The following is a 144,179-nucleotide window of genomic DNA, read 5'->3' as shown; positions in this document are numbered from 1 at the left end:
ATAGGAATAAAGAAGGACAAGTATGTGTTATATTGTGATAGTCAGAGTGCAATTCACTTGGCGAAAAACCCAACATTTCATTCAAAAACCAAGCACATTGACTTAAGGTACCATTGGATCTGGCATGTGTTGGAGGAAGAACAATTATCCTTGGAAAAGATCCATACAGATAGGAACCCTGCTAAAATGCTCACTAATATTCTACCACTAAATAAACATAAGTTATGTATAGGCATGGTAGGACTTGGTGTGACTTGATTCATGATTTGGCTTCAAGTGGGACAATGTTAAGTGTGAAGCCAAATTCATGTAGGATTCTAGATCCTTCTACACCACCATTAGTTTCTAGATCTCCATCTGAATCACATATAGGATTCTAGACCCTTTTTCAGCCCCTATAATTTTGTAATTTCTCTAGCTAAGGAAAGCAAGCCAAGGTTTAGGCCTATTACATAATGCTAAGTGATTTCTTTTCTCCAGTGATTGTTTTATCTATTCCGCTGTTTCTGATTGAGTAATCTTAGTGTAATTGAGTTTTCCGCTTGCGGGAGTTAAACTGTATAATGATCCTGCCGATGCGATATTTCGCATTCACGATTCGATCTGAGCTATTGATCTTCCTAGATATAACGGCTCCTGAGCACCAATATTCACTCCTCTGCTCATTCCTTTTACTTAGAATTTATGCTATGTCTTCATTTTTTCTCTTGTTTAAAGGTTTCGTCCCGCTGTTATTTTGTCGCACACTCTTCCTCCTGATCTTTGATTGGTCTTTCTAATGGACTCAAGACCCCATCTCGATCCGATGCTTGGACTTATTCGATTTGGGATTAAATGCCTGGACATATATATAAATCAATACATAATTACAAAGTAAGTGTAAGCAATGCAATTTCTCTGTGACACTTTATAAGTATTTCATCATTACTTATGTTTCTTGCATTTATACACAAATTATTAGTTTGGAAATCATAAGGTTGAACAATCTCAACTTTTGCTTCACATATCAGTTCTTCAAACTAAACTTCATCTCCTTGTTGCACAACAACTTGTTCCTGTGTTGTCACAGTTTCAAATATCAATTTACTATCAAATTCTTTCTGCTGCAATAAATCACTATTTCTCTCATTTAAGAGACATTCTCCTTCCTCCTTTACTTTTGAGTTTTTATCTTCTGAAAGATACTTCTCCATACTTCTGACATCTTCAAAATATTGGTCATCCTCTGTAAAACACTCCTTTGTTGGTGTTCCTTCTCCCAAGGTTAAATCGTCTGCATAGGTTTCTTCCTTCTTAACATCTTTCAGTAGATGTCCTTTCTTCTTAGTGACTATCTTAACAACTTCCATGGCTGTTTACACTTTGTCTATCATCATGGTGGATTCATGATCCCTTACTATGTTTTCAATTAACATAGTCTCAACAAAATGGAAAAAAAAAAATTGTTGATATCAAATACTTTTTTTTTTTTACTGTTAGATGATTTCACTGTTCCATCATGGATCCAGCTATTTGGAGTTCTCTTCCATTCAAAGTTCTTGAACTTGTCTTGCTGTAGCTCCCTTTATCGGTTGTGATAAAGTTTGGCACTGTATGTAAAAAATGGAAGAATGCTTTGCAGAACCCTTCTTTCTTTTTACGTTGCAATAATGTATCCACGAACCCATTTGGATTTCTCGTTCGTTTCCTCAATAGTGATGACAATTGTTTTACTGCCCAGTACCTTAATCAAAATGGCCACATATATCAATTTCATTTGGGATTCATAGATTCAAGATATAGAGTAGAGTGTGTTGTTGGACCAATGGTGGTTTTATCCTTACCAACAGAATGCTCCCAAACACACAACTATTTTGTAACGAATCTATTTACAAAGGAATTTAAAAACATAGGGCCGGTACGAATTGGAGACTCAGGGTTCTTTTCATTATTGGAAAATGTAAGCAGTAGAAAATATGACTGGGTTGTTCTAAAACATATCTATGATGGAATGCAGTCTGAATTTTATGTTTGTAGTAGTCTTGATAAGGTATGTCAAAGGGCTGTTGTTCCATTTGGTGGCACTTCATCCCCCAAGAATGTAGTTTTTTATAAAAGTAGATTGTTTTGGCTGTATCTCGACAAGGAGTATGAAGATTATCCTCAGTACGAGTATACAATCTATTTGTTTGACGTGATAAAAAATGAGTGGGGTTTTTCATTTGTTCTAATCAGTGACATACATTGTATGTCATTAGCAATATACATGAATCAATTGATATGCCTTGTCAATTATGGGTCCACTTCTGTATGGTCAATTGAAGAACTAGATCATTTCCAATTTGGTCAACTATGTGTTGAACGAATAATTGACTACTTTGAAGATGATTAGGGTTTCAGATGGAAGTTGTTGGAAGAAATTTCTACAGATATAAATAACAAAAGTCCTGGCTATCTTCCGTTCCAAATAGTCCATGGTCTGGTTCTTATGTTCAACTGCAGTGAAGTTCCTTTCCTATTATATGACATGAAAACTCGCATCTGTTTTCCAATACATATTTATAATTCAACTAATGAGCATATGTCTCGGTTTTTGTGGCCAACACAAGAGGACTACAATGATCTGATTGAGTATGGAGATTCTACCATTAGGTGTGGTGATGGATTCTTAGGATATTAGTATTCTTAGGAGTTCTTATAAATATTTCCATTTTATATACTCTCTATGGTTGTGGAAAATATTTCCATTTTTTCCTCTATACATACTATGTGTGTTTATGGTAATACTTTAAAATTATGTTTGTATCGATCTTTGTCATGTAGAATATTTAATATTGTTTCCGCTAATGTTTTCTTATTTACATGTACATGTTTCTCAATGTTATGCTTTTTTCTTTGTTTGTATAATTATAATTTCTATGATTTATGTTATATATCATATTTGTATTGGTTTTTGTCATTGATTCTCAAACAGCATTATATGTTTGTGTTCATTTTAATATTTATATTTATATTTTGATAGTGTATATAGTTCCAAATTTTTAGATTGTTGTGTCCCAACAGTATGGGTTCCATTTTGATTATCATATGATACATGGAAATTTAGACTTATTTTTTTATTTAAGCCATTTGGAAGAATTCATTTATTTTTTTTGCCATTTTCAAATTTTTTGTTTTTGTTTTTAGGCATTTGGAAAAAGCCTTGTACATTTTGATAAGCTTATATGGTTGGAAAAAAATAACATATACACTTTTTATGTTCCATGTTTGTGATTCCATAATGAATAATTATTATTCATTGTAGACATGTCATCTGAAGGCACAAGCATGTGTACGAGAAAAAGATCTTTGTCATCACAATCACGTGATAGGTCTAATGAAAGTCATTGTTTACGGTATCAACAAAACAAGAATTCCATAAATGGGTGTAGGAGAGCTGCATATAAGAGAAAAACGAGTGAAACCACTCTTCAAAATGATTCTATAGTTCTTTGTAAGTATCGTAGTATGGATGATATAATGGAAAAAACATTTCTTGTTGACAGTTTATTATTAGGATATGCTCCTCCTCAGCATAATCTTGTTGTTCGATGCTCTTCTGAAAATGTTCATAACATTGGGGAAACATGTTGCAATCGGGGAGAATTCCATATTGATAATGTGCATGGAAATGTCCACCCTAACCCTTCGGTGTGTCCAATTGCATGTTCTGATGGCCAAAGGTTGCAAAACATCCATGGTGGAGGTAATGATGACATTTTGTGTGATGATTTCGATGATAGTTTACTTGGCCATTTGTTTGATAATTTGGATCCAGCTGCTCGAAACAAAATACCTTCAAGTCCCACTTCTCAAAGTAATGTGGTCCCACCAAGAGAATCATTCATCCCTGAAAGAATTTTACGTGGCACAATGAAGGTAACACAATTATATTTTGGTTTTTTCTGCAATAGTGGTTGTTCTACTATATTCCAAACTAATGTAATTTTTCAATGTTTTGATTTGCTTTTCATTTTTTAAATTTCTAATTGCTTAGACATTGAATTTTATGTGGTATCCTATTTTCTTTGAACATGACATAAGTCATTCCAATAGAGGCATACAAATTAACTTCATAGATGTTACATCTACTAATGTTAGAAGTGAAGAGGGACCATCTCATAGCATTCATCCACATCAACAAACAAATGTAAATCTTGAGTGCATTTCAAATTTTTGTCATTTTCTCATTTACAGTTGCCTCGAAAATGTGTTTTGTAACATTTTATGGAGAAACCATGATCCCATCTCGTTAGGTTGGTGAATTGGAATCCAAAAGATCAAATTATAGAACTAATGTAGATTTTCAATGTATTAGATGATTTTCAATTTTTGAATCTTTCTTTTTTGGACATTTAGTTTTATAACATATTTTATTTTTTTCAAACAGGAAAGAACTCATTTGAATAGAGGCAAAGAAACTACATGCAAAACTATTCCATCCATTGTTCTTAGAATCCAGGAGCAACCATCTCATAGCCCTCATCCACATGAAGACACAAATGTAAATTTTGAATGCATTTGATTCTTTTTCATTTCCTTCATTTATAATTAGTTGGAAATTAAATTTTAAAGTCTTTTATGACAAAGAGATCTTTACATGCTCTCAGGTTCGTGAAGTGCACACCATAAATTTGGAAAGACATTCTCATAGATCCATTCCACATGCTTCAAATTTGAAAAGGGAATCTCCTGTTATTTAAGATGAAGTAAATGTTAGAAGAGATTTTAGTCATCGAAATGGTTTTCAACATGGTTCAGCAAGTAGAGATGATATTCATTTTGATGAAAACATGATTGCAATGCATAAAAGGTTTCCAACAAAGATAGATAGCTTGTTAGTTGTCCAGATGTGCCACATTTTCCAAGAATCATATCCGGAAATCCTTGTTGTGAGACATTCTGAAGGACCTCTTTGCAAACGATGTAGGATTGAAAGAGGAGCCCATTGTTTTTGTCGATATAATAACATGGATCTTGGTGAGCAACCTCATATTTTAAGAGTTCTTAATCAAGTTGAAGAAATGCTAATAGCACGTGTGAATCCCATTTTGCAAGTGACACATGTTCGAGGTGGGAAATATAAGTATAGTGGTCATACAATTAGCTTTCCTTAAGATATTTCAACAATTGTACAAAGCCTTCCCCGACATGTTGAAGATATTGACTTTCTAATTGTGAGGAGACATGGCGCCAAGTCTAAATATTATGAATGTTATGTCAAAAGATCTCGAGCGATGGATGCGTTGCTTTACAAAATCCAACGTGATCAATACTATCGAGATGTTGTAATTGATTATGATTCAGTGAATGCTCTGCCTAAAAGATCAACAGATGTCTCCTCCAGCCTTAAATTTGTTGACTGTCATATTGACGAATCTGAGATCAATGAAACTAATAATGAAGAGTTTCATGCTGAGCATTTGCCCTCTCATCCTTCCTCCTTTGTTGCTCACCTACCAAATGAATGAAGAGATGTGGAAGAAATTAAAACATTTCTTGATAATGTTGATTCTTCACATGTTTAGGACATGGATTGGCCCACTATTGGAACCTCTCCAGTGAATGAATATAATACAGAAGGGTTATTCGATATGGCATTCCCAACATTCTTCCCCACTAGTGATGCTGATTGGTTGCAACCACGTGTTCGTAATGTTGAACTTCATGAGTATGCATTGCATCTTCTTAGGTAATATGATTAGAGATTTGGAAGCAATCCTTGATTTTGATATTACCTATTAAACATGATGATGTGGTATCAGAGCCAAGAAACTACTGTATTTTTTGCAAAGAAACATTTACATGATAACTCACCTACAACAGTTTAGGAGTTGCATTACCAACTATCTGATTTACCAGATAATAAGTTGGTTGAGCATCTTATGTGGTTTGGTTCTTCTCTAAGAGGTACAAGGGCATACTGGACTAAGTGTCGATCTGAATTGACAGACATGATTACTTAGTTAGGATGTCTAGCTTTACTTTTTACTTTAAGTGCAGCTGATACTAGGTGGCCAGAGTTGCATAACCTCATGCCCATACATTCACATTCTCGTTCTTCAAATGACCATCGTATGAAAATTGAGAATGTTATCTAGTACCCTCATATTGTTGTGCCATTTATGCACCATAGATTCAATATTTTTTGAGAGGATGTTATCCAAAAATATCTTAAAGCTAAAGACTTTTGGTATAGGTTTGAGTTGAATTTTTTTCTATACTTTTTCAACTTTTATTATGATTCTATTTATATTGTTCGTGGTAACTATATCTTAATTTATTTTATATATGAGTGAAAACACAGAGGTTCAACACATATCCATGGTTTCCTATGGTTAGAAGGTGCTCCTGACATGGAAATACTTGATTGGTCAAATAGTTCTAATGTACAACTCGCAAAGGTATTCTTCGACAAATATGTAACTGTGTTGACACCTAATCCTCAGCGGTTGGGTGAATTGGAATATGAACAGTCATCAAGAAGATGAACTGATCAGTCAAAAATCATGTATATAAACAATAGCTATCTAATGAAACATACGAATCAATTTCTTCTGCCCATTCTGGAGTTACCCTGGCCTGACATGGTATCAGAGCACAGGTCCCAGGTTCTAAAAAAAAATAGTTGTAACTCCTGCCTCTATCCTGAGCACTGCGCTGCTCTGTCCTGCGCTGCTCTGCCTCTGTCTGATATTCCTCTAACACCATTTTGTAACTCCCTTCTGCCATTTCTTCAGAAGTTTGTCCTGCATTTTTTTCTGCCAATTTCATAACCTCCCACGCTCCTCTGACATAGTCTAATGACGCTGGTCCGTTACGCTACTCGATACTTGCACCCTTGTCAGCAGTATGGCATTGTGCGCATTTCATTTTGAAGATTTTCTCTCTGGCATTACCATTGCCTGGAGGAACCTCCGATAGTCATTCTATCTATCTTCAGATATTCTATTGACCGAACCAAACCTCTTCTATTTCTGTGTGGCTTTGTAACTGGAACAAACCATGAGTCGAAGTAATCGTATCAGAGAGCACACGGCAATGGTCACCGAGTCGTAGTTGTGGAGCTGGTGCTCGCCTCCAAGAACACGGAAGCTGATGACAAGGTGCGTGTGTTGGCTTCTGGAATGTCGACGACATATGACACTAGGACCATGCCATCACAAACACAATATTATTAATAATGCTGGTTAATACTACACTTCCTGCCCTACCTGCGTGACAGCTGCATCCAGAAGCTCTTCTTCAACGAGAACGACAGCGAAGGTGAAGAAAATATATGGATCTCTGGGAAAAGGGTCCGATAGTTCTGATAGTTTTTGAGATTTACTCTTTGTGAATTCATTGTTGAGTGATAACCAAACTATGCTGACGGAGGAATGTAGTCCAGCTACAGTAAAGTATTTTTTAAAGTTTGTATCAATGGTTATATTACGTTTCTTTGGACATTTGAACTTGTCATAGACATGTTATTTTTTGGAATAGTTTTGATCCTGTGCTCCAGCGAGAGGTCCACAAAACATTAGGGACAAGTGCTATGCTTAAAATCCGCGACACCTGAATCATGCTATCGGTTTCAAGAAAGAAACATTAAATCGAGGGCAACGCATGGAATGAAGAGGACTGTATAGCAGAAGCGGAAGCATGTTGGGCAACCGAACGTGAAGTCGTTGTTGTCAACCGCGTAGGTCTGCACAGTTTCGTTCATTCAAAGCAGTTGTAATATTGCACAATTCTTTATCATTTGAATGGTAATGCTGTAGTATTGCGCTGTCTATATAAACAGTTTTTCAAAGCATTCAGAGTATTGCGCTGTTTTTCAAAGTGTTTATATATATCATTCAAGGCATTTTTAAAAGCATTCAAAGTTATATCAGTCAGAGTGTTTTATATATCAAATCATTTGTAGTGTTGCATGATAAATTGATATATTGAAGTGATATATTAATACATTGAAGTGATATATTGAAGTGATCCCTTGCGCATTTTTTTCAAAACATAGTAGTATTGCAGTGATATGTACAATGAAATGATGATGCTTTTAGCAAATATCAGAAGGATTTGAAGGCTGTAACATAAGGATATTTTATCAGCAGAAGTAATTTTTTTACAGAATGCATTCAATCATCTCTATGGTCGGAATAGTTCTCACTTGCAAGGAGAACTATTCTGAATGGTCTCGGATGGTAAAACACACCCTCATCTACAATGAGTTGTGGAAAGGAGTGTGTGTTGGAGAAGAAGACAAAGAACCTGTGCAACCTACATCAGATAAAGAACTTGTCATTTGGTAAAACAAGAACAACAAAGCCTATGCATTGATCGCAGCATCTGTAAATGAAGAAGTAAGTCGTCATATTTCATCTTATTCCACTGCCTTTGAAGCTTTACAAAAGCTGAAAGAACTCTATGATTCACATTCTGCACTTGAAGTTGTTCAGCTCATGATTAAACTCTTCACTCTTGAACTGAAAAATAATGATCCTCTTGCTCTTGCATCTGAAGTAAAGTCTATAATGCATGATATTAAATCCACTAAGGTTGAGCTGGATATCCCACTTATTGCCTTTCTCAAAGCACTCTATCCTACCTACTCCAATTATCTTGAGTCATTACAAGCAAATGGAAATCTTAAAGATATAACCTTTGACTCTCTTGTGAAAAGGTTTGCTGAAAGAGAGAAAGCCTTTGGAAAGAAGACAGTCCCTGAATCTTCTAAAGAGACTGTTTGCCTTGCTCATAAAGAAAATCATCCTACTCAAGATTCTACAAGAGGAAGAGGTGGACGAAGAGGAAGAGGAAGATACTTCAGAGGCAGGGGGGGGCAGACATTCTCAAGCAGAAAAGGCAGATCTGCATTGCATTCGCTGCAAACGAAATGGATCACATGATGCTTCTACATGCAAGCTACCATGGGACAAAATTGAGCAAAGAAGAAACTAGCAGAAAGGTAAAACTGATGACACAGACAAAGGTAAAGCACCTGAATCCGCTCACTATATTGAGGCACAATGTAACATTGGAGTAAATGAAGATTTGTTTAATGCTTCACTTGCTTCTTCGAAAAATGATTGGTTGCTTGATTCAGGAGAAACCTGTCATATGACTCATAGGAAAGATTTTTTTGAAGATTTCACTGACAATGTTGATGGAGCAGTATACTTTGCAGATCAGTCAAAAATCAAGCCATCAGGGCTTGGCACAATCAGGCTTAAACTGCCTGGTCTTCCAGACTTTCTTCTCGATCATGTTCTATATCTCCCACAGCTCAAGAGAAACTTGTTGTCCTTGGTCCACATCCGCCAACAAGGTCACTCCATTCATATGTTTGATGGAAAGCTTGAGGTAAGAAAGGCATCTGACCACTCACTTGTCATGAGGGGTATAGAAGAAGAAAGACTTCTTAAACTGCAAGGAACCTCTGCTCATGCACAACATTTCTCATATATTTCTCATCATGAAGAAGGTACACTTCCGTCAAGTTTATTATGGCATGCTAGATTTGGACATTTAAACTATGATAGTCTCCGCTTGTTGAAGAAAAATGGTGTTGCTGGTTTGCCTACAATTCCTAGAAAACATAAGCAATGTGATGCTTGCATTCTAGGAAAGCATAGCAAACAGTCTTTTCATGATTCACATTCAAGAGAACATAGGAAGCTTGAACTCATTCATTCAGATTTATGTGGTCCAATGCCTGTTCCTTCTGCAAATGGAAATAAATATATCATAACATTTATTGATGATTACACCAGAATGTGTTGGGTTTATTTATTGAAGAACAAATCTGATGCTTTTCAAACATTCAAGGATTTTCATAAGTGGATTGAAAATGATGCACAATCTCATATTGGGTCTATTCGCACTGATAATGGAAAAGAATATACATCAAATGAATTTGAAAACTATCTTTGCCAGCATGGGATCAAACATCAAACAACTGTACCTTATAATCCCCAACAGAATGGTGTAGTAGAAAGAATGAATAGAACAATCTTGAATATGGTACGATCCATGCTTTTCTTCAAAAATGTAAAGATAATGTTTTGGGCTGATGCTGTTCTATGTGCTACATATATAAAGAATAGATGTCCATCTAGTGCTATAAGAAACAAGACTCCTTATGAATTGTGGTATGGACATGTTCCTTCGGTAAAACATCTCAGGATTTTTGGTTCCACCTGTTATGCTTTAATACCAAAGGTACATAGAAACAAACTTGGTGCTATAAGTCGTAAGTGTATCTTCCTGGGGTACTCAAACACCTCTAAAGCATACCGTCTCTGTGATGAAGTAAATAAAAAGTTTGTTGTATCTAGAGATGTCATTTTTCTTGAATCATCCAAATCTGACAGTGTTGTTGAGCGGCAACTTGATCGCTTGGATAGATTCACAAAAACGAAATCATTTCAAGAGTTTGATAATCAGATTCCACATCTTGAAGGGGGGATTCCTATACTAGATCAACATGTGGAATCTTCTTCTAAAGAACAATCTCCCCTGCATGAAAATCCAACACCGGATGATCCTTTAAGTGATGTAATTGATAGAATTGGGAGACTCAATCTTGATTCAGTCCCAACTCAATCAACAGAGCAGCCTGGACCATCTCAAAAAGGTCCCCCAAAGTGGCTGACAAAGACACTTGAAAGTGTTCATCCTGATGAAATTGGAAAAACAGGAACCAGAAATTCAAATTGACAAAATGGAGGTGATGTAGATGACTCTAATTCATCTGTTGATATGGATGTTACTTATGATTGTGAATTGAACTTTTCTACAGATTTTGAACCAACTTCCTTCAAAGAAGCTGCTTCTCATGATGAATGGAAAGAAGCGATGCAAAAGGAGTATGATGCTCTCGTAAAGAATGGCACTTGGAAGCTAGTTGATCCTCCATTTGGAACCAAACCAATTGGCTGCAAGTGGGTCTACAAGAACAAGTACAAAGCTGATGGCTCACTTGACAAGCACAAGGCTAGGCTTGTGGCAAAAGGTTTTGCACAGAAGGAAGGGGTCTATTATGAGGAAACTTTTGCCCCCACAGAAAAATGGGCCACCATGCGGACACTCTTTGCACTAGCTGCTCAGAACGGTTGGAAAGTCCATCAAATGGATGTAAAAACTGCATTCTTGAATGGAGATCTAAAAGAGAATGTTTTTATGTCCCAACCTGAAGGATTTGCTGTGAAAGGACATGAACATAAAGTATGCAAACTTGTGAAGTCCTTGTATGGCCTCAAACAAGCACCACGAGCCTGGTATGAAAAACTAACAGAGCATCTTCTGAAACTCAACTTCAATCATTTTGATCTTGATGATGCAACCTTATTTGTCAAGAAAGTTGGCAAAACAGTTGTATATCTTGTGGTATATGTAGATGATCTTTTAATTACAGGGAACAATGAAAGCTATATTGCATCCATAAAGAAAGAATTAGGAAAATTTTTTGAAATGACTGATTTGGGCTATGTTCATTACTATCTTGGCATTGAAGTAACCCAATATCCAAAATCCATATTTCTTTCTCAAAAGAAATACATTGGAGATTTGTTAAACAGATTTGGCATGACAGAGTGCAATCCTCTTTCTACTCCAATTGAACAAAACTTAAAGCTCACATCTATTGAAGGAAAGGAATTTTAGGATGCAACAAAGTATAGACAGCTTGTAGGAAGTCTCATCTACCTCACTACTACCAGACTAGACATTTCATTTGCTATTGGAATCCTCTCCAGGTTTATGCAAAAGCCTTGTGAGGGACATTGGTCTACTGCAAAAAGAGTTCTAAGGTACTTGAAGGGAACTCAAGACCTTGGAATTAAGTATACACAGGTGGACGACTTCAGCTTGATTGGATACTCTGATTCAGACTTCGATGGAGACAAAGAAACTGGGGTATCTACTTCAGGATATGCTATGAGTCTTGGATCAGGAGCTATCTCCTGGAGATCACGAAAACAATCAGTTCCAGCAGATTCCACAACAGAATCAGAATATGTGGCAGCGGCTGAAGAAATAAAAGAAATTGTGTGGCTCGGGAAAATTCTTGAAGATTTGCAGGTAAAACAAGTACAATCAACTCCACTCATGATTGATAACACCTCTGCAATAAATTTGGCCAAGAACCCAAAGTTCCATGATCGTACTAAGCACATCAATACTAAATATCATCTGATCCGACATCATGTTGAGGGAAAAACAATCCATCTCCATCATTGTTCCACAAATGAGCAAATTGCAGACATCTTCACCAAAGCGCTTGGAAGAGAAAAGCTTGAAAGATTCAGAACGATGCTTGGACTCACCAACATCCCTTCAGATTAAAGGGGGTAATGTTGACACCTAATCCTCAGCGGTTGGGTGAATTGGAATATGAACAGTCATCAAGAATATGAACTGATCAGTCAAAAATCATGTATATAAACAATAGCTATCTAATGAAACATACGAATCAATTTCTTCTGCCCATTCTGGAGTTACCCTGGCAAGACAAACTGCATGGAATCCACATGACATTCATTGTCACAACATAATGGTTCCACAAAGCTTCAATTATTACCCTTGCTTGTTGAATACTGGTCATATTTTCTCTTATGATCCTCATAATGTTTACGAATAAATGTTAAACCATGTCCAAAGGCACACAAAGTGTACTGTGGATTCTTGTTTGTGTAAAAAGAGCGCTATTCTAACATGTCGGTACAATGATCCATGGGATCTTTGCGGTGAGTTAAGATTGTTTGTAGCTGATCAAGGAAGAAACAAATATGAGCCAGCAAGAAATGATGACATGCTTAATGTACATAACATTGACCTTCTAACAATGTGGTGTGAAAATGTTGATTGCCAGCCAGTGCTCTCTCGATATGCTCTGTTGAAATACATTGCTAAGTATGCATCGAAAGCAGAAAGAAGGTATGAAATTTATCATCATATGTTAACTAGAATTTCAAATTCTATTGGCTTTGAGGATAATGCTTTGTGTGCATATATAAAGTTTCTTGTAGAAACGATTGTTGACCGTGACATTGGAGCACAAGAAACATGCCATATGTTGCTTAAGCTACCTCTTATTGTTTGTAGTCAGAAAATTGTTTCCTTCATTGTTGGATGAAAGGTTTTTAGGAAAATATCAAGGGATGTCTTGCAGTGTTCATCTGAGAATACTTTCATTCAACATTATCAGAAGAGACTTTTTTCCTTGAACATCTATTTTTGATAAAAACAACAAGATCTTAGACATTTGATAGCAAGCGTAAACAAGATCCATGGAAGCCTAGAGATGTTCATGCTATTATTCAGGTTTGGCCATGGTTTTATTCTATTCCTGGTGAGGCTTTAGAGGAATTTGAAACCTTTTGCTGGACGAAATCGCTATTGTACAATCCATTTCATGACATTACTGAAAAAATTGGCCTTTTAGCTAAAATTATTACTGAAAGTTGGAGGAATTTTTGATATCGAGCATGGCATGTTGATCGACACCCGTCAACTATAGAGAATATTGAAGATGAAGAAGATGGTGATTTTTCTAACCAGGAAATGAATCTTGAATATGATTTTCAAGAATGGCAGATTTTCTCTCATTTGGTTCCACCAAACGATGTGAATGTTTCTGATCTTCACACCCTTGGTCGAAGGGACTTTGATATATCCTTTGACTGGGAAAGTACAACTATTTCTGATGATGTTGCAGAGGAAGCTATTAATTTTATAAGGAATTAAAAATTAGCGGGTGATATTGTTGAGCTTTCAAGCAGAACATTTGCATCTCCAGATTTTTTTTGTCAAAAAAACAACAACTTGCTTTTGAAATTATTTTAAGGCACTTTCTTGAATATGAGATTCATGAAGCTCTTCTTATGATTATTTAGGGCATCGCGGGCACTGGGAAGTATTTCCTTATCCATTGTATTTTTGAAGCTCTTTCTAATTCGTCAAGTGATGGAAGGAGCACTTTGCTTCTTCTTGCCCCAACAGGAATAAATGTTTTTAATATAGATGCAAAAACAACACACTCAGCTCTAAAAATTATAATTAAAGATATGCAGCCACTAGAAGGACGGTCACTTACAGTATTCCAAGAAGAAACGCGACATGTTAGATATATATTGATTGATGAAATGAGCTTTCTAGGATCAAGGTTGTTTATGCAAATAGATGCTTGATTACGAGAAGCATTTCCAGAGAAAAAGAATTGTCCTTTTGGTGGCAGATCCGTCATCCTTGCAGGTGATCTTGGCCAACTGCCTCCTGTCAGAGATAAGCCTTTGTATGCAAGTAATACAATAGGGAAAGTGTTGTGGAACAAATTCAACATTGTTGTCACTCTTGACACAATCTTTCGCCAACAAAGGAATAATGAGAAGCAATCTTGTTTTCGTAGAGTCCTCAATAACATAAAAAACATAGAGCCCAAATTTGAAGATTGGGAGTTTCTTATGTCTCGGGCTAAAATGAGGTTGCATCCTACAGAAAGAGATTTATTTAATGCAGCAGTTCACATGTTTCCAACAAATAATTTGGTCTACTTGCATAGTAGGCATATGTTAAAATCATTAAATTCTCCAATTGCATGATGTGTTGGTAAGTATTCAAGGCATTCAGAAATCGGTGGTGTTGATGATGATCAATTGGACCGTGAAAATTTGTTGTCTCGTGGTGAACGTGTTATGTTGACATGTAATTTATGGGTTGAAGCTGGCTTGGTGAATGGTGCACCTGGTTTTGTTAAGAATATATTCTATCCACCTACCTCTAAGCCACCTCGACTTCCAATGTTCACAACTATTATTTTTTATAAGTATGTTGTTGTTCCATTTGATGCAAGCAATCCAAACATTGTCCCTATCACCCCAGTGATAAGAGGAAATCAAAAATAGATTCCTTTGAAGATGGCATGGGCTCTTACAATCCACAAGTTATAGTGATTAACTTTAGAATGAGCAGTTGATATTGGGAATAAAGAGCAGCAAGGTCTTAGCTTCATAGCCATATCAAGAATGAAATCAATAGATGGTTTACACATTGCACCGCATTTTTCTTTCCAACGTTATGCCAAGATGAAAGATAGTGCATATGTTACAATTAGGAAGAAAGAAGAGGAGCTGTTGAAGTCCATATCACTATGAAATACAACTAATGACATTATGACCTTCTTTATAGTTTTGAACTTCAATTTTGTAGTGGAATTATTTGATGTAAACAAAACAAAAAATATATGTTGAGACTCAATGTTCTTTCTGTGGTTGCAATGTTGGTTAAATTGATTATCTTAAAGACTAATGTTGTTTTTATGTACAAAATGTATATCTCTACTCTTAAAATGTGCTATTATGCTATTTTTCTTTAAATTTGAAGCATGTGGAATGGATCTATGAGAATGTCTTTATCCTACAACTCAAAAATATATAAGTATTCTTATCTAATCCTGGTAATTGATAAACAATGCGATCTTTGATTATTCCTAAAAGACAAATAATCATATAGATGGCTTACTTATCAAATATAAAGATGCATGCATATAATGATTACTTTGTTTAAGAAATTAAACAGATTAATTATAAAAACATTATCATATTCATCAAAATATATATATCGCTGGCATATATCCTTTGAAATATAACAAGTCTTAATCTTCGGAAATGATATGACAACGAACTATTTGAGAAAAAATACCTATATCAACAATAGCAATTTTTAGAGAAGTGTTCATTCACATAAGGAAATAAGACAAAAACAGTAATAGAAGTACCCCATGCATTTGAATCCTTCCGATGTAAACAACACTTCGATTCCACTTTCCTATTTGAGAAAACCTCTAGAAATTGCAAAAGTGCAAGCCTTGAAAAAGCTTCTTAGTTTGCCTTGAAACAACAGAGTAACATTTACTTCATCTTCAAGAACATGAGATCCGCTTCGCAAATTTGAAGCATGTGGAATGGATCTATGAGAATGTCTTCATCCTACACCTCAAAAATATATAAATATTCTTATCTAAGCCAGGTAATTTATAAACAATGCGATCTTTGATTATTCCTAAAAGACAAATAATCATATAGATGGCTTACTTAGCAAATAGAATGATGCATTCATATAATGATTACTTTGTCTAAGAAATTAAACAATGTAATTATAAAAAAATTGTCGCATTCATCAAAATATATATATTGCTGACATATATCCTTTGAAATATAGCAATTCGTAATATTCAGAAATGATATGCTAAAGAATTATTTGAGAAAAAATACATATATCAACAATAGTAATTTTTAAAGAAGTGTTCATTCACATAAGGAAATAAGACAAAAATAGTGATAGAACTACCGCATGCATTTGAATCCTTGTGATGTAAACAACGCTTCGATTCCACCTTACTGTTTGAGAAAACCTCCAGAAGATGCAAAAGTGCAAGTCTTGAAAAAGATTCTTCATAAAAATGTGAAACCTTGATGCACTTTTTGATTAAAAAAATATTTAAAAGTACAGTGGTGCAACTTCCCAAGTCAAAATTTATACAAATTGAGGACCCTTTGTGGCAAAGAAGTTTTATAAAAATAAATGGAGTTGGAATGTTTACTCTTAAATTTACAAAATCATAAAAAATTAGGTGGTGGTAAAAGAAGACAAAACATGTCAATTTAAATCCAATTTCATGTCATATTTTTTCTAAAATTTAATATATAATTTTTATCTAATTTATTCATTTTCTTTAAAAGATATCATTAATATTTTACATAAATTTTTAAGTAGTGACAAAACCGCGACCCCCCATTTCTCTATTGATTTATGTTTTTTAATTCCAATTTCTTTAAGAGATGTGTTGTAAACATTCTAAAGATTGGTAAACAAATTTAAAAATAAAAAGTTAGCATATTTGTTTATTATTATTAAAATACTAGTAAAAATGATCATATTTTCGTATATATAAAACCACGACCCAAGAAACTACCCTTTCAAGTTTATCAAATGATTTTTTTTAATAGAATTTTGAAAATAACATATAACAAAATGTTAAAATTATTTTTTGAAAATTTTTAAAATATATTTTATATTTTTTATAATAAATTTTTTAATTATGATTATAATAACGTATTTTATATTATTCAAAATATAATATATAAAATTATTTGTTCAGAAATTCTACCTTTATATATATATATATATATATATATATATATATATATATATATATATATATATATATATATATATATATATATATATATATATATATATATATATAAAGAGTTTTAGCATTTCATTTAACTTTACATAAAGTTATTTATATTTTGTGAGTGATTAACCATATTTTTTACCAATATTTACTATCAGTTGACTTATTTGCAAATTTAGTATTTACTTTTTATAACATTATTTATATTTTCTAAACCCATTAAATAGGTTCACTATAGCTTTTACCAAAATTTATTGTGAGTTAGCTTTGTTACAAATTTAGCATTTAATTTTTATAATTAACAAGTATGAAACTCAACTCATTTAATTGATATTTTTATATTATTTTTTTTATCTTTTTCAATTTGAGTACTTTTTTTCTTTTTCCATATAATGAGACACATTAACATGCTTTTACAAGGGTGTTAAATAAGAAAAATAAAAACTACTATCAACAAAAATTTCTATAAGTTGTTCAAATTGTGACATGAAAATCTGGGATTTGGTATAAAAATAGCAGTGCGATGGCGGTTGAACTAATTCATTGAATCAACTTCTTCTCTTGTGCTTGCAGCTCACAAATTGCTAGCATTGGCTGGATTTCCAGAGGCTGACTCATCCTAGAATGTAGCTGGGTTGTATAGGTGGCATCGAAGAGTTCAGGAACCATGTAGTTGACTACGTCAGACAGGCATTTCATGGCCATCTGCTGGCTATGAGGCTTGACTAGAAGAAACCAGAATGCATCCCATGTCAAGTTTTGAACTTCTCCGATCTGTTTTTCTCTGCTTTCCAGCTCCTGTCTCCAATGATGTTCTAGTTCCTTTGCTTTTGAGAGTTTACCTAGAGAGAAATCGGAAATCAAATTAGACATATGTAAACTGTTATTTACTAATTCAATTACACCATTCATTGTAGCTCTGGCTCTAGAAGTTTCTCTTTCGGCTTTCATTAGCTGAGATTCCCATTTCGAAAATAGGATTTCCTTGTGCGATTCTTGTATTTTTGGCAGATTTGCAACCATTCCTTCCTCTGAATTTTGCCAAGAGAGAAAGTTTGTTATTTTTTCATCTGCTTTCTCCAATTCCAATCTTGTGTCAACTGCCTTCTCAATCAATGATGCAAAGATGTCGCACAATGGGTCAGCCAATGATATATTATGGCAAAGGATGTTCAATTATCGGGACAAGGCTTAGGTTATCTCCAAGGCTTCTTTTTTGAATTCAGTAACCTGTGGATAACCCTTGTATTTTTCTATCTATAATTGTACTTGTGCAATTTGATCATCCTTAGCCTTCTTGCCTTGCTCAATCGCTATCTGAAGGCTTCTTAATTCTTGAGACAACTTCTGTTATTTCTGGAGAGCCTATTTATCAATTTTACGTTTCTCCAGATTCAACTGTTCTTTAAGTTGCTCATTTTGTTTCCTTTCTTCTACTAGTTGCTGTTCTAGTTGATTAATCTTTTGTTGTTCTTCTGCTGATTGCATCTCAAGCTGAGTGATCCTTTGATATTTATACCTCATTAGTTCACTGACCTCTGAGGCTTTGTCCATTGTTGCTACTGTATAAGCCCCTGCATACTGATATAATTTAGTCAAATCCTTAGAAGGATTGACTTTTGATTTCCATACCACATTCATCGTTTTGTCCCGAGGAGTTAAAAGAGATCCTTGATTAGTTTTCCTCTATCTTTTAACTACAACCCTATGCTTTGGACTGTAGAATACATCAAGGGGTGGTATTTATTATATTTTTAGTACAATCCCTTCTGTGGAATTTTTGAGAATGATTTCTATATCCTTCTGCATTTTGGGTAGGCTGCTTGTCCCTTCAATCGCAACACTAATAACTTCAGGCTGTTGTGTTGCGGGCGGTTTTGGTGTAGTGAAGTTTTGGGAGTCCTTTGGGTTTTTAATGAGTAGATCAAATTTCTGCCATTCCTTGATTAAAGTTGGATCAATATTTATATCAGTATCAAGGAGCTCACTAGCTCCTTGCTTTGTCCTCTACCTTTTAGGGCTCTTCTGCTTTTCAGGAATCTTCTTGGTAGTTTTGTCTTCACTTTGGCCTTCATGTTGCAGCATAGGGGTGGTATTTAATAATTCCATCGGCAGAGTTTGCAACCTCTTTGTTCTGAACTTTAGAAATGATTCTACTCCCTCTGATCCCACTCTCATTTTTGCAAGATGCTTTACTTGAGAAAATAACTCAACTGAGGTGAACAAATCATCAAAACATCTTTCTCATGTTCAAACTTGGCAATTTTGACATGAGAGGTGAAGTTATAGGCTATTGCTTTTGGATCGTATTGCCTATTTGGAATGATTGCTAGCTTTAGCGCTTTTATTTTCTTTGCTTTTTTCTCTACCTGTTTGAAGTCATGCAGTGTGAAAGTGCCACATGGGAGGGGGAATGAAGGTCACATTTTCTTTTTGGAGTCCTTTAGGTTTCTGGACATCCCTGCTTCTGTGATTTGATAAGCTATTTCCCTGGCAAATAGTTTATTGGGAATGTATAAGGGGAGAACATGTGGAGCAGCAGTGCTTCCAAAACGTCGAATGTAAGTGAACTTTTCTTCACCAAACGAACTACCAAATGACGTTAAGTTGACACTGGGTTCATCGGATAACCAAGAAGCGGGTTTATTGAATATAGAATAATGAATAGGAAAGACAAAACCATGACAGATTCTATAAATATGGTTTTTATAATGGGTTTTCAACAATTCCTTATGATAGATGTGAATGGGGGTTGGGTCTTGTGGAGTCCATTTCCAACCTAGAATGGGATATTGAGAATTGAAACAGATAGTGTCCATAATGTAGGCACTCATATAAAATAGGTGTATTACCTGGGTAGTCACGAACCTCTTTTTTCTATAATTTGGGATATGGTTGGCCATTTTATCAGACAAAATGGTTGCCCAATCCATGATATATGAGTTAACCACTGCCTCCATTAAAGGAACCATTTCAATTGAAAACCTAGCAGAATAAGAGACTCCAAAGAGTCTACATATCATAGCACTAACATAGCAGTAAGGAGATGTTAAGGAGTCAACAGAATACATACCCGATGATTCATGCTTGTGTTTGTTTGGGTGATGCCTCCACTGTCTAATAGGATCCGATTCCACATCATTTTCTTTGGAAAAGGCTTCCACAAATGCCTTCTTGTAATGATTCCGTGGTTCTGATAAATGGTACATATTTTTGATATCTTCTGCTTTGAACGACCTGAACATCATTCCATCAGCCGAAAAAAAATGCTCTGTCTATTATGCTAATACTCTCGATTACCCATCTAACTAAGTCATTGTAGGGTAATATTCTGGCGTGGGCAGCTATTCTGTGGAGAAAAGAGCTGGCCAAATCCTTAAGAGTATTCTCTAATTTGTCAGTGGAATCATTTGTTCCCTTTTCTTCTTCAATTTCTTCTGGATCTTCAGTTTCCAATAAATTGTATATGCTTTCCCATGAATCTTTGCCCAAGCCAAGGCATGTAGTATCAGCTATCAAGACCTTCTTTACTGGTTCCTCTTTGGTTAAGACTGGAATCTTTACTTTCTTTGATTTCTTCGACATTTCTGCTGAATTATTGAATTCAAACTTACTGTACAAAAGAAACAGATGAGCGTAACAGAGGAGAAATCCGTTCCAAGCTAATGAAAAATACACAAGATTAACAACAATTAAGCGCAATAAGTGATATCAATTTGATATATTATGTTAGCATGGATGAAATCCTCGAAGGATTTAACCATAACTGCTTTATCAATGATTTTGGAAACTACCAATCGTGATACTTAAATGCCATAATGATGTGTCGCATCGCACATATTAATAACAGTTCTCTAAGAGTGAGTTGTCATAGGGAGGCAGGATAATCTTTAAGAAATCAATAAATAACTTATTTCTCATTTACTAATGATTTATGCTCTTAAAACCCGCAAGCATTCCTTTAACCGTACTATTTCCACTTTACTAAAAAGCATGCCTTTATTTTGATGATGAAATCGCATCATCAGATCTCAAATGGGCATTCTTTATGTGTTTCGGGACCTTACCAATATGCGATTGCGATCGGCTTGTCTCATCGGCAGAGTTGTATGACCCCATGGAATGTTTCCTTAACAAATTTGCGATATGCACTTTCCGATTGTGTTATCGCATCGGGGAATGTGAAAGGAAACATTAAGTCAATGTTTTAGCCAAAGGATGTGCGCGATGTGATATGTTTCATTTATACTTTATCTTATGACAAAGTTTTTTTCCGCATTTACATTGGATCGGACCTCATCATAAGGATTTTCATGTATCATATGGATTTTTTTTACAAAATGCGATTGTTATTGAAGTTATCCTAAAAGAAAAAAGACTTATTATTTAGAACTATTGATTTTAGCTAAGTTTATTGAAAAAGGGACCCATTTCTTGTTAAAAGTTTTATATACAAATTTTGAACTTTTTATTTTAATGTTTATAATATTAGTCCCTTAGATTTAATATTATTCCCTTGGGTTCATAATCCCTTAGGGTCCTAGTATTAATCCCTTCATTTTATTATTCCTTTGGGTTTATCATATTAACCCCAAGGGTTTATTATTCCCTTAGGTTTATAATATCGATCATGGTAAACCATTGTCAATCGTAGCCGACCATGGTTCAATGTCACGTTGTGACAATGATTATCTCACCATGAAAATAATTAATAATCCCTTGGCTTTACTATTCCTTTGGGTTTATTATATCAATCCCTTGGGTTTATTACTCCATTGGGTTTATAATATTAGTCCCTTTTGTTTAATAGTATTCCTTTTGGTTCATAATCCCTTGGGGTTTTAGTATTAATCCCCTCAGTTTATAATATCAATCGCTCGGGTTTATTATTCCTTTGGGTTTCTCATATTAATCCCTTGGGTTTATTATTCCTTTGGGTTTTAATATTAATAATTCCTTGGGTTTATAATCCCTTGAGGTTTTAGTGTTAATACCTTGGGTTTATTATTCGTTTGGGTTTATTATATCAATCCCTTGGGTTCATTATTCCCTTGGGTTTATATTATTAGTCCCTTTTGTTTAATAATATTGCCTTAGGTTCATAATCACTTGGGGTTTTAGTGTTAATCCCTTGGGTTTATTATATCAATCCCTTGGGTTCATTATTCGCTTGCGTTTATATTATTAGTCCCTTTTGTTTAATAATATTGCCTTAGGTTCATAATCACTTGGGGTTTTAGTATTAATCCCTTGGGTTTATAATATAAATCGCTTGGGTTTATTATTCTCGAGTCAAACATGGTTTATTATAATGTCGACCATGGCCCAACATGGAATTGTGATAGGAATTGTCTCAATATGTAAATCAATGATGGTCAATCATGTTTATTTTAATGTTTATAATATTAGTCCCTTGGATTTAATATTATTCCCTTGGGTTCATAATCCCTTCGGGTCTTAGTATTAATTGCTTTGTTTTATTATTCCTTTGGGTTTTTCATATTAATCCTAAGGGTTTCTTATTCCCTTAGGTTTATAATATCGATCATGGTAATCCATTGTCAATCATAGCCAACAATGGTTGAATGTCACATTGTGACAACGATTGTCTCACCATGAAAATAAATAATAATCCCTTGGGTTTATTATTCCTTTGGGTTTATTATATCAATCCCTTGGGTTTATAATATTAGTCCCTTTTGTTTAATAATATTCCCTTTGGTTCATAATCCCTTGGGTTTTAGTATTAATCCCTTTGGTTTATAATATCAATTGCTTGGGTTTATTATTCCTTTGGGTTTCTCATATTAATCCCTTGGGTTTATTATTCCGTTGGGTTTATTATATCAATCCCTTCAGTTTAATATTATTCCCTTCGGTTTGTAACCCCTTGGGGTTTTAATGTTAATAATTCCTTGGGTTTATAATCCCTTGAGGTTTCAATGTTAATCCCTTGGGTTTATTATTCGTTTGGGTTTATTATATCAATCCATTCAGTTCATTATTCCCTTGGATTTATAGTATTAGTCACTTTTGTTTAATAATATTGCCTTAGGTTCATAATCGCTTGGGGTTTTAGTATTAATCCCTTGGGTTTATAATATCAATCGATTGGGTTTATTATTCCCTAATCAAACATGGTTTATTATAGTGTCGAAGATGGCCCAACATGGAATTGTGATAGGAATTGTCTCAATATGTAAATCAATGATGGTCGATCATATTTATCTTAATGTTTGTAATATTAGTTCCTTGGATTTAATATTATTCCCTTGGGTTCATAATGCCTTGGGGTCTTAGTATTAATCCCTTCGTTTTATTATTCCTTTGGGTTTCTCATATTAATCCCAAGGGTTTATTATTCCCTTAGGTTTATAATATTGATCATGGCAAACCATTGTCAAGCATACCCAACCATGGTTCAATGTCACATTGTGACACGATTCTTTCACCATGAAAATAAATAATAATCCCTTGGAATTATTATTCCGTTCGGTTTATTGTATCGATCCCTTGTGTTTATTATTCCATTGGGTTTATAATATTAGTCCCTTTTGTTTAATAGTATTGCCTTTGGTTCATAATCCCTTGGGGTTTTAGTATTAATCCCTTCAGTTTATAATATCAATCACTTGGGTTTATTATTCCTTTGGGTTTATTATATAAATCCCTTCGGTTTATTATTATTCCCTTGGGTTCATAACCCCTTGGGGTTTTAATATTAATAATTCCTTGGGATTATAATCCCTTGTGGTTTTAGTGTTAATCCCTTGGGTTCATTATTCCCTTGGGTTTATATTATTAGTCCCTTTTGTTTAATAATATTGCCTTAGGTTCATAATTGCTTGGGTTTACTATTCCCGAGTCAAACATGGTTTATTATAATGTCGACCATGGCCCAACATGGAATTGTGATAAGAATTGTCTCAATATGTAAATCAATGATGGTCGATCATGTTTATTTTAATGTTTATAATATTGGTCCCTTGGATTTAATATTATTCCCTTGCATTCATAATCACTTGGGGTCTTAGTATTAATCCCTTTGTTTTATTATTCCTTTGGGTTTCTCATATTAATCCCAAGGGTTTCTTATTCCCTTAAGTTTATAATATCGATCATGGTAAACCATTGTCAATCGTAGCCAACCATGGTTCAATGTCACATTATGACAACGATTGTCTCACCATGAAAATAAATAATAATCCCTTGGGTTTATTATTCCTTTGTGTTTATTATATCAATCCCCTGAGTTTATTATTCCCTTCGGTTTATAATATTAGTCCCTTTTGTTTAATAGTATTCCATTTGGTTCATAATCCCTTGGGGTTTTAGTATTAACCCCTTCAGTTTATAATATCAATCGCTTGGGTTATTATTCCTTTGGGTTTCTCATATTAATACCTTGGGTTTATTATATCAATCCCTTGGGTTTATTATTCCCTTGGGTTTATATTATTAGTCCCTTTTGTTTAATAATATTGCCTTAGCTTCATAATCACTTGAGGTTTTAGTATTAATCCCTTGGGTTTATAATATCAATCGCTTGGGTTTATTATTCCCATGTCAAACATGGTAATGTTGACCATGGTCCAACATGGAATTGTGATAGGAATTGTCTCAATATGTAAATCAATGATGGTTGATCATGTTTATTTTAATGTTTATAATATTAGTATCTTGGATTTAATATTATTCCATTGGTTTCATAATCCCTTGGGGTCTTAGTATTAATCCCTTTTTTTTATTATTCCTTTGGGTTTCTCATATAAATCCCAAGGATTCCTTATTCCCTTAAGTTTATAATATCAATCATGGTAAGCCATTGTCAATTGTAGCCAACCATGGTTCAATGTCACATTGTGACAACAATTGTCTCACCATGAGAATAAATAATAATCCCTTGGGTTTATTATTCCTTTGGGTTTATAATATTAGTCCCTTTTGTTTGATAGTATTCCCTTTGGTTCATAATACCTTGAGGTTTTAGTATTAATCCCTTCAATTTATAATATCAATCGTTTGGGTTTTTTATTCCTTTGGATTTCTCATATTAATCCCTTGGGTTTATTATATCAATCCCTTCGGTTTAATATTATTCCCTTGGGTTCATAATGCCTTGGGGTTTTAATATTAATAATTCCTTGGGTTTATAATCCCTTGAGGTTTTAGTGTTAATCCCTTGGGTTTATTATTTGTTTGGGTTTATTATATCAATCCCTTGGGTTCATTATTTCCATGGGTTTACATTATTAGTCCCTTTTGTTTAATAATATTTCCTTAGGTTCATAATCGCTTGGGGTTTTAGTATTAATCCCTTGGGTTTATAATATCAATCGCTTGGGTTTATTATTCTTGAGTCAAACATGGTTTATTCTAGTGTCGACCATGGCCCAACATGGAAATGTGATAGGAATTGTCTCAATATGTAAATCAATGATGGTCGATCATGTTTATTTTAATGTTTATAATATTAGTCCCTTGGATTTAATATTATTCCCTTGGGTTCATAATGCCATGGGGTCTTAGTATTAACCCCTTCATTTTATTATTCCTTTGGGTTTCTCATATTAATTCGAAGGGTTTATTATTGCCTTAGGTTTATAATATCGATCATGGTAAACCATTGTCAATCATAGCCAGTCATGGTTCAATGTCACATTGTGATAACGATTCTCTCACCATGAAAATAAATAATAATCCCTTGGGATTATTTTTCCTTTCAGTTTATTGTATCAATCCCTTGGGTTTATTATTCCCTTGGGTTTATAATATTAGTCCCTTTTGTTTTATAGTATTCCCTTTTGTTCATAATCCCTTGGGGTTTTAGTATTAATCCCTTCGGTTTATAATATCAATCGCTTGGGTTTATTATTTCTTTGGGTTTCCCATATTAATCCCCAGGGTTTATTATTCCTTTGGGTTTATTATTCCCTTAGGTTTATAATATCGATCGTGGTAAACAATGGTTGGTTCTCGCATTCTGACTATGATTGTCTCACCATCAAACTAAATCATGTTTATTTTGATGTTTGTAGTATTTACATTTGGGTTTACCATTGTTGGGTTTATAGTATTAGGCCCTTTGGTTTAATATTATTCCATTGGGTTCATAATCCCCTAGGCTTTTAGTGTTAATCTGTTGGGTTTATTATTCATTGGGGTTTTAGAATTAATCCCTTGGGTTTATTGTTCATTTGGGTGTATAATATCAATGTCTTGGGTTCATTATTCCATTTGGTTTATAATATCAATCATTGTAAACCATTGGCAATCATAGCCAAACATGGTCAATCATGGTTGAATGTCGCATTGTGACAAGAATTGTCTCACCATCAAAATAAACCATGTTTATTTTAGTGTTTGTAGTATTTATATTTGGGTTTACCAATGTTGGGTTTATAATATTAGTCCCATGCTTCAATGTTGTTAGGTCTATAGTATTAGGCCCTTCGGTTTAATATTATTTCATTGGGTTAATAATCCCTTGGGCTTTTAGTATTAATCACTTGGGTTTATTATTCATTGGGGTTTTAGTATTAATCCCTTGGGTTTATTTTTCATTCGCGTTTATAATATCAATCTTATGGGTTCATATTGCATTTTGTTTATAATATCAATCATTGTAAACCATTGTCAATCATAGCCAAACATGGTCAGTCATGGTTGAATGTCGCATTGTGAGAAGAATTGTCTCACCATCAAAATAAACCATGTTTATTTTAGTGTTTGTAGTATTTATATTTGGGTTTACCAATGTTGGTTTTATAATATTAGTCCCTTCCTTGAATGTCGCATTTTGACAAAGATTGACTCACCATGAAAATAAACCATGTTTATTTTAGTTTTTATAGTGTTTATATTCGGATTTAACAATGTTGGGTCTATAATATTAGTCCCATGGGTTTAATATTATTTCCTTCGGTTCATAAACCCTTGGGGTTTTAGTATTGATCCCTTTGTTTATTATTCCTTTAGGATTATAATATCAATCCCTTGGGTTTATTATTCCCTTAGGTTTATAATTATCGATCATGATCAACCATTGTCAATCATAGACAACCATGGTTGAATGTCACATCGTGACAAGGAATTTCTCACCATGAAAATAAACCATGTTTATTTTAGTCTTTCTAATATTTATATTATGGTTTACCAATGTTGGGTTTATAATATTAGTCCTTTGGGTTTAATATTATTTCCTTGGTAAATAATCCCTTGGGGTTTTAGTATTAATCCTTTGGGTTTATTATTAACTTGGGTTTATAATATCAATCATGGTCATGTTTATTAATCTCTTGTATTTGTAATATCAATCCCTCGCACTTATTGATCCCTTAGGTTTTAATATTTATCTGTTGGGTTCAATAATTCCTTAGGTTTATAATATTAAAGTGTTGGGTTTATTAGTTCGTTGGGTTTATAAGATTAGTCCCTTTTGCTTATCTTAGGTTTTTGATGAAAATAGATCTTGGGGGTTAACCAAAATCCCTTTCCTTAAAAAAATATCGATCTTGAGGCCTGTGGGTTATGGCCCACTAAGCCTATCAGAAGTATTTCTTTAGGCCTTGAGCCTTTCAACTGTGGACTTACATTAAATCGGAGCCATATAACTTTATTGGGGCTTTTATACTATCGGAAGCATTACATATAGGCCTTTAAGCCTTAAAACCCCTGTAAAGCTTAACTTATGCACGCGGCTGCAATAACTATGAAAATATTTGGAATTATGCATATATCTTTTATAAAGAAAATATATAATAAAACATGCTTTTCTGCTTCCAATACGGGCTCAACACAATTCCCAAGGTATACTTCCCACCGATTCATCCCTGCCATTGATCTACGCCTTTCAGATCGGACGATCTACAAAGGTTTTCGAGTGGGACATAAGCCTGAAGAATACCTACCCGAAATGGGTGGTTTCCTCTCTCCAGCTGACTACTACATGTTAAATGCTGAGTGGAATCGGGTTGATTCCATTAAAAACCATCCATCACTTTTTCTCCGCCTGAAAACTGCCTTATAACTTAAAAATTTCCTTTTTGCATGCCTTGCGGACCTGCCAGACTTATATAACATAATATATATCTCTATCAGATCTGGCTCGCAATTGGCATGTCATATATATATATATATATATATATATATATATATATATATATATATATATATATATAAAGTGTTATATGATGATTGCGGACCTGCCAGGGCTTTAAAATATAATACATATATGCTTTAATTCTGGCCTTTTCATTATAGTCTTTTATAATAGAAATTCATATAATAGAGTGTAAACCACAATATATTTGAATATCAATAAAAGTCTTTGTAACCCGCGATAAGATGGATGCGTTGAGTCATATAAAATATAGCATCCGAACTATCAGGTCCAGAATCCAATAGCTTATCACAATCAACGCTTTCATATATCTATATATATATATATATATATATATATATATATATATATATATATATATATATATATATATATATATATATATATATATATATATATATATATATATGCATGCATATATATATATATATATGTTGTCTTACGGACCTGCCGTAGTTATAAAACAATAATACATATTGTTTCAGGTCCGTCATCGCAAATCGTGATCAGCGGAACCCATATGCATGCATATAAAGGGCTTTCAATACAGTAGACCCGCTGAACTTTTAAACACGTTGTATATATTATTTCAGGTTCGGCCCACCCATATCGCAATCGGCGGAGTCGTATACACGTAATATAAGCGGTTTACATTGTTTTGGACCCGCCGTCATTATAAAATATGGCATATATATTATCGGGTCTAGTGTTAATGTTTTAAGACTTGTTCCTTTGTTTTCCTTTGTAAAATCTGATATATTTCTCCATTTCTTTTATATTTTGATTTCCAATATACTTGCCTTATCTTTTTTTCAAAATATTTTATGAATGATTTTAAATGAAACAATAAATATTTTATTATTATTATAATAATTATATTTATATATTATTATAATAATATAATATTATTATAATATTATAATCAAATATTAATATTACTATTATTATTATTATTATATTTTTTATTATAATATTATAATATAATTGCTAGTATTTTTTTTATAATTTTATATTATTAGATTTTTTAAATAGTATAATGATAATCTAATATTATTATGAGCTATTCTTATTATTAATTAATATATATTAAGAGTTTATATAACTATTATATTATTATTTATACAATAATATATATAAATTAATATTATATAATTATTAATAATCCTAAATACTAATAATAATTAACCCTAAGATAAATATTAAAAATAATACTAAAGCCTAATAATAATAATAATAATAATAAGAGTTTGTATTATTATAATAATATTGATTATATTATTATTATAATAATAATTATATTTGTATATTATTATAATGATATAATATTATTATAATAATGTAATCGAATATTATTAATAACTATATAAATATTAAGAACTAGACTATTTCTATATATTATTATATAAATACTGTATTAATATTATAATAATAATATAAAATCTTAATAATATTATAATAATATTGATTATATTATTATGATAATATAGTAATTATATTTGTATATTATTGTAATAATATAATAATAATATGAAGAAAACATCGGGGATTGACGATCTTGGTAGGACTGCGCAAGGCGAATAACTAGGGTTACAAGCTTTTGCAGAGGTTGTTCTCCATGGAAGGTCGCAAAGGAGGGAGCTCCACTCCCTCCTACAAGCAGGTTGTGGCTAGCAGGGGTAAAAAACCAATGGAAAATGATAGAGGCCCTTCAGAAGGAAGAAAAAGAAATAGTGAAGAGGAACAAGATGGTACTAAATCAAGGGAGAATAATAGCACTAAGGAAAATGAGGAAGAAGACAAGGAACAGGGAACAAAAGACAAAGCACAAAAGGGACCATGTAAACCCAAAGTTGCGGTTACACCCAGAGTCGTTTTAAATGATCCTGCTCTGCAGGCACATAGGTACCACATGCAGACATATCCAATCATTTGTAAATTCATGGGCTGATGGCCCACTAAAAAAGCCTTACAAATGTGGATTAAATACCACTGGAAACCAAAAGGAAACATTGACCTACATCTGCGGTCAAAGAGTTTCTTCACCGTGGTATTTGCAAATATTGAAAATAAGGACAGAGTGTTTGAAGGAGGGCCCTACTTCTATGCAGTAGCAGGACTATATATGTGACCATGGATCATGAATTTTGTTCCGGAGCATGAGACTTTTACTTCAGTCCCAGTTTGGGTAAAACTCTACTCTCTACCTCTTGATTACTAGGAAATGAAATCCCTATCTACCATAGGAAATAAGTTAGGACATTTTTTCAAAGCTTCTGAGGCCACTAGAAGGGGAAAGTATACTTCCTTTGCTAGAATATGTGTGGAGATGGATCTCTCTGGAGCTCTACTAGATGAGATAATCTTGGAAGTATTTGATGAAAAATGGGCGCAAACAGTATATTATGAACATATTCCATTCAGATGTCACAATGCCATGAACATGGGCATCTATTCAGAGACTACCCTCTCAGTAAAATAGAGAATAATAGTAAAGCTAACACAATAAAGATACTGAAAGCTTTCACAAAGTGGCACATAAAGGAAAAGGAAGCAAAACGCGGCCAAAACTACAAAAATCAGAAGGGCAACAAGCCAATCAGAACATGTTCCAAGTTCTCGAAGAGGAAGAAGGGATAACAAAAGAAGATCAGGCAAAGGGAGGAATTCTAGTGAAGGAGGGGAGAGAAGAAGATAGTGAATAAACACAAGGTAATAATAAACAGAAAGAAACTATGATGAGTGATGCATAACTAAATATGGACCATGAAATGACCTAGAGTGAGATGGAAATGGAGGACCATGAACTTCAGGAGATTCTTGAGAAAGAGAATCTAGATCTGGAAGGTTTCTTTAATCAAGGTACCAGGGAAGGGGTAGATTCGTTACCTCCAGAGGAGTTCAATAGAGTTCAGCAGTTGTTTATATGGAAAACCCAGACCAAAGGGCCGGAGAGGCAAAGAAACAACAAAACGTAGGGCAGCGAAGGTGTGAAAATGATGAAAACCACACCAGGATTAGCACCCACAAACCCAGGAAGGAAAAGAGGCAAAAAAAAGAAGAGTGAGCTATTGATGGAATGTAGAAAGATAATGATAGATTCAGGTAAGATGAAAGACCTAACCAGCTACTCCTTTACAAATCTTTAATTGTGAAGTTCACTTCTTGGAATATCAGGGGTCTAGGTAGTAAAAAAAAACAAAGATTACTGAGTAATAGAATGAAAAAGGTAGCTCAAGATGTGATCTTCATCCAGGAAACCAAATGTTCCATTAAAAAAAAAAAGAAATCCATAGTAAATGGTTCAATCAATTTGAGTTTTTAGAGGTCAAAGTAGAGAATAAAACAGGAGGTATACTCACTCTTTGGAACCCCCAAAAAATTGGCATAATAGATGTTGAGGCATCAAGGGATTATTTATCAGTGATCATTCAGCTTGTGGGAGATAAGGAAACCTACCTGATAACGAATGTGTATGGCCCTCAAAGAATGGATGATAAACTTAGGTTTCTAAACTCTATGGAGGATCTTAGAGACAGACATGCATGATTACCATGGATCTTGGGGGGTGATTTAAACATGATCAAATCACTTTCGTAGAAAAAAGGGGGAACCAGAACTCCAAGTAGAGACTCTTTATAATTTCAAACTTTCATAGATAATATGAAGTTAGTGGACATTGTAACAAGTAATGGTCTCTTTACTTGGAACAACAAAAGAGGAGGAGAGTCTCAGGTGTCCTCAAAATTAGACAGATTCGTAATCTCAGAGGACCTTATGCTCATTGACAAGGAAATGATAGCAAGAGTTCTCCCCTTCGGAGGCTCAAATCACTGGCCGATTCAACTAGAGGTTCAGGGCATTGGTACCCCCAGGAGTAGACCTTTTAGATTTGAGAATATCTGGCTCTCCCACCTAGATTTAATTAACAACATTGCCACCTGGTGATCAGAAGATTTTAATATTGAGGGCTCAAGAATGTTCCTTCTTCAGAAAATACTAAAAGACATCAAGCTCAGGCTCAAAGATTGGAATAGGAATGAATATGGCAATATTTTTGAAGCTAAAAAATTCTGTTGAAGGTAAAATGCAGGAACTCAACCAAGCCCTTATCACAGATGGCTTTGATAAAGACAAAAGTGATCAGGTTTCCAAATATCATCAAGATTGGGAGAATTTATGTAAACAAGAGGAAATATTTTGGAGACAAAAGTCTAGAGTTCAATGGCTAAAAGAAGGTGAGCGAAATACTAGATTTTTCCATAGATCCACAATTACGAATACAACTCATAATAGGATTTCTTCGATCAAGGACGAGGGTGGTAATCTTCTCAATTCTCATGAAGAAATAGAAGTTGTGCTAGTTCAACACTTTCGAGATATAGCAAAGGAAACCATTTCAGATAGAGAACATTACATCAGGGACCTAATAAGACATATACCCAGGCTGGTGTCTAGAGAGGACAATTTCAACCTTAATAGGTCAGTGACTGAAGAGGAGGTTAGTGAGGTCCTTAAAGAAATGCAAAATGGTAAGGCGCCATGCCCTGATGGTTTCAATGTGGATTTCTTCAAAGCCTGCTAAAGTATAGTCAAATAGGATATTCTGAATGTAGCAGAAAATTCCAGAAGGAATAGAACTATTTTGAAGGCACTCAATAACTCCTTCATCTCCCTGATCCCGAAATAGGACTTGGCTCAAACTCCTGACAGGTTTAGACCCATAGCTTTGTGCAATGTGGTTTACAAGATAATATCCAAGGTTGTGGCCAATAGACTCAAACCTCTTCTTCCTACTCTAGTTTCTGTGGAACAATCTAGATATGTAGAAGGTAGACAAATTCTCAATAATATCATTCAAGCACATGAAGTGGTGCACTCTTTGACCAGCAATAGGAAGGCTGGAATGATCATGCAATTGGACATAGCAAAAGCTTATGATAAGCTGAATTGGACCTATATCAGGAAAGTTCTTATTGCTTTTGGGTTTGATCACAACTGGGTTAGATGGATCATGGCACTGGTTACTTCTTCCAGCTTTTCAATTTTGGTCAATGGTTGTCCCTCAAAGACTTTTATTCCTTCAAGAGGCCTTAGGCAGGGAGACCCACCCTCTCCCTTTCTCTTCATCCTCATGATGGAAGGACTGGGTAGGTCTATCAAGCATGCAAAAGAAGTGGGTAAGATTAAAGGTCTCCAACTTTTTGATAATGGATAGGCCTTAACTCATCAAAAATTTGTGTATGATACAATGCTACAAGGAATCCCCACGGTCAAAGAAGCTCTTGCGTATAAGAAAATCCTGTGTGACTTTGCCATGGCTTCAGGTATGGAAGTTAATCTTTCCAAATCTAAGATTTTTTTTTTAATACTAATATTGTCATTTAGAGGAATATCTCTAGAATTCTGGGTTTTTAAAGGGATACCCTCCCTTCAAAATATTTGGGAGTTCCTCTAACTGCTAAACCTTTGCATAAGAGCATTTGGGAGCCAGTGATTAATAAGATGCAGGACAAAATCAAGAAATGGACTATTAGATCTTTAAACTTGGCTGGAAGGTTGGTTCTCACAAAGGCTGTTCTTCAAGCAATCCCAGTTTTCATGCTATCAACAATCCCAGCACCAAAAGGAGTCTTGCAACAATTCAGATCCATTCAAAGAGACTTTCTTTGGGGTAAAGGGGAGGAAAGAAAGAAATGGGCTTTGGTTGCCTGGGATAAAATCTGTAAACCTAAAAACGATGGGGGACTTGGATTGGATGATCCGAAGATTCTTAGCAAGGTCTTAGGGGCAAAATTATGGTGGCGTTGGGTTGAAAAAGCTAAAGGCATAGTGGGCTAGTATCTAGAAAGAAAAATATGCCAGCACTTGGCAAATTAGTGATCACATAAGAATGTCTGGAAGTATAAAAGGCTCACACATCTGGAACAAAGCCTGGGAGAACAGAGGATTATTTAAAAAAATAGCTTCTGGGAAATCAGAGAAGGAAATCTGGCCTTATTTTGGGAGGATAAATGGAAACAAGAACCTATACTGTTAACAAAGGACTTTTTGGATCTCAAGAATGAGACAGAAACTAAAGGGATAATTAAGGTAAAATATTTTTGCGATAAAAACAACAGTGTAGGAAAATGGATAACCTGGAGGAACATGGATTACAAGGATGGTATCCCTTTGAAAGAAAAAGCAAATGAGCTTAAGAATTTGGTGGAGCAAAGGAAGATATTAGTGACAGAAGGGCATGACCAACTTAGATCGGGCAACAATAATGAGGGTTCCTTCAATATTAAGAAGGCAAAACACTTACTCCTTGAGCTTGAATCCCATGTTCTAGATAGAATTTGGTTGAACCTATGGATGCATGAAGGCTGGATGAAGATCAAACTTTTCATACGGCTAATTTTTAATAAGAAAATTTTGACTTGGGATAACATCAGGAAAAGGGGTGTTCTGGGGCCTTCTAGATGCCAGCTCTGTGAAGCCCAAGAGGAAACAATGGAGCATCTTCTTAATAATTGCAGTTTCACCTCCTGGTTGTGGGATACTTTTTCTTCTATATTCCAGTAGACCGATAGAGCCCAATGGTGTATTATCAATACCCTAACCAAGTGGAGAAGTAGCATTTCTGATTATGAATTTCTAGGCACTGCTTGGGCTCTTACGCCAGACATCATTATATGGAATGTCTAGAAAGAAATGAACAAAAGAATCTTCAAGAATGAAAAAAGTCCCTCCCATTGCTTCTTTGAGTAGATCTTAAACTAGATTAAGGAAACAGTTGGCTCCACAGTGTAGAACCCCCCTAAGAACCCTCGTTCTGATGCAGAATTGAGGATTCTTCGTCAGCTGGGTATACAGGGGCTCATCCCTCAGGACCTGGATAGGAAGGTAATGAATATGGACACAAAATAGGATTTTTAGCACCTTCCCCCTTAGGTTTTTTTGAAATTCAATATTGACGGGGCTTCAAAAGACAACCAGGGAACGACTGGTTTTGGAGGGGTATTAAGGGATGAAAATGGAAGCATTCTTTTCATCTTTCATTGCCATTTAGGCAGAGCAACTAACAATATGGCAAAGCTAATGGCTATGGAACAGTGTCTAGATCTTATGAAGCAGGATAACCACCAAAATATGATTGTTGAAGCTAATTCTGAGATAATTATTAACTCTTTCAAGAAAATCAACTGTGGCACAGCGTCGAAAAAAGTCTCTAAACACTGGAGGCTGATCCAGGTCTTTCAACGGATTCAACTTCACCTCCAGAGCCTTCGCACAATTAGTTTTAATCATGTGCGAAGATCGGCCAATAAATTGGCAGATATTCTGGCCAATCAAGGAGTGATCTGCACTGAGTGCAAGGTCAAAATGGAGTGGCAAGAGATGCCTCAAGATAGATTAAAGGCATATTGTCACGACCAAGCTGATGAAGATCGGATGGTGTTTTAAATCAGAGCCATGGAGGCAGGGTCCAGATGACTAGGCTTCATTTTGTTTCACGACCTTTTTCACAGTCTGGTCTTTGAGGATGGCAAATCAGTGTCGGTCTCCGCATCCCAGATAATTACAATGACAGATGCTCCAGAGGGAAACTACTCAAAAGACTCGTGTTAGCGGAGTGTTGGCTGGAAGGATGGCATAGTAGGATTAGTGCGAGGGGCTGGAATCCGGGCTTTTTTGGTAGTCGTAATACCTCGGGTTCTCTTTTAATGGACACTTTACTGCTCTTCGGGCGATATATGGTATATCGCAAGCGTTCTAAGTGGGAAGCGGTTTTGAATACTTGTGAGCGATTCCATTCATTTACTTACACGTGGCCAAGGGGAAGGATCGAATACCACCATCATCGCGCACTAATGTTCGGTGCACTTGAATCGTGCAATATGAACCTTGACCATCGGATTAAACAAGCTGGATCTACGGTCAGGGATGATCGGCCATGTAGGTGGGTCCGGGGGTTAAGCGCCACACTGCTAGGTACCGCGATATCTTCCATTGTCGTTGGATCAGGAGAGGAGATTGGACAGTTAAGATTAAAGATGCAAGTCTAGACGAGGAATAGTTCCTGTACTTGTTTCGTTCCTTGGTGGGAATTGATGGAATGAGCTCGTTCAATAGGTGGACCTGATTTCCTTTCAGAATTGGTTTCCTTTTCTCTTCGGGCCTGATTTTAAATGTAATGAGGGTGCTTGGTGCCAGCTCGATTTGATTCGCATCCGATGGACTTTGGTGGGATGATCGATCGGTCTTATTATTTTCTGTCTTTTGAAAAGTTCTGAGGTTTTGTTGGTAGGGTTTGAGGTTTCGGCATGCAGCTTGATGCCTGTAGCCCACAGTTCCTTGTAGGCTCTTGTATTTTATGTAATTTATTTTCCTTATTAATGATATAGAAGGTACGACTCTTGCTTCAGCAAAAAAAAATAATATAATAATAATATATTATTATAATCAAATATTATTATTATTATATTATTTTATTATTATAATAATAATACAATGTAACTGCTATTATTTTTTTATAATTTTATATTATTAGATTATTTAAATAATATAATGATAATCTAATATTATTATGAGCTATTCTTATTATTAATTAATATATATTAAGATTTTATATATTAATATATATTAGGAGTTTATATAATTATTATAATATTTATACAGCAATATATATAAATAATCTAGTTGTTAATATTTATATAGTTATTAATAATCTTAAATACCGATAATAATTATTAATGTAGTTGATATAAGCTTATGGGCGTGTATCAACCACATTGAAATATGTGGTTGTATATATGCTTCATATATACTTATCGGCCTATATCAACCATATTTACCTTGATAAATATGGCTGTGCTAGTTAAATAAAATGAAGAATACACCCAAATTACAATAATTATTTATATAAAAACAAAAACAAACACAACAGGGACAATATAAGAACTATACCCGAATTACAATGATTAAAAAAGCTATAAATTAAATAGCATAAAAATTATACCCAAATAAAAATCTAGAATATGTCTAAACAAAGGGAAATCCCAAGATGCTTATGCTTGTGAGCACTGTATCAGATTGGATAGGTTTCATACTATCAAGGAAACTCCATTTAGAATATTAATGTACATTCAGCATACATTGTGATTAGAATTATAGTCTACGGTGACACGTTGTGAGTCAAAGGTTAATGAATTTAAATTTCAAGATAAAAGTACAAACCGAAACGAATCTCGTCATTGAAGAATATTGGGCATATTAGTTGATGATTAAAAAAATAGAGTGGTGATTACCGTAGACATTGCTATATATCCCTCTTTGGAATTCACCTACATGATCTTCATCGATCCCTTTTAACCGAAAATATTTTCACAATTGCTCTGCATGTTACAAGTACGTCTTGTAATTGATGTAGAGTTTTCAGTAGCAATAGAATTTCCAAAAATTACCTGGGAAAACAAATATCGACCTGCACGTAGCTGCAATTGCATATAAATGGAACAATTATCTTTTCCAAAGAATAGACGCACACAAACGGAATTTATATAGAGATATCTGGGAACATAAAAAGCCAATTTAAGTTCTAACCGTTTAAATCAATGTCCAAATTCTTCTCAATCCGGCCACATCCCATCCACCCACTCTTGCTATTTTTATCAATAATGTAAAGCCTCCCACTTTCTAATTTCTTTGTCACCCAGATCCCATCCTCCCACTTTCTATTTTTATCGATATTATAAAGCCTCCAGGCCTGCCACTAGCTATGAAGTGGAAATTAGATTCCAAAATTTTCGCATGAGAATTTTTGAAGATATCTTCAATTTCAACGGAGGTTTTTTCTTAGAAATATGACATATCTAATCATTTGAATGCTTTCCACCTCATACCAATGGAGATTGTCAATTTTCACAGTTTTAGTAACGATGGAGTAATCTTATGTCACACTACTTTTCCAATGAGTTTTTCATATTTTTGAAAAGAATTTAAAATTCGGTAAATTTGATAAAACAATAATATATAATTAGTGCAATCACATTAAAAATATTAATATGGTTGATATAACCAAAGGTTTCATAAATATAATCAAAATAACTATTGCAACACAAAGAATGCCTCACCAGTGCACACATTTACCATATTAACCATGTATAAGACGGTTGGGTCGACTTTAACTTAAGAAAAAAATGAATTATAAATGAATGTTACAAATAATAGTTAGGAACTTATCATGGAGGAACTTATTAGAATTGGAATAATCTCAAATCGCTCATAAAGTGGTGAGTGGAGAGCCACGTGGCATGAATCTATTTTTTTAATTTATTTAAAGTCAATGCAACCTAACAAACTCTTTAGTACACTACAGTAGTTGATAAGCATTGAGACTAAGAATATGCTAAGTATATTCCCTTGAGAATCAATCTAACCCCTCAATTAAAAAAATAAAATAAAAAAGTAAATTATATAATAATATTAATAATAATAAATCATGTGTATAATGATAAATCATAAATGATAATATACCAATTTTGATTTATTTTGATTTTTGATCTACCAAGCACTTAGGGAGATAAGCTTATTGAAATAAATTAGATCGAGAGTTAAGATGGATGTAGGTTAGTTTAATTATTAATTATAGTCATCACTGTTAATTTTATGTATTTTATTTTATTTTATTTATTTTTTACTTTTATTTTTATTTTATTTTGACCATGACAAAATATTATAAATGACGATATAACATCTTTACCACATTGGACTAGAAAGCACCTCTTGTTACAATTATCATTAAATATTTGTTATTACCTTGGGGAAAAAGAAAAAGAAAATTGCATTTATGTATGTATTTTATATGTATCTAAAAAACTTATTTTTTTCCCTTTGTTAAAATTTATCTTAGGAATATATATATATATATATATATATATATATATATATATATATATATATATATATATATATATATAGATATATATATATTAGTTTTTCTTTTATACATTTCAAATGATTATTAATTTTTACTTATTGTTTTCTACTTGCATATGAATATTTATTAATTTTCACTTGGATAAATTTAACTTCACAGAAAAGCATTTTAGCTATCATACCAATTATATCATAAATATTTATTATTATTTAGCTCACACAAAAATATTTTAACTATAATATAAATAAATTTACTCAATTTATATATTGAAATGCTAGTTGTTATTTTTACTTTGATAGATTTTAGATCACACAAACACGTTTTAACTATGATATCAATTTACTTAATTTTTTCAGCATTTTAGTTTTGTAAGTATTCAAATTACATGCAACATTTTACACTTAACAAGAGTTAAACTTTGTTTAATTAGTTTCAAGTTTTGGCAAATAATTTTATATGATTTTTTCATTACACACAAAACCTAATATAATATTTAGTGTATTGTCCACTGAGGGACCAAAGCAAATCAAACTGAGGGATGGAATAATTTCTATAGCTTGGTGAGTTTGTTCTCCCAATGTGAAGCCAGACAAAATTTACAAACAAATAATTTGATTTCATTGCTATTGATTAGAGATTATATAGTTTAAATTTTGAAGAACAATCATACAATAATTGAAGTTTTCTATGCCAATACTCCTTATAAGTTGCTCTTTATGTTTTATTGAATTTTGTCCACTCTTAATTTTCTTATTTGATCGATAATATTATTGTTTACATGTATTTTATTTTTTATTTTTTATTTTTATTTTATTTTTTGTTTTTATTTATTTATTTATTTTTTATTTTATTTTATTTATTTATTCATTTATTTATTTCTGTTAAAGAGTTTAATTGAGCCCAGAGTTTAATTGAGCCCACATATTCAATATTATACTTATTCAATATTATACTTTATTTTTCATTAATTATCGGACATATAGTTTTAATTTTTTTAATGCACTTTTATGTGACAACATCTCCCTCATATACTTGGTGGTAGAGCACCTCTTAGCTCAATCATTGCAATAAAATTATAAACATTGAACTAGCCAAGAAATATGATATTCATATTAGTAATGACAAAACCAAATACATAATCTCAAATATAAAATTCATGTTGAATTTTTTTAGTTTTGAACCAATCCCCTTTTGTATAAAAAAATGAAAAATGTTAACAATTAGATTCTACTAATGTTACTAATGCAAAATAGTTGAAAGCATTGATGTGAGAATAGATGAAGAACCTCTTACAACAAGAAGGCATCAACAACATCACATGTCAGATGATCCAATCATGTGTGAGCATTAAGAGGAAGACCTAGAAGAGAAACAAGAACATAAAGAACAAGAAGAAAAAGAAGAAGAGGAAGAAGAGGAAAAAATTTCACATCCAAAGACTCCCTCAAGGTATCTTTAGAAAGTTCATCTAGAAAACCAAATCCTTGGTATAAGGAGTCAATGGTTGAAACTAGAAAGAAATCGATAAGCACACTGAAGCGTGCAAAATTTTCCTTATTGTCCAAGATGGTACCCAAGAACTTTGTTGAATCCTATGAATATGAGCATTGGGGTAATGTTATGGAGGAAGAGATAGACCAAATTAAGAAAAAACATACACTAGAAATTGTTCCTAAAACAAATGATAAGAATGTGATTCACACTAAGTGGGTCTTTAGGAAAAATCTAAATGAGGATGGATATGTAGTGAGGAGTAAGGCTAAATTAGTCTCCAAATTGTATGCACATGTAGAAGGTGTTAATTTTGAAGAAACATTTGCTCCTATATGTAGAATTGAAGCCATGTTTTTTTTTGTATTTTTCTATTTCTAAAAGTTAAAAGTCTATCAAATGGATGCTAAATCAACCTTTCTAAATGGTGATTTAGAGGAAAAATTATGTGTTGAACGCCTAGAAGGATTTTAGATGTCAAGAAATGAAAATGATGTCTACATATTGAAGAAATTATTGTATGGTCTAAAACAAGCTCCTAGGGCTTAATACTCAAGGCTTGACAAATATCTACAACAAAAAGGATTCAAAAGAGGAACAATAGACAAAAATATTTGTAGAAAAATATATAATGAACATTTGTTGAATATTATTGTGGTATATGTAGATTATATCATTTTTTAAAGTGATATTGGTCAAATGAGTCAAACATTTGCAGTAGAAATCCAAAATGAGTTTGAGATGTCCATCATGGGGGACCTATATTCATCTTAGGATTTCAAGTTACTCAATCAAACAAAGTTATATTCATTTCCCAAACAAAGTACTTAAAGGAAATATTAAAGAAATTTGGGATGGAAACAATTGTTGGTTTGGTTGGAAGGTTCCAAGCCGCTGCAAAAAAGAGTCATTTTCTAGATGTAAGAAAAATATTCAAATATTTGAAAGACACCCTAGACTCTTGCCTATGGTATACAAGATTAAAGACTTCACTATAACAACATATACAAATGTTGATTCAACAGGTAGTGTGGATGATAAGAAAGGCATCAGTGCAAGAGAATTTTTCTTAAAAAGAAATTGGTTTCTTGGCCGAGTAAGAAATGGACTTCTATCTCCCTATACACAACTAAAGAAAAAGACATTTTAGCAGCCACTTGTTGGACTCAAGTAATCTAGATTAAAAAAACTTTGCATGATATGAAGGTAAATCATGATCATCCTATTCCCATTTTCTGTGATAACACAAGTGCTATCAATATGTCAAAAAATATTGTTTTGCAATGAAATACCAAACATATTCATGGGCCCCATCAATAGGTATATTTTGAGGACCATTGTGCTATCCTCCAGCCCTTAAATTCTCTTTCTCTCACATTAATTTACATTTCTTAGCCATAATGTGCTTAGCAGGAATACTAAAGGGTGCATGTCATATTTAATGGCCTTATGTGGTTAATATGCAGGCAAAAGAAGCATTTTTGTAGACATTTACTATGTAGGGGCACATTGGAGGCATCTAGAGAGAATATAGGAGGTTTGTCCACGACATTAACTCTCAAACTCGACTTGAGTCCCAATATTCCTCACCAACAACTTGAATTCCAATGGTAGTCAATGAACTCAAGTGCATGTAGAGATCGAAGGCAACTAGATCCACCAATTTTGATATTTTGGAGGGAAATAGTCCTCCTCTCAAGGGAGATGCCCCTCAATTCACTTTTTTTTATAAATAAATAGGCCTAAGGGCTCATTAGGATTTGAACTCTTTGAGCTAGGAAGAGCTATTCAAGGCCAAGTACTTCACACTGTTATCTCCATTTTGAGATTATGTATTTTCACTCTATTTTATGTTAATGAAAGGCCCTTTGTTGGTCTACGTAGGAGTTAGCTTAAGAGGGTCGAAACCCTTGGGTTAGGAGCCAACCCAGAGCCTTTAGTCCCTCTCATGTATTTTTCCTTTGTTCTTGTTCAATTTTTTATATTTATTTCCTTTTTTAAGTAGGAATTAGATTGCAAAAATTCTAGTTGCAAGTCTAATCACCACCTCTCATGTGGGAAGTGTGGTTGGAAGGTCTACAATGACAAGCCAAGAATATGTGTTTATGTTTCCTTAGAATTTTCTAGGCTTTGCATTGGAATTATTTTCATTCTTGGTTTTTGCACCCTAGAAGTTAATATAATGACTTGGAAAATAGATTAGATGCATGTTGTAGGATACAATAGATATTTAAGAAATAAAATTCAACTCACCCTTTCCACTTTGATTAATTTTGTTGCATTATTGATTAGTAGACGTATGTTCTTGATTTCTAGCCTGCAGGGGATGCTAGTGACTTGCAAGGGTTGGCACACTCATCCACATGCACTTAAACATTAAAATCCTTCTCCTAGACATCTCATACTACTCTCAAGTTCCACCATTGAGCTCATCTTTCCAGGGTTAATGAAGGCCACCGTGGGCATGGAATTTTGTGCAAGATGGACCTATGTGGGGTACTAAGCTTAGTAAAAGGCCTCACACATCCTTCATCCACCTTCATACACCTTCCTCGACATTTATAATGCCTTCCTTCCCCTTAGAAAGCTCTCAGACATAATATCATAGCAAAATAGGGAAATCCTATAGCAAAACAGGGTTCCTTGTAGCACCATGTAGCAATCCTGTAACACTACCAAAACTTAGCCAAATTTTCCCTAGGATCTTGAGTTTTCCGTTTTGAGATTGAATAATGAACTCTGGGATTTGAATTCATGATTAGGGAGACCCAAGGACCACTTTAGACACATCCTTCCTCTATTGCGAGCACAAAACAACAAACATAGTTAGGAAGCAAATTTTCACATTTGAATCGCAATGAGTGTTTTCTTATGTAGTGAGTAAAGACCATGTTGTTAACGTTAAATCCATCTTACACTTAGTCACATGAAGTAAAAATCTTCAATGCAAACAGATTAGACTTAGTTTCTGAATTTCCTAGTTATGTGTTGTAGACCGAATTTCTTCTTTCCAAGCAATTTGCAATTAGCTTAATGATTTGCATTCTACAAGAAGAATATTGATTTGATTGGTCTACAAATAGAATAACATGCTTTATTTCTGTAACTAGTGCAATCTTTTCTTTTCCCGTAAGTACAATTAATCTCTACATCTAATGAATGACACTTTCATTTCTACAATTAGGCTAATGCTTCTTTGATTGCAATTACGTTATGTTTTTTCTATTTCCACATAAATTCTCTTGGTAGTTAGCTAAAGGAGTGGTCTCTGCTTGACTTGACCTGATTGATGACTGAGGGTGACATGAGTAGAACTTGACCTACTGTGCATATAACACTATCACTTCAAAGTTTGTACGGATCCTGGGTTGATAATTCAAGTTGGGAGTCTTGGAAGTTGCAACATCCTTGGTGCAATACTAGGTCTTGTCACTTTTTAGCATTGTTGATAGGGAGGTGTCCAAGTAGGTTTTTTTCCTACCTATAATTTTCTTGCTTTTTATTTCTATTTTGCATCAGTTCTGTTGATTTGAAAGCTTAAAAAACAAAAGAGTTAGTTATTTCATGCCTCGTAGGAGTAGGGATAGTCAAGGGAAATTCCTACCAAAAACCCCCACCCCTTCAAGTAGTCAACCTTCATTCTTCTTTGGTTATTGTGAACTTTCCTCTCTGACTATAGGGGAGTTAGAAAACCCTCTAGGTGAGCAACCTGAAAATTTTTAGGAGTCAATAGGAGAATAAGAGCCTAGCTCACCTACACAAACCATGGCTAAAAATAGAAAAAATGAGCTTTTTCCTATTTGAGAAACCAATGGGGAGGGCATAATGAAGAATATAAGCCCTGCTTCCCTTCCAAATTTCCATGGCCTAAACTTTGAGGACCTTGACACCTTCATGTTTGAATTTGGAAATTTTTGTAGGACCTATGACTATACCTCTAATGAACAAAAGTTGAAGTTGTTTCCATACACCCTCAAAGATGCGACCTTGCTTTGGTTTATGGGATTACTTGGAGATAGCATGACTACCTAGGCCCAAACGTAGAAAGCCTTTAATGAAAGTCATAGGGATTACTGTAGGTCCAAAGAAACAAAGGAAGAAATATTTAGTATGACCCTAGGACCAGATGAATCTTTAGAGGAATATGAGGAAACATTCTGGCTCAATTATAGGAGGGTTAAATGCACCCAGGACCTTGAGTCACTCAAGTTAGTTCTTATCTGAGGGATCAGGGAGGATGTAATGGAGACCCTCAACATGCTGTATGGAGGAGACATCCACAAGTTTCCTTATGATGACATCAAGATAATATTCATGAATCACTCTAGGGATACTAGGAAAAAAGGTTGGTCTGGTCAAGGCTTTTTTAGTTCATCTCCCTCTGCATCAACCATCAAACATGAGATAGGAAGTACATTGGATGATTTCAAGAGTGAAATGTTATGTTGCATACCTTTTCCCTATAAATGGACACTATGTAGATTAAAATGGAGCAAGAGGAAACAGAAAGGGCACTAACTATATTTTTCCTTAGATGCATTAAGAGACATCCTATAAATGAGTGCCCATTGAATGTCATAGAACTATGTTGTGTCTATGAGGAAAACCATGCAACAGACAAATTTTCCTCTCTGTTAGGCCTAAAATTTGTATACCAAGGGGCAGAAGGTGGTTTAGAGGAACTCTGCTTCATTAAAAAAAGGAGGCCCCAAGGCCGTCAGTGATATCAACAAGGAAATCAAGGTGCACATTATCCTCTTTACAATCTAAATCAGATTGCACCTTTCCAGCCTTGGTACCATTCCACTCATCCATTATGGACCATACCCTCAATTTGACCTTATACTCCTCAATATCCTCCTCAACCTATCCACCCTCCTTTCCATCCATATCCACCTCAATTTCCTCAATGGGGAACTCCTCACAAGAATAGAGGCCTCAAACAACACAACCTCCTCCTTTAATGCCTCCACCTAAACCTCAACCAAAAATCCCTTAGCATAACCCACCTAAGCAACCTCAAATTCCTGCCCAACCCAATCTGAACCTAAATAATAAGTAGGCACAACAAGTTTATAGTGGGGAGACATCCTATCCTGCTTATGTTGTGGAAATCCAAGAGATCAACCTTTAGTCTAGGAAGGTACTTCTATATTTCCACCGACCTTATCCACCTGAAGAGATTGAAGAAGAGAAGGAAGAAAGTGCCCCTCAAGCTAATGCACCTCGTTACCCTGAAAGGTTGGTCCACCCTAAACAACACACCTTGGATGAGTCTAAACTTCAGGGAGAATTGAAGAACTTGTGTGTTAAAATACCCCTTTTCTAGGCGATCAAAGATGTACCCATTTACAATAGGCTTATCAAGGAAGAGTGTTTTAAAAGACCTAGGAGAAGAAGAAGATATACCCCCACCATCAATGTTGTTGGGAAGTTGTGTGATCTAATGCTTGGGAGGGTAATATCCCCAAAGTATTTGCATCCTCATAGCCCAATAGTGGATTTGCACATTGATAATGTTATGGTCCTATTGATGCCTTGAAAATCGCTGCAATGGGGGATAACCACCTAGTCTGGACCTTAAATTAGTGCCTTTTCTGTTTGGATTAGTGGCTCCATTTGGTTTAACTAGATCTAGTTACCTTCTCCCTATCACTATTGGTTTATGATGTATCTTTAACTACCAATAGACAGGGATATCAGATCACTTATTCTTGCTAATCAGGCAAGGGAATGACCCTTAAGCTGATTTGGGTTCAACCAAGCCAAAACAAAGATTTTACCTCTTTGAGAAGAGGACTTAAAAAGAATGTAGAACTTACTCTAAATGCAAGCTTATTCTAAGACAAGCAAAAATAAAATAATCTTAATCCTATCTTAATTAGGTAGATATAGATCTAACCCAACCAAGAGCAAGATATTTAAAGTATTAGGATTTAAATATGCCTTGTTTATAATGAATATCAAATTAATGAAACAATTCAATTAATTGACATTATGGATATCAAAACAAATCCTATTGAGACATATTCACTGAAATAATCAGTCGATAACACTCAAGAAGAAATTCCCAAAAATGTTATTGATTATTAAATCAGTAAATTCAATCATTAAACAATAATATGCAGAAATAGTTCACAACACATTACCATTCAATAAATCAGTTTTATAAGACAGATTTTTGAGTAAATAGCTACACAGAAATGGGAAATTAATTCATAAGATTAGAGACACATAATAACAACATTGAGACAAATTACCCATATTGACAAAAGTGTACAAACATGAATAAAATGACACATTCCTGTTATCATAAAAATAAAACTGATATTTGAAATAATAATATTAGAAATACTAATTCATTGTATCCATTTCTCTAACCTTGGTATCCAACAGTCCTTTACATTCCCTGAACTTCTGTTTTCAAAGCTAAAGCCACAATAGTGTAATCTTTGCCCATCATGCATAATTCAAGATACAAAAGAAAAATCCTCAATAATCCCTAGCTCTGAGATTTTCTCTTCTCCCTCCTACAATTCTAAATTCCTATTACAGAAATGGTTTTAGAAGTCCAAAATTGCAGATGAGAGCAGCCCTTGATTACATTTTCCAATTTGCTATTTATAATATTTGCAAAGGAATTATTGAGATGAAAGTTTGTTGAAGAGAAATCTGCCCAATCCAATTTTATTTGCTCAAAATTCCAATCTTTAATTGCTGGAGCATTCTCATTGATTGAGATCTTATTCTCCATATCTCTTATACTACTTTCCTGCAGGAAGAAATCAAAATAAATTAAAATGAAACAATAAAATCAAAATGCCATTTCTAGCATTTAAAACAAAACCAATCAAATACAATTAAATAAATATTTGAAAATAATATGTAAGCTTTCTATTGATTCTTAGAATAGTTTAATTGGCCAAGGATATTATTGATGAAAGGATCTGCATTGAGAAGAGGCTTGGACAAATGAAAATGCAAAATAAAACTCAGAAAATTGATTTTGTTTTTTAAAATTCGGAGCTTGATCTTCTGCCTGATTTTCGACCCAATAAATGACCAAATCTATTAGTGAAACCTTCTAAAAAATGTTGTTCTTGATTTTATCTTTCCAATGAGCGGTCCTTGGCCACATTTGGCCAAATAAAACTCAATCCATTAGCTTCCAAAGTAGATGAGTTAATTCTAGCACAATTATGAAATTTCTGTTGTTGAGCTAAAAAAACAGAATTTTAATTAAAAATTTAATCCTAAATTAGAATTCTAATTATCTAATAATTAATTCTAATTCAATTGTTAATTATAAACTAAACTAATTATTTAATAAACTATTTATTAATTAATATTAATCTAACATATTAAATATTTAACTATTTATAAACTAAATAATCTAAATAATAATTAAATTTTAATTTAATTAACTTATTTAAATTTTATATATTAATTCAATTAATTAATTTAAAATTTATGATTATAAAATATTAAATATTTTAAACTAATAATAAACTACCACTTCCTTATTTCACTCACCTAACTTCACTCATTCACTCATTCGTATGAGTGAATTTTCAAACAAGTCAACTATAACATTTCATTATGATACTTTGCCTTGATGACCTTTGACTATAATCGGGAGATCGACGTCGGGGAGGTATGTTTTTTCGCAATCGGGGGATCGGGGATTTTAAGGTCTTCGAGGTCTTTTAAAAAGTTCCGATCAAAAGCCCTGATGTGATCAAATTGTTTTTTTGTTATATATATATATATATATTATGTATTAAATGTTAATTTAATTAATTGATTATATTTTATATATCAATTAATTTAAAATTTAATATTAAACATTATTTTTTATTTTTGTTTTATTTTTATGAAATTTAGTTTCTAAACAACAACCACTTCGATGTTCTAGGTTTTTAAGATTAGTAATTGATTTGGAAATTGAAGTAAATTTCTAAAATCCTAATGCTTCATGACTTGACTGTATAAGTAAAATAATGAAAAATGTTAATAATAACTAACTAAGGGTTAATATTTAAAAAAAATGCATTATTGAACTAATTTAATTACAAAAATGGAATATTTGAATTTTATGCATTTTTAAGCTAGGCGACATAAATGATTAGACTTCAAAGGAGTGCCATTTACAAACCAATTGACCAAATGAGGTGAAACAAGTGCAATGGAAAACTTATAAAAAAATCGATTTTAAAAAAGCAATCAAAACAAGAATCTAAAGAAAATGAAAAATTAACCAAAGTGTAGGATAATCAACTAAATAAAAATTTTAAAAGGTGTTTAGCCAAAAAATTTATAGAAAGGGTCCCCATTATTTAAAGTGAACAAATCAAAATAGAGAGGTTGTGTTTTTACCACAACAATGGCGACACACGAGAGAAGAACCAATTATCTATGTTTGATATGAAAGAGATTTTCCCAAAATTAAAGTAAAAATAATTAAAGAAGAGAAAATTATTTTTTGGAATGCTTGACTAGGTTCAATAATCTGAATAAAAACAAGAATCATCTAACTATAATTTTTCTTAAAATTCCTCATAAATTAAACTATTTCAAAACTCTATATCAGTCCTTAATTGGTTGTAGAGATAAAGCAGTGATCACTGTACAACTCAGCTTTTAAAATATACTCATTTGTCACAGGTAGGGCCACTGTTGCCTGCAAACATCTATAGTCTCGATAGGGTTACCTTTTAATCATCAATGATTCATAATCCCATCTCTTTAAGAATTATTGACCTAGAGATAAATTCATTTATATATGGTTTTTTTTTTTTAAGCCATTGTCCTGGTTTGGTAGACATATAGTTGACAATGCTATTCACTGGTTATAATTGGACTGAACAAGATAGCTCGTGATGAGACTCATTGTCTTATAATTGTTTGCAATCATAAGCCATTATCCTGGTTTGTTTAGCAGTGTTGGTAATGTCAGCCTATTTTTCCCCTATGATCATAGTAAACAGGCTCATGATGAGACCTCTTATCTTTTAAGTTTAAATATATTTTTGGATTACACTATAGAAAAATAAGACTTTTTGGGACAGGGAGAATCTTTGACTCCTTAAGGGTTAAGAATGACAATTTCAGAGTTGAAAGGTGTTTTGTTGTAAAGTGTCTTTACTTGGTTAAAAATAACTTTTCTTGACTGATAATAAAACTTTGAAAGATCTTAATAAAATATTGAAATCTCAAAATGATTACAATTTTGATGAAAAGAATTTTTTCAGATTTTATGATACTTTGTCAACTTCTCTAAATTGGTAATCTCTTCCTTAGGTATGTCTACCTTTATAATAAGAAAAACAAATTTTATTAAGAAAATTAAGAAAATGCTAATAGTAGACTATTAACAATTTTTCCTTGTGTATGCTAACCATTGTTAGGTAGCAAGAAGGCCTTCCATATAAATCATGGCAAAGTCACCACAATCAAAACTGAAAACCAAAGAAAGAGAATTCTTAAGCCAAAGTGAGAAAAGAAATCAGCAAACAAAAATAAAAATGATGAAATTTTAAAAGTGGAAAGGAAAATCCAAGTTTTGAAAGATAAACATTCAACAATATGAAGAAAAAAAAGAAAATAATCGTGTAATCATTTCTTCTTATGTCGAGATTTAGAAAAATCATACCTTGCAGGGTTGTAACTGTATTAGGCTTTAGATAACAGTGATGATAAAATTCAGCCACAATGAAAACTTTCTGTCTAATGTCAATCTTCTTGTTTCAAAGCATTAACTTAATAATTTTCTAATGAAAGGAATGCTTAAAGAAACAAAATGAAAGTTCAGAAACTTCCTATCGTAGTTGTTTCAACAAAGATTATCGCTTCTTATTGAAATAAATCCTGGAGAAGATTATAGGACTTCGAAAATATGATCCGGCAGAGGATTGAAAACTTCAAATGGAGGACTGCAAAATAGATTCTTTATATCAACATACTTTAGAAAACAAAACTAAAGTAATGAAATGGAAATTAATGAAAGCGAGTACATGGATTTTACCATTGGATAATTGCATTTGATCTTACCTGAAAGGTATCTGTTCTCCAATACTAACCAAAATCCTATAACCCAAAATCATTATTTATTTTATTTAAACTAAAGCAAGCAGTAAAATGTAAAAATGGAATGCTTAGTGTTCAAGGAAAAACAAATGCATCAAAAATGAGAATGAGAATTTCTGGTAATGGCTGTTTCTCAAAATATTATAAGTTTCATATAAACTCCATGATTTTATAAATTATCTAGAATCAAGATCAAATCCAAGATAATAAAATTTAAATATGAAGATAGAGAGGTCTTGAATTCCATATTTAATTATGGAATTATATATTTAAAACTGAAATATATGAGAAATTGAAATGATTTAAATATGCTGCAAATTGGTCATTCGCTGCTTTCTTACCATAGTAATCTGTAAGACTTCACCTTTGTTGTTATGCGATATATCGATTAAATGTTAATGGCTTAGTGGTATGCGTTGGAAGCTATCGCATCGGAGGTTGCAATGACAAATTGCCAATATGAAAACATGCAATCAGAAGATGTGTGATGAGATGGAGCGATCGCATCATCGAAGAAATATTATATCGGGGATTAGGGAATATTTACATTGTGCTTCCCACATCGCACAATGCACATCACAGATTCAGAATTGTGATGCGAGCATAAATAAAAATGTGATAACGCGATTGTGATATCGGCGATGTGATGGATGACGTGGCTAATTGGCGATCAGCAATCTTAAGCACATGAGGTAACAATTCTTGATACGCCGATATGCGATGAAGAGTGGACCCGATAACTTTATGATGAAAATTTAATAACATATCGGATCCGAGACATCGACCCTTTTAAAGTTATGCTCCTACCATTATTGCGATTGAGCGGACACGATATTTTTTATGAATTTGATTTGAATTTCATATCAGGTCTGGAATTATGTGGTCATCGCAATATTGGTAAAGTTGATTATTAAAGATCGGCAATTCACGATAATGGAAGTATACTTTAACTGAAAACCTCCAATATGCGAAATGAGTTAGGGCATATGAGTGAGGTAATACATCAAAAATCTTTTATGAACAATTTGTTATCAAAAATGATAAGAGCTACTTCCGATGAAATCTTATGATACAAATGGTTGTGATATGGATGATGTGATATCGGAATGAAATGATTGACGAAGATGAGTGGGATGAGAATATTGCAAATATTTTCACTGAAGTATCAGCAATATGAAAATCAAGTTGAATCCTATGATATTGCTTGAAATTTCAATTGGGTTTTCTGATGGTTGAAAGAAAAGTTAAAAATGCTCAAATTCTAATGAATCACAAATAAAATTTCCCTGAACCTGTTGCAAATTTGAAATGGGTTTGCTGCTTACTTCAAGTTTTGAAAACAAATGAAAACTTGCAAATAAAACAAAACAAAAATAAAAAATAAATTAAGGAAAAGAGAAACTAATAATAGATGAGAATGAACTTGTGAATGTGTACCTGGAAGGAAATTCTCTGTAGTTTTTACCTCATGAATCTTCAAATTCTTCCTTCGATTTATCAAAATTTTTCCTTTGTTCAAAATCATCTCATTATTTATTCTAAATCGGAGTGAGCAATCAGCATAAATAAAATCTGCTTATTCATGTTTAGGAAATATAAAATTTACCAGAAATAAATATGAAAATAGTCTTTTCTTTTGAATTGAAACAACAATTTATTACCTCTGCTTATTCCGAATAACTTGAGAAGAATCTGTATTGTTATAGTGATTGTTCAATAATGCCTTTATTAAATGAATATGATGCGTATTACAGCATCAGATAATAAACTAAAGATTCGAATGGGATAAAGCCACTAATTGTGGAAGAATATCAACACAGATTTAAATGTGTGCCAAGTGCATACTCAATTAAATTCTGTCAATACATTATTCGAAATAGGCAGAGATGTATTCATGGGTAGAGGTATTGCTGCAAGAAATTTTGATTTAAAAATGGGAAGCAAGAATTAAAAAGTTTCCGATGAGGAGAAAATGTTTCACTGAACATGCATGAGAAGGGCTGATTGCTTTGCTTTATTTATATGTGCAGAACTGTAGAAAATAAATTAATTATATTAATTCTACTCCTATTCTAACCATATACATGAAAATGACTAGGTATATTCATATTTCCAGTGTAGCCATTTTCTCATTTTAATTGTTGTATATATACACAGTTCAAATGTTAGTAATAAAAATACAAATCTAATTAAACTAAGAAAATTAAATATGAAATCAGAATGTACAGTTATTGTTAGCAACTTAATTAAAATCTCATTCTCTTGAAATTTCCTTTCCAATTGAATACCAATTGGATCATAGAAATCTGGATGGATTTCTATTAATAATTAGGAAATATTCAAAAGAGAAGATGAAAGGGCAGATTGTAGATATGAACTTTTACATTCAAAGGCCTGGAAAAAATTGTTAGTGTTATGTATAAATGTTAAATTATTAGCAATCTTCTTTGAAGTAAAAATTTTCAAATAGTTTGCAAATAAGCTAATGAAAAATGGATGGAAATCTTTCAAGTAAAATGGAACATTATTAATTGAATTGGCTTGCTCGCCAGATTGTAAAAACACGTTCTCTTGTTGACACTGCCTTTGACAAGATAGAAGCTTTTGATGAAACATTAGCATTGGTTGAAATTGAAATATTAATAGCTTTTGATGCTCATGATTATAATATGAAATTTTAAGTTTCTAACAGGGCAATGCATCAATTGAATTTTTGATAGTAAAATGCTCAGTATGCCAGTGTAAAGTATCAAAAATCTGAAAAATAAAATTAGAAATAAATTTTGAATTTAAACAAAAGAAGTGAGGAAACAAAAATAAAATGAAATCACTATTGTTACAACTAATGTTACAACACAATTGGGATTGTTTTGAAATAATTTCTTTTTCACAAGGATTGACCAGAATTATGGAATTTGAATAATTGTCAATTCCAACTTGTGAATTAGAAAGAGAATTATGATTATGAGTAGGAATGAGAGCTTGATCATGATATGAATCATAAATTGGAATGTTTTCTTGAATGGTGAAATCATGAAGATAATTTGCTGCTCTAAAATGAGGATTGGTTGGGATAATTTCTAAATTGAAACGTTCATCATTCTCAGATGTTATTTGAATTTTATCATGAGGATTCTCTTGAGAAGAATATAAATCAACATCCTCAATGTCAGAGTAATTATCATAAATGACTTCACAATATTCTCTGAAATTTCCTTCAATCTCGTCCAATATATCAAAACAAGGAGGAATAAAAATTTCATGTTCAGTAATGGAAAAAGAATAATCAATAATCGTTTCTCTATCTTGATAAAAACTTATTGGTAATTCATTTAGATCATCCTCTTTATCTTTTGAAATATCATTAATACCAAGAGGGGAAAAATTACCATCATTAAAAATATCAGGATAAAGGGAAAAATGTGAACCTGAAACAATGCATTTAAAACTGTCTCTGTTTGAGAACTCTTGTGCATTATGCTCATTGTAAATTTCAGATTGCAGATCATTCCTTTGCATACTCATGCCTTTTTGAAGAAGATTGCTTTGCTGCTCTGATTTCGGCATTTGTTCATCATGGAAAAATTCAGAAATTTGTACAGCAGTTTGCATGTTATTATTTACTTTGATTGCTGCTTGTACTTGATGATTTGCAATTTGATTTTCTGAATTTAATACAAAGTAATTTTCAGATTCCAATGCAGCTTTTTCTCCAAAATTGTCGTTGTTCTCTTCCTTCATTTGAATAGAAATAATTTCCAAGCTTTGTGAAACCACTTCATCACAATTTATTTGGACATCCATACTGGAATTCTCATTTATATTAGAAGGGGATGGAACAAAGCATGAAATAATTTCATATGGATTGGGAACGAGAGGAAGAAAGTAAATATATTCAAACCAATCTAGTGATTCTTCTTTCGTAGGTTTATCTTCGACTTTAAATCTTAAACAATTCAAATGAAATTGAATATTAAAATCAATAATAGACTCATTTTCAAACCTTCGTAGATATTCAATTTCATCACATACCTGTTCATAATCATAGCCATCAAATTCACAAATGAAAACTGTAACAAATTGATCCCAGCTGTGAATTGAGGAAACTGGAAGAGTTTTACACCAGTTTCTGGCTTTTGTCGCAAATGTGAGAGTAAAAATTTTGCATAAAATCCCTTTATCAATTCCTTGAAAATCATAATTTGAAACTTTTTTAATAAATTGAAAGGCTTGATTAAAATCATAAGAATTTCTCTCACCATTGAACTTTACCTGAGACAAGAGTCTTATCACTTCAGGTGGAGTATTGGAAGATGCACGTCCATAGATACAACTTCAAATTGGAAGTTTAAGAGGAGCCATCGTAATTAAATAAAATGTTAAAATTGAGAAGACTCCAATAGACAAAAAGTCTCAGGCCCTCCTTCTAGCATCAAAAATGTTGATGCCTCGAAAATTGCTGCAACAACAATGGGGGATAACCACCTGGTCCGGACCTTAAAGCATCTCCTTTTCCATTTGGATTAGTGGCTCCGCCTGGTTTAACTAGGTCCAATTACCTTCTCCCTATCGCTATTGGTTTATGATGTATTTTTAACTACTAATAGATAGGGATATCAGATCACTTCTTCTTGCTGATCAGGCAAGAGAATGAATTTTAAGCTGATTTGGGTTCAGCCAAGCCACAACTAAGATTTTGCCTCTTTGAGAAAAGGACTTAAAAAGAATGTAGAACTTACACTAAATGCAAGCTTATTCTAAGATGCAAGAAAAAATAAACTAATTTTAATCCTATCTTAATTAGACAAATATAGATCTAACGCAACCAAGAGCAAGATATTTAATGTATTGGGATTTAAATATGTCTTATTTATAATGAATATTAAATTAATGAAACAATTCAATTAACTAACATTATGGATACCAAAACACATCCTATTGAGACCTATCAACTGAGATAATCAATGAACAACACTTAGGAAGAAATTCACAAATTTTTTATTGATTGTTAAATTAGTAAATTCAATCATTAAACAATAATATGTAGAAATAGTTCACAACACATTACCATTCAATAAATCTGTTTTATAAGATAGATTTCTGAGTAAATAGTTACTCAGAAATCAGAAATTAAGTCATAAGATCAGAGATACATAATAACAACATTGAGAAAAATTACCCATATTGACAAAAGTGCACAAACACGAATAAAATGACACATTCATGTTATCATAAAAATGAAACTGATATTTGAAACAGTAGTATTAGAAATACCAATTTATTGCATCCATTTCTCTGACCTTGGTCTCCAACAATCCTTTACATTATTTGAACTTCTGCTTTCAAAGCTAAAGCCATAATAGTGCAAACTTTGTCCATCATGCATAATTCAAAATACAAAAGAAAAATCCTCAATAATCCTCAAATCTGAGATTTTCTCTCCTCCCTCCTACAATTCTAAATTCCTACAAAATTTCTTTTAGAAGTCCGAAATTGTAGAGGAGAGCAACCCTTCATTACATTCTGCAATCTACTATTTATAATATTTGTAAAGGAATTCTTGATAGGAAAGTTTGTTGAAGAGAAATCTATTCAATCTAATTTTATTTGCTCAAAATTCCAATCTGTAATTGCTAGAGCATTCTCATTAATCGAGATCTTTTTCTCCATATCTCTTCTACTATTTTCTTGCAAAAAGAAATTAAAATAAATTAAAATGCAATAATAAAATCATTTCATTTCTCGCATTTAAAACAAATACAATCAAATGCAATTAAATAGATATTTGAAAATAAAATGTAAGCTTTCTATTGATGTCTGGAATGATTTAGTTGGCCAAGGATATCATTGACAAATGGATCTGCATTGAGAAGAGGCCTAGACAAATGAAAATACAAAATAAAACTCAGAAAATTGATTTTGTTTTTTAAAATTCGGAGCTTGATCTGCTGCCCGATTTTTGACTCAATATATAACCAAATCTATTAGTGAAACCTCCTCAGAAATGTTCTCCTTGATTTATCTTTCTAATGAGCTATCCTGGGCCTCATTTGACCAAATAAAACTCAATCTATGAGCTTCCAAAGTAGATGAGTTAATTCTGGCACAATTCTGGAATTTCTGTTGCTCGGCTCAAAAAAATAGAATTTTAATTAAAAATTTAATCCTAAATTAGAATTCTAATTATCTAATAATTAATTCTAATTCAATTGTTAATTATAAACTAAACTAACTATTTAATAAACTATTTATTAATTAATATTAATCTAACATATTAAATATTTAACTATTTATAAACTAATTAATCTAAATAATAATTAAATTAACTCAATTAAATTTTATATATGAATTCAATTAATTAATTTAAAATTTATTATTATAAAATATTAAATATTTTAAACTAATAATAAACTACCACTACCTTACTTCACTCACCTTACTTTACTCATTCACTCATTCGTATGAGTGAATTTTCAAACAAATGAACTATAGCATTTCATTATGATACTTTGCCTATGACCGGGAGATCGGCGTCGGGGAGGAATGTTTTTTTGCAATTGAGAGATCAGGGATTTTAAGATATTCGGGGTTTTTTAAAAAGTTCCGATCAAAAACCCCAATGCGATCAAATTGTTTTTTTGTTATTATATATATATATATATATATATATATATATATATATATATATATATATATATATATATATATTAAATTTTAATTTAATTAAATTGATTATATTTTATATATCAATTAATTTAATTAATTTAAAATCTAATATTAAACATTATTTTTTATTTTGGTTTTATTTTCATGAAATTTAGTTTCTAAACTATAGCCACTTCGATGTTCTGGGTTTTTAAGATTAGTAATTGATTTGGAAATTGGAGTAAATTTCTAAAATCCCGATGCTTCATGATTTGGCTATATAAGTAAAAGAATGAAAAATGTTAGTAATAACTAACTAAGGGTTAATATTTAAAACAAATGCATTATTGAACTAATTTAATTACAAAAATGGAATATTTATATTTTATGCATTTTTAACCCAGGCGACATAAATGATTAGACTTCAAAGGAGTGCCATTTACAAACCAGTTGACCAAATGAGGTGAAACAAGTGTCAATGGGAAGCTTATAAAAAATCGATTTTAATAAAGCAATCAAAACAAGAATCCAAAGAAAATGAAAAATTAACAAAAGCGTAAGATAATCAACTAAATAAAAATCCTAAAAGGTGTTTAGCCAAAATTTTTATAGAAAGGGTCCCCATTATTTGAAGTGAACAAATCAAAATGGGGGGTTGTGTTTTTTACCACAACAGGTCCCTAATACCATAATTGAACTTGAGGCTGCAATCAATGTGATGACCAAGGAAATCATGCTCAATCTCAACCTTTAAGGATCCTTGAGGAAGACCACTACAGTGCTGCAGCTTGCAGACAAATCCATAGTAGCTCATGAGGGAGTTATTGAGGATGTAATGGTCTCCATTGACTCTTAGGAGTACCCCACTTATTTCCTTGTCCTCCATCCCAAAACCAAGTTTAATGGTTATCCTCTCATCCTAGGTGTTGAAAGTAGTAACAAGAAAATCCTAATTTAATTTTGTCCTTGAATTAAATTAGGAATTAAATTGTAATTCTAATTTTCATAGAAACTTGTAATAGTTAACTAAGTTAATTTGACTTAGTTAGCTCAGTAAATTCAAGTCGGGAGTATATCTAGATTCATGTAGAGTGGTTCATAAATTTTAGGGGCCCAGGTTGAGTTCTTTTGAGTTGTAATTATTTAATTCATTTTAACTCAGTTAAATTCAGTTAAACTAGTTCCAACGAATTGAAGAATTAGTGGGAGATCTAGTAGTGGGGTGTAACCTGCAGTAGTGGGGTGTAACCAGCACTGCTCAACCAGTAAACTAAACATTCACTCATAATTAACTCATGCATTTCAGATTAGAGAAATACCCAGTTAAGATTGAAATTCAGGGATAGTGTACTAACAGTTGTATAATCATCTGAATTGTATAGGTGGTGCATGCAATCTGAGGAAGGCCTATGATGGATTGCGCAGTTATGGATGAGGAATTTCCCAATTAAATATTAGCTAATTCCCTAGGAAATTGTGCAAGGAAATAGGAGCTTGGCAAGCAACAGATTTGGCTAAGTATTGGTTGGAGCTTGTTTGTGAAGTAGTGAGATAAATTGTGATAGTGCAAAGTTTCCTTGGGCTTGAGCATAACATTGTAATATTATTGATTATTTTTATTAATGTAATATACAGATAGCAGGGGTTTTTAGTTGTCGCTTTCTGCAAAAAAATATTGTGTTATGTGTTATTGAATTCTTCCTTTTTCTGCTTCATGATTTCATCGAACAATTATTTTTACAATTGATGAGTAGGGTAGATTCAAGTAATTTTTTTTATCATATTACAATTTGCAGTTTGAATCTATAAGAAACTTCTACATGGTATTAGAGATAACATCACTATAGAAGAGGAGAATACGAGTTTGTCTTTTGTAGGAGAAATCGAATTTGTAGTATCATACTTTAGAGCCAGCAGGATGTCGTTCTAAGGATTAAGATTTGAATATGCCCTTGAGGGTAGTGTTGGATTAGGTTGGGTTGACCCATGTTTGATCTATACTGCGCACAAACAAAACCCTCAATCAATGGCCCTTTCGACAATGACCTGCAAGCAAATCGCATTCTCACCCAAAGTGACTATGAGAGGATGCAGAAGCACATTTTTGCAGCCTTAAGGGATGTGGAGATGTGGTATTATTCTGTTTTCTTACACTTAATATTCATAAATCACTTTGCCGCATTCATTTAATCACATAAACATATCATATAACCCATGATCATCACTGCATTGTAATAACATGCAACTGCAATAAACTTCTACACCACCACAGATAAGAAAATATACACATGATGACACCAATTTCACTGTGGTTCATCCCAACGTGGGACTACGTCCATAGGAAATGTTGCTTATAATAATGAATCTTGTATAACAAATATCTCTTGACCTGTGCACTAAGTTGTAGGTCATCTACGCACTGAACTGTAGACTCATGCATCTGCGCACTGAGTTGCAGAGCCTCTTCCTTCGCCACAAACTACAGATCACAAGAATAAACCCATTAAATTCAAGATGTGATTCTAAGCTTATTCTCCTCTTTATTATTGATCCCTATCTATACTATTACATTGAGAGATAAATAATAAAAAATACAATGCTTCATATACCATGGAATCCCCTAATACAAACTACTATGGTCTGAAAACCATTCATGTTTTACAATATTACTTTCTTTTTACAAAGAGGGCTTGGACCTACCTTGAAGCCCCCACACCATGCGGTATATCTACTACATAGTCCACTTGGTGCTCTACTTCTCCACTGTGTGGTCTAATTTGTGCTTCGCTACATTCTTTACTTTGTACTCCACTCCACAAAATGAAAAGTCTTTACCAAAATCTAGGCCAAGTTGGGTTGTGCCCAATATGCCCCCAACACTCACATGTGAATCATCTCAAGTCACTCAGTTGCTCTGCCGCTGATTTTTGTTGCGATGCTATTGTACGCCAAGTTGAACTGCTGCAGATTATCTATTACCTGTTTTTCCTTGTTGTTCACTTCCTCTAGCGGTGCCTATATCACATGTTCTATAGTTTTCAGTACCAACATTGTCTCCATCTGTCAAGGTTGTTGAAGGTTCTCATCTACTACCTGCGATAGTTGGATGGCCTCATTGTGCCAAGGTTCAGTCCTCTCTGTTAAAATATGTTCTTCTTTCTTCAGCTCCTCAATTTTCTTCTAGAGGGCCTTTGACTCATTGATCTTCACGAGCTTCTGCGAGATTGGTAAGGTCTTCACAGATGCCCAAATTTCTTCTAATTGTTTTTTCTTCTGCTGCATTTCTTCCTGTAGTTTCTGTACATTTGGATCTTCCTGTAGTGAAGTCCAAATTTGTAGACTTTCATCCAAGAGTTTTCCACAGTCTGCCACTACTACGGAGATGTTGGCCATTGTAGTCTTTAGGTTAGTCTCCCTTTGATCTCATACTTCCTGTGGCATAGTTGGCTGCAGCTTCATTTGTAGCTCATTGATCCACATTTCGTACTTGAATTGCACTGCGGAAATTTTCTACTTGTACCCCTTCACTACAAGGTCAAGCTTCGCGACCTTCTCTTCTACTAGCTCTTCCTCTCAGACATCAAGGTTTGGAATTTATCTGCACGTTGCTTCCACTGCCTCCTTGATCTTCTAGTGCTATTGTGCTACATGATCCCTTTTTTGGATCACCTAATAGAGCTTCTACCAAAGCGTAGCTCGCTGTTTTTCTACTTGAATATTTATCTGCGAGGTGTGTTGTTCACGCAACCTCAACTCTAATATAATTTCCATGTGTAGCTTGTGTAATATTTGCAACGACACTTCTGCAATGTTTACATTGACATGCTTCCATTCCTTAGCCTGTTGATGTAGTTCGATCAAGTCAAACTATAGGGCTCCTGTAGGTATCTGTGCTAACCTTATTACAAGCGTAGGCTCCATCTGCCTTTCTACTCCAACACTTTCCTCTATCTGCACTATTTTTCTAATTGTCTATGCCAATATCTTCAATTTTGTGATCCGCTCCACCACACTTGTGAGAAGTGCATCGTAGCGATCCTCTAATTTGTTCCAAGATTCAGTTTTTGCCTCCTGAATCCTATCTCCGATCTTATCTGGATCCCCATTAGTAAGGACCATTGGTGTGATATCCTTCATCTTATCTATATTTTTCTTCTTCTTGATCTTCGTGGAAGCTTGTCCATGTGCTTTCCTCTTTTCTCAGTAGTTTGTTCAGTTTTTGCCTTCTCAAACTCCTTAGTCTGCTCATCTCCTTCAAGAGGATCTTGGTGACCATTGTTATGTTTCTCCTCTTCCTCTGATTGATATTCATCCTGATCCTTGTCCTTATATTTCCCACTCTTTTTGCCATCCTGAAAAGTGTCTTATTCTTCTATTGCACTATCTCCTCCTTCTGCCTCTAGCATAGTCATCCATTCTGCGGGCCACTTTTGTACTAGTGCTAACAAATCATCTCTGTGACTAAGTATGGCAAAGCATGCCATTTCTTCTTTTTATGCTTGCACACCTATATATACACTTTATAAAAATCTTCCTTGAACTTCACCATAGATATATATTACTCGTATAAGCTTGGTGAGATTCGAGGATTCTCATTCACTAGCATATGCAAATCCATGTGATACAATACAAAAAATATCATGTTTCCTTGTGCACGCAATGCTTTAGTGGTATACCACAACGAGGCATATCGCATGACTTCACAAACATTTGAAGCCACCGGAGGGAACTGTGACTCATCCAGTTCTATCCATGCTAACATAGCTATAATCAAAATCAACCAAGTTGTTGTAGCATCTACAACCACCCTCCAAAATTTTGCCTGAGCTTCCTTTTGAAGCCTCTCTACCAACCATCCCACCAGGTCTTGCATAGTCAAGTACATGAGCTTCAGTCGTTTTATAGCAGCATGAAAACATGTGCATGATAGCTTGTTGCATTCCCCTCATAAGATCCGTCCCCAGACTTGGTCCAGTTGTTGGCTGGGAAGCTCCCTCAAGAAATTGTGCAATTATGGAGGGGAACCTGTCTTCCCTCCAAAAATTGAGCAATCCTGTCTGGTAGCCCGTTGGGCTCAGAAATTGTGCAATCCTTCCTGTTAAACTTCCCAGAGAAAAATGTGCAATCTGACCTAGCAGGACTGCTCAGCCCAGAAATTGGGCAATCCCTCTAGGCAACTAGCCTAGCTCCGTCTCAGAAATGCACAAATTTATCCCTCATGCAAGTAGATTGTTGCATTTTCCATCAGGTTGACCGGTTCCACCTAGAACCGAGAAAACTTGACTTGCATGCATGGGCTTCTTCTTCTCGAAATAGCAAAAATCATCCCTAGATTTTAGGGATCTATTTTTAGCAGCTAGAAGTTACATGCAAAGATTGTTTTAGGAACTTTCCTCCAAGTGTCACTTTTTCCTAGATTTGTGGCATGCGTGTCATGAGGATAAAAAATATTTATTCGATGCTTCAGAGCTCACTTCTTCAGATCGATCTTGGAGCTCTGACATCCCACAACACATCCAAGAGTCTTCGACACATCTAGCTCAACTATTTATAGGTATGTCCACTTGTCTTTTGTAGCGTTTTTGTCACTTTTCGTATTTTGGCTTGTGTGAGTTGCCCATTGGCGAGTCTGGACAACCTTGGCCCAGGCTCTACCTCACCAAGACAACATTATGAAATCCTAAGACAGAAGGTTCTGTCTTCCTCCCAGAAAATGCACATTTCTATCCAATGACTATCCTTGAGTCTTGAATTGCGCAATTCTTAGGGGAAGCGACTACCGGCTCAAAAAATTACTCAATGCATTCGTTGGGCCTGCAATCCCTACTAGCTGAAGTTCCGCAATTCCAGTAGCCAGTGGGCTAGTCTAGATTACATATTGTGCAATTCTAGTAGTCTAGACTACCTTTTGCATAGTTCCAGTAGCCAGTCTCCCAGCCTCCTAGGAAAAATTGTGCAATCCTTGCCATTCAATCCCCAGGTTCGTTGCATGTCATTCCTCAACTTTGCTTTGGTTTTAGCTGACAGATTTCTTTCCATTCATCTCGCCATGTCTCCAAATCTAGCAGGTGTCTTTTCATCTCTCAGCAGTTTAGGATCAATGCCCCCCAAGAGATCAGGATCAAAGGACATCGACAAAAGTGCAGCTGGAGCAGCAGTTGAGCGAGTGTCTACAAGTTTACCAATCTATGAAGACACCAAAATGATTGTACACAAGGACATCAAGCTAAAATGGGAAGAGTTAAATGATGCATTTGTAGGAACATTTGGGGAAGACCTTGAAGATCGCCAAGTCTATGTGAACATTCACAATTCCAGCTTGTAACGGATTGCATGCAAGTACCCCATGTTCCCATGCGCAAACATGATACACTAGATTGTCTTGCAAATTGATCCCAAGATGATGAATCATGACACTGAACAATGTCAGTAGGATAGAGATTGCTACCTTTAGGGCATATGATTATCAGCATCATTTGTTGAAGCTAGTGATCACCATGGAGACACCCTTCAACATACCTAGCTGCAATTCTAGCTCCAGGGATATCTTGAAGAAATGAGTAAAGGAGTTGGCCAAAGTCAGGATGACACCCAACCAGATCTACAAGATGAAGATACTATGGAATTTGTATCAATACTTGGTCATCTTTTCATGTTTCCTGTATGGCCAAGAGAGCACGGAAACCTTCCCACAGAGTTGGGTGATCGCGTTGGACCAAATGGCCAGCGAAGGCAAAGCATGCAATTGGTCTGACATGTTGGCTCACCGGTTGAAGGAACATGTAACAAGAGATTGACAACCACCCAAAGGTCAGCAAGTAGAAATCTACATGTTCGCTTACATCTTGGATACAATCTATGCTTTTCAGGAGTTCCTAGGCTTGAATTAGGCATGGACATTGGCAGAGACCTCTATGAACAACTATTGTAAAATGTTGTCTGAATGTAGCTTCATAGGAGTTTTCACATAGTTGTCCAATCATTTTGTCAGCCCGGTGTATGAGATGATATTTGAGAAGGATCCACCTTGCACGTCAAAGGCAACAATGGAGGCATTGATCGATATAGTGGATTGGTATGACTCACAATCCGGATCCTTCATTCGGATGTACAGAGCGGAGAAGCCTCTACATGTTCTACTGAAGTTTTCCTTGGACAAGCTCGTCATGCAGGAAGTATCTTGTCACATCTCAGTGGACTGTTATCTAGGCTACACTGAATGAAGAAGACACCTTGGCCTCCTCTTTCGTTGGAGATCGGGTTATACGAGATACGAAATTTCAAGCATGCGGATGTCGAAGCAGATGAGATCAAGAAATATCCATTTGACACCCGAAGCTACAATCCCTATGACCCACATTTTTTTGTAAAATATCACTACACGAGAGTATAGTTTCAGTGGGTCAAGACCCATGGAGATATTGTTAGAGATTCTCCAAGCCTAATGAATCAGTCGGCATCGTTGTGGAACAGTTAACGAAGCAGCATCCAGGAGAGCACCAACAACAGCAACAGCAGAGGTAAACATACAGGTGTGCGAAAAAGAAAAGAGGATGGTTGTTGATAGAGCAGAGGTAGAACAAAGTTGCAAGTTTAGAGCAGACCTAGTTGTGTAGAAAGCATCTTTGGCAATAGAGGCGAGGAAGCAACAACGTGATAGGAGGAACGTGCAAAGGTAGAGAATAAAAAAGAGAATGGAGGAAACAAAGAAGGAGTTGCATGAGTTGAAGGAGCAACTCTGGAAGGAACAGGTGTTGCATAAACAAGAGAAGGAAGAGCCATAAGACCAGACACAGTAGGGGGCACAACATGTACAGACAGATGAAACTATGCTCGTACATGTAGTAGACTCATCAGAACATCTCGCACCAAGTAGGCATGGTGAACAGTCGCAGGAGCAGGACTTTGCTTAAGAGATAGAACAAGCACTTGAAAATATGGATACGGACATGGAGAAACAGGAGTTAGAGAAAGACATTGACCTCATGCCCCACCACCAAGAGGTTAACCCACCAGTTTCATTGGATTTTGAAGGGGAGCAAGTCCCAAGCGACCAAGGAGACACTAAAGTCTTTGGAGACAATCTGGAGGGAGAGATGTGCAACATCTCATTCGATGAGTCCCAACATAAAGCTATGAAATATCATAGAGTGTCGACTCTGGATGATCACACATCTCCTACATAGTTTGAGGAATGAGTGATCATGTCTGACATGCGCAAGCATCCAACAACATTAGCCAATGCTACTAGAGTATATGCCAAAGCCATTAGATCGAGTGTTCGCTTCTTGATAGTTGAGAACGAGTGAATGGATAAAGAGTTATAGATGGCCAAGCAGGGAGGAAAATTGGTTATAGCATATGCCCGAGCAGAGTTGAAGAAGGAAATATTGGATGAAGTGTTTTCCCTTGACACAGTCATGCGGGTGTTGTATTCCAAGATTGGTGTAACCATGCATAAGGAAGTTGTCCATTTCAACGGTTAGCAGTAGCGATGTGCTAGGAGAGCATGTATCTTGTCGAACATGCATGATGCTATTGATTATATGAAAACATGGACAATGAGATACAAGGGAGACCTATTACACTTGCCCAAGATGATGAATCCCAAAGCAGTCGAGCTGAAGGCACACATTCAGAGTCAAATATGGAACTATGAAGATCTCTTGTAGCTCATCACTAGTCTACAGGCTTCCCATGCACGGATATTCAGGAGTATGGATGTTGTTGTGTGCGCCCATGCGATCCCATCCATTGGGAAAATCGCCCATGCAAAGACAAAGGCATATGTCTGACTAGAGCTTGACTCGTACTTTGACGAGTTGATGCACATAGCCACTAGCCCATACTTGGTGATCATTGCAAACACCATGCATCAATATATCGTTAGTCCAGCCACACTCAAGATAATGATGCACATGATATTATGTGAGTTGGATAGAGGATCCCGAGTAGTGTACCCAAATGCTATGGATGCAAGAGTTTGTTTCCATAAGGATGTCACCTTAGAGTACATGAACACCATCATGGACTACCGAGCTTAGAATCAGTTTGCTACTATCAACCACCATGAGGATGTCGAAGAGCTGGTCTTCCCAAATTTTTTCGAGTCATAGTCATGTCTTACATGGCTTCCTCAAGCCTATTTGTTCTCACATGGGTACATGTGCAAATTGTATGTAATGTCTTGTCAAGTGGAATTTCAAGTGTCGATAGTTGGATGTAATAGTCGTAGAGTAAATGAAGATTCATGAGGGTAGATGAATTGTCACAAAGGGGAATGTCAAGGGCCACCCCACCCTTTGCTATATATAGTCCCGCATAATTCATTGTAAAGTATTTTTGTCAGCCAAGATTCCGATAGGAGTATCTTAGAGAGAGCTTGGACATTATTGTAATGAGCCTTGGCTTCTCCACTGTGCAGAGCTAGTATATCTCTTTGGAGGAGCAGGCTGCAGGGACTGTAACGTTTCAATTTCAGAAATAGTGGTTGGCCATGGTTTATTGTATGACTGGAACTTTCAACTTCTTAATATAATAGAGCCAACATGTTTCATACATATGTTGTATTGTATTTCAGCTATCTTGTTTAGTCTAAATGATATATGTATATGTTTTCTTATGCATGCATGTAAGGATATTTTCTGTATATGTATGTATGAATCTTACTAAAATGTGTTGTTGTATTAACCATCACTTTGGATTTCTAGCTTACTTGCCTTCCATGTTGTGATGCATCTTTTCTCATGTCTTCGCTTCCTAACTCCGTTCTTTCACAGGTTTCCAAGGGGTGCACTCACCTCACCCTCCGTGTGTTAGAACCACACATGCACCTTCATTGACTTACTACATATGTCACACCCTTGATACTAACATGGACATCTTACTTGCCTCTCTGCGAACTCGCGGTCAAGGAAATACTATGCGACCCACTATTGGGACTCCTACACCAACCGATCTAAGGTCTAGTTGGGACTTCTTACCAGGGAGATCCCCTGACATGTTGGTGAGTCCAGCACCATCAACACAAGCATAAAGAAATGTTGTACCTTTTTCTTAGACTTTGAGATAGTCGTCCATAAATTCCTTACAAAGGTATCTGGCTCAGTTGTACTGAACCCCATTGTCACACTGCGTGGCTAATGAAACCACTGACGTAGGGACTTCATTGTCTCGACACTTCTCATGATCTTCTTAGCCAATATGTGTGTTGCAAGGCAAACTGATGGGTCACTAATGGAATTTATGACGTATCCTCTTTTTCCTTTTCTAACCAAACTTCTTCTTCATGTTGTCTGCTATGGCACAGTCCTGATCCTTTCCGACAAATTCTTTTGTGGGGTTTCGCCCTTGGTATGGTAGTCTCGTGATCCTCCAGATCAACATTGGGTCTATAGGGATCTTATTTCCCATCCATAATCCCCCATCGTGCACTAGCACAAGCAACTAATGCACACACGATGTGTTCCCCAAACTTCTGTTGAAGTATGACACATTTAACATATTCAATAATCTCCACTGTGCCAACCCATTTGCCCAATGCTATGGTTCTAGCCTTGTGACTCTGTTTTCTAGGTAGTGTACCTATTTCAAATACTATCTGGTGCAAACTGAGGGTACTTCTTCCTTTTGTTAAAGTCATAATTTGCGAACTTCAGCTGCAGAATTTTCCCTAACACTTCTCCTGAAAATGGTACTGCTTCTGTCAACAAGGGCATAAAGGTGCCATCCTTCGCATCCTTCGATTCTTTTACAGGTTTTGCATTTGGTTTCCTCAGTGAAATGTATGGTGGTAGAGGTGAAAATTTTGCGCCACCTATTTTCATCTGCACCTCCTTCATTTCCTCTTCACTATATTTGACTTGATCTAGTTGTGGTTGAGGCTTGATAAGTTTCTTATCCTGTTTCTTTTGGGTTCTTTCTTCCTTGGATTTCTTCGTTGAGTTCTGGACGATGTTGCTGCAGGTGATGCTATTGCGAGTGATGTTATTGTGGGCATTCCAGTGGCTTCCATGATTCTAGATGAGCCTTTCTCATGAAAATTATGCATAATTTCTTCCCAAGAACACTCAGATGACATACAACAATTAAATCTTCTGCAATTTCTTCGCACTCTAAAGACTCAAATTCTCAATTCAGCAAAGTTTTCAATCTAGTCAGGAAGCAGATTTTTAAAATTCAATTAAGTTTCTAACCTCATCATTAGCTTATATTTTATCCAGATTATGTTCATATTACGTTCATTAATTGCATATCTATCCTTAGATCTTGCCAATTTTTCCTCATAAATGCAACTTTCCGAGTGTTTTATGTTAACTTTTCCCTTTTAACAGTCACATTTTTTCTAGAAAATTTTGACACATCCATATTGTAGTGAATAACCCTTCTTACATCACAGCTTCTATGCACTTTGACATAATCTAGATTGTAGTGAAGTAACTCCTTATGTTGAAGCTCTCTGCAACATAGTTTATAGTTCAGTGCCCACTTTCAAATGCAGGTGGCACTAAGACTCTTCTCCTTTCTTCCTCAGAGTGAGGTTGTAGGGACAAGGTTGTCCCTATATAGCTTCAACATGCTGCCATTTTCTCTTCCCTAAATCAATTCTCCATTTAACTTAGCTAATTGAACTGCAACTCCATCAGTTATATTCTTAATAATATATGGACCTAACTAATGCATCTTGAATTCCTTGGAAATTTCATAAACTTATTGTGATATAGGAGAACAAGGTCTCCTACCTGAAACTTATTTTACTTAATATTCCTTTCATGCTAAGCCTTTCTCTTGCTTTGTGTACCTACTGATGGAAAACTACTATAAACCTTTCTTCCTCTAAAGCAATCAACTGTGAAATTCTTTCCTCCATTATGTCGAGGTTTTCCATATTTGTAAAAGTTGCAATCCTTAGGGTAGGGACAATGTATTCCATGGGCATCACAACTTCTTGCCCTTAAACCAACCTGAAGGGTGTCTGACCTGTCAACTTCTTGCATGTTGTCCTATCAGTCCATAATATTGTTGGAATTCTAAGGTCCTAGTCATCTATGTTCACATTGCATACCTTAGTGAGTGCATTCTCCAAGATATTATTAAATGCTTCGACTGTTCCATTGGCCTGAGGATGATAAGGGGTACTATTTTGATGATAGACTTGGAATTCCTCAGTTAATTCCTCAATAGTTTTATTCAGGAAGTGTGAACCTTGGTCGCTCATTAAAATATTTGGACATCCAAATCTAGACAATATATATTTAGAAATAAACTTCACAGTAGTATTTTAACTGCAACCCTTTACTAGTTTTTCTTCAGCCCATCTTGTCAAATAATCAGTCGTTGTGATTATGTACCTCAAACTAGTCCTTTTTCCAAGTGGGTTGATGGGTCCAACAAAAACAATAGCCCACTTATCAAAATCCTACAATGTAACTTGTGGTACCAATGGCATCTCTTCTCTTCTTGAAGTTTTTCGTGTTATTTGACATACATCACATGCTCGAAAGTACTCCTTTGCATATTTGTGTAGTGTAGGCCACCACAGTCCTGCTCTCAAAATCTTCTGCATAGTGGTTTTCCCTACATAATGTCCATCAGTTGTGCCTTCATGAGCCTTTGTTAGAATCATCTGTCTTTCATGGTTAGGAACATATTTGTGCAGTATCTCATCTAGTCCCATCTTAGATAAGTGTCTTGATATTAATGAAAAATCAGCTTCCTTAAACACTAATTCTTTCTTCTGCTGCATAGTATATTTTGAAAGAGCCATTCCTGTGTTCAAAAATTGAATAATATCTGCAAAATGGTCATCTACAACTCTGATTGCAAATAACTGCGCATCAGGGAGATTATCTTCTATGCTGGTTGGTTCTTCACCTGTTTCCAATCTTGACAAATGGTCAGGTCTTGCATTTAGTCTTCTTGGTTTAACAATGATTTCAAAGTCATATACTTGGAATAATAATAACCATCTGCAAATATTTCATCCTAAGACAAGCTTATTAGCTAAAAACTTCAGATTTTCAGAATGATATGTAAACATTTTATAGTGTGATCCCAATAAATAGTGTCTAAATATATGCATAGCATATACCATATCCAAACCTTCTCTTTTTGTAGTAGTGTAATTCTTTTATGCTTTAGATAATTTTCTACTCCCAAAAGCTATAGGATGATCAATTTCACGCACAAGGTTGTGCCAATACTACTCCCATAGCTATACAAGAAGCATCCACATCGACATTGAATTCGTTATTCTAGTCAGGGAACACTGATATAGGTGCAACTACCATTTTTTCTTTCAATATGTCAAGGCCCTTCTGACATTCTTCATTCCACTGAAAAGTTACATCCTTCTTGAACATTTTCTCCATAAGTGTAGTGATCTACGCATACCCCTTAATGAATTTCCTGTAATACCCAGTATGTACCAATGTAGTGCAAAGTTGTCTTACAATCTTAGGTGGGGGTAAGTTCACAATGATAGAAATCTTAGCAGGGTTCACCATTTACCCTTTCTTGCAAACAATATGTCCTAACAGTATGCCAATAGGTATAGAAAACATGCACTTCTTTAGGTTCAAAGAGATCTGATATTGTCTACATGTGTCAAGCATAAGTCTTAAACTTCCAATATGTTTGCTTAACAACCCAAGTATTGTCCAATCATCAAAATATACCTCCAAAAAATTGTGGATGTATTCCTTAAAATCTGCGACCACCACCCTAGAAAATATAGCAAGGGAATTTTTCAATCCAAAAGGAATCACTGTGTATTTATATGAGCCCCATTCTGTAGCAAATGTTGTCTTATGCTAATCTTTAGGTGCAATCATAATCTGATGATAACTTGAAAATCCATCTTTAAATGAGTAAGCTTCTTGACCTCCTACATTGTCTAGCACTTCATATGTGAAAGGGGTAGGGAAGGTATCATGTAAACATGCATCATTTAACTTCCTTAGATCAACACAAATCCTAATCTCTCCTTGAGTCTTCTTTGATTACACCACCATAGGACTCACCCATTCTTATTCTTATACTGGTTCAATAATTCCTACTACTATCATATTATCAAGCTCTATCTTTACTTTCTCCTTATATTTTGGGTTCAACCTGTAAGGAATTTGTTTGACTGGATTCACATCAAGCTTCAGAGGAATCTTCATGACTCCTAGATCTCCTATTATACCCTTCATCTCTGAAAACTTGGTGGGAACTAGTTCTTGATAATCATGAAGTAAATTTGTAACTTTACTGACTATCTCCTCATCCAAATACTCTCCTAGTACTGCAAACTTTGGTTCCTTATCTGATCCTATGTTTACCTTCTTTATCTTCAGTGGCTTCGTTATATCTATTATTTCTTGCTCAAGTCCAATTACTTCATGTTATCCTTCTGATTATGCAATGTCGATGTTACGAAGATCTTCTTCCTCTTCGGTCGTAGGTTATAGCATTCCAACGTGTTTTCTATTTGTGTAGCCCAATCAGGTTGCTTCCATGTCAATGGGATTTCATTCTAAAATATCCTCTTCTTAATTGTTTGAAGGGCCAAATCTATGATTGGGAAATCATCCTCAAAACTGAATGTTAATATGAAGCCATCAATCGTGTCTTTCTAGTTTATTGTACCATGTCGAAGCTTTGTTTCTAAGTACCAGTTCTTAGGGATTGTCTCTAATTTATGAATGAATCCAAGTACCCATTCTTGTTGTGGAATATCCTTCCATGATGTAGTGCATAGCTAGATATGCTTCCTAGGATTAGTTTTACCATCATATTTTATCTCTATTTCAATATCTATCTGTCCAAACCTTATCCACATCAATCTTCAACATTCTTTCCAGCCTTATATATTATTCTTGTGTGCATCCCACCATCTAGCAAGGGTAGCTTTCAGGGCTACATCCAAGGTTAACAACCTTTGATTCTTTGGAACCTGTTCTTCATAATCATCAAGAAAAGTATTTATAACACCCAAGCCATCGTAAGAGGGTAGATTACATACTTCAGATATCATACAACGAACTGACTTGGTAATTCTTGCACATTGCCTTGTAGATACTTCATGCAACCTATTTTTCCAATTTTCCAACTCTTCTTCTGAGTATGAGGTACAAGAACTATCATGCTCGCAAGTCAACATTCCTTCTGTAGTAGGGTTAACCCAATCTTGTTCCTTTGTTGTCATTTGATAGATATTATCTATATCAGTTGCACATTACTATTCTTTGACTAGTTCTATATATGTTACTCCTTCTGATGGATCCAAGGGAACAATTACTCTCATATTTCTTCCTTCAAATATCATTTGTCTTTTCTTTAGATTAATTATGGCCACATTATGAAATGCCCAGTCAATTCCAAGAAATGTAGGATAAGGGTTACTATCATCAATGATATTTATTACTTCAAAGTCAACAGTAGTGCAAAATCCTTCAATATTCACTGTTACACCTTGTAGTCTTCCTAAGGGGAAGATCTCTTGTTGATTTTCCATCCTTAATTTAATAGGCGACCGCTGTAGCTTCATCTTACCCATTAATTCCCATGTCTAATTTGTCAAAACATTAGCATCAAATCCCAAATCTAGAGTAACTTGATCCATCTCATATTCTCCTATCTACACACTGAGCCTTATTTCTCTTCCAGTTCACTTTTGTCGATGCAAATTATTCACTGCATGCATCTCACCTCGTAGTGTTTCTTTTGATGCACAAGAATCTATCAACAGTTGAAACCCTTCTACAACCTTTTGATCTCTTAATAATTTCATACAAGTTTGTATACAAGACTTTAAAGTACCTACTTGATTTGTTGACTCCTAGTCCTGTTTCGAATATCGATTTTGCATCAAAACTTGATTCTGTGTGATAGCTCAATTCTGTGTCAAATCTAATGATACGTCACAATTTCTTTTATGATCAGCCATTGGCTGTGCACTAGAAGTCGAAGCTCCAACATCCATAAAAATTTGCTTTGCTTCGCTTCCATAAACACTTCTTTTTGCTTCTGAATATAAAAAATAGGAGGTTTCTCAGCAATGTTTCTGACCCATGCAATTTTAGATTCTTTCTTTCCATCCACTTTATCACTACCAGTCACATCTCCACTTCTAGTAATAATACTAATTCGAGGTTCATCATTCCTTCTTTCAACAGTCATCATTTGAATATTTTGTGGCAGTTGTTGATTCATTTTTTCTTACATATTTTCCACAAGTATAGGGCATTCCTCAATTACATGGTCAAATGATTTATAATACTTACATGTCATTGTAGGGTTCTGACAATCTCTCAAAAAATGACGTACCTGGATGAAGTTATAGCAAACAATCTGTCCACATCCTCGACCAACTCCAACACCTCGACCTCTTCCTTGTTAGTCTCCTTCACCATCGTGTTGTCCACTTCTTCATGTCCATGTTCTCTTTCTTTCATTCTATAAGTATCAACACTATGCTCCATCATTAGTTCATATGATCGATACTTATTCTCATCATGTCGTATTGATTTACATAATTTGCAGTATAGGTTCCTTTGAGTTTTCACATATTTTTGTAATAGGTAAAAATATTCTGAGTGATGTTGGACTCTGGTCTTGCATATCTCGCACCAAAGGTTGGATCCTACATTTATGTGATTTGGTTCCCCACTAGCCATTTAATCCCTACATATATGACATTGTTCTTTAGAATGGACCTCAGATCTACACTTTGTCACCATACTTCTTCTCAAAATTCTTTGCTTTTCTTGATATCTTGTATCTACAAGGTTAGGTTCACCATTTGACTCTAAATTTGTTGCATACCTTCATTAGTATCTCCTACAAGCGAAGTTTCCAACTTCATCACAATCTGCAGAGCTTCGGCTTGACTTGTTGTCTTTTGTTGCATCAATGGTAACCTTATATGCAGTAACAATGTAACTATAAACCATTCTTGATGTTGTTACGGAGCTATTTCAAAGCTCACTTGATCCAACAATTCCTTAAATCTCTTATCAAATTCCCAAACAGACTCAGTAGGTTTCTGTTTAATTTCTTTTAACTTAGTGATGCACTGCAACTCAAACTTCAGCTTCTTAAATTCTCTTATTAGCACTGCTTTGATATCTACAAATTTTCTAATCTGATTATTTGAATAATTCATATACCATGTTAATTCTCTATCTCGAAGCATCATAATGAGTTTCACTTTCTTTATATTTTCATCATTGATCTTCTTCGTGGTCCATACAACTTCACATAAAAACCCAAAATGATATGCATCCTTCGATCTAGTTCCCTTGAAAACATGTAGCTTAATATCATCAACCATATTTCTTCTTGGAGGGGGAGGAGGAGGCGGAGGGGGAGAAGTAAGGGAAGGGGGATGGGGGATAGGGGGAATAGTGGGAGAAGGGGGAGGGGGAGGGGGAGAGCCAAAAACACCCTGGTTATTACTAGATTCACTCTACGTGGGGCTTATTAGGATGCCTATCTTCCATTTCACTTTTAGATTCACTCAATAGAGGACTATATTTAGTTTCTACAAAGGCCTTTGGGTCTTGTCCATGAGCTCTTTTTCTGGTATCTACTCTATGTCTTTTTCCACTTCGCATTACTGTGATATCTAACTCAACCTTACTCTCTCTTCTTCCAAACCCAAGTAAACTAACAATCTGGCTACATCTGTAAAACTCCTTTTTTCACATAGAAGCATCTTCATCCAGAGTTTCAAACATTTCTAATACTTACCTCGCAGTCGCTTGAAGAATCATCATTTTGCTTCATTATAGGACATGGTCTGGTCTACTGCAAAATCAGTAATAAATACTCTTATGATGTTATCAATTCAAAAATTGACAAGCCTTGAAATCCTATTGGCAGTGCTCTTGGGTCACTATATCAATTCATGAGGCCACATTGTAGGTTTTCCACCTTTAAAATAAATCTTTCTTTCAGTCAACCTTGATATCCACTTCTCCAGTTCAACAAGAAATGATGCGAAGAAAATTTTGTATCAATTTTTCAAAATATATCTCTGTAACTAAGCTTCAAACTTCAGAAAAGGATTTTTGTTCTCTTTATTTGAAAATTATTGCTCCTTCGATTCTCACTAATCTTGTATCTCCTTCTTCGACGGATGCCACATAAGAATATCCATCGAATAGATCTTGGTCCTCGAAATAGAACAATTTGTTGGATTAGGTTGTGCTGACCCAGGTTCGATATATATTGTGCACTAATAAAACCCTCAATCACTGGCCCTTTCAGTAATGACCTGCAAGCATATCATAGTCTCACCCGAAGTGACTATGGGAGGATACAGAAACAGGTTTTTGCATCCTTGAGGGATGTTGAGATGTGGTATTATTATGTTTTCTTACACTTAATATTCATAAATCACTTCTCTAGATTCATTTAATCACATAAACATATCATAAAAACCCATGATCATCATTGCACTCTAATAACATGCAATTGTAATAAATTGCTATGCTACAACAGATAAAAAGAAAATATACACATGAAGATACCAATTATATTGTGGTTCATCCCAATGTGGGACTACATCCACATGAATTGTTGCTTATAATAATGAATCTTGTACAACAAACAGTTCTTGACCTTCACACTAAGTTGCAGGACATCTGCACACTCAGTTGCAGACTCAGGCCTCTGCGCACTCAACTGCAAAGCCTCTTCCTTTGCCACAAACCATAGATCACAAGAATCAAACCATTCAATTTAATATGTGATTCTAAAATTATTCTCTTCTTTATTATTGATCCCTATATATACTACTACATCGAGATATATCATTAAAGATACCATGGTCCATATACAATGGACTCCCCTAATATAGGATACTATGGTCTAAAAACCATTCATCTTTTACAAAATTACTTTATTTTTACAAAAAGGAGGGGCTTCAACCCACCTCGAATCCCCCACACCATGTGGTATATCTACTACATGGTCCACTTGGCACTCCATTGCTCCACTGCATGGTCCACTTTGCACTCCATTGAATTCTTTACTTTCGACTCCACTCCACAAAATAGAGTCTTTACCAAAATATAGGCCAATTTGGGTTGCGCCCAACATGTAGTTCGAACTATATTGCTTGGAAGGACAGGATGGAGGTAGTTTTGGAAGACAATGGGCTTAAGAAATTCATAGCAAAAGACATTCCTAAGCCAGTTGATGCTCAAGATCTGGGAGAGTGGATAAAGTGTGTGGCAAAGGCGAGAAGGATTATCCTACAAGGAGTTTGAGATCATATTGTCTCGAATCTCCACAGTGAGGAAACTCCAATTGCAATGTGGAAGGCCTTAACATACATGTTTCAAAATAAAAATGACCACAGGAAGTTGGCACTGAAGGAAAATATCAAAATTATTAAGATGGAGAAGGGAAACACAATACTGAAGTACTTTACCAAGTTCACCAAATGTCAGGATGATCTTGGAAGTGTTGGTGTTATAGTTCTTGAAGATGATCTAGTGAGCCTAGAACTTCTAGGACTTCCTAAGAGTTGGCACAATTATGAGGAATCAGTTAATGGGAGGGAGAAGCTACTAAAGTGGAGCGATTATGGTTCAACTTGGTACATGAAGAGATATGATAGAACATCAAAGATGGATCCTCATCCAATCATGATAATGAGGAGAACTATGCCTTCGATGGGAATGCAAATAAAGGGAAGTGGAAGTCATCCCATTCCAAATCATATTCCAGTTAGGGCAGAAAGAAGAAGGACATTTCAAATATTAAATGTTTTCACTGTCACGAGTTGGAATACTATGCCACAAAGTTTCTGCATAATAAGGCCATTAAGAATCCCTTAGGAGGAGCGGCAGGTGAAGCTCTTGCTTCACAATTCGACCTGGATTTCACCCTCATTGCTTGCATGGTGACATTAGTGATGGGTAGCGTGTGGTACCTAGATAGTGGATCCTCATTCCATATGACCGACAACAAAGAGTTACTCAGTGACTTTGAGGAGAAGGACCTCCAGATGCACATTGAGATGGGAGATGATGGGAGGTATAGTGTGAGTGTCATAAATATTGTTACCTTTCAAAGGGAGTTTGGTTTCCCTCTCACCTTAAAACATGTCATGTATTTTTTAGGTTCGAAGAATAATTTGGTTTCAGTTTCCATGTTGGAGGACCATGGCTACAATTTGATATTCAGTAAGGGAAAGGCTTTCTTTAGTCACATAGCCTCAGGACTGGTGAAATGGATCGAGGTTTAAGTGAAGAACATTTACAAATTGGATGTAGAAGATTGTTCCTTTTTGAGCACTAATATAGATAAGGGGAAGAGCTGATACACCAGTGAGTTGTGGCATAGAAGATTGGGTCACTTACACCACATAGCTTTGAAGATCATGCGAAAAAATTCTATAGGACTTCCCAAGGGTACACCAGAATAGAGAGACACATGAAAAGGGTGTAAATTGGGGAAGTACACCAAAGATTCCTTTCATGATAAATACAGCCAAGCACAAGCAATCCTTGATTGAGTTCATTCAAATGTGTGTGGACTGTTCTCGACAGCATCCATGGCCAAGCACAAGTATTATGTAATATTTGTTGATGATTTTTCTTAAGTTTTGGATTTTCTTCATGCAGAAGAAAGACCAAACATTCTCTAAATTTTTTGAATTTAAAGCACTTGTTAAAAAGATACTAGAAGGAAAGTTAAATATCTCAAAAGCGATAATGATGGAGAATATTGTCAAATTAATTCAAGAACTTTTGTGCATCAGAAGGAATTTGATGGGAGTTAATAGCACCTCTTAACCCATAGTAGAATGAGGTGGCTAGAAGGAAGAACAAAACTATTGAGGGAGCAACACTGGCGATGTTACATGATCAGGGGCTACCATTGCACTTATGGGCTAAAGCATGCAACACAACTGTTTATTTGCAGAAAAGAATTCATCATCGAATTCTCGAGATGAGTACACCAGAAGAAGCTTTTTCAAGTAAGAAACCATATGTGGCACACTTTAGGGTCTTTGGTTCATTAGTCTAATGTCATATTACCAAGAATGCATGGAAAAAGCTAGAGCTAATAATTGAGTTGGGCATATTTGTGGGGTACACCGCTACACCTCACAACTATTGGGCGTACCTTCCATCCATCATGATGACAGTGGTTCGTAGAGATGTTAATTTTGATGAGTAGAAGTCCATGAGATGTTCCCTTGATAGGGAGCTTTAGTTCCATGCATATGAGGAGCTTTTAGCTCCAAAGGAGGAACCTCAGGATGATGTGGAGAAGCCACATGTAGTAGAGCAAAGAGTGGAAGCACCCACTCATGCAAAGACTTCCAGAGATGAAAGGAAGTGCACCAGAGAGGCTGAAAGATTTATACATGATGCTAGAGAGAATGTGGGAGCACCCACATCCCAGCATAGGCAGAGGAGGTCAATGGATTGGTACACTGGCTACATGTCTCTTATGGGAGTGCATGTAGAGAATGAGCCATCCTCATTCGAGGAAGCAGTGCAGCAACCAGTATGGGTTAATGTCATGGTTGAGGAGTATGACTCCATTATTAGAAACAGTATTTTGGAAGTAGTCCCAAGACCAGCAGAAAAGTTAGTGGTGAGTTCCAGATGGCTTTACATGGTAAAGAAAGTAGCAGATGAGAGTGTGGAGAAACACAAGGCCATATTTGTGGCCTGAGGATTCTCTCAAGTGGAGGGAATTGATTATAATGAGACCTTTTCTCTAGTAGTAAGGTACTCATCAATCATATCTATTCTAGGACTATAAGTGCAGATGGGATGGAAGATACATCAGATGGATGTGAGGAAAACATTCCTCAACAATATGATTGAGGAAGAGGTTTCTATTGCATAGCCAAGAAGATTTGAGACCTTCAACATAGAGTCGCATGTGTGTAGACTCAAGTGATGGTTGTATGGACTAAAACAAGCACCTCGTGCTTGGTACACTAGGATTGACAATTATTTCACCGGGTTGGGCTTCACCAAAAGTGGAGGAGATGCGAATCTTTACCCTATTGTGGCTGAAGGTAAATTGTTGATTATAGTATTATATTTCAATGTTTTGATTCTAACAAGTGATGAGAAGCTGATAAAATATTGCAAAGAAGATCTTGGAAGAGAATTCGAGATGAAGGACTTGGGGCTCATGCAATACTTTCTTGGTATGGAAGTATGGCAAGAAGATGAGGAACTGTTTGTCTCTCAGGGAAAGTATGCCAACAAGATACTGAAGAAGTTCCACATGCAAAGCAACAAACCCATGGATACTCCTCTAGCTGGTAACCGCAGGAAGGAGGAATCTAGTTCAGGTGTAGTAGTGGAGGCTACTATTTATAGAAAGCTTGTGGGTTCACTTATTTATTTGTTGAAGACACAACAAAACATGTGTTTTGCAGTTAACTAGGTTAGTCAAGCCAATAAAAATTTATTGGAAGGTTTCTAAACATGTGTTGATATACCGCAAAGGCACCACTCAGTTTTTTATTGGGTACAGATGGAAAGGGAGTGAAGCTTCAATGCTTCACAGGTGCATATTAGGCAGGGAGTCCATCTGACAAGAAGAGCACATCAGGGGGAATCTTCACTGTTGGGTCAGCAACAGTTTCTTGGTACATCAGGAAGTAGATATCAGTTCCACTCAGTTCAACAGAAGCGGAGTACATGGATGCTAGTCAAGCATCTTGTGAGGCTATTTGGATGGGGAAGATCCTTCTTGGGTTATTTGGTCAACAGATCGATCCCACAGTGATTTATTGTGACAATCAGAGATGTATCAAGCTCTTTGAGAATCTAATTTTTCATTATCGACCCAAGCATATAGACATATGGTATCACCATCTATGAGACTGTGTGCAGAGGAGAATCATGTTGCTAGAGTACATTCCTATAGATGAGAAGGATGAAAATATTTTGACGAAGGAATTTTCAAGATGCAAATTCAAGTTTCACAGAGGCAGGATCCGGGTATAAGATAGTCCCTTTCTTGTTGAGAGGGAGTGTTGAAAATAGAAACAAGGAAATCCATATTTAATTTTATCCTTGAATTAAATTAGTAATTAAATTCTAATTCTAATTCTCATAGAAAATTGTAATAGTTAACTAAGTTAGTTTGACTTAGTTAGCTCAATAAAATCGAGTTGGGAGTCTATCTAGAGTCATGTAGAGTGGTTCTTAAATTTTAGGGGGGCAGGTTGAGTTCTTTTGAGTCATAATTATTTATTCAATTTAACTGAGTTAAATTTAGTTAAACTAGTTCCAACTAATGGAGGAATTAGTGGGAGATCCATTAGTGGGGTGTAACTTGTAGTAGTGGGGTTTAACCATCATTGCTCAACCAGTAAACTAAAGATTCACTAATAATTAACTCATGCATTTCATATTAGAGAAAGACCCAGTTGAGATTGGAGTTCAGGGACAATGTACAATCAATTGTATAATCATCTAAATTGTACAGGTGGTGCATGCAATCAGAGGAAGGCCTATGATATATTTCACAGTTATGGATGAGGAGTTTCCCAATTAAATATGGGCTAATTCCCTAGGAAACTGCACAAGGAAATAAGAGCTTGGAAGACAATAGATTTGGCTAACTATTGGTTGGAGCTTGTTTGTGAAGTTGTGAGATAGATTTTGATAGTGCAAAGTTTGCTCGAGCTTGAGCATAACATTATAATCTTCTCAAATTTTCTGATTAATGTAATCTATGGATAGCAGGGGTTTTTAACTGTGGATTTCCCCAGAAAATTGTTGTGTTATGTGTGATTGAATTCTTCCTTTTTCTACTTCGTGATTTCATCGATCAATTATTTTTTCCACTTGTGAGTAGAGTAGATTCAAGTCAATTGTTTTAGCATATCACAATTTGCAGTTTGAATCTACAAGAAATTTCTACACTAGGAAGACCTTGCTTGGCCACTTTCAATACCTACATTAGTTGTAGGGTTGGGAACATGACCATAAAGAATGGGCATCAATCAAAACAAATTTTGTTGTATCTTCCTGCTCAACCTTCTATTGAGCATGACTTGCCCTTGTGGTTAGAGGATGAGGAAGATAAAGAATTTTATCAAGCATCCCTCTACCTAGTTTTCACACTAGACGTTGCTGTAGGGGGAGGCAGCTTGATAAACATGATCTTATTGAAAATATCTTACAGAATCAACCCCCCACTTCCATGCTATTTGATGAACTGATGAAGGAATCTAAGAGAAACCCATGGAGTAATTTGTGCTCTATTAACCCTAACCTAGAACATGCCAAGTTTGTAGAGATTAGCCCATATAGAACTCTAAAGATCAACCCCTCTCTCTCAGCTGAGAAGGAAGAACAATTATGCAATGTGTTGAGGCAACACCTGGATGCTTTTGCTTAGGACTATAAGGAGATGAAAGGTGTGCATCCCTTAGTTTGTACTCATCATATCTATGTCAAAGAGGGATGAAATACTATGCACCAACCTTAGAGAAGGATGAATCTAGCTCTTAAGGACATTCTGAAAGAGGAATTACAAAAGCTACTAGATGCAATGTTCATATACGACATTTCAGATAGTGAGTGGGTGTCCACCCTATCATAGTCCCCAAGAAAAATGGTAAGTGGGGGATCTATGTTTATTATTGACAATCTAATAAGGCCTCAAAGAAGAACATATTCTAATAGTTTGGTTTTTCAAGGGAGTTTGTCACTGATCAATAGACACAGTTCACCTCAAATCAAAATAAATACATCATGAAGAAAAACCACATCAAGCACATGACAACTACTACCTATCACCCTCACAAAAATGTGCAAGTGGAGATCACAAACGAAGCCCTTGGAGAACATTATGACCAAGGTTGTTAGAAGAAGCATAAAGGATTGGGAACAAATACTTATAGAAGCCACTTGGGCCTATAATAGAACTTGGAAGACCACCACTAAATTTATCCCATTTGAATTAGTCTATGGAAAGAAGGTTCTTATGTCCATTGAATTTGAATAAACCCTAAAGATGACAACTCAGTTAGACTTGGACCTCACTGCAACACAACATGAGAGGTTGATCCAACTCAATGGTTTAGATGAATTCATATTGCAAGCTCTCCAACAGACTGAGGTGGTCCAGCTCCAAAGGAATATTTGGAATGACAAACACATTAGGGAGATTGAGTCCTTTAGTATGATTCAAGATTCAAGGATTTGAAAGGAAAATTAATGACAAGATGGTTGGGCCCTTATCTAGTGGGAAAATTTCATGAGAATGGCTCTGTACAAATTAGAACAATTGATGAGGAAGGCATCCCCTTGCTTCTCAATGATTGTCGATTGAAAGTGTATAAAGTACCTCTATCTGAAGACGAGTTTATTAGTTCAATTAGTAAGGAGTTGAATGTGATTGGGAGACTTACATCCCTTAGTTCACCAAGATTTTGATCAACAAGAGAAAAGAATATAAAAAAAAATACAATAAAGGGCCCAAGTAAAAACCTCAATGAGGCATCTAAGGCCAACTCTTGGGTTGAAAACCTCTATGAGGCATCCCAAGAGAAAAAGGAAAGAAAAAATGAAAAGAAAAGAAAACTAAGATGAAAATATCCCCAAGTGAAAACCTCCTTTGAAGCACCTCAGGTAGGCATGTAGATTGAAAACCTCTCTAGAGGTTAGTTGTATGTCTAAAAAAAAGGGAAAAAGTAAGAAGAAGAAAAAAATGGAGTCCTTACATCAATTCTACTATTTTTTTCTTTTGTAGGACTCTAGATAGTCAAGGGGGAAATATTTGAAAGAATAGAATCCATATTCCATTCCCTTAGCCTAACCACTCTATTTCCATCACCATTTATCCATCTCTCTACATTTGTCCATCACTTAGTAAACAACTACACCGAATTTTGCCTCAATCCTGAACTGCTACAAGATCAATCATAAATGATACAAGATTGAGATCTGCTTAAGAAAAGGGGTAAAAAATCATGTTCTTTTCTTGGGAAATTTTAGAAGGGGTCCACCCAATCTCCTTTACCAATCATCCACTCGATTTATCTAATTCCATCCTCAAGGTTCCACCTATGACCATTAAAAATCATAGAACAAAGGACTCTACCTTCACAATTGCGCAATTTGACCCAAGATAGTTGCTCAGCCCAGAATTTTTGCAATCCTAGGAGACAGTCACCTATTCCTCCCAGAAATTGTGCAATCCCTCTAGGACATCTAGCTCTACTCAGCCCAGGAACAATGCATATTTTTATCCCAGACTCACATACCAATGCATGTGCCTTCAAGTTGACCAGTTTCCTCTGGGACCGAACAAAATTGATTTGCATGCATGGACTTCTTTTCCCAAGGCAGCATGCAAAGACATCCCTATATTTAGGGATCTATTTTTAGTAGCTAGAGGTTACATGCAAGGATCATTTTAGAAACCTCTCACAAGGTGTCATTTTTCTTAGATTTGTGGTATGCATGTCATAACCTCGATTTTATCAAAACTTATGAACCAGACATTGCAGAGCTCATTCCTCGCATCAATATTTAGCTTTGACATCCCACATCACATTTAGGAGTCATTGACACATTCAGCTCATCTATTTCAAGGTATGCTTTCTTCGCATGTCTTGTGTTACGTTTTTGTCGCTTTTTGTGTTTCAGCTTCTATGAATGTTGGTTTCTTGATTTCTATGAATGCTTGCTATCATTTGCATGCATGTTATCTTGTACAAGTGTCTTTTCAGTTTTCATTAGCATCTCACTATTGTTGCATGCATGACACTGTTTTTGCACCGATGATTGTCATTGTGGCGACCTGCTTCACACAGATGCATGCATCCCATTTTTTGAATTCTACACTTACTGTTTGCATGCATAATCATTCACTCTTGTTTTCACTCATCGCATCAGGCATTCAGACTTCTCATGTTTTCAGTCACCCATTGGATGGTCTGGGCTACCTTGGCCTGGATCGTACCTTTCCCGGCTAGCACTGCACATTTCTGGAAGCAAAGGCTCTGCCTTCCCTCCAGAAATACACAAGCCTAACCCAACACTGACCTCTAGGTTTGCATTCAGAAATTCTTGTAGGCAATGTCCTGGTGGCCCCATAAACTGTGCAACACAGTTTGTGGGTTACATGTCACTGCTGACTGAAATTGTGCATTGCAAAGTTTCAGTCCTCAGAAAGCCAGGTTGGATTGTCCATTACATAGTTCCAGTATTCAGTTAGCCTCCCAGTAGCCCAAACTATGTCGTCCAGAGTATTGGCAGTCAATCTCCTAGAATCCCAGTGAAAATTATGCAATATTCATGGACAATCACATAGATATGTTGCATGTCAGTCCTCTAGTTTGTTTTGTTTTCCAACTGATAGATTTCTTGACATAAGTGTTTCTATGTCTCTATGTATCACAAGTGTCGTCTGCCTCCTAGCAACATAGGTACAATGGCTTCCAGGAGAGCAGAGTCAAAGATATCATTAAAAGCGCAACTAGGGATGCAGTCGATCAAGTGTCTATGAACTTTCCTATAAACGAACACATCTAGTTGTTCATGAACAAGGATATCAATATGAATGGAAATGACATCACAATGAGAAGCAGCATAAATAGCATCAGAAGGTAGCACACCTGAATGCAATGAATGCAAGAGAAAGGTTGTTGACAGCACATAGGCAGAGAAAAAGCTGCAAGTTCAAAGCAGATCCACTCATGATGAAAGAAGCATTGGAGATTGAGGCTATAAGGTGACGACACGACACGAAGATTGTGTGAAGGAACATAGAGGAATAGAGAAGGAGTTTCATTTGCTAAAGCAACAACTCAAGGAAGGATAGGAGCTACACATACGAGATAATGAGTTACAACAGGAACAGGTATAGAAAGGGGCACAAAATGCACAGATGGATGAAACTACACCTGTACAAGTTATAGATCCATCCCATCAATTGGTAGAGAGAAGACAAGGTGAGCAGTGTTGTTGATTACATGCAAGGTAATTCAATAGCATGCATGTCATTGTGCACACACATGCGATCCCACCCTTTTGGTAGACTCACCGAGGCGAAGACAATAAGCAAGTCTGAATGGAGCTGAACATGTATTCTGACAAGTTGATACAAAAGTACACCAACACATGCTTGGAGATCAACACAGACACTATGCATCAGTATGTTGTCGTTCCGACTATACCTAGGACATGATGTGCATGTTATCAGACGAGTTGGACAAAGGAGCCATGTCAGTGTACCCGGATGCAACAGAGGCAAGAGTTCACTTTTAGCAGGATGTCACCATTGAGTGCTTCGACACCACCACAGACCACCAGGCTTGGCATCAGTCCGCCACGATTGACCACCATGAGGATGTCGAATGGTTGGTCATCCTACATATATCCAAGTGTCAGTGATGTCTTGCATGGCTTACTCAAACCTATGTCATCCCACATGGGTACATGTGCATTGTAACGTATAAGTCATGTAGTAGGTGAAGAGTCATGAGGGTAGATGAGGATTCACAAAGGGGAATGTCAAGGGTCACCCCACCCTTTGCTATAAATAGAGCCTCATAACTCATTGTAAGGGCTTTTGGTTAGCCAAGCTTCCGATAGGAGTATCTTAGAGAAAGCTTGGACAATATTGTAATGAGCCTTGGCTTCTCCACTATGCAGAGCTAGTATGTCTTTTTCGAGGAGTAGGCGACAACGACTATAGCATTCCATTGTTAGAACTAGTGGTTGGTCATGGTTGTATTGTATGATTGGAACTTTCACTTCTTAATATAACAGAGCCAGAACGTTTCATGCATATGTCGTATTGTAGTTCAGATATCCTGTTTACTCTAAATGATATATGTATTTATTTTATTACACATGCATGTATGGCTATATTTTTTATATGTATGTACCAATCTCACTCAAATGTGTTGTTGGTTTAACCATCACTTTGGGTTGCTAGCTTACTTGCCTTCCAATTTGTGATGCATCATTGCTCGTGTGTTCCCTTATTAACTCTGTTCTTTCACAGGTTTCCAAGAGGCACACTCACATCACCCTCTGTGTGTTAGAATAGTTCATGCACCTTCCTTGACTTGTTACATATGTCACAGCATTGCTACCAACAGGGACATCTTACTTTCCTCTCGCACAACCGCAGTAAAGGAGATACTGCACGACCCACTGTTGGGAATCCTACACCAAATGGTCTGAGGTCTAGTTAGGACTTCTTACCAAGGAGATCCCCTGACATGTTGGTAGGTCCAACACCATCAACATTTTGGAACTAGAAGGAGGGAAAGATGAGAAGCTGAATCCTCGCATCTGTTTTGAATCTCTGCATATCTGTCATGACTAACTACATAGTTCCTCTTCTTGGGTGCATGTCTTATGGAAACGACTTCATTATCTTGCAAAAGCTATCAGATAACTTGTTACATAAAACATACGATGATGGAGGCTATGTAGCGTTGGTTAGGCACGCGGTCATCATTGTAGGCTCATGCAAAAGACACAGAACCTCTGAAGATTACATGACCTACGCATTGTTCGTCTACACACTTCGAGGGCACCTAATCCATTGGTGTGCCATGCTACCTAGAAAATCTATTCATTCTCTTTCTCATCTGGTTGCAGAGATAGAACATGCTTTCAATCACTTTAACTGTAAAGCACTCAACAAAGAAATTATGGAATTATGAAAAGCACTCGATGAATCCGTTGAACAGTTTCACACATGCTTTTGTAATCTTTCATACCAACTTCCCTAAGATGAAATTGATTTGGAATTTTTCGATGGAAGAATTTAGTATCACCTTCACATCTCTAAAAAACTGCAATTCTTGAAATCATCCAAACCCCTCTCATCACACTTCAGTGATGGAGCTACATAATCACAAGAAGGCACATTTGTTGTCACAAGTGGCTGTCCGCCTTCACCTCATCAAATAGCTCCACCATGTTGGAAATAATACTGAGAGGGGGGGGTGAATCAGTATTATCAGATTAATCAAACTTTTCAAATGCCCAGAAACATATACGCTACTTCAGTTAAGTGAACCAGCGTGTACACGCTACTGTGACGAAGTAAAACAACGTATAAGCAGAAAACTCACAATTTAGTTAGCTTATTCTTCAATTAAGTGCATCAGGACATTATTCATCATATTAACAGTAAACATGTGCAGTATAACAGAACAGATAAAAAGCCACACACATGAACACCAAGATATAAGGTGGAAACCCAATGTGGGTGAAAACCACCTGCTGCAAGTTGTCTCTATCTTTCTTTAATATGAAACTTCAGTTTACAATCTTTTGTACTGGTGCAGCCTTATACCAGTACGCAGGCTACAACCTGCAGAAGGCTTCAACCTTCTCTCGTTCTCCAAACTTCCTTGGAAGGGAGCTCCAACCCCCCTTTGCTCTTGTACTAGCCAAGATACTAGTACGTAGGTGCTGACCTACAATCTTCCTTCTTCCAGGTATCACTTTTCATACATTTTCAGACTTGGATATTCCTGAAGCACAACATTACAATCTGAAGACCACAATTCATTCAATTTCCACAACAGATCATTGAAGCATAAAACAACCAAACTTTGAATCACTGAACCACTGAACTCTGTCAATCACCAGTTACCAGAACACAGAGCAGACTACAGAACTCTGCAATAACAGTCAGACCCCACTGTAAACCCAAATCAAGCTTCAAAAGATATACGCTACTTTAATGAGCAGAACCCGCGTATACACGCTCTTTTACCGAAGCCAACCTGCGTACAGATCTAAAAATAAACTTTCTCAATTTGCAGCTGTACCAGACATTAGTTAGACCCAGAACGTAACATTGCGACAATATGCAGATCTAGAAATACGCATAATCAACCATATCATGATAGTGCATTTCAAACCATTAGATCCCGATCTATCCTTAGATCTAGTCTTCCATCAACCGATGTGATCTCTCCTTGGCTTAGATCAAGCAACTCAGAACCTGCATATCAGATCTCTTTCTCTCTTAGATATTCAAGCCTTGTCGAAAGATGATGTTTGCCTAATGATCTTCTTCTCCTTATATAGCCTTAGGCCTTTCTCAATACCAAGAGCCAAAACCATAGTAACACAATACCATCAACTTTAAAACTAGGGATCGACACGCCCGTCGAGACATAATGGTCCGAAATCATAGGCACAACTTCCAAGGACTAACCACCATGAACCAAAGGAACCTTTCCACATACACGCGCTTTTTCTGAATCGAACTTGCGTGTACACGCGACTTGGGCTTAACGAAACAGCGTGTATGAGCTTCCTTGGCATGCTGTACTGAGATCTGTCTTCTGATTAAGTTGCCATCACCTGTACCAACCTCTGAGCACCTGTACCATCCACTGAGTGAGTTGCCATCAAGGACAACACTTGAATCATAATGCCAACAATCTCCCCCTTTGAACTTGATGGCAACCACCACACCAAGTCACTCTCCCCCTTTGACATCAAGGGCAAAGGGCTATGCTCCCCCTGAGGACATGCTGATACCTCTGCTTGGCTGTGCTGACTCGTGCTCCCCCTGACAGTAGGCCAGATCTGCAAAAGATGTTCTTCAACAAGAACCAAGACTTATACACCATAAGGGACCTTTCTATCATCAAAGGACTCAATACATACAACCATAACATATCAGAAACAACCACTTATATTACAGCATTCATCCCAGGCATAGTGGGGAAACCAACAAAGGCCGTTACATGACCTTGACACCATAAAAGAGACAAGAGAGATACATGACATAGAGACAACAGATCTAGACCAAGACTTAGGAAAGACACCAGCAGCATCTGATAAACATCTTGTTAGATCAGCAACTAGAATTTCTTTCTGAGCTCCTTCTCCTGAAACCAACAACCAAAACATCTGAATGCCAACAATGCTTTATGAGACTTTTGAGCTGCTCCCCCTGAACCTGTGCCTGTTGCACTCCCTGAAACTGTGCCTGAATAATTCTGACATTCCTATTGCTGTTCAGAACTTCAGAGTTTTCCCTTGCTGTTCAGAACTTCATATACGCGTTTTATCCTGTATAAAACAGCGTATGTACGCGGATATTCTTTCTGCAACAAGCGTCCAGCATACACGCGACTTACCCAGCATGAATCCGCGTGTATACGCTCATATCCCTTCCGTAACCTGCGTATACCAACTTTTCTGTAGAACAAACAAACTTCAACAACAGGATGAAGCATCAACTACTCCCAGCTTTTGTCTGAGATATTCAAAAGTTTCCCTGGGCAGTGGTTTTGTGAGAATATCAGCAACTTGCTCCTTAGAAGGAACATACTCCAACTTGACCTTCTGCTCAAGCACTTGTTCCCGAAGAAAATGGTACTTGATTGGTATGTGCTTGGTCTTTGAGTGCATGACTGGATTCTTTGAAATGCTGATTGCACTTGTATTATCACATAAGATAGAGACAGGTGGAGTGCAAGTGATTTGAAAGTCCTGCAAGGTCTGCATCATCCAAAGAAGTTGTGTGCAACAAGATGCTGCAGCCACATATTCTGCTTCAGCTGTAGATAAGGCAATCGAACTTTGTTTCTTGCTGAACCAAGATACTAATCTGGAACCCATGAAGAAAGCACCTCCACTTGTGCTTTTCCTATCATCCACACTTCCAGCCCAATCTGCATCTGTGTAAGCATGAAGAGTGAGATCTGTATTTCTAGGATACCATAAGCCATAGTTTTGGGTCCCTTGAAGATATTTGAAGATTCTTTTGACTGCCTGAAGATGAGTTTCCTTTGGGTTGGCTTGAAATCTTCCAACCATTCCTACTGCATGTGTAATATCTGGTCGAGTACCTGTCAAATAAAGCAAACTCCCAATCATGGATCTATAAGTGGGTTGGTGAACTGCTGCTGATTCATCATTTGCACTGAGGCTGCATCCTGTAACCATGGGTGTACATACTGGTTTTGACTCTTCCATGCCATACTTCTTCAAGATCTGCTTGAGGTATTTGGTTTGAGACAAGAAGATACCTCCTTCATTTTGTTGGATTTGCAATCCAAGAAAATATGTCAATTCTCCAAGAAGTGACATTTCGAATTCTTTCTGCATAACCAAGGCAAAGTTTTGACTCATAGTCTCTTCATTGCTGCCAAAAATAATATCATCTACATAAACAACAAGAATTAGCAATTTGTTATTTTCAACTTTTATATAGAGATTGCTATCTGCTGATCCTTTTGAAAAGCCTTGTTGGTGAAGATATTTGTCCAACCGATAGTACCAAGCCCTTGGAGCTTGTTTGAGCCCATAGAGAGCCTTTTTCAATCTGCATACAAGGTTTGGATCATTCCCAAGAATGAACCCATCTGGCTGCTCAATATATACTTCTTCTTCTAAGTCTCCATTCAGGAAGGCTGATTTCACGTCCATTTGAAATACCTTGAAGTTTTGAAAGCTTGAGAGAGCAAGGAACATTCGGATGGCCTCTAGTCTTGCCACAGGAGCAAAGGTCTCTTCAAAATCTATTCCTTCTTGCTGTGCATACCCTTTACAAACAAGTCTGGCCTTGTTTCTAATTACTTCTCCATTTTCATTTAACTTATTCTTGAAGACCCATTTTGTTCCTATTACATTCTTATCTTTTGGTCTAGGAACTAATTCCCAAGTGTTGTTCCTTTCGATTTGCTCAAGTTCTTCATCCATTGCTTTGACCCAACATTCATCTTTGCATGCTTCTTTCACATTTTGTGGTTCAATGGAGGAGAGTAGAGCCAAGTAGCTTGAAGCTTCTGCAAGTGTCCTTCTTGTTTGTACTCCTGCTTCTTTCTGCCCCACAATCTGAGTTTCTGGATGATTCTTTTGGACATATCTGGATGGAGTCTTCTCTTCTATTCTTGTCTGCTCCTCTGGTTCTTCTTGAGATTCTTCTTCTTCTTGAGGTTCTTCTTCTTCATCATTTCGCCTTTGAGAGTAACCTTCATCTTCTTCATGATGAACTTGCCTAGGAATATATCCCTTCTCATCAACCACTATATCAATACTGTCAACAATTCTGCCAAGTCTTTTATTGTAGCACTTGTATGCTTTGCTATGTGGAGAATAACCAAGAAGAATGCCCTCATCTGCTCTAGGTTCAAGTTTGCCAAGTTGCTCATCAGTATTCTTAATATAACATTTGCTCCCAAAGATTTTGAAATGCTTCACGGAAGGAGTTTTACCACTCCAAAGCTCATGAGGTGTTTGAGTGCTGTTTACTCGGACATTTGTTTTGTTAAGAATGATAACAGCAGCATGTGCAGCTTCACCCCAGAAGGTTGCAGGAGTACCTGATTCATCGAGCATAGCACGAGCCATTTGTTGGATAGTTCTGTTCATTCTTTCCACAACCCCATTTTGCTGAGGAGTTCTAGCTGTAGAGAATTCTCTTCTTATCCCATGTTCATCGCAGAAATCAAAAAATTCATTTGATGTGAACTCCCCACCTCTGTCAGATCTGAGGCACTTGATTTTGTGTCCTGATTCATTTTCAGCCAATGCTTTGAAGGATTTGAATTTTTCGAATGCTTCATCTTTGTGCTTCATAAGCCCTAACCAAACAAACCTTGAGAAATCATCAATGAATAATATCAGATATTCTTCTCCTCGAGGTGTCCTTTTCCTAAATGGACCACATACATCTGTATGGACTAGCTCAAGAGGCAAGCTAGCTGATCCTTCCTTCTCTGGAAAGTTAGTTCTGGTTTGCTTTCCAAACTGACAAGATTTGCATATGGTGTTGTCTGGAATTTTGATATCTGGAAGATCGCGAACTGCCTGATATTTGCATGCTTTCCTTATTTGTGAGAAGCTTAGATGTCCCAACCTTCGATGCCATAACCAGTGCTCTTCATCCTTGCTAAGATAGCATTGTTGTTGTCCTTCTTCAAATATGTACAGATTATTTGGAGTTCTTTTGCCTTTGAGAACTGTTTTACCTGTATCAAGATCACGAACAAGACATCCATTCGATCTGAAAATAACCTCTGTTTTTTGATCACACATCTGGCTGACACTTAGAAGATTATGCTTCAATCCATCAACATACAAAACATTTCCAGCCTTGACCTTTTCTTTCAAAGGAGCAATACCTTTTCCTTTTATAGTTGCAGGAGTATCATTTCCAAAAGAAACTTTCTTTCCCTTTTCTAAAGTAGAATAAGATTCAAGTTTTTCTTTATCACCTGTCATATGTTTCGAACATCCACTGTCAATGTACCATAGATTTTCCTGTCCTTCTGCATAAAATGCTATCCCACATCTTTCTGTTTGAGGTTCCTTTATTCTCCATGTTTTGGTGCTTGTGGCTTGTTCCTTTTTCTCCTGAAACCTGCTCCTGCATTCAGAGTCTTTATGACCAAAATTATTGCAAATAGAACATTCAACTTCATTTTCAAGCACCGAAAAGTTGTTATAGGTCCTTTTTGTAATCCCTGTCATACTTCTTTGTTTTTGAGCTTCCCTAGTCATGATTGTTTTATATGCAACACATTGAGCTGCTCTGTGACCAAAGTTGTGGCAAGAAAAGCATTGTCCATTGAAGAAGCTTCTGCGGTTATTGAATCTACCAGCCAACTGATTGTAATTTCTATTTTCATCTATTCTTGAGCCAAACTGAGAAGATTTTACCTGTGGTTGGTTGTAGCTTTTGTTCATCCTTAAGGAGGATTGTCCCTGATAGTTTCTGTTTGTAACTCGTCCCTGCTTTACCTGATTATCTTCATTGTTCTTCCGCTCATTTCCTCTTGCTGCATCAAGATAACTTTTTGAGGTGGATGCTTGAGAGGTTTCTCCATTATAGCCCAAACCTGTCTTGTTTAGAGGAGACCGCTGCACACTGATAATCTCATCCAAAGTTTCAGATCCTTTGACAAATTTAAGATTAATAGCTTTTGTTTTCTCAATTTCTTTTCTGAGACCAACAATTTCACCTTCTAGTTTTTCAAGATGTTTTTCCTTTTCATCAATCTGAAATTGCAAAGTATCAATGATCACATTCTTTTCTTCTATGCCTCTCTTGAGTCTAGTGATTTCATTATAGAGATTATCCACATCTATAGCATCCTCATAATCATCATCTTCAAATGCCATTAACAGCTTATATTTATTACCTTGTTCATCTTCATCACTGTTTGATAAGCCATCACTATCTTCATGGGTGTAGTAGCTTTTCTTATTTGCACTTTGTTTCTTGTTCCATCTAGCAGGTTCTTTTCCTTTATCCTTATAAGGACATTTTGCAGCATAATGACCTACTTTCCCACAAGCAAAGCATTTGAAAGGTAGCTTACCTCTGAACCTTCCAGAACCCCTTTGAAGATTTCTGACAAAATTTGATTCTTCTTCCTCTTCTTCTGGAACATGGCTTGCTTCATAGTAATCTTCTTTTCCTGATGCCTTAAAAGCAGCTTCCCTTCTGTCAGATGGACCTCCTTTTCTCATTTCATAAGCGGTTAGAATTCCATGTAGCTGAGACATAGTGAGAACACGGAGATTTTCTTTTTCTTCTATTGCAGATACTTTAGATTCAAACTTGGGGGATAAAGATCTTAGAATCTTTTGAACTACTATAGTTTCTCTTATTTCTTCACCCAAATTTTTCATACAATTAACAATCTCATCTACCCGAAGAAAATAATTAGCCACACTTTCATCATTATACATCTTGAGAGTCTCATATTGAATCCTGAGTGTTTGAAGTTTAGCTTGCTTTACCTGTTCATCTCCTTCATAGCTAGTGATCATTTTGTCCCATATTTCTTTTGCTGATTTGAAGTGCATGACCTTCATGAATTCTGTTTGAGATATACTTCCTAATAGAGTACTGACTGCTTTTGCATTTGTTTCATATGCCTTTTTCTCAGCTGGATCTGTAGGAGTAGCTGAAGGAAAAGCATAGCCTGTTTCTACAATGTCCCAAACTTCTGTACCAAGAGATTGAAGATATGCAGTAACTCTTACCTTCCAATAATTGAAATTTGTTCCATCAAAAACCGGTGGCCTGATTGATGCTTCTTTCTCGTAGTTGCTCATGATGAATGATCTTCCTTCAAGCGATCAAGCTTCTCTGAAGGACTTGCTCTGATACCAATTGTTGGAAATAATACTGAGAGGGGGGGTGAATCAGTATTATCAGATTAATCAAACTTTTCAAATGCCCAGAAACATATACGCTACTTCAGTTAAGTGAACCAGCGTGTACACGCTACTGTGATGAAGTAAAACAGCGTATAAGCAGAAAACTCACAATTTAGTTAGCTTATTCTTCAATTAAGTGCATCAGGACATTATTCATCATATTAACAGTAAACATGTGCAGTATAACAGAACAGATAAAAAGCCACACACATGAACACCAAGATATAAGGTGGAAACCCAATGTGGGTGAAAACCACCTGCTGCAAGTTGTCTCTATCTTTCTTTAATATGAAACTTCAGTTTACAATCTTTTGTACTGGTGCAGCCTTATACCAGTACGCAGGCTACAACCTGCAGAAGGCTTCAACCTTCTCTCGTTCTCCAAACTTCCTTGGAAGGGAGCTCCAACCCCCTTTGCTCTTGTACTAGCCAAGATACTAGTACGTAGGTGCTGACCTACAATCTTCCTTCTTCCAGGTATCACTTTTCATACATTTTCAGACTTGGATATTCCTGAAGCACAACATTACAATCTGAAGACCACAATTCATTCAATTTCCACAACAAATCATTGAAGCATAAAACAACCAAACTTTGAATCACTGAACCACTGAACTCTGTCAATCACCAGTTACCAGAACACAGAGCAGACTACAGAACTCTGCAATAACAGTCAGACCCCACTGTAAACCCAAATCAAGCTTCAAAAGATATACGCTACTTTAATGAGCAGAACCCGCGTATACACGCTCTTTTACCGAAGCCAACCTGCGTACAGATCTAAAAATAAACTTTCTCAATTTGCAGCTGTACCAGACATTAGTTAGACCCAGAACGTAACATTGCGACAATATGCAGATCTAGAAATACGCATAATCAACCATATCATGATAGTGCATTTCAAACCATTAGATCCCGATCTATCCTTAGATCTAGTCTTCCATCAACCGATGTGATCTCTCCTTGGCTTAGATCAAGCAACTCAGAACCTGCATATCAGATCTCTTTCTCTCTTAGATATTCAAGCCTTGTCGAAAGATGATGTTTGCCTAATGATCTTCTTCTCCTTATATAGCCTTAGGCCTTTCTCAATACCAAGAGCCAAAACCATAGTAACACAATACCATCAACTTTAAAACTAGGGATCGACACGCCCGTCGAGACATAATGGTCCGAAATCATAGGCACAACTTCCAAGGACTAACCACCATGAACCAAAGGAACCTTTCCACATACACGCGCTTTTTCTGAATCGAACTTGCGTGTACACGCGACTTGGGCTTAACGAAACAGCGTGTATGAGCTTCCTTGGCATGCTGTACTGAGATCTGTCTTCTGATTAAGTTGCCATCACCTGTACCAACCTCTGAGCACCTGTACCATCCACTGAGTGAGTTGCCATCAAGGACAACACTTGAATCATAATGCCAACACACCACCGCATAGTTATGTGGGATGTTATTCACACACAACTATGGAACTATCTTGGTTGTCATCATCTCTCTACTTCTTCATCCATCATGATGTTAATTCACTCATTGTTAATCCATCTAAGCCACTGGTCTATGATGATCTATGATCCAGGTGGATATTGGTGGCCACCTGCCAAATCCACCTAGACCCCCACCATTGTCTTTCTCAGCATTTTCAGTTTCCTTAACTGTAGCACAACTTACTATTTTTAGCAGTTTTTCGGGTCCTGAACTTCCGGAGCCGTTTTGAGGCCCTAAACGACGTTTTTTGGGGAATCCGGGGACAACACAAGTCCATGGAATGGACTGGTGTTGCCCGTTCCAACAATGATAGTGCTCGGATAGATCTTTCTAATGAGCTATTGTACGCGTCAAACGAAGATCATATGCCAAAGTTACGACCCCGGGAAGTTGATGTACCAACTTACCCCCAAACGGGGCCCACAGTTTGGCGTTTCATCTCCTAGGGTTAGGTTTTGGAATGTTAAGTGTTTTTCCATTGTTTCTCAACAATAAATAGGCCTTCGAGCCTCATTGTAACACAGTTCAGAGGCATGTAGCCATCACATCTCTTCTCAGAGATAAGCTAGCATTGCCCTAGCTAGTTCATTTCCATTACTGTTTGTAAGCATATTTCAGTATTTTCCATTAATGAAACGAAGTATGATTTCCGCTGCATCTTTGTGTATATGGTTATCTCTGTAATTTGTTACGTTCCTGTTTAAATTCAGATCAGTGGTATTAGAGCGGTCTGATTTTTCTCTATTTTTCTTTGCATGTCCCCAACAAGGTCGGGATATAAGGAGTTAGGGCTTGAACTGGTTGAACCTTTGCAAGACCAGCCGCGCAAATCCCGACGGCCTCCCATGGCGGACGAGAAGAAAGACGAGGGGGCAGGAGATCCCTTCAAAATATTGCTCGAAGAAGCGCTCGAGCGACAACGGAACGCGATGATGGACAGCTTTGCGCAGATCCTTCAGCGGCTACCCAGAAGCGGCGCATCGGCTTCCAGCAGCTCCCCTGGAAACACCACACCCTTTAAGGTACAAGTTAATTTTGAAATCCCCATATTCGAGGGTCAGATAGACGCCGATGCCGTAGATAAATGGTTAAATATGCTAGAGGGTTATTTTTCTGTTCATGAATTTTCGAGTCGGGAAAAGATTGTTTTTGCTCTTCTCAAAGCAGCCCCCCACATCAAGGACTGGTGGGAAACCTACTGTGAGCAGAAGGATGAAAGTACTGGCTCACTATTTTCAGCCGCACCCACCTGGGATTCGTTCCGGAATGCCATCAAGGAGCAGTACTACCCTGTCGGAAGCTATGAGGATGAATACATAAAGTGGACCACGCTGCGGCAGGGAAGGGACCAAGACGTGCCGGAGTTCACCAATCTTTTCCATACCCTTCGCACAAAGTTGGGTATCAAGGATTCGGAGCAACATTTGATACTCAAATACCGTGGCTGCCTGCATAAGTACATCCAGGAAGAAATACAGTTCCTAAACATCCCTTCGCTCGGTGCAGCATACCGGTATGCCGTCAAGGTCGAGCAGAAGTTTAAACAAAAGAAGCGAGACTTTGGATCTGCGAATCCAAAACAGGGGAAAGGTGCCCCTAAACCACAGAACAAAGGACAAAGCCAAGGTGGGACAACCCAAGAAAACCAGCCGAAGCTGCAAGCAAAGAGCAACTCCGCGAAGCCGAGAAAGGACACTGGAAAATGGTGCGAGTTCCATAAGAGCTCCACTCACAACACAAGTGAGTGTCGGGCCAAGCAGTCACTGGTGGCTGAGCTAAAGGTTTCAGAATCAGATGCATGTTCCGACTCTGAGTCAGAACCCGATAAGGGGTATGAAAAATGGAAGCAGATCATTGATGCGGATCCCAGCGCCACTGTTGCTACCGCAAAGATCCAGAAAAATGAACCCGAAGATCCAGAGGAGGAGGAGCGTCTCTTCCACTCCCAGATGTGGGTAAAGGGCTCCCCGATACAGTTCATTGTTGATAGCGGGAGTCAAAAGAACCTCATTTCGGCAGAGGTCGTGAAGCGGTTGGGCTTACCGACCACAGCACATCCACAACCATACACCATTGGGTGGCTTCACCAAGGGCGAGATCTCCGCGTGAGCCAGTAGTGTCGCCTTCCATACAACATCAAGCCCTTCACGGATGAGGTATTGTGTGACATTGCTCCCCTTGAAGTTTGTGATGTATTACTAGGACAACCATACTTGTGGAAGCGACATGCTGTGTATGAATCAAGGCCCCGTGCTGTTATTATTACATTGGGAAATAAGTTGTTCAGGATACCAGAGGTAGCACCACCTGCCGCCATCTCTTTGATTACTGCAAAACAATGCAGTAAGATCATTTCCAAAACCAGGAAATTTGTTTTCCTGATGATACGCCCTCAAGGGAAGAAGAAGACAGTGGCCGCGGCCTCCAAACGGGGTCCCTCTGCACGGCAGCTACAGATGGACAAGATTGTGGAGGAGTACGAAGACATCTTCACCTCCCCGGCAGGGGTTCCTCTGCACTGTCAAGTCAAGCACTCCATCGATCTGACCCCAGGTGCGCCGCTACCCAATGGACCAATTTATCGGCGCTCCGTTCTGGAGAACAATGAAATCAAGAGGCAGATTCAGGAGCTCCTGCAGAAAGGTCACATCCGTCCGAGTTCTTCGCCCTGTGGGAGCCCGATAGTGTTGGTACAGAAGAAGGATGGGACGTGGAGACTCTGTATTGACTATCGGGCGCTGAACAAGATCACTGTCCGTAATAGGTACCCGATCCCGCGGATTGATGACCTCCTAGACCAACTAAAGGGGGCGAAATATTTCAGCAAGATCGATCTGAAGTCAGGATATCACCAGGTACCAATTGAACCCTCAGATGTGTGGAAGACTGCCTTCAAATCCAAGGAGGGCCTCTTCGAATGGTTGGTCATGCCTTTCGGATTGACGAATGCTCCTGCAACCTTTATGAGGCTAATGGATGACATCTTGCGGCCATTCACCAACTCCTTTGTAGTAGTATACTTGGATGACATTCTGATCTTCAGCCAGAGTTGGGAAGAGCACCTCCACCACATCCGACAGGTTCTCCAAACACTGCGGCAACACAAGCTATGTGCCAATTTGGAGAAATGCACTTTTGGCATGACCGAGGTTCAGTATCTGGGATACATCATTGATGAACATGGGGTGCATGTCGATCCAGCCAAGGTCCAAGTCATTCGGGATTGGCCCTCTCCAACCACTCTAACAGAGCTCCGCAGCTTTCTAGGTCTTGCCAACTTCTACCGCAGGTTTGTGTTGGGATTTTCTCATATTTCTTGGCCCTTGAGTCAAGTCACCAAGGGCGGGGCGAAAGCAAAATTCTTTTGGTCTGAATCTCAACAGAAGGCATTCAGGGAGTTGAAGGATCGCCTCTGCATGGCACCAGTGCTCGCGTTACCAGATTTACAACAACCATTTGAGGTCGAGACAGATGCCTCTGACTATGCTATTGGGGCAGTCCTTACTCAACATGGACATCCAGTGGCATATCACAGTGAAACACTTTCAGACACAGTCCGAAAGTACCCCACTTATGATAAAGAGATGTATTCCATTGTACAGGCCTGCCGACAATGGAAGCATTACATTTTGGGGAAGGAAACGGTCATCCACACAGACCACCGACCTCTGCAGTTCATACAGACCCAAGGGAAATTGCAGAATGATCGCCATCAGAAGTGGTCTACATACCTGCAACAGTTTCACTTGAATATCAAGTATAAAAAGGGCAGCACCAATAATGTTGCAGATTGCCTCAGTCGACCACCGATCATGGCGCTAACCACCGTGCTCAACTCTTGCGGGCACGAGACTTCTGATTGGCCACTTCTCTACAAAAGCGACCCAGAATTCGGCCACACATACCAGACACTCTTGGAGGGTCGGCAGGTTGCAGATTTTCACCTCCAGGATGCCCTATTATGCCACCTCGGTCACCTTTGTGTTCCTTCAAGCGAGCGTGCCAAGATGATTTGGGAAGCACACTACAGTCGGGCTGCTGGGCATTTCGGGGTCGAGAAAACAGTGGCAGTACTGCAAAACTATTTCTATTGGAAGAAATCTTCGACAGGATGTTGGGAAGTACATCTGATCATGTACTGCCTGTGCCATTGCCAAACCGACCATTAAGAAGCAAGGCCTCTATACCCCGTTGCCTACCCCTAGTCGACCTTGGGAATCCATCTCCATGGATTACATGTCAGGCCTTCCTTCCACTAAGCATGGAAATGACTGTGTTTTTGTGGTCGTCGACAGGTTCTCAAAGATGGCCATTATGATGGCCTACAAGAAGAATATCACAGCAGAAGCCACTGCTAAACTTTTCTTTGAACGAGTGTGGGTGCACTTTGGGATCCCACAGTCTATCATCTCAGATCGGGACAGTCGGTTTCTCAGCACCTTTTGGTCCAGTCTCTGGTCAATGCTGGACACCAAACTCACGAAGTCCACAGCCTTCCATCCTCAAACTGATGGCCAGACAGAGGTTGTCAATAGGATGATTGTGCACATTCTGCGCATGTATAACTCAAAGCATCCACGCACATGGGACGAGAGCCTCCCCTACGTTCAGCACAGCTACAACCGAGCTCTTCACAGCTCCACTGGCCATAGCCCTTTTCAGGTGGGTTTGGGATTCCAGCCACTATGCCCCATTGATGTGGCCATGCCACTTGCAGCTACTCACATGAATTCAGCTCATGTCAAGTCCGAAACAGATAAGGCCACTAGCTTCATTGAGCGCATCCAACATATTCGCCAGCAGGTCCATGACATTCTTGAGAAATCAAATGCCAAGTACAAGCAGCGACATGATCAACATCGGGTGCCACACAAGTTTCAGGTGGGCGACAAAGTCTGGTTGCATTTGCAAAAGGAACGCCTTGCTGGAGCCTATCGGAAATTGAGACCACTCCGATATGGTCCTTACACCATTACTAAGGCTATGGGAGACAATGCATTTGAGCTCAGCATTCCCTCATTCCTTGGCCTGCACCCAGTATTCAATGTGGACCGCCTTCGGCCATACTTTCCACCATTTCTAGACACATCCGACATTGCAGAATAGCTCAAACCCACAGAATTAAATCCAGATTGCATGGAACAAGCTGCAACTGATCGGATCATGGACACACAGATCAAGAACACTCGCCAACAGAATATCCAACTGTATCGAGTTGTCAAAGTGGGCCAACTCCTTCAGCAGGGCAAGTGGCTCACCAGGGAACAAGTTCAGCAGAAGTTTCCTCATCTCATGGAGGAGCTCAACGCAATGGGGACCATTACTTCCTAAGGGGGGAGGAATGATCCAGGTGGATATCGGTGGCCACCTGCCAAATCCACCTGGACCCCCACCATTGTCTTTCTCAGCATTTTCAGTTTCCTTAATTGTAGCACAACTTACTATTTTTAGCAGTTTTTCGGGTCCTGAACTTCTGGAGCCGTTTTGAGGCCCTAAACGACATTTTTTGGGGAATCTGGGGGCAACACGAGTCCATGGAATGGACTGGTGTTGCCCATTCCAACAATGATAGTGCTCGGATTGATCCGGATTTAAACAGGAACGCAACAAATCACAGTGATAACCATATACACAAAGATGCAGCGGAAATAATACTTCATTTCATTAATAAAAAATACTGAAATATGCTTACAATCAGAAATGGGAATATATCAGCTAGGGCGATGGTAGCTTATCTCTGAGAAGAGATGTGATGGCCACATGCCTCTGAACTGTGTTACAATGAGGCTCGAAGGCCTATTTATTGTTGAGAAACAATGGAAAAACCCTTAACATTCCAAAACCTAACTCTAGGAGATGAAACGCCAAACTGTGGGCCCCGTTTGGGGGTAAATTGGTACATCAACTTCCCGGGGTCGTAACTTTGGCATATGATCTCCGTTTGACGCGTACAATAGCTCGTTAGAAAGATCTATCCGAGTACTACCACTTTGGGAGGCAACATCTGTCCATGGACCCATGTTGCCCCAGATTCCCAAAAAAACGTCGTTTAGGGCCTTAAAACGGCTCCGGAAGTTCAGGACCCGAAAAACTGTTAAAAATAGTAAACTATGCTACAATTAAGGAAACTGAAAATGCTGAGAAAGACAATGGTGGGGGTCCAGGTGGATTTGGCAGGTGGCCACCAATATCCACCTGGATCATTCCTCCCCCCTTAGGAAGCAATGGTCCCCATTGCGTTGAGCTCCTCCATGAGATGAGGAAACTTCTGCTGAACTTGTTCCCTGGTGAGCCACTTGCCCTGCTGAAGGAGTTGGCCTGCTTTGACAACTCGATACAGTTGGATATTCTGTTGGCGAGTGTTCTTGATCTGTGTGTCCATGATCCGATCAGTTGCAGCTTATTCCATGTAATCTGGATTTAATTCTGTTGGTTTGAGTTGTTCTGCAATGTCGGATGTGTCTAGCAATGGTGGAAAGTATGGCCGAAGGCGGTCCACATTGAACACTGGGTGCAGGCCAAGGAATGGGGGAATGCTGAGCTCAAATGCATTGTCTCCCATAGCCTTAGTAATGGTGTAAGGACCATATCGGAGTGGTCTCAATTTCTGATAGGCTCCAGTAAGGCGTTCCTTTTGCAAATGCAACCAGACTTTGTCGCCCACCTGAAACTTGTGTGGCACCCGGTGTTGATCATGTCGCTGCTTGTACTTGGCATTTGATTTCTCAAGAATGTCATGGACCTGCTGGCGAATATGTTGGATGCGCTCAATGAAGCTGGTGGCCTTATCTGTTTCGGACTGGACATGAGCTGAATTCATGTGAGTAGCTGCAAGTGGCATGGCCACATCAATGGGGCATAGTGGCTGGAATCCCAAACCCACTTGAAAAGGGCTATGGCCAGTGGAGCTGTGAAGAGCTCGGTTGTAGCTGTGCTGAACATAGGGGAGGCTCTCGTCCCATGTGCATGGATGCTTTGAGTTATACATGCGCAGAATGTGCACAATCATCCTATTGACAACTTCTGTCTGGCCATCAGTTTGAGGATGGAAGGCTGTGGACTTCGTGAGTTTGGTGTCCAGCATTGACCAGAGACTGGACCAAAATGTGCTGAGAAACCGACTGTCCCGATCTGAGATGATAGACTGTGGGATCCCAAAGTGCACCCACACTCGTTCAAAGAAGAGTTTAGCAGTGGCTTCTGCTGTGATATTCTTCTTGCAGGCCATCATAATGGCCATCTTCGAGAACCTGTCGACGACCACAAAAACACAGTCATTTCCATGCTTAGTGGAAGGAAGGCCTGACATGTAATCCATGGAGATGGATTCCCACGGCCGACTAGGGGTAGGCAACGGGGTATAGAGCCCGTGCTTCTTAATGGCCGGTTTGGCAATGGCACAGGCAGTACATGATCGGATGTACTTCCCAACATCCTGTCGAAGATTCGGCCAATAGAAATAATTTTGCAGTACTGCCACTGTTTTCTCGACCCCGAAATGCCCAGCAGCCGGACTGTAGTGTGCTTCCCAAATCATCTTGGCACGCTCGCTTGAAGGAACACAAAGGTGACCGAGGTGGCATAATAAGGAATCCTGGAGGTGAAAATCTGCAACATGTTGTCCCTCCAAGAGTGTCTGGTATGTGTGGCCGAATTTTGGGTCACTTTTGTAGAGAAGTGGCCAATCAGAAGTCTCGTGCCCACAAGAGTTGAGCACGGTGGTTAGCGCCATGATCGGTGGTCGACTGAGGCAATCTGCAACATTATTGGTGCTGCCCTTTTTGTACTTGATATTCAAGTGAAACTGTTGCAGGTATGTAGACCACTTCTGATGGCGATCATTCTGCAATTTCCCTTGGGTCTGTATGAACTGCAGAGGTCGATGGTCTGTGTGGATGACCGTTTCCTTCCCCAAAATGTAATGCTTCCATTGTCGGCAGCCCTGTACAATGGAATACATCTCTTTATCATAAGTGTGGTACTTCCGGACTGTGTCTGATAGTGTTTCACTATGATATGCCACTGGATGTCCATGTTGAGTAAGGACTGCCCCAATAGCATAGTCAGAGGCATCTGTCTCGACCTCAAATGGTTGTTGTAAATCTGGTAACGCGAGCACTGGTGCCGTGCAGAGGCGATCCTTCAACTCCTTGAATGCCTTCTGTTGAGATTCAGACCAAAAGAATTTTGCTTTCGCCCCGCCCTTGGTGACTTGACTCAAGGGCCAAGAAATATGAGAAAACCCCAACACAAACCTGCGGTAGAAGTTGGCAAGGCCTAGAAAGCTGCGGAGCTCTGTTAGAGTGGTTGGAGAGGGCCAATCCCGAATGACTTGTATCTTGGCTGGATCGACATGCACCCCCTGTTCATCAATGATGTATCCCAGATACTGAACCTGGGTCATGCCAAAAGTGCATTTCTCCAAATTGGCACACAGCTTGTGTTGCCGCAGTGTTTGGAGAACCTGCCGGATGTGGTGGAGGTGCTCTTCCCAACTCTGGCTGAAGATCAGAATGTCATCCAAGTACACTACTACAAAGGACTTAGTGAATGGCCCCAAGATGTCATCCATTAGCCTCATAAAGGTTGTAGGAGCATTCGTCAATCCGAACGGCATGACCAACCATTCGAAGAGGCCCTCCTTGGATTTGAAGGCAGTCTTCCACACATCGGAGGGTTCGATTGGTACCTGGTGATATCCTGACTTTAGATCGATCTTGCTGAAATATTTCGCCCACTTTAGTTGGTCTAGGAGGTCGTCAATCCGCGGGATCGGGTACCTATTACGGACAGTGATCTTGTTCAGCGCCCGATAGTCAATACAGAGTCTCCACGTCCCATCCTTCTTCGGTACCAACACGATCGGGCTCCCACAGGGCGATGAACTCGGACGGATGTGACCTTTCTGCAGGAGCTCCTGAATCTGCCTCTTGATTTCATCGTTCTCCAGAACGGAGCGCCGATAAATTGGTCCATTGGGTAGCGGCGCACCTGGGGTCAGATCGATGGAGTGCTTGACTTGACAGTGCAGAGGAACCCCTGCCGGGGAGGTGAAGATGTCCTCGTACTCCTCCACAACCTTGTCCATCTGTAGTTGTCGTGCAGAGGGACCCCGTTTGGAGGCCACGGCCACTGTCTTCTTCTTTCCTTGAGGGCGTATCATCAGGAAAACAAATTTCCTGGTTTTCGAAATGATCTTACCGCATTGTTTCGCAGTAATCAAAGAGAGGGCGGCAGATGGTGCTACCTCTGGTATCCTGAACAACTTATTTCCCAATGTAATAATAACAGCACGGGGCCTTGATTCATACACAGCATGTCGCTTCCACAAGTATGGTGGTCCTAGTAATACATCACAAACTTCAAGGGGAGCAATGTCACACAATACCTCATCCGTGAAGGGCTTGATGTTGTATGGAAGGCGACACTGCCGGCTCATGTGAAGATCTCATCCTTGGTGAAGCCACCCAATGGTGTATGGTTTTGGATGTGCTGTGGTCGGTAAGCCCAACCGCTCCACGACCTTTGCTGAAATGAGGTTCTTTTGACTCCCGCTATCAACAATAAACTGTATCGGGGAGCCCTTTACCCACATCTGGGAGTGGAAGAGACGCTCCTCCTCTTCTGGATCTTCGGGTTCATTTTTCTGGATCTTTGCGGTAGCAACAGTGGCGCTGGGATCCGCATCAATGATCTGCTTCCCTTTTTCAGACCCCTTATCGGGTTCTGACTCAGAGTCGGAACATGCATCTGATTCTGAAACCTTTAGCTCAGCCACCAGTGACTGCTTGGCCCGACACTCACTTGTGTTGTGAGTGGAGCTCTTATGGAACTCGCACCATTTTCCAGTGTCCTTTCTCGGCTTTGCGGCGTTGTTCTTTGCTTGCAGCTTCGGCTGGTTGTCTTGGGTTGTCCCGCCTTGGCTTTGTCCTTTTTTCTGTGGTTTAGGGGCACCTTTCCCCTGTTTTGGATTCACAGATCCAAAGTCTCGCTTCTTTTGTTTAAACTTCTGCTCGACCTTGACGGCATATCGGTATGCTGCGCCCAGTGAGGGGATGTTTAGGAATTGTATTTCTTCCTGGATGTACTTGTGCAGGCAGCCACGGTATTTGAGTATCAAATGTTGCTCCGAATCCTTGATACCCAACTTTGTGCGAAGGGTATGGAAAAGATTTGTGAACTCCGTCACGTCTTGGTCCCTTCCCTGTCGCAGCGTGGTCCACTTTATGTATTCATCCTCATAGCTTCCGACAGGGTAGTATTGCTCCTTGATGGCATCCCGGAACGAATCCCAGGTGGGTGCGGCTGAAAATAGTGAGCCAGTACTTTCATCCTTCTGTTCGCAGTAGGTTTCCCACCAGTTCTTGACGTGGGGGGTTGCTTTGAGAAGAGCAAAAACAATCTTTTCCCGATTCGAAAATTCATGAACAGAAAAATAACCCTCTAGCAGATTTAACCATTTATCTACGGCATCTGCGTCTATCTTGTTGGATACCTATACCAATAGGTTTCATATTTCATGATTGGCAAGGGAAAGTCCAAATATGCTCTGCTTTGACTTCAAAAAGATCCCACATTTCCTGAGGAAGACAAGGTATGTAAAGAGTTCAAGTTTGATGGCCTTCTTTCAATTTTGATGGATGATCCAACAGTCTAATCTGGATCATGCCATGCTTTCAATTTTCAGTTGTAGAATAGAGAAAGAGGTCTGTCCAAACTGCTTAATCTTGGCAGACAAATAGCCTAGGTAGAGAAAATAAGGCTCCCAACTGCTTAATCTGGGACCTTGGAAGCAATAAGGGTAGAAGTAGATAGGAAAACAAAAGAAAAAGCCAAAGAAAAGAAAGGGCAAGTAAGGGTTTGCGAGCCTAAATGCACCCCCCAAGAAGAAACAAAAATGCTAGACTAAGTAGCTGGGTAGGTAGAAGGAGTTGCAAAAATGGTCTTCACTTCTGATGTCAATCTTGATGATCAAAATGAGAAAGGAAAAGATAAGGAGCATGTCTAACTTCCCCCCTTTCCCCATTTTCCATATCATTTACTAATATCCCCTTTGAGTTGGCTTTCATGGAACTATTTGTGGTATTATGATTGAATTCAAAACTTTTGGAAGCCACATTTCCTGTGTAAAATTCTTTTCATTTTGATCTACTCTCAAAACCAGGTTTGTCTCAAATGAACTTAATGGTTTCCCCTTCATTCACTTCCCTCATCCATACTAACCCTAACTCTACTATATAAATCCCTTATATCACCTTTTCCCCTAATATTACTAACACCATCGTGTATAAACCCCAAATCTTATATAAATACCCACCCCTTGGTATTATAGCCAATAAGTTACATGTCAGGGATCAAATGACACCTGGTCATCTTGATAAACCTAAGCTAAATCTCCCTTCCCCTTCACAAATCCATTTCCTCACTTTTAAACCCAATTTGCACATGAAAAACCCCCTAAAAAGCCTTGTGTCTACCCTTACCCGCTTCAAATTGGCTAAAAATCATGAAAAACCAACTTTTCCCTTTTATCCAAAGTCTAAAGGGCGGGCTCATTTCCACTGAAATTCGCGAAAAACCCACTTTACCAAAGTTCCCCGCCCGTGCACAGATCCCCAGAAATACTATTAAAATAAAGCTCCACCCCTCCCCGTACCTGTCTATAATTTTGCACTCCCGATGACCGTCCGATCAAACGACTCTAGATCCGACGGCTCTGGTCACATCGGACCCTTTCCGACGTCCGCTCCTTATCTGCCCTATTCCCCTGTCACATCAACCCTCCGATAGCCGTCCGATCATGCCCCTCCAGATCCGACGGCCATCGCAGCATCGGAGCCGATCCGCTGTCCGAATGATATCTTCCGACGGTCGTATTTTGACTACGTCATGCAGCAGCCACGCGTCCCCTCCACGGCTCACCGGAGGTACCACTGATACTTACCGCCACCGTACCATAGGCGGTGCGATATGAAACCGCTGGCGGTTTCTGGTTTCTCCCTTTCCGCTTGCATTGCGTCATCCCCACGTCATTGCCCCGTCACCCCACGTCACTGCCACTTATGCCGTCGTGTCATCCCTCCGCTCAACCATTGGCCAACCTGTCTTGCCACCTCACAATCCCCGTGGACCAACCAGATCCCGCCACTTGGCCGGATGACGTCCTGCTGACGTCATCCGACCCTGACTCCACCTATGGCGTCATGCTGACGTCAGCATAAAAACGCGCCAAAATCACCAAAATCTATATTTAGACCAAAAAGTCGCGTTTTTGCTACTTTTGGTAAAAAGCTGCATTGTTGCTCTGCATGCAATTCACGTTCAAACTTGCACCAGCCCGTCGAAGAAACGTCCAGACCGCCAGAGCGTCCATCCTTCACGCATTAGCAAGTTTTAATCGGCGAAATTCACCAGGTATTCTCCATTTTATTCTGCAAATCCATTTCTTCCGTGAATTCCGGATATAGCCTGAGAGCAAACCTTAAATCGCCAAATTCACCATTAAAACGTCACTGAACCAGCATTCATACCGAACCAGAGCTACCATTACATATTTACGAGGTCACATTGGGCAAATTGAACTCAAGTTTCTCGCTGGTTCGCGCAATCGTGAACCAGTTACCTGCATAAAGCAAATTTACCTCAAAAACAAACTCTGCTCAGTTCTGCAACTCATCTGTTTGGTTCAAAAGCAGTATTTTGATTGCTGCCACCTCTCCTATTCAGTCTTTGTCCTCAGAAATTCCCATTTTCCTCCGAAAAAGCTCTGTTTGTGTTACTCTGCATAGTAACACCAGCCCTTAAAAAACAGAATCCTCAAAAGAAGCATGGATCCCCCTGTGGCTCCCATAGCCCTCAATGTAGCTCCTCTGAATGCCCCTCACAGAGCATTGGACTGGAAAGCGTTAGCTGACTTAGACTACAAAATATCAGAAGAGATGCTAAGCCGGAGCAGGTTCCATATCCAAATATTAAATGAAATTAAAATCAAACATGAAAATGGGACAGACATCTTGGGAATTTGGGATTCCTTTCTCCCAATCTTCAAACTTCCTCAGGTCAACCAATTCCCAGAACTCATTCACCTATGTGCTGACTATTATGATGCATCCCAGAGGGCAGTGCTTGACTCTTCAGGCACAATTCTGTTTCTCATTACCCATGAAGCCATCAGGGAGATGTTGTAGTTCAAGACAGATAAGAAATTGGTCCCTCTATCACTAGCTGATTTGATAGTACAGGGAGCCAGAATAACAGAGGCCCAGATTACAAAGCTTAACCAGTTATTCATCAAATCTGACACTGTACAAACTCCTCCCATCAATTCTGTCTACCTCAACCAATTGGGCCTGGACCTTGTTGACATGATCAGTCCCATCCTGGGATATGACTCAGTGGAGTATGTGGATGAAACGGTTATGCACATGATGCTCATGTTTTCTCCAGGTAGAAAACCAGTCTGCTATGACTATGCCACATACATCTCAGATAAGATGCATGAGCAGTTGATGAACTTATCAAGAGAAAGGGTATTTAAATACACCTCCTATATTTATCATTTGCTACTATACTTCCAGCATGAGAAGTTCTCCTTCCCAATGAAGAGAGAGGATGCACAAGGAAATCTAAGATCTGTAGTGTACTGGACATCTGTTTTTCATAACACTAGCCATTCTCCATACACCTACTGTGAGTTCATTGATCTCTTCATCCATCCAGCCTTGACTTTGCTTTTGGGCTCACCTCCTCCCAGATTGACAGATGAGATGCAAAGACTCCTGCATTTATCAAAGGCATACAGTATTGGGGATTGGTACTTCTACCAACACCACACCGTCATCAGAATATATGGGTGTGAGTTGCCCCCATATAGACTACCCAGATTTGTGCCTATGAGGCTATTTGCCTTAGAATACTTCAGGCAGTTTGGCTTTGTGGATATGTTCCACTTTTCAGGGAAAGGTAAGAAGGCACAGCTAAAGGTCAAAAGCCAACTTGGCCATTTCCTCTATAACGAAAGGGATGAAGGGTGGAAGGAAGCAGATAGAATGCTTGGGGGCCTTGGTCTCAAATACAGTTTCTTATGGAAACCTTATGACCCCAACAACTTCATTACCATGAGAAGGCTTAAATACAAATTGTCAGCCTATGATCACTGCAGCCTCCCTCACATAGAAAAACATGCAAATCAAAGCAAATGGAGGAGAGGGACTTTAGAAGAAGGTGTTACCCAAGAAGAGCTTAATCAAAGAGCTCTAAGAAACCTCAAGAAGATGGCTGACCTTGAGTTTTATTCACAGGTCAGCTCACTGCCAAGCACACAAATTGGAGCAGCAGCATCCTCTTCAACCACCCAACAACAAGCTACAAGAGTTGCTAAGAATATTTCAGAGAAAGGAAAGGATAAAGAAATGGAGATAGAGCCAGGGCAGCAAGAGAAAGAATAGCAGGCAGAGCAGCAGCAGCAGCAGCCACAACAGCAACAGCAGCAAGGAGAAGGGCAATCTGAAACACAGCAGCCCTTGCAGCAAGAAAAAGTGGTAGATACCCCAACTACCACTGAGCAGCAGGCCCAAAATGTAGAACATTCAAGGCCTGAAATCATTACTGATGCCTCGGTCCTTCAAACCCCACAGAAGGAGGACCTAAGTAGAAAAAGGGACAGAGAAACTCCCATGACCTCATCCATCAACCAAGGGGAAAAGAGACAGAGATTAAATGATTTCCCTGAGGAAGATGCAGCAATCAGACAGGCAATGGGTATGGGCCCACCCAGCAGGGAGGCCTCGGTCAGTTCCTTCCACCAAGAACAAGACAGGACCATGGGAGGAGAGGTCACTTCCTCCAGCCAGCAGAGGGAAGGAGAGGTAGGCATCAAACAACAGTTTATAGATATGAAGAGGCGAGGTGAACCCATGAAGATCAAATTATATAACCATTTGTTGAAATTGGCTCCCTCTAATCAACAAAGGTTAATGTCCGCCTTTGATGTACAAGAAGGCAAGTTGACCATGAGTCACTTCATGCCTACAGCGCTCCAGCCACAATCTACTGCTGATTATCTCAGGACTAATCTAGAAGTCCTGGCCAAGGACATACACCCAATGGACAAAATTGAGCTGCACAAGCAAACTGGTGAAATGGTGTATGCTTCCTTGGCAGACAAGACTTTGGAGAATTACAAATTAACAAGCAGTCTGAATGCTACAGCCTCTCAACTAGAATTGGAGAGGGCTTCATCTCAAGCCAAAGACAACAGGATAAGATCCCTAGAAGACATCATCGTGGAAATTGGGCATAATCCCAATGATATCAAAGGGATACAGGAGATCTTGAAACTAAGGGATGCTGACATGGCTGCACTAAGGAAGAAAGTCAAGATTCCAGCCACCATCCATCCACAGACAGATGAGGTAGCCAAGCAAAGGCATGAGCAGGATTCTACTGCCTTGCTAATTTCCATTTACAAAGAGCTTGTGCAGGCACAAGAAAAATTAGGAGAATCTGAAGCTGCTCAAGCGGCCTTGCAAGCAGCACTAAAGCAAACACAAGAGGGTCAGACCTCTCAGCCTCCTCCTCAAGTCATCAATATTGAGGACACTGCTCCTGCCACTGTGCCTCCACCTCAACAAGCTGAACAAACAGCTACATCCACTTCAGCAGCACCTACAAGTACAGAACAGGCACAAAGCCTAGACATGCAGAAACTAAAGAATGAGATACAAATCTTGGAAGCTCAGATGATAGAGCTGCATGAGACCAGGGAAAAGCTGGCCAAGGTCAATGAAAGGCATGATAAGACTAAAAGAGAGGTAGCAGAAAAGGGCAGGGAAATCAAAGCCCTTGAGGACAGGATCAAGGAGCTTGAGAATGAGCTCAAGCTAGATAAAATCATATCTGAACTCAGGGCAATGATATGGTCTAATATTGGCCAATCCATCACAAATCAATGGCAATATATTGAGACAATACATGAGCAACTGGAGCTCATCCCAAAGGCACAAAAAGAAGTTCGAACAGCAAGAGCCCTATTGGGAAATATGCCTGAAATTGCCACCAGGATGATCAATGTGCTGAACCACAAGACAAGTTCTCAGTTAGCCACTATGGGAATCACCAATAGAACTGAGACCATTCAGCTGATCAAAAGGGTTCTTACTTTAAGAAATCTGATGCAAACATTAGAAAGAAGAACCCAGGATATGCAGACAGAGGTAAACAGGTTCATGGAAAGGTTCCAGGTACTGCAGAACAGAGGACTCCCTAGCTTACTGAACAGCGGAGGGAAGTTGTTTACCCATGAACAATATGCCAAGAGAGTAAATGTTTTTGCCTCCACACAGATCAATGAAAAGGCCAGCACTTCTGAAGAAACAGGGCCTATTACAGGGCAGGCTTTCTATGGTAAGATAGAAAATTTATTTTTTATAATGAATGAGATTAATCATTTATTTGATGTGGCTCCAAATTTTTACAAGTATACAGAAGCAGAGGAGACAATGGAAGCCATCCTCAGACATCAGCTACCCACGCAGGCATGGTGGACACAGACAATTCAGAAGATTTTATGAAAAGGGAGCCGTCCACCAAATTTTGAATACAGCAAAATCTGAAACTGTCATACACAGTACAGTTCAGCACAGTCAGCAAGCATCTGAGGTAAAGGCTGAGCCAACTCAGCAGCCCTCCAGGCCAGCAATGGGAAAAAAGTAAACTACAGGTGTCAAGGGCAAAGAAAGACAACAGAACGGCTCGAAGGACGCATTATCTATCATTAATGCCGGTCACTCCAACCGACTCGTTGGATTACCAAAGCTGAAAATATCTTCTGACATTGCATTTATGATTGTAATCAAAGCAGCAATAACTTCCTTTCTGATGTAATGTGCAAAGTTGGTGAAACAGTTATTTCTCAGATGACTCAACGCCTTAGATATTTTTGTAAAACGTTATATATATGCCTCTCGCACTAGTATGAGGGGTTGGTTGATCAGATACTCTTGTATTTTCTTTCTGAAGAAATTCTTCTAATGTAATCTTTCAAGAAGTTTAATAAAACAGAGTGATGGAATTTCTGAAACCATGAAGCGTTTGGATGCGTCCTGGTGTTCTGAAGTCTGCTGGATTCCTGTGTTTTCTCACAAACAATAAGTTTTCTGTTGTATCTCTTTTGTTATATGTTTAAATCTCTCGCAATCCATGTTTCTTTCCAAGTTTCTAAAGGTTAATGACACAGAAAAAGAATAGCCACTCAGGATTTATTCATGGAATACCCTGGGCTCAATCTCTGTCATTTATAAATGTTTTCTTCAGCTGTACCCTATTTAAATGTAATTCTTAAATGCTACATTTCCAGGATATATCTTTCACAGTGAATTTAATCTTTCAGGAATTCACAACTGCTCCTGAGTGTTAACTCTCACTTTCTCTTCAACAGCATTCGTGGAGAATTCTTAACTGCTCTCCATGAACTGAACACCTTTTCATCACCTGAATTATATTTGTTTCATGGTAACACAATAGGCCCAGCAGACCATACATTCCCTTCAGAACGTACCAAATACTTCATATTTCCAGACTCCATTGCCCAATGAAATTGGCTGTCTGAATATTACACTTTAGGCCTTAAGAAAAGTCTTCCAACCTCAATCTAAAACCCAAACCTGAGCATAATACCTAGCCTAAAATAACAAGAAAACAGAAGAAGAGAGAGCCCTCTCTGGTTATAGTTTGGCTAGAAGCTGTAACCCAAAGATTGGTTAGTGGTTACCCCGGCCGTATTCCCTTGGGAGTCATAGGGGAACAACCTGGGTGTTAACATAATTGGCGAGTCCGCTGGGGACCTTATTAGGATTTTCCAAATTTCTATACCTCTCTCAAAGTCTGAAATCAAGCCTGAAACAAGTCAGGAGGCTTTTAAACTGTTTCTGGATAACAGTGACAGTTCTAGGGAAGAGCTATTTCATGGAAACTTCATCTCAGATTTGAAACATATATAGTCATTTCACCATCCTTATTCAGTCCTTGCAGATGCAAAAACTTCCTACAAAGTTCTAAAAAAATAGTTAGAAGCTGGCTCCCAAGAAAAACCCAAGGCACACTAGGGAAAATCCTGACCCTAACCCACACTTCATTGTTGATAATCCAAATACCATCCAGAGAAACATTAGGAGACAGCAAAAGCAGGAGAGGCCTGCTGATTCAACTGTAAGTTCAGATCATCCCAGCCTCATCCCTACTCCATGCAAAGTTCTTTTTCGGTCCACACCTACTTCCCCTAGTACATCATCCACATCTCAAAGTCCTCTTTTTACATCCTCATTTGCTGCACATACTTCTTTGAAAAATACCCCATTAGTTACCCCTCCCATAAACCTAGTTATCCCTATTATCCCATTTGTCCCTGTGAACCCTATAAATCAAGTAAATATGGCCAATAGGTATGCACCGTTGCAGTTGCCTGCCAACCCTGCAGCCCTACCCCAAGACTACCAATCCAAAATCTCATATTTTGATTCCACTGGTTCTTTCACAGCTACCCAGCATGCCAAAAGGATGCAAGGTCATTTTGAGAACTATGAAATAGATGATGACAGTGTGAGAATGAGAATTTTTGTCCAAAGCTTGACTGGTGATGTAAGAACTTGGTTTAGATCCTTGAATGCAAACTCTATCACAACCCCTGATGAACTGTACCAAGCATTTACTAATAGATGGGAGAAGAAGAAAGATCCTCTCCACATACTAGTTGAATATGACACCATTAGAAGAGGTCCCCAAGAGACAGTTTTGGAGTATTGTGCCAGATTCAACAATGTATATAATGCTATCCCACACAACTTAAGGCCACCTCCTGATTTGGCCTTGTAAAAATTTCCTGATGGTTTTGACCTTGATATTGCCTATCAGTTAAAAGAAAGAGATCCCCCATCCCTGGCTGAAGCTCAGAGGGTTGCAGTCATAGTGGAAGCTAACCTGATTGCTAAGAGAAACAGAGCCAAGTTAGAAAAAAGAAACATGTTCAAAGAGGAACCATCAGGCTTTGATCAAAAGCTGGATGCAATACTCAATAGCATGAAGAGATTGGGTGAAAGAGTTGAAACAGTTGAAAGAAAATCATCCTGCGAAACACCATAGAACAACCCTCCTAGAAATTCAAACTTTAGGAGAACTCAAAACCCAAACATGGGCAAAGCAAATGCTGACCCAGACATAAGACCTCCTTTTCAAGAAAACTATGCTGAGACTTCTACATCTACTGAACCCAATGAAGATCCTCACATTAACCTAATGGGTTTAGATGGTGAGAGTCAAGTCTTCTTGACACAAGAAGATCATGATGATCAAAAACCTTTTGAAAATAATGAGATCAAACTGTAACAAACCAAATCTGGTGAATCATTTGACTTCAAACAAGGCTATGACATTGTTGTTTATGAAGTTCACAAACAGTACAAGTTAAGGAGTAGGACTGTAAATATAAATCTGCCTGAAAACACCAAAGATAGTCAAAAGCCTAAAAGAACTATAGTGATGGAACCTGAGGATAAACTACAATTACCTGTAAAAGAGGCAACTGTTGAAGAAGTTACTGGACATTTCATCCCAAAACAGACTACAACCACGCTGCCCTCTCAGTTTGATACAAGGGTTACTCCTAAAGAAAAGTGTAAGACAGATAAGCCCCAAGATCAGAATGAGAACCAAGGAGAAGAAATTGGGAACAAAGAAAGAACTATCACAAACAACCCCAAAACCCAAGTTGAAAAATCCTTTGATATAGAAACTGAAATTAGCAAGCTGAAGATAGCTATTCCTCTCTCTGAACTAGCTAAGCATGACATTTACAAACTGCAAATTAAAAAATCCCTTCACCTTGCCACTAGCAAAGATGATGTCAATGTGTTAGATGACACTCCAGAGTTGTTATTTGGCCCAGAAGTGGATGGAAAAACAATAGTCACAGGGGTATTACCTTTTTATGTCAGCTTGCACATTCATGACAAAATACTGCATAATGCAATGTTTGATTCAGGTGCCTCTCACAACCTTATGCCAAAATCAGTCATCGAAAGATTGAATTTGGATATAACAAGGCCATACAAGGACCTATTTTCTTTTGACTCCAGCCAAGTCAAGTGTTTAGGCCTAATAAAAGATCTATGTGTGTCTCTGGTTCAATACCCTAACAAAACTATTCTAATGGATGTTGTAGTTGCTGATATCCCACCTAAATATGGGATGCTCTTATCAAGGTCATGGGGAGCTAAACTCCAAGGCTCCCTACAGTTAGACATGTCTTATGCAACTATCTCTGTTTTTGGGCAACCAAAGAGACTTTATAGAGAAACGCTCATGAAATTCATGGTCAACAGTGAAGAAAAGCCTCAAAACTTTCCCATATATGCTGTCCACTCAGACATAGACTCATATATCCTCTTCAATGATAGCTCAATTCCCTCAAAAGGTGAGATTGAAGCCAACATACTCATACAAGAAAATGAGCCAAAAGAAAGAACTATGACCCATAGAACAACTATCAATCAAATGCCAGACACAGCTGCTATTCTAAAAGTCAAGCATACCCAATCAAATGATGAAATCCTACTAGAAGATAAACTTGAGAAAAAACCACAGTTGTTAATTACATGGCCACACAAAGAACAGATCACTAAATCTCCTTCACAACAAGATATCTGGTGGTTCCTTGAATTTGATGGCTCTGTAAACAAATTAGGGGCAGGAGCTGCAGTTTGGATACACAACAAAGAAAACAGCTATGCAGAAGGCAGGGCTTATAGATTAAACTTCAAGTGCACCAATAACATGGCTGAGTATGAAGCCCTTCTACTAGGTCTCAAGCTGGTAAAATTACTACAAGCTGCTAAGGTTTCAATCATGGGAGATTCTGACCTGGTTATTCAACAAGTAAAAGGAATCTTTGTCACCAATGACAAAAGATTGAGATCTTATAGATCTGCTGTGACTGAACTATTAAACTCTTTCGCTGAAACCCAAATTACTAAAATTTCCAGGACCCACAATCTTCATGCACACAGGTTGGCAACATTTGCTAGCACTTGCAAATTGCCTTTGAAACCCAACAACTGTTTTACAGCTAAAATAAAACACAGACCCTCAATTCCAAAAAATGTCAAATATTGGCAAGTATTTGAAGATGATATGCAAATAAACAATTTTCTAACTTTACAACAAGAATTTGCAGGGTTAAATATTGATACTGATAGAGCAAGTCAATCACAACTACAGTTTCAACAAACTGTTCACCCAATATCACCTAGAACAGCAAAACAAATATTGCACCCAACCATTTTCAATAAGGAAAACATTCAAAACATCCAACCAATCAATTGTGAAGAGGTGGCCAGCGCTGAAGCTGAAATTATAGAACTGAAGGATAACTTCCTTCCCACAGGCCTTACACCTCTAGAAGACATCTTTGACTCAAATGACATCCCTAGAAAGCCAAAAATGCAGCCATTGAAGAATGCAATATTGGCACCACTGATAAACCCAAAATAGTAAAACTGTCTGCATCTTTGCCCCCTGACCAAAAACCCAAATACATTGATCTCTTTAAAGAGTTTCAGGATGTCTTTGCATGGGGCTATGAGGATTTGAAATCCTATGACACCTCAGTCATCCAGCATACAATTCCCCTTAAGCCTAACCAAAAACCTTTCAAACAAAAACTGAGAAGGATCAATCCCATGCTCCTTCCTTCAATTGAAAAGGAATTACAAAAAATGTTCAAAGCTGGTATCATAGCAGCAATTAGGTTCTCTGACTGGATTTCAAACCTAGTCCCTACAAGGAAGAAAAGTGGTGATATTAGACTTTGTGTAGACCTAAGAAATCTAAATCAAGTATCACTTAAAGACAACTACCCTTTACCCAAGATGGATCACATTCTCCAAAGAGTGGTGGGGGCCTCAAGGATTTCACTACTTGATGGATTCTCAGGCTTCAATCAAATCTTGGTACACCCTGATGACCAAGACAAAACTGCATTTACAACCCCTTGGGGAACATTCAAATATGTAAAAATGCCTTTTGGATTGAAAAATGCAGGGGCAACATTCCAAAGAGCAATGGATATTGCTTTTGCCAAGGAGATTCATGATTTCCTAGTCATTTACTTAGATGATCTTACACCTTTTTCAAAATCTGACCAAGAACATCTGAAACACTTAAGACAAATTTTCCTAACATGCAGAAAATATGGAATTTCCTTAAATCCTAAGAAATCTCTGTTTGGTTTGGAAGAAGGCAAACTCTTAGGACACATCATCTCAAAGGATGGCATTAGAATTGACCCAGATAGGATACAAGCTATCCTACAAATGCCCCACCCAAGGAATGTCAAGGAATTGCAAGGATTCTTGGGAAAAATCAATTTCCTAAGAAGGTTCATCCCAAACTTAGCAGAGCTAATCAGATTATTAAACAACATGCTTAAAAAGGACTCTAAAGTCAAGTGGACTGTTGAAGCCAATCAGGCCTTTGAAGGTATAAAATTGGCCCTCACTCAAACCCCAGTCTTGACCAATCCTCAGTTTGACAGAGACTTTATCATTTTCTCTTTCGCCTCCCAACATACCATTGCTGCTGTCCTACTGCAAAAGGATGACCAAGGTAATGAAAAGCCAATTGCTTTCTTTAGCAAAGCTCTTAGAGATGCACCTCTGAAATACCAAATCATGGAAAAGCAAGCTTATGCTTTGGTCAAAGCAATCAAGGATTTTAGGATTTATATCCTTTATTCCCATGTCATAGCATATGTGCCAAGTCCTATTGTAAAAGACATACTCACTCAAGAAAACCTAGAAGGCAGAAGAGGAAAATGGATTGCCAATATCCTGGAATTTGATATTGAAATAAAACCTACAAAACTAATAAAAGGGCAAGGTCTGGCCAAGTTAATGACAGAAGCAACTTTCCAAGCCCTAGATATCAATCAGCTGGACAGTGAAACAGAGCTGGCGACTCCAAAGATCAATGTAGCCTTTGAACAATCCCCTTGGTACTCTGATATCTGTTATGTCTTGCAAAACCTGTGTGCTCCCCCAGGACTGTCCAGAACTAAATGTAGATTTTTAAAAATGAAAACATCAAGATTTTGTGTGATGGATGGAAATTTATTTTGGAAAAACCATGAAGGAATATTGCTGCACTGTTTAATAGAAAATGAAACTAACAATATCATGCAAGAGTTTCATGCAGGAGACTGTGGTGGACATTTGTACTGGAAGTCCACTGTGGACAAAATAATGAGGGCTGGTTATTACTGGCCCACCATGTTCTCTGATGTCAAGAAATTTACAACCTCTTGTCACAAATGCTAAATGTTTGAGGGCAAGAGACAGTTGCTACCACTTCCCCTGAGACCCATTGCCACAGAAAGACCTTTTCAACAGTGGGGCTTGGATTTCATTGGGGAAATTCATCCCTCATCTTCAGGACAACATAGATGGATTCTGACAGCCACAGACTACTTCACCAAATGGATTGAAGCTGCCCCATGCAGACAAGCAAATGACTCAATAATCATTCAGTTCTTGGAAAACAATATACTGGCTAGATTTGGGTGCCCTGACAAAATAATAACAGATAATGCTGCTGCTTTTAGGTCCAAGAAAATGGTGAACTTTTGCCACAAGTTTCATATTACTTTGGGTCATTCTACTGCATACTATCCCCAAGGAAATGGCCTAGCTGAATCATCTAACAAGAGCCTGGTGAACATCATAAAGAAGGTGCTAGAAGAAAATAAAAAGAATTGGCATAAGAAACTAGTCAATGCCTTATGGGCAGATAGACTAACAACCAAAAGATCAATTGGGACCAGCCCATATGAGTTGGTTTATGGACTAGAAGCCAAATTCCCTTCATCATTAGCAGTGCCTGTTATGAAGCTTCTTCAAGAAAGCCAAGCTGAACCAAATGATATGCAAAGAAGGATCAATCAGATCATATGTCTGCAGCAAACTAGAGATCAAGTTTTCAGCAGAGTCCAAGTGCTACAAGAAAAATTAAAGAAGGCCTTTGACAAAAGAACCAAAGCAGAAGATTTCAATGTGGGAGACAAAGTCCTCAAGTGGGATGCAAGAAGAGAAGACAAAGGAAAACATGGAAAGTTTGACTCCTTATGGAGAGGACCCTTTGTTGTCCAAGCAGTACAAGGAAACAACACTTATTTCCTGAAAAGCCTAAGTGAAACCGATTTGGATGAAGGTCCTGTGAATGGCAGGATGCTCAAACACTATTTTGAATACCACCCATGAGAGTACACTGAAGGTCCCTTGTACATATGCAGATTGTATATATTATTTTCTGTAGGTTGTAAAAATGCAATTCTCAAGTTTATTTGTCCGTCAGCCAAAGCACACTGACTCAGAGTTATACCAAGGAGGGAAAGCACAGTTTTGATATTTCAGAGCAGCATAGGTCCAAGTTTTGGATAAACAGTGTTAAGGGGCCAAGGCAATCTGACCTGCTGTTCTTGGTCTTTCGAATGAAAAACCATCCCCATGTGGAGCCACTGTTGGATACCTATACCAATAGGTTTCATATTTCATGATTGGCAAGGGAAAGTCCAAATATGCTCTGCTTTGACTTCACAAAGATCCCATATTTCCTGAGGAAGACAAGGTATGTAAAGAGTTCAAGTTTGATGGCCTTGTTTCAATTTTGATGGATGATCCAACAGTCTAATCTGGATCATGCCATGCTTTCAATTTTCAGTTGTAGAATAGAGAAAGAGGGCTGTCCAAACTGCTTAATCTTGGCAGACAAATAGCCTAGGTAGAGAAAATAAGGCTCCCAACTGCTTAATCTGGGACCTTCGAAGCAATAAGGGTAGAAGTAGATAGGAAAACAAAAGAAAAGCCAAAGAAAAGAAAGGGCAAGTAAGGGTTTGCAAGCCTAAATGCACCCCCCAAGAAGAAACAAAAATGCTAGACTAAGTAGCTGGGTAGGTAGAAGGAGTTGCAGAAATGGTCTTCACTTCAGATGTCAATCTTGATGATCAAAATGAGAAAGGAAAAGATAAGGAGCATGTCTAACTTCCCTCCTTTCCCCATTTTCCATATCATTTACTAACATCCCCTTTGAGTTGGCTTTCATGGAACTATTTGTGGTATTATGATTGAATTCAAAACTTTAGGAAGCCACATTTCCTGTGTAAAATTCTTTTCATTTTGATCTACTCTCAAAACCAGGTTTGTCTCAAATGAACTTAATGGTTTCCCCTTCATTCACTTCCCTCATCCATACTAACCCTAACTCTACTATATAAATCCCTTATATCACCTTTTCCCCTAATATTACTAACACCATCGTGTATAAACCCCAAATCTTATATAAATACCCACCCCTTGGTATTATAGCCAATAAGTTACATGTCAGGGATCAAATGACACCTGGTCATCTTGATAAACCTAAGCTAAATCTCCCTTCCCCTTCACAAATCCATTTCCTCACTTTTAAACCCAATTTGCACATGAAAAACCCCCTAAAAAGCCTTGTGTCTACCCTTACCTGCTTCAAATTGGCTAAAAATCATGAAAAACCAACTTTTCCCTTTTATCCAAAGTCTAAAGGGCGGGCTCATTTCCACTGAAATTCGCAAAAAACCCACTTTACCAAAGTTCCCCGCCCGCGCACAGATCCCCAGAAATACTATTAAAATAAAGCTCCACCCCTCCCCGTACCTGTCTATAATTTTGCGCTCCCGATGACCGTCCGATCAAACGACTCTAGATCCGACGGCTCTGGTCACATCGGACCCTTTCCGACGTCCGCTCCTTATCTGCCCTATTCCCCTGTCACATCAGCCCTCCGATAGCCGTCCGATCATGCCCCTCCAGATCCGACGGCCATCGCAGCATCGGAGCCGATCCGCTGTCCGAACGATATCTTCCGACGGCCGTATTTTGACTACGTCATGCGGCAGCCACGCGTCCCCTCCACGGCTCATCGGAGGTACCACTGACACTTACCGCCACCGTACCATAGGCGGTGCGATATGAAACCGCCGGCGGTTTCTGGTTTCTCCCTTTCCGCTTGCATTGCGTCATCCCCACGTCATTGCCCCGTCACCCCACGTCACTGCCACTTATGCCGTCGCGTCATCCCTCCGCTCAACCATTGGCCAACCTGTCCTGCCACCTCACCATCCCCGTGGACCAACCAGAGCCCGCCACTTGGCCGGATGACGTCCTGCTGACGTCATCCGACCCTGACCCCACCTATGACGTCATGCTAACGTCAGCATAAAAACGCACCAAAATCTATATTTAGACCAAAAAGTCGCGTTTTTGCTACTTTTGGTAAAAAGCTGCATTGTTGCTCTGCATGCAATTCACGTTCAAACTTGCACTAGCCCGTCGAAGAAACGTCCAGACCGCCAGAGTGTCCATCCTTCACGCATTAGCAAGTTTTAACCGGCGAAATTCACCAGGTATTCTCCATTTTACTCTGCAAATCCATTTCTTCCGTGAATTCCGGATATAGCCTGAGAGCAAACCTTAAATCGCCAAATTCACCATTAAAACGTCACTGAACCAGCATTCATACCGAACCAGAGCTACCATTACACATTTACGAGGTCACATTGGGCAAATTGAACTCAAGTTTCTCGCTGGTTCGCGCAATCGTGAACTAGTTACCTGCATAAAGCAAATTTACCTCAAAAACAAACTCTGCTCAGTTCTGCAACTCATCTGTTTGGTTCAAAAGCAGTATTTTGATTGCTGCCACCTCTCCTATTCAATCTTTGTCCTCAGAAATTCCCATTTTCCTCAGAAAAAGCTCTGTTTGTGTTACTCTGCATAGTAACACCAGCCCTTAAAAAACAGAATCCTCAAAAAGAAGCATGGATCCCCTTGTGGCTCCCATAGCCCTCAATGTAGCTCGTCTGAATGCCCCTCACAGAGCATTGGACTGGAAAGCGTTAGCTGACTTAGACTACAAAATATCAGAAGAGATGCTAAGCCGGAGCAGGTTCCATATCCAAATATTAAATGAAATTAAAATCAAACATGAAAATGGGACAGACATCTTGGGAATTTGGGATTCCTTTCTCCCAATCTTCAAACTTCCTTAGGTCAACCAATTCCCAGAACTCATCCACCTATGTGCTGACTATTATGATGCATCCCAGAGGGCAGTGCTTGATTCTTCAGGCACAATTCTGTTTCTCATTACCCCTGAAGCCATCAGGGAGATGTTGCAGTTCAAGACAGATAAGAAATTGGTCCCTCTATCACTAGCTGATTTGATAGTACAGGGAGCCAGAATAACAGAGGCCCAGATTACAAAGCTTAACCAGTTATTCATCAAATCTGATGCTGTGCAAACTCCTCCCATCAATTCTGTCTACCTCAACCAATTGGGCCTGGACCTTGTTGACATGATCAGTCCCATCCTGGGATATGACTCAGTGGAGTATGTGGATGAAACGGTTATGCACATAATGCTCATGTTTTCTCCAGGTAGAAAACCAGTCTGCTATGACTATGCCACATACATCTCAGATAAGATGCATGAGCAGTTGATGAACTTATCAAGAGAAAGGGTATTCAAATACACCTCCTACATATATCATTTGCTTCTATACTTCCAACATGAGAAGTTCTCCTTCCCAATGAAGAGAGAGGATGCACAGGGAAATCTAAGATCGGTAGTGTACTGGACATCTGTTTTTCATGACACTTTCAATTCTCCATACACTTACTATGAGTTCATTGATCTCTTCATCCATCCAGCCTTGACTTTGCTTTTGGGCTCACCTCCTCCAAGATTGACCGATGACATGCAAAGAATCCTGCATTTATCAAAAGCATACAGTATTGGGGATTGGTACTTCTACCAACACCACACCGTCATCAGAATATATGGGTGTGAGTTGCCCCCATATAGACTACCCAGATTTGTGCCTATGAGGCTATTTGCCTTAGAATATTTCAGGCAGTTTGGCTTTGTGGATATGTTCCACTTTTCAGGGAGAGGTAAGAAGGCACAGCTAAAGGTCAAAAGTCAACTTGGCCATTTCCTCTATAACGAAAGGGATGAAGGGTGGAAGGAAGCAGATAGAATGCTTGGGGGCCTTGGTCTCAAATACAGTTTCTTATGGAAACCTTATGACCCCAACAACTTCATTACCATGAGGAGGCTTAAATACAAAATGTCTGCTTATGATCATTGCAGCCTCCATCACATAGAAAAACATGCCAATCAAAGCAAATGGAGGAGAGGGACTTTAGAAGAAGGTGTTACCCAAGAAGAGCTTAATCAAAGAGCTCTAAGAAACCTCAAGAAGATGGCTGACCTTGAGTTTTATTCACAGGTCAGCTCACTGCCAAGCACACAAATTGGAGCAGCAGCATCCTCTTCAACCGCCCAACAGCAAGCTACAAGAGTTGCTGAGAATATTTCAGAGAAAGGAAAGGATAAAGAAATGGAGATAGAGCCAGGGCAGAAAGAGAAAGAACATCAGGCAGAGCAGGAGCAGCAGCAGCCACAACAGCAACAACAGCAAGGAGAAGGGCAACCTGAAACACAGCAGCCCTTGCAGCAAGAAAAAGTGGTAGATACCCCAACTACCACTGAGCAGCAGGCCCAAAATGTAGAACATTCAAGGCTTGAAATCATTACTGATGCCTCGGTCCTTCAAACTCCACAGAAGGAGGACCTAAGTAGAAAAAGGGACAGAGAAACTCCCATGACCTCATCCATCAACCAAGGAGAGAAGAGACAGAGATTAAATGATTTCCCTGAGGATGATGCAACAATCCGACAGGCAATGGGTATGGGCCCACCCAGCAGGGAAGCCTCGGCCAGTCCCTTCCACCAAGAACAAGACAGAACCATGGGAGGGGAGGTCACTTCCTCCAGCCAGCAGAGGGAAGGAGAGGTAGGCATCAAACAGTAGTTTATAGACATGAAGAGGAGAGGTGAACCCATGAAAATCAAATTATATAACCATTTGTTGAAATTGGCTCCCTCCAATCAACAAAGGTTAATGTCCGCCTTTGATGTACAAGAAGGCAAGTTAACCATGAGTCACTTCATGCCCATAGCGCTCCAGCCACAATCTACTACTGATTATCTCAGAACTAATCTAGAGGTCCTGGCCAAGGACATACACCCAATGGACAAAATTGAGCTGCACAAGCAAACTGGTGAAATGGTGTATGCCTCCTTGGCAGACAAAACATTGGAGAATTACAAATTGACAAGCAGCCTCAATGCTACAGCCTCTCAACTAGAATTGGAGAGGGCTTCATCTCAGGCCAAAGACAACAGAATAAGATCCCTAGAAGACATCATCTTGGAAATTGGGCATAATCCCAATGATATTAAAGGGATACAGGAGATCTTGAAGCTAAGGGATGCTGACATGGCTGCATTGAGGAAGAAAATCAATATTCCAGCCACCATCCATCCTCAGACAGATGAGGTAGCCAAGCAAAGGCATGAGCAGGATTCTATGGCCTTGCTAATTTCCATTTACAAAGAGCTTGTGCAGGCACAAGAAAAACTAGGAGAATCTGAAGCTGCTCAAGCGGCCTTGCAAGCAGCACTAAAGCAAACACAAGAGGGTCAGACATCTCAGCCTCCTCCTCAAGTCATCAATCTTGAGGACACTGCTCCTACCACTGTGCCTCCACCTCAGCAAGCTGAACAAACAACCACATCTACTTCAGCAGCACCTACAAGTACAGAACAGGCACAGAGCCTAGATATGCAGAAATTAAAGAATGAAATACAAATCTTGGAAGCTCAGATGACAGAGCTGCATGAAACCAGGGAAAAGCTGGCCAAGGTAAATGAGAGGCATGATAAGACAAAGAGGGAGGTAGCAGAAAAGGGCAGGGAGATCAAAGCCCTTGAAGACAGGATCAAAGAGCTTGAGAATGAGCTCAAGCTAGATAAAATCATATCTGAACTCAGGGCAATGATATGGTCTAATATTGGCCAATCTATCACAAATCAATGGCAATATATTGAGACAATACATGAGCAACTGGAGCTCATCCCAAAGGCACAGAAAGAAGTTCGAACAGCAAGAGCCCTATTGGGAAATATGCCTGAAATTGCCACCAGAATGATCAATGTGCTCAACCACAAGACAAGTTCTCAGTTAGCCACTATTGGGATCACCAATAGGACTGAGACTATTCAGCTGATCAAAAGGGTTCTTACTTTAAGAAATCTGATGCAAACATTGGAAAGAAGAACCTAGGATATGCAGACAGAGGTAAACAGGTTCATGGAGAGATTCCAGGTACTGCAGAACAGAGGACTCCCTAGCTTACTGAATAGCGGAGGGAAGTTGTTTACCCATGAACAATATGCCAAGAGAGTAAACGTTTTTGCCTCCACACAGATTAATGAAACGGCCAGCACTTCTGAAGAGACAGGGCCTATTACAGGGCAGGCTTTCTATGGTAAGATAGAAAATTTATTTTTTATAATGAATGAGATTAATCATTTATTTGATGTGGCTCCAAATTTTTACAAGTATACAGAAGCAGAGGAAACAATGGAAGCCATCCTCAGACATCAGCTACCCACACAGACATGGTGGACACAGACTATTCAGAAGATTTTATGAGAAAGGGAGCCGCCCACCAAATTTTTGATTACAGCGGAAAATTCAAAACTGTCACCCACAGTACAGATCAGCACAGTCAGCAAGCGACTGAAATAAAGGCTGAGCCAACTCAGCAGCCCTCCAGGCCAGCAATGAGAAGTAAACTACAGGTGTCAAGGACAAAGAAAGACAGCAGAACGGCTCAAAGGACGCGTTATCTATCATTAATGACCGGTCACTCCAACCGACTCGTTGGATTACCAAAGCTGAAATATCTTCTGACCTTGCATTTATGATTGTAATCAAAACAGCAATAACTTCTTTTCTGATGTAATGTGTAAAGTTGGTGAAGCATTAATTTCTCAGATGACTCAACGCCTTAGATATTTTTGTAAAACGTTATATATATGCCTCTCGCACTAGTATGAGGGGTTGGTTGATCAGATACTCTTGTATTTTCTTTCTGAAGAAATTCTTCTGATGTAATCTTTCCAGAAGTTTAATAAAACAGAGTGATGGAATTTCTGAAACCATGAAGCGTTTGGATGCGTCCTGGTGTTCTGAAGTCTGCTGGATTCCTGTGTTTTCTCACAAACAATAAGTTTTCTGTTGTATCTCTTTTGTTATATGTTTAAATCTCTCGCAATCCATGTTTCTTTCCAAGTTTCTAAAGGTTAATGACACAGAAAAAGAATAGCCACTCAGGATTTATTCATGGAATACCCTGGGCTCAATCTCTGTCATTTATAAATGTTTTCTTCAGTTGTAACCTGTTTAAATGTAATTCTTAAATGCTACATTTCCAGGATATATCTTTCACAGTGAATTTAATCTTTCAGGAATTCACAACTGCTCCTGAGTGTTAACTCTCACTTTCTCTTCAACAACATTCGTGGAGAATTCTTAACTGCTCTCCATGAACTGAACACCTTTTCATCACCTGAATTATATTTGTTTCATGGTAACATAATAGTCCCAGCAGACCATACATTCCCTTCAGAACGTACCAAATGCTTCATATTTCCAGACTCCATTGCCCAATGAAATTGGCTGTCTGAATATTACACTTTAGGCCTTGAGAAAAGTCTTCCAACCTCAATCTAAAACCAAAACCTGAGCATAATACCTAGCCTAAAATAACAAGAAAACAGAAGAAGAGAGAGCCCTCTCTGGTTACAGTTTGGCTAGAAGTTGTAACCCAAAGATTGGTTAGTGGTTACCCCGGCCGTATTCCCTTGGGAGTCATAGGGAACAACCTGGGTGTTAACATATCTGACCCTCGAATATGGGGATTTCAAAATTAACTTGTACCTTAAAGGGTGTGGCATTTCCAGAGTAGCTGCTGGAAGCCGATGCACCGCTCCTGGGTAGCCGTTGAAGGATCTGGGCAAAGCTGTCCATCATCGCGTTCCGTTGTCGCTCGAGGGCTTCTTCGAGCAAGATTTTGACGGGATCTCCTGCCTCCTCGTCTTTCTTCTCGTCCTCCATGGGAGGCCGTCGGGATTTGCAAGGCTGGTCTTGCAAAGGTTCAACCAGTTCAAGCCCTAACTCCTTATATCCCGACCTTGTTGGGGACATGCAAAGAAAAATCGAGAAAAAGCAGACCGCTCTGATACCACTGATCCGGATTTAAACAGGAACGCAACAAATCACAGAGATAACCATATACACAAAGATGCAGCGGAAATAATACTTCATTTCATTAATAAAAAAATACTGAAATATGCTTACAATCAGAAATGGGAATATATCAGCTAGGGCGATGGTAGCTTATCTCTGAGAAGAGATGTGATGGCCACATGCCTCTGAACTGTGTTACAATGAGGCTTGAAGGCCTATTTATTGTTGAGAAACAATGGAAAAACCCTTAACATTCCAAAACCTAACCCTAGGAGATGAAACGCCAAACTGTGGGCCCCGTTTGGGGGTAAATTGGTACATCAACTTCCCGGGGTCGTAACTTTGGCATATGATCTCCGTTTGACGCGTACAATAGCTCGTTAGAAAGATCTATCCGAGTACTACCACTTTGGGAGGCAACATCGGTCCATGGACCCATGTTGCCCCAGATTCCCAAAAAAACGTCGTTTAGGGCCTCAAAACGGCTCCGGATGTTCAGGACCCGAAAAACTGCTAAAAATAGTAAACTGTGCTACAATTAAGGAAACTGAAAATGCTGAGAAAGACAATGGTGGGGGTCCAGGTGGATTTGGCAGGTGGCCACCAATATGCACCTGGATCACGGATAGATCTTTCTAATGAGCTATTGTACGCGTCAAACGGAGATCATATGCCAAAGTTACGACCCCGGGAAGTTGATGTACCAACTTACCCCCAAACGGGGCCCACAGTTTGGCGTTTCATCTCCTAGGGTTAGGTTTTGGAATGTTAAGGGTTTTTCCATTGTTTCTCAACAATAAATAGGCCTTCGAGCCTCATTGTAACACAGTTCAGAGGCATGTAGCCATCACATCTCTTCTCAGAGATAAGCTACCATCGCCCTAGCTAGTTCATTTCCATTACTATTTGTAAGCATATTTCAGTATTTTTCATTAATGAAACGAAGTATGATTTCTGCTGCATCTTTGTGTATATGGTTATCTCTGTAATTTTTTGTGTTCCTGTTTAAATCCAGATCAATCTATCTGTCAATGAATTTGAAACCCCGTAGACTATTGAGGCACTTCAGCCCGAGATGATGGTTATGTCAGGCCCTCGTTGTCTTGAGGTTGATTTCACTTATGATCAGGAAATTGTTGAAACACGCAAGGCTCCTCATCACTCTCTACTTTGCATTCAAGATCAATCTACCACTCAGATTTCACTTCCTCCACTCGAACTACACGATCTCGTCGCTCATGAATTCAAGGAATCTTACACAGTAAGCACACTTGCACAACGTAAGTGGTCTACCTTTCTCACATTTTCTTGCATGTCACAGACAAGAGAATGCATACACTTAATATTTGCACGTAGCATAGCACAGCACCATGGCAAGTCCACAAAGTGCATGTCATCCACTTTCACTCACTTTTGTTCTGTGGATGCTTGTAAGCTCGGAGTATGTACGTCTTCATCGTTACATATTTCATGCTTTCTGGTTTGTGAAACTGCGATGTTTACGAACCATGCCTTCACCAACATGGGTCAACCATTGCACTGGTGGTTGCGTTGAAAGTATCACTTCATGCGAGATGACCCATGCATTGTTAGCTTAGGAGTAGGAGTAGTATTTTCTTTGAGTTGCTTGCTTGCATGCATGTTTTCCTCTTTCTTTGTGCGTTTTCTTTCTTGCTTGTTTGTTTGCTTACTCTCTTTGCATACGCATTTACTTCTACTTCTTGCTTTGCATTTTGTTTTGTTTGCTTGTTTTCATTTGTAGGTTAGTTTCGCATGGACTGTGTGTGACTCTTGAAACAAGCATGGGTAAAGTACAAGAGGACTTGTAAAACTATTAATATTTGGTTATCTTTTGTCCACTCTCTCATGAAGAACTTGTTACTTTCAACCCATCATACAGATCAATGGAAAATATTTACTGTTCGAAGTGAACCTCAATGAAAACACAAAAGTTGCGTGTGAACTAGTATCACCTACTCTAGACCGTTTTTTTGGGTTAATCCTTGTTAGCTCAGTCAAGTAGAGTAAGGTGAGGGGGAAACCTTAACAGGCACGTCAGAGGTATATGTAAACTAATTCTTTGAAGGAACAACCTCTTCTACTCTCAATAAGTTGGGATCCCTCTTCCTCCTTTGAAATGAATAAGAGCTATGCACAGTTATGAAAAATTGAAAAAAATGAAAATGTGAAAAAAGTTTGAAAAAATGAAAAATGAATAAGGCAAAAGAAGAGAAAGGCTTCCTATGCAGAGAGGTGATACAAGTAACTCTGTCGAGGTAATGACCAGGCTTGCTAGCAACAGAGAAATGCTTTTGTTCTTGTGTGACTTTGTCGAGGTACTATCGAGGCCTTTTGGCTATAGAGCAACACCAGAGATGAAACTTAAACTCTGATGACCAATACGCTTGTGCACCAATATACCCCTCATCATCAATCGAAACACCTGTGTTGGCTTAGCTTGGAATTTGTGTCAACCGAACAAGATCCTGGTAGATGCTACATCTTATAATCAAGAAAGTATGGAAACCAAGATGAATAGAGAACTAAACAATACTTTCAGAGGTGTTAGACTTGATTTTCACGAATAAGGCCCATTCAGAGAACTAGAGTTCTACTAGTGTGCCACCAAGTGTTGTAGCAACTACAATAACCCTCCAAAATTTTTCCTTAACTTCATTTTGGACCCTCCCTACCAACCTTCCTTAACAACATGTCTTGCATCGTCAAGAACATAGGCTTCTGTTGTTTCACAGAGTCTTTTCAGCTTGTGCATGGAAGTTTGTTCTACCCACTTCACATGTTGCTTTCCAAACTTAGTGTCAATTACTGGTTGAGAAGCTCCCTCTAGGAATTGAACAATTCTGGAGGGGAACTAGCCTTCAATACAAAAATCGCACAAACCTATCTGGACACCCAGTTGGGCTCCAAAATTATGCAATTCTTCCTGATAGTCTTCCTCTAAAAAATTACGCAATTCATCCTAGGGCAACTTCTCAACCTAGAAATTGCATAATTCTGGGCAGCAGTCACCTGCTTCTCCCTAAAATTATGCAATCCCTTTGGGACAGGTAGACCAGCAGCTAGTAGAAATTACGCAAAGCAGTTAGGTAGGCTGCTAGACTTAGAAATTGCACAAAGCAATGAGGCAGGCTGCTAGACTCAGAAATTGCGTAATGTAATCAGACAAGCTTCCTTTAGAAAATTGTGCAATCTGACCCAGGATAGCTGCTCAGCCCATAAATTGCGCAATCCTGGGAGAGAGTCACCTATTCCTCCCATAAATTTCCAAAATCCCTTTGGGACAACTAGCTCTACTGAGCATAGGAACATCGTATATTTTCATCCCAGGATCGCAAACCGATGCATGTGCCTTCAGGTTGACTAGTTCCCTTTGGGATCGAGCAAAACTAATTTGCATGCATGGAATGCTTTTCCCAAGGAAGCATGCAGAGGCATCCCTAGATTTAGGGATATATTTTTAGTAGCTAGAGGTTACATGCAAGGATCATTTCAAAAACCTCCCGCCAAGTGTCTCTTTTCCTAGACTTGTGGCATGTGCGTCATAACCTCAATTTTATCAAAACTTATGAACTAGATGCTGTAGAGATCATTACCTGCATTGATATTGAAGCTCTAACATCCCACATTACATCTAAGAGTCATCCTCACATTCAGCTTAGTTGTTCTGAGGTAAGCCCGCTTCGCATATCTTGCGCTACGTTTTTGTCACTTTTTGTGTTTTGGCTTGTCGGAATGTTGTCTACTTGATTTTTGTGAATGCTTGTTGTCATTTACATGCATGTTAGATTTTACAAGAATCGTTTTAGCTTTCACTCACATCTCACTGTTGTCAAATGCATGACACTATTTTTGCACCAATGGTTGTCGTCACGACGACCTGCTTCACACACATGCATGCGTCCCATTTTCTGAATCCTGTACTTACTGTTTGCATGCATAATCATTTACTCTTATTTTCACTCATCTCATCATGCATTCAAACTTCTCATATTTTCAGTCACTCGTCAGTCGGTCTGGGCTGCCTTGGCCCGGATCGTGCCTTTCCTAGCTAGCACTACGCATTTCTGGAAGTGAAGGCTCTGCCTTCCCTCCATAAATTGTGCAAGTCTAGCCCAACATTGACATCTAGGCTTGCATTCTGCAATTCTTGGAGGAAGTGTCCTGCTAGCCCCAAAAATTGTGCAATGTAGTTTGTTGGTTGCATGTCACTGCTAACTGAAATTGCGCATTACACAGTTTCAGTCCTCAGCAGGCTAGGCTAAACTGTCCATTGTGCAGTTCCAGTAGACAATCAGCCTCTCGACTACCTGAACTGTGTCGTCCGTAGTCTTAGCAGTCAGTCTCCAAGCCTCCCTGTGAAAATTGTGCAATCTTCACAGATAGTCACACATGTATGTTGCATGTTAGTCCTCCAGTTTGTTTTGGTTTTCAACTGACAGATTACTTTCCATGAGTGTTTCTATGTCTCCAAGTATCACAGGTGTCATCCATCTCCCAGTAGCATAGGTACAATGGCTTCCAGGAGAGTAGAGTCAAAGACACCGTTAAGAGCAAAAATTGGGATGTAGTCGATCAAGTGTCTATGAACTTGCCTATCCATGAAGATATCAAGTTGTTCATGGAAAAGGATATGAAGATGAATGGAAATGGCATAATAGCCAATAACACGATCAGAATAAGTAGAAGGCAGCACACCTACATGCAACGAACGCAAGAGGAAGGTTTTTGATAGCATAGAGGCAGAGCAAAGCTACAAGTTCAATGGAGATCTACTCATGATGAAACCAGCTTTGGAGATTGAGGCTATGACGTGACGGCATGACATGAAGATTACATGAAGGTAGAGAGAGAAATAGAAAAGGAGTTGCATGTGCTAAAGCAGCAACTCAAGGAAGAACAAGAGCTACACAGACGAGAGAATGAGTTACAACAGGAACATGTACAGCAGGGGGTGCAACATGCATAGATGGATGAAACTATGCATGTACAAGTTATAGATCCATCCCAACAACTAGCACGGAGTAGACAAGGTGAGAAGTGTTGTTGGTCGCATGTAAGGGAATTCAGCAACATGCATTTCATTGTGCGCAAGCATGCGATCCCACCCTTTTGGCACACTCACTGAGGCAAAGACAAGAAGCAAGTCTAAATGGAGCTGTGCATGTACTCCGACAAGTTGATGCACACGACCACCAACACATGCTTAGTGATCAGCTCAGACACTATGCATCAGTATGTTGTTGGTACGACCGCACCCAGGACAACCATGCACATGCTATCAGGTGATTTGGATAGAGGAGCCATATCATTATACCTGGATGCAACAGAGGCAAGAGTTCGATTTCAGCAGGATGTCACCATTGAGCGCTCGGACACCACCATGGACCACCAGGCTTGGCATCAGTCTACCACGGTCGACCACCATGAGGATGTCAAAGAGTTGGTCATCCCACATACATTCTAGTCTTAGCGATGTCTTACATGGATTTCTCAAGCCTATGCCATCCCACATGGGTACATGTGCATTGTAACGTAACATTCATGTAGTAGGTGAAGAGTCATGAGGGTAGATGAAGAGTCACAAAGGGAAATGTCAAGGGTCACCCTATCCTTTTCTATAAATAGAACCTCATAACTCATTGTAAGGGCTTTTGGTCAGCCAAGCTTATGATAGGAGTATCTTAGAGAAAGTTTGGGCAATATTGTAATGATCCTTTGCTTCTCCACTGTTCAGAGCTAGTGTATCTCTTTGGAGGAGCAGACGACGGTGACTATAACATTCCGCTATCGGAACTAGTGGTTGGTAATTGTTATATTGTATGATTGGAACTTTCACTTCTCAATATAACAAAGCCAACACGTTTCATGCATATGTCGTATTGTAGTTTAGCTATCTTATTTACTCTAAATGATATAAGTATATTTTTTCTTATGCATGCATGTAGGCCTATTTTTTATATGTATGTATGAATCTTACTGAAATGTGTTGTTGGTTTAACCATAACTTTGGATTGCTAGCTTTCTTGCCTTCCAATGTTTTATTCATCTTTGCTCCTGTATTCCCTTCTTAACTCTGTGCTTTCACATGTTTCCAAGGGGTGCACTCACATCACCCTCCGTGTGTTAGAACTGTTCATGCACCTTCCTTAACTTGTTTCATATGTCACACCCTTTCTACTAAAAGGGACATCTTACTTGCCTTTGCATGCAACTGCATTCAATGCGATACCTTATGACCCACTGCTGGGACTTCTACTCCAAACGGTATGAGGTCTAGTTGGGACTTATTACTGAGGAGATCCCCTGACATGTTGACAGATCTAGTTGATCCAGGTGGATATTGGTGGCCACCTACCAAGTCCACTTGGACCCCCACCATTGTTTCTTTCAGCTTTTTAGTTTCCTGAATTGTAGCACAATTTACTATTTTTAGTAGTTTTTTGGGTTTTGAACTTCCAGAGCTGTTTTGAGGCCCTAAACGATGTTTTTTGGAAAACTGGGAGCAACATGGGTCCACGAACTGATGTTTCTCTTCCCAAAGTTGTAGTTCTCGGATAGATCTTTCTAACGAGATATTATGCGCATCAAACATAGATCATATGCCAAAGTTACAGCCCAGAGAAATTGATGTACCAATTTACCCAAACGGGGCCCACAATTTGCCATTTCATCTTCTAGGGTTAGGTTTTTGGATGTTTAGGGTTTTCCATTGTTTCTCAATAATAAATAGGCCTTTGAGCCTCATTGTAAGACAGTTCAGAGGCATGTAGCCACCACATCTCTTCTCAGAGATAAGCTACCATTGCCCTAGCTGGTTTATTTCCTTTTTTGTTTGTAGGCATATTTCAGTATTTTATAGTAATGAAATGAAGTATAATTTCTGTTGCATCTCTATATTTATGGTTATCTCTTCTCTATATTTATGGTTATCTCTATAATTTGTTGTGTTCCTGTTTAAATCCGGATGACCAGCACCATCAACATATCCATACGCATACTAGAGTTGCATATAACATGGCACACTGTAGAATTTTTTTTTTTTTCAAAAATAAAAAACCATGGTGCGCTAAATACCCAAATTGACCGAACCTTGAATATTCCCTAGCACCAAACTCCTTCATATAGTAAAGCATACTTGTGCTATTTGATAATAACGTCTTGGAGTAGTGAACATATAATAACGCCTCAGTGCATCATATAAAGTGTACCAATAGACAGTTATTAATTTCTAAAAGGGTAACAGTGCTACTGTAAAAGCACAATGCTGGTGTGTTATCAGTAATGTAAAGCCTTGGTGCATCTTGATAAATCACTGTGATAGTTTTAAATTTATAAAAAAAACAGTGCTTTTGGTTATATCCCGCCCTAGTGAACTTCACGAAATGCACAAGAGGAGGGTTAAATAAATAAAAAAACCTCTCGACTGTAATTTTCATTTTTACCATATATGGTGTGGGAGATCTTTGAAGCACCAATATCACTCTTTTCACGTGCAATTTCCCTGATCTCGATGCATCTCTTGCTCACCACTTTTCAGTACCATGCTCACTATTTGAGTTTCAAATTTTTCAAATGGTGTGAAATTTTTCTTTTCTCCATTACGTGTTCACAATGCCTCCCTAACAACAAAATGTCTAAGTAATCTCTATGTGTCTTTATAATTTAAGCTTTTAGCATATTATAATTGCAAATTAGGTTGAATTTCCCATTTTTTTTTTGCAAAAATAAAAAAATCGACGCATGGTGCATTCGATATGTTCGGATCGCACTGGGAGGGTGCACCTTATAAATTTATAGGGTGTATTGTGTTTCAGTGCATGAACATAACACACCATCATTGTGGTGGTGCATTTTTTAAAAATAAATGCTTCTGGAAAGATGTGACAAATTGTGTGTCAGTGTGTCACTCCCGGTGCGTCTATATCTACCAAATGCACCGCAAATAAATATTTAAAAATATTCCTATAGCTCACCGCATTCAACAACCTGAACATTTCGTAATGGTGCCAACTTGTTATACGTATGCACTAGTGCACAAGTATGTCACACCAACATGAAGAGTTCAATTTTTGAAACATTTACGGTGCGTCATACTTATGTGCACACCATTACCGTTGCATTATAATTCTAAGAAAATCGGCTCCGGTGCATGACCATGTTTAGATTAACAGTTATGTTTCCATAGCTATAAATACGTGTTTCATTTAATAATAATAAATTGTATTTTATGTGTAAGGTTGATGTACTTTATATGTCAATCATGTAGTGGAAACATTATTAGAGGGAGGCCTCCTAAAGTACTATGAGGAAGGTACATCCCTAAAGGCGCACTCAATATTTTTGGTGCATTTGATCCACTGTTGGAATGTTTAGTGACAATATTTCTGTGTCTGTCCTAAGTTGTGGTATAGGCCCACTGAGGAGGACATATATTTTATCACTAGCCTATCCAAGAGAGGGGAGGATTTTCCCCAGTTACGTGATGTCCACTATGGTGTTGCAGTTGATACTCAACTTGGATATAGTCTAAAATATGTCGAGTCTCATGCGGTCTATCCATCATATTTTCAGGTCCATGGTGGATAGCTACATATTTATTCTTTTTCTATAGAGGAGGCTAGGTGTCTCTCATTATTAGTTAGCACCATTGACATTCTTTTGGTGATAGGTAGCACATTAGATTCCCTCTTTTGTATTATGTTGATTCTTTGATTCAGGTGCCACGTTGCATCAAATGGTATGACCCTTTTTTGAGGTAGTTTTGCATGACTTTAGATATATGTTGTTTGTTTTCGAGACAGGGGAGGGAGACCTTCCCTTTTTCTTCTGAGCTTTTATTTTTATTTTTTTAAGAGGTTTCCATAAACGAGGCCTACATTTGATCATCGCCCTCCTAGGCTAATCACTAAGGCCTGGATGCACATGTGCAGGTAGACAATGCCCAAGAGGGGCATGTTAGAGTTTCTGACCAGGATCTCAGACGAGGCACTCACACTACTGGCCAGTGTGGAATACCATGTGTTTGTTGTGTTGGGGTATTCGTGAGCGAGGATTGATTAGATAGGGTGTAGCAACATCTTCTTCATAACGGTTGAGCCTCCAAATGATAGAGGTAATATTAGTGTTTTCTTTAAACTAAGCTAGTTTCATTTTATTATTTTAATTTATTAGAATAAAAGTTATTCTAGCACATTCTTTAACTTGTTTTGTAATTTATTTTAGACATCAGCTCATATGATGGGGATATGCCACCTCCCCCACTATTGGATGGAGGAGATGAGGAGATGGGCAAGGCCCAAGAGGGTGAGGGTGAGGCACATCCTCATGGGGGCTAGATGTTCGATCACTATAATTATAACCTGTACAACCAAAACAAGCAAAGGATCCATAACATCTACGTAATATAATCTACTTACTTTATTCAATGAATCAATGAGGCATTGAAATACATTAATGTAAACATAACATAACGCATATAGGAAAACAATATAATTTTTTCATTAATAGAAATAGGTCCCAAACTTCTTTCGGCTGTGGAACTTAATCTAAATCTCCCTCTCAACGCAATGAAAGGTAGGTGTTTCAAGCTGTAGACGAGGCAAATAAATTCCATCGAATGGGATAGAGAACATTCATTCATGTACTCAACTGCTGAATCCACGCATTGAGAATAACATTTTACAGAAAGCTAGCTGGTCGGCTTACTAACTGGGATGGGTTATTCATAACCACCTTTACACCCTTCAAACGGGGTTTTACCCATTGAAACATAATACAAATTAGCCTTCCACACTTCATTCAATCAAGGAAGCATACTAACCCTCCATAAAACTATCATACTAAGACACTTTATACCGCTTATACCACCTATACTCAGACCCTTAGAGTGATTGCAACCAAAGATAGTGTTGATCTTGTGGAGATCTCCCCAAGTTGAATTGTCCTTCCTTGTCATGAAGCACACCTAAATGTCACCCTAATGCATGAAGATGACTTAGATTCAAGGCAACAACATGAGGTGATCCAAAAGGATCCTAAAAGACTCTCTAAGTTTTCATGAACTCTTAAAATTATGCCAAAGATTAAAAATATTGTAAAGTTCAAGCTATCAGAGGAATCCTCATGACAGTTGTGAATGGCGATCAGTGCGGATGAATGAGGAGTGTCGATCTAGTGTGCAGAGCGGCGAACCATGGTAACGTGCACTGGCACCAACTACCAATTGCAGGGACAAATTTGGAGCAACGGAGGTAGTTTCCAATATGCGATTAGTGACAAGTCACTAATTGTATATCGTAGGGCAAACTTCTTAGTGAAGAGAAGCCCTGAGCACCCGGACTTGAAATATTTTGAAACGCAAAAAAGTAATTAATTTGCTTCTGTTGGAGCAAGATTCCACAAAAACTGGCAGGATATCGGAAGGCCTTGAGGCAGTAAGCGGTTTCAACCAAGTCCCACCTGACGCCACACATCAATTACCACACATCCAGCGGAAGAGAGAGAAACCCGCTCACATCGGATGGATAGCCATCGAGCTACTCAACCACCCAATATGAGCGACAACCGTAGGATTTGGAGGGCCTAGATCAACAGTGGAGATGTGTACCGATGGATGACTGGATTTGACGAGATTATAAAGCAAGATCACATAGGATTTGAAGTCTGATATGGACAATGAGTTAGCAGAAGATTCGGTTTCATGGGCATTCTTGGAGCAAACAGAAATAACGACCATTCAAACATGTCCAAGAGAACTGACACACTAATCCATTACAAAATAGGTGGCCACCTCCCTGTGAAGCTTTATGCAGTGACTGTGAACGCCGAAAGAAGGGATTTAGATGGATAGAGGCGGGGAATCAGAAAGCCGAGAAGCGAAAATGAACAATCAGGAAGAAAATGGCTTTAAATCCACAGACTGACAGAGAGTGAAGCAGGGGAGCCAAAAGCGGAGAGAAGAAGCCGAGCTAACCTGAAGAAGAAAAGGCAGTATCAAGGCAGAGCTAAGACATAGCCAGAGAGTGATCGAGAGTTTTTGAACACCAGAGAAGGCTTGAGAGGTTCAAGTGAACTCCTCTGTATGCCTGTCATGTATTGAGTCTTAGATTGGGCTCATACCATTGTAACCAATAGAGACAGTGAGTCAGTAAGGAGATTCTGTGTACTCCTAAGAGATTTGGGGAATCCAAGTACAGTATTACTAATTTATATCTATTGTGTGAGACTCGAATTGAGCTCGCTATTATAAAAACTCTACTTTGAAAACATAATAGAGAGGCCACCACTAAAGGCTAGACCAGGAGACGTAGCCCAAGAGTATTGGGTGAACTCCTTATTAAACTTGTTGTGTTTATACATATTTTCGTGTTATGTTTTCTTTACGGCTTCGTTGGCTGTGTATTTCGTAATCTTATCGATCCGTTGCATAAAATAACATAGACACATCCATGCACATGAGTCTATAATACCTTATTAATTGTCTTAGACCAATATCACATAAAGTGGTATAAAAGATTTATGTTGCTAAGGTTAGACAACCTTGTGTTGGATTGTTGGTGAATGATAACTAGATCAAATCTTAAATTAGGAAAAGGAGAATTCGTTGAATTTGACCCAGAAATTGGTAGAGTCTATACTAAGATGAAAATGTTAGAAGAGACTCCTTTGGAATCAGACCCTCAGTTCCTTGATAGTTTATTGAATATAAGAGCCATGGTAGAGGAAATGTATAGAGAATTTAACAAAGGTCGGAGAGAAGATTCTTTAGCTTCCCATATCAAAGAAGCAGAAGAATCTCTCCTAAATGACCATTCTAGAGGCAAAGGGAAAGAAGAAAAGCTTCCCACACCTCCTGATAGTCCTGAAAATAAAAAGAAGAAAGCATCTTTGATTAAATTAGATGTTAAATTTGATTTTCCAATATATGATGGAGATCTGAATGTAGAGAAGTTGGATAATTGGATTAGACAAATTGATGTGTATTTCAGGGTGCAGAGCATCGACTCAGACAAAAGTAAGATTCAGCTAGCTAGCCTACGCCTTGAAGGAACTACCTTTGTATGGCGGAAAGGCCGAACACAAGATGACATGAAGAAACATGGTAAAATTCTTTCTATCTGGAGTGAATTTGTTTCTGCAATTAAAAAGCAATTCTATCCACTAGCTTATATGTAGCAAGCTATCATGAGTTGGAAAACCCTTCTCCAATTGAAAGGGCAAAGTGTACAAAGTTACACCCAAGAATTTCGAAAAGAATCTTTGCTTCTAGGCATTTTGTTAGACTCACCTGAAACTTTGCTAAGATATATAGGTGGTCTACATAGTTATTTGAAACATACTGTTCTCATGTTTAACCCTACTAGCATAGATGAGGTATCTATCCAAGCCACCCATCTAGAGGCTAGAGGCAAGAATGTGGTCCTAGAGATTAGGGGATCATCCAAACCCACTGCAAGCAAGAACAAGGAAAAGAGGAAGCAAAAATGGAAAGAGAGGAAGGCTAATCATATACAAGACCAAACCTTCGTGCACCCACTGCAAGAAGGATGGGCATGATGATGAACACTGCTGGATTTTGCATCCCGAGCTGAGACCCAAAAAGTTCGATGGTAAGAAGAAGAAAGTTGCTACTGCTGTACAAAAATATTTGGGGTCAGACTTAGGTGATGAAACAACCATTGCAGCCACAGGTATACAAGGTAAAAATTCTAAAGCATATTCTAGTAAATCTGTCCAAACTATTGATAGTGAAGAAAATGAGAGAAGAATACATGAGCTTTTTCATATTAGAGTTATTTCCAGGCATCAAAATATTGATACTTTGTTTGATAGTGTCTCACAAGTAAATTTAATTTCTGAAGCAATTGTAAAGAAACTGGGATTACTAACCACACCTCACAAGAAGCCATATCCATTAGGTTGGTTATGTGATAAAACAAAGCTACAAGTGACTACACAATGTAAACTTAGGTTTGCCATTGGTTCAACATTTGTAGATGACGTTGAGTTAGATGTAGTTCCCTTGGATATATGTGGAATTGTTTTAGGAATTCCTTACTTGTATGATAGAAAAGCAATTTACTATAGAGCAGAAAATAAGCATCAACTCACAAAAAAGGGAATAGAATATATTGTAAGAGCTCATAAACTCAAAAATAATTATACTCTCATAAACTCAGGGCAGATGAAAAGAATTGTAAATTCATGCGAGAAATTTTTGCTGATGGTTGTAAAGGAAAAGAAACCTGAACAAACCAATATATTTGAGGGCTGTGATGCTAAATAGAAAGCTAATTTAGAAAAAGTTGTTTCATGATATGATATATTATTTCAAGAAACTAAAAGTCTGCCACCAAAAAGGGAAATATTAATTTGTAGCAAGATGCTTCATTGCCTAACATTGAAATGTACAGGTTATCTGCTTTAGAGAATGCAGAAATCAAGAAGCAGGTACAGGAGCTACTCGAGAAAGGTTCATAAAAATGTGCACATCACTATGCAGATCTCCAATTGTGTTGGTGAGAAAAAAGGATGGCTCATGGAGAATGTGCATTGATTACTGAGCACAATAACGATCAAGAACCATTATCCCCTTCCTCGCATATATGATCTATTGGATTAGTTGAAAGAATTTGTTTACTTTTCCAAGTTGGACCTACGTAGTGGTTATCATCAGGTCAGAGTAGCAAAGCAAGATGCATGGAAGACTGCATTCAAAACGAAACAAGGGCTACATGAATGGCTAGTTATGCCTTTTGGCTTAACTAATGCACCTACCACTTTCATGAGAGTAATGAATGATGTATTCAAGCCTTTTATTGATGATTTTGTAATTGTATATTTGGATGATATTCTTGTATTTAGTAAAACATGGGAAGAACATCTGCGGCATGTAAAGAAAACTCTATATGTTTTGAAAGGGGAAAATCTCTATGTTAAATTATCAAATGCGAATTTGGAAAAACATCTTTGAATTATTTGGGTCATATAGTAGGGGGTGGTGAATTGAAGATAGATCCCTCTAAGGCTTCAGTCATTGTAAACTGGCATAAACCTAAATCTGCTATTGAAGTTAGAAGCTTCCTAGGGGCAGCACAATATTGGAGAAAGTTTATTGCTAACTTTTCCTTAATTGCAGCTCCTTTATATGCATTGATAGGATTGAACAAGGTGTTTCAGTGGGGAGGCAAACAACAAAAAGCCTTTGACACCTTGAAAGAAAAGATTAGTACAGCACCAGTACTAGCATTGCCCGATCTTCAAAGACCATTTGAGATTGAAATAGATTCCAGTGACTATGCCATGGGAATAGTGTTGATGCAGCACGGTAAACCCATATGTTATCATTTTGAGACATTTAATTCTACAGTAGTTAGTTATCCCACATATGATAAAGAATTGTATGCATTAGTACAGAGTGTGAAAAAGTGGAAACATTATTTAATGGGAAAAGAGACAGTTATACATACTGATCATCAACCACTTCAATATTTTCACCCACAAACTAAGTTGCAGCAATCAAGACACTATAGGTGGATGGGTTTTTTACAACAATTTCATCTTGTCATGAGATATAAGAAAGGCATACATAATAAAGTTGTAGATATGTTGTCCAGACCAATCATAAATGCATCTACTATACTTAAGCATAACTCAGTATTGCATGAAAGCTACACTGAACAATATGCTCAAGATATAGATTTTAAAGATGTATATGCAACTTTAAGCCATGGCAACAAAGTAGAAGAATTGGATTATCATATTAAGGACCAACTCTTGTATCATTTGGGAAAGTTAGGCATTCCTCAAACTGAGAGAGTAAACATAATTCGAGAAGCACACACTTCTCTAATATCAGGTCACTTTGGTGTAAGTAAAACGCTTGCACAGCTGCAAAGATTTTGTTATTGGCTGAAAATGCATGAAACAGTTTCTAGATATGTAAGAGGGTGTACCATCTTTGCTAAAAGCAAGCCCAAGAATAGAGAACTAGGATTGGACACTCCACTACCAGTTCCTTCTCATCCTTGGGAAAGTGTTTCCATTGATTTTGTTGGGGGATTGCCTAAATCTAGAAAAGGTCACGACTATTTATATGTTGTCGTGGATAGGTTCAGCAAAATGTGTAGTTTAATACCCTGTAACAAACAAATTACAACTGAACAAACAACAAATTTTTTCTTTCAACATGTATGGGTTCATTTTGGATTACCCACTTCCATTGTATTTGATCGAGATTTGCGATTTGTTGGGAAATTTTGGTCAAGTCTATGGGAATGATGGACACCAGACTCAAGAAGAGCACAACTTTTCATCCACAAACAGATGGCCAAACAGAGGTAGTCAGCAGGACAGTGATCAAGTTGCTCAGAGGATATTGTAGCAAGCATCCCAAGCTTTGGGATGAACATTTGTGTTATGTGCAACATGCTTACAACTGTTCTAAACATTCTTCTACACAGAGATCTCCTTTTGAGACCTGTTTTGGTTTCATACCAAGGTCTCCCTTGGATTTTGTCTTTGGTAAAGACATAGCAGTTGCTAGACACAATGATGTGGACAAAGAAACTAGATTCATTGAACATATCCAAGAAATGCACCAGGCAGTGCAGGAACAACTGGAAAAGAGCCAAGCCAAGTACAAGGAAAGGCATGATAAGCATCAAATTGAGCATAGTTTCTAGGTTGGTGACCAAGTCTGGCTATATATCAGCAAAGACAGAATGAAAGGTGAAGGTAAGAAGATGAAGCCAATAAGATATGGACCTTTCAAGGTACTTGAGAAAATTGGTGAGAATGCTTTTCACCTTG

The sequence above is a fragment of the Pinus tabuliformis genome, chromosome 2_2 (assembly GCF_031772625.1).
Source record: "Pinus tabuliformis cultivar Carrire ecotype Pingquan chromosome 2_2, CPIR1, whole genome shotgun sequence".
Taxonomy (NCBI): Eukaryota; Viridiplantae; Streptophyta; class Pinopsida; order Pinales; family Pinaceae; genus Pinus; species Pinus tabuliformis.
Note: the sequence above shows the minus strand (reverse complement) of the source record.